Raw genomic sequence first — 144,179 nt, forward strand, 5'->3', positions numbered from 1 at the left:
GCCGTCAGTACGCTTGCATCTTTCCAATGCCAGTGCTGAGAATTCACGTCAAGAAATAGAAGTTGGCCTCTCTAACCGAGTAGATACGAGTACAGAGGTATCACAACCACAACAAATTAGCCCTTCCAGAAATATCACTGTGAGTGTCCATGAAATAAGCACTTTGCAAAAATCGGTTATCAACCAAAGAAGATGGCTAAATAAAGGTGTTCAGAAAGCTGAACTGTTGACCTCAAGCACATTAAGAGCACGGTACAAGAGATCAACTAATAAACCTGGAACCTCAACAGGAAGAAGCAGAAAGAAGCGGAAAGGCAACAAAAATACTACTCATGTTTACAAATGCTGTAGATGAGTGGTTATGCTTCATTTGTGTGGAAAGTGTGTTGGAGGATATGGTGCAATGCACGGTCTGCTGAAAATGGGTGAATGAAACCTGCGCTGATGTTTTAAAACATGAAATTGATGATTTCCTGTTGGAAAGGTCACAGTTCATAGTAAATTGATGGATAGTCGCCGAATGAACAGAAGTGATAGCTGGTGTTTCCCGAGGAAGTGTAATAGGCCTGAGCTATTCATAAGCTATATTAGGTCTGATCAAAAAATTTCAAAATTTTGTCTACAAAATTTTTCTGTGCTTACATTTTACTTATTGCGCATGGTCTTCTTCGAAATACTCTCCTCCACAGTTGATACATCGCTCCCAACGCCGTTTCCACTTCTAGAAGCAGTCTTGGTAGCCTCTTGCTGGATCGCGCGAAGCGCCGTCTGCGAATTCTCTTTTATCTCGTCTATCGTCGCAAATCTTCGTCTTTTCAACGAGGTTTTCAACTTTGGAAATAAAAAAAGTCCACAGAGGCGAGGTCTGGAACGGATCGAGAATGAGGCAGCACAGTGACTTCGTTTTTTGTGCCATAGTCACGCACCAACAGGAATGAATGTACGGGTGCGTTAGCGTGATGCGAGAGCCATGAATTGTCTCGCCGCATTTCAGGTCGTTTTCGTCTCACATTTTCTCGCAGGCGTCGCAACACGTCCCGATAGTAGAATCAATTAAGAGTTTGTCCCTGTAGCACGAATTCATGATGAACTAATCCTTGCCGGCTGTGTGGCCGAGCGGTTCTAGGCGCTTCAGTCTGGACCGCGCGACCGCTACGGTCGCAGGTTCGAATTCTGCCTCGGGCATGGATGTGTGTGATGTCCTTAGGTTAGTTAGGTTTAAATAGTTCTAAGTTCTAGGGGACTGATGACGTCATATGTTGAGTCCCATAGTGCTCAGAGCCATTTGAACCATTTTTTGAACTAATCCTTCAATGTCAAAGGAAACTATCAGCATGGCATTGACATTTGACCTGACCTGACGAGCTTTTTTGGTCTTGGAGAACCTTTCCCGATCCATTGTGAAGACTGAACCTTGGTCTCAACATCATAACCGTTGACCCACGGCTCATCAGCAGTTACTATTTTCTTAAGAAACATCTCGTTTTCATTTGCCTATCCATAAGCTCTTAACACATTGCGAGGCGAAGGTCTTTCTGGTCTCGACTCATGAGCTGTGGGACCAACTTGGCGGCAACACGACTCATTCTAAGATGCTGTGTCAGGATTTCATGACACGATCCAACTGAAACGATACATTCTTCTGCAATCTCTCTGGCAGTTAGTCTTCGATTGCCATGCACTGTTCCGTTGACGCTCCTGATATGAGCGTCGTCGGTAGACGTCGAAGAGCGCCCTGAATGAGAGTCATCTTTAACTTCCCCCGGCCACTTTCAAACCGCGTGAACCATTCGCAACACTGAGTACGGCTTAAGCACTCATCACCGCAGGCTTCCTGCATCACTTGGTGAGTCTATGTAAAGTTTTTCTTGACTTTCACGCAAAATTTAATGCAGACGCGTTGCTCCTCTAACTCTGCCATCTCGAAATTCGCAAACTGTGCGATACAAAGTTCTACTTAATACAGCGCTGAACAATAACTAACTGACATACAACAATGAAACTTCTGGCAGTTACACATTAAACACAGGCTTTTGCAGGGATGCCAGCCGCAGTACGCTCCAACACACCACTGCCGCGAAATTACGAATGTTACAGAACTTTTTGAATAGACCTCGTATAAACGATTTAGGAGAAAATCTGAGAAGGCCTCTTAGACTGTTTACAGATGATGCTTTTATTTACCTTCTAGTAGTCATCAGAAGATCAAAACCAAGTGTAAAATGATCTAGACAAGATATTTGTATGGTCCAAAAGGTGACAATAACCCTAAATACTCATCCACATGAGTAGTAAACGAAATCCGTTAAATTTAATTTACACGATAAATCACACAAATTTTCGACGAAGGCCTTGTTGGCCGAAAGCTCATTTTCTTGTGCCTGTCTGCGACTCAGCATCTCCGCTATATGGTAAGTAGCAACGATCCTCTTCATAAAATTGTTACATTCCGTCCTGGATTTTCCACTGTTTGATTTTGTCTGATGACTTTTCTTACATGCCGTAACGCAGCACTGTTTTCCTTTGCTACTATTTTCTTATGGATTACTATATTCAGTGTCCGTCCTTTTTTCTCTTCTTTCCTGTGTTTCTGATGTCACTTTACAAACGGTACTGCAAGCTCTACTTACGAGCCGCACTGTATCAACGGTCTCGGCAGCACACAACAGCCTACAAGAGCGGGCTAATCGTGGTGGTACATTACTCCCGCCAGTATCATTAATCCTATACCTTCAAATTGATCTCTCTTCCTACGCCACATTCGCTTATTTTCGTGTGTTATTTCTTGTACCTTTCCTGTGCCACGCGTACTTGTATCTCATCCTACCAACTCCTCCCCAACACTCACTCCTTCTCCTCTCTATTCCAGTTCGCACCTACTAACTTCACCTAATCTATTTACACTTATCCATCCACAGACCTGCAACCCACATTACAATGTTTTTATTTATTTTTTCTTTGATCTCATTGTGTCTTCACGCCAATTTCATTTGGTTTTCGCCTTTCGCTACCGGCCTACTCCCTCCGATTTCATCTTGTTTCCGTCACTTCTTTCGTTTCATGCCTTTCGTGATTTCCGCGAAGGTCTTGTTGGCCGAAAGCTCTTTTTCTGACAGACTTTTTGTTGTCCTTCTCCGCGACTTAGTATCTCCGCTATACGGCGCGTAGCATTTTATCGCGAAGAAGATTGAACGTTGACTGAATGCGGCATTTTTCCCACTGGTCTGTTGTTTATTTAAACTTTTCTTCCATTTCACAAACAGTTCCCTCTTTTTATGCCATTGTCCAGTGATTATATATATACGGTGCCAAAGGTATAAAAATTGCAGCGTCGTAACATTTTGTATTCCGTTCGTTATGGTTTACAAAAATTTAACTTTTCTTGATATTTTGACAGTTAGTTCGTGCATGTAAGCCGGGAAATGTACAGTCTCTATGGTTGGGTAAAGCTGCCTTCAGTTTTATCGGGTCACTATGATACCGCAGGAAAAGTTCTAATACTGTGGTGTTAGTCCATATCATTTCTATACAAAAAGGAAAATAACCAATGGGTTTCATGCTCATGAACGTAGCAAGTGATCGGTACAGAAACACTGAAGCGTAAGAGAACCACTAACATTCTCTGTATAGATAAGCAGTTTATGAGATTGGGCCAGCAGCGCACAAAATGTAAAGCCGCTGTAATTTTTTATACATGTAGCAACTTTTCTAGATAAACATTGGACAATTACTTACAAATCCGAAACCGATTGTGAAACGAAAGAAAAGTTTCCGTAAACAATAGCCAAAGTGGAAAAAATGACGCAGTCGTTTGATAAGCATATGAGTATGGCCGTGGTACGCTCAGTGAAGAAAACTGAGTATATTACAGAGAGCACATTTCGTCAGATGGTAAACGACCACATACGCGGTCCAGTGATATTCATGTGACCAGCGACTATGTTCGACATCAACGTGCGATGAAAACTCACGGACGGCAGGCTTGAATTTCCAAGAGGCCGCTGCACTGCCCAGGCGGTCGTGGCGGTGCTGCCAGTCGCGGCCACTCAAGTAGTCACTGTCCTGCCAGTGGTAGATAGTCACGAGGAAGCCACTGTGCTGCCACAATCAGCTCCGCCAGCTGCGACTCCACAAGAGGGTGTGTCAGCTGCTGCCTAACCAGTCATGGCAAAGGAAGATGCCATACACTCATCTGAGACAAGCCTGGCGCTCCCAGTGGATATTCTCCTGACCAGCGCGTCGCACTAAGACAACCACATGGAAGTTTCGCAGTCCTCGCGCATGAGGCCTGCAGTGATGGACGAGAACGACTCCTCGTCTCTGTCCACCTCTGCCACACGGCAGTCGAAGAGGAGGGCATAGAAAGTTGCTTTTGCTCATCCTCCACAGTAGGATATGGACGGCTTTGTAGTCCTGAAGTGGAAACACACTGCCTGGGTCCAAGACCTCGAGCAAGTGCGACCACAACCGTTCCAGGCGGGCAACTGCTTTGAGGCGATGTCCAAAGTGGCTCTAGGCGGCAACGACAGAACGCCACCAGCGAGGAAACCTCCTCCCCCCCCCCCCCCCTACAGATCGTCATCCAGTGGCAGGAAGTCTACAAAGGTTTCCAGTTGATGATCCAGAGGATAGCGTACATCACATCGATCCACATTGCCAGTGACGACATTTATAAGGTCTATGCGGCGACCACCAATGCCTACACCGAGCTCACGACATAGGTACGCACCGAGGGGTACCACTGCTTCCTGCATAACGTGGAGCCTCTCCGTCTGCTGAAGATGATCTTTTGCCACCTCCCACTCGAGACAGACCTGGACCATCTCAAAGACGAACTGGTGGCCAAGGGCTATGGCTGGACCACCAAAATCGTGGAGTCAGACAGGTGCCTCCAGCACCACTCCTCCTCTCGACCGCCCCCCGACCACCACAGTCTGGCAGACGGTTCTGTGTGCTTCTCGCAGGCCGGTGCCTGCTGCCCGGGTGCAGCTTGCCGTCCCAGCCTCACAGGCACCTACGGCCACTGCTGCCACAGCCCTTAGGGTCGACACAGTCGCTCCCGAACCAACTCCCGGTGCTGGTCACCGCTGTCACGTTGACCCTCCAGGCCGTCGTTCTTTCCAGACAGTAATACCGTGGATAACGACCATATTCGTGGCCTTTCTGTCTGCATCTACAATGCCAACAGTCTGTGGCCACAAGAGGTGAGTTTCACCAGTTTCTCCATGACAAGGCATTTGACATCTGCCTCATCTGCGAGACTCGCCCCAAGTCGGGAATCTCCATGTGAGTGGCCAACTTTGGCTCGTACCGTACAGACAAGCCGATTGCAGGCGGTAGGGCAACCGTCTAAATTAGGATGTCGCTATGCCACTACCAGGTCCACCTGCTGCAGCTGGACCTCCCAGAGGCGACAGGCATTGTGGTCTTCAGATTGGTCAGTAAGATCACATTCATTGCAGCTTGCCAGCCATTCAGAGGACTGCTCCAGGAGGCGGACTCCGACAACACACTGCTGCTGACCCTGGAGAGGCGCGGGGGGGGGGGGGGGGGGGGGGGGGGGTCAGCTTTCCATTGCAGGCGACTTCAATGTGAACAGCATGCAGTGGAAATCTCACCTCATCTGCACCAGCTGGCATCACCTCCTCTGTGTGGTGCAGAGGCATGGCGCCATCATTCTGGGGCCCTTCGACCTCACTGTCTATCAATTTATGGGTCAGCCATATACAGGGTGGTCCATCGATAGTGACCAGGCCAAATATCTCACGAAATAAGCATCAAACAAAAAAACTACAAAACACGAAACTCGGCTAGCTTGAAGGGGGAAACCAGATGGCACTATGGTTGGCCCGCTAGATGGCGCTGCCATAGGTGAAACGGATATCAACTGCGTTTTTTTAAAATATGAACCGCCATTTTTATTACATGTTCGTGTAGTACGTAAAGAAATATGAATGTTTTAGTTGGACCACTTTTTTCGCTTTGTGATAGATGGCGCTGTAATAGTCACAAACATATGGCTCACAATTTTAGACGAACAGTTGGTAACAGGTAGGTTTTTTAAATTAAAATACAAAATGTAGGCACGTTTGAACATTTTATTTCGGTTGTTCCAATGTGATACATGTACCGTTGTGAACTTATCATTTCTGAGAACGCATGCTGTTACAGAGTGATTACCTGTAAATACCACGTTAATGCAATAGATGCTCAAAATGATGTCTGTCAATCTCAATGCATTTCGCAATACGTGTAACGACATTCCTCTCAACAGCGAGTAGTTCGCCTTCCGTAATGTTCGCACATGCATTGACAAGGCGCTGACGCATATTGTCAGGCGTTGTCGGTGGATCACGATATCAAATATCCTTCAACTTTCCCCGCAGAAAGAAATCCGGGGACGTCAGATCCGGGGAACGTGCGGGCCATGGTATGGTGCTTCGACGACCAATCCACATGTCATGAAATATGCTATTCAATACTTCTTCAACCGCAAGCGAGGTATGTGCCGGAATCCATCATGTTGGAAGTACATTGGCATTCTGTCATGCAGTGAAACATCTTGTAGTAACATCGGTCGAACATTGCGTAGGAAATCAGCACCATTTAGATTGCCATCGATAAAATGGGGGCCAATTATCCTTCCTCCCATAATGCCACACCATACGTTAACCCGCCAAGCTCGCTGATGTTCCACTCGTCGCAGCCATCGTGGATTTTCCGTTGCCCAATAGTGCATATTATGCCGGTTTACGTTACCGCTGTTGGTGAACGACGCTTCGTCGATAAGTAGAACGCGTGCAAAAAATCTGTCATCGTCCCGTAATTTCTCTTGTGCCTAGCGGCAGAACTGTACACGACGTTCAAAGTCGTCGCCATGCAATTCCTGGTGCATAGAAATATGGTACGGATGCAATCGATGTTGATGTAGCATTCTCAACACCGACGTTTTTGAGATTCCCGATTCTCGCGCAATTTGTCAGCTACTGATGTGCGGATTAGCCGCGACAGCAGCTAAAACACCCACTTGGGCATCATCATTTGTTGCAGGTCGTGGTTGGCGTTTCACATGTGGCTGAACATTTCCTGTTCCCTTAAATAACGTAACTATCCGGCGAACGGTCCGGACACTTGGATGATGTCGTCCAGGATACCGAGCAGCATACATAGCATACGCCCGTTGGGCATTTTGATCACAATAGCCATACATAAACACGATATCGACCTTTTCCGCAATTGGTAAAGATCCATTTTAACACGGGTATTGTATCACAAGCAAATACCGTCCGCACTGGCGGAATGTTACGTGATACCACGTACTTATACGTTTGTGACTATTACAGCTAGCGGGCCAACAATAGCGCCATCTGGTTTCTCCTTTCAAGATAGACAAGTTTCGTTCTTTGCAGTTTTTTCGTTTGACGCTTATTTCGTGAGATATTTGGCCCGGTCACGATCAATGGACCACCCTGTATACTCAATGTTGCCATCCTGAAGGGCGCTCACTTCTCACAGTTTCTTCGAAGAGAAAGGTCAGTAAGTCCGTGACTAGAAATTGCGACTCACAGTGTAACCCTCAAAGCATGACGTCGTTCGCGAAGGACTTGCGGATTTTAAGTAGCAGAAAAGTGCACATTTTCCTTTTTTCACTAACCACACCGTCCAAATAAAAATGTGCCCAATCTGAAAATCAAGGGTTGTAGTCTCTGCAACTTGTGTTCTACACAGTGACGTAGTTGCTATAGGGCTAAGCAGGGCAGTGCCCCGGGCCACCCAAGTTCAAGAGGCCCCTCTACCTCCATGAAAGACTTTCAAAAAAGTTAAATATCTTAATTGAGTGAAGAATTTTCGAATTTTAACTTTTTGGACACTGACCAACTAACTTCGATCGGCACGAACTGAAATCACTAAAATTTCTCCCACCTCCAGAACGCAAACATAATAGCGTGTGTTGCTTGTACGCTAAGACGTGGACCCTGCCGCGGCTCGGGTGTTGACGGGTAAAGTCAGAGTTGCTATGGCTGCCAGTCTTTACAAACTAACGGTGACTGGCGCTGAATTACTGGCTGTTTGACAATACAGTGCGTGACCACATTTGAATATGAAGTCTTCACAATCTATTATTGGGAACATTGTTGCTGCCGCGTGTCATTTCCAACGTCGAAAACGATAGGTATCGCGCGCGGAATTGTAGGCCCTGCAAATCACTGACGTTTTCTCCCCGCGTCTGCCAAGGCCTTGCTCCGCACGATCCCAGAATTCTCCGCAGCAGCGAGGGCCCACGTCGTAGCGGGCAAGCATTAATATGGCATTAAGTATGATAACTCAACTGTTTGTGTAGGGAATTCTCCTAAGCGAATGATTCTTTATCATAGGTCCCGAAGAAGTGTTGTAACCAATTGCACTCTGAATTTCATAAAAGAAAAAGAGAAAATGTGGATCTTGGTCTTAGATTGTTTTGTGGATTGTGTTAGTAATTGGGTTGTCATCAGAGTAGCAAATAACAACCCCAGTTGTGAGCCGTATGGCTCTATCTATCGGATTCAGATATCGAGGGAGTTAAAAGATTATCGGATGAGTAAATGACGGTAAGTACTGCCTTCAGTGGCTTCACTTTTTCTGGAGTGACATATGCTCTACACCTGACTGTTAAAGGACGTATTTCCGAAATTTTACCGTATTTTCATTCATTGTCCTAAAATCAATTAGCATTTGCTATTTTGTTGTTTCTCTGTCGATCGTTGTTTCTACAAAATTAATCATCTGCAGGTGTTCATATAATTATGAGTTAGCTGCCACAGCTGGCCAGTCAGCACACATGTGCCGATAATGTTTGTGCTGTTGTGAGATTTTTTTCGGTCTTATCGGCGACACTGCAGAGCAACTTGTCTTATTATCATCTTACTTGACTGTACTCGAGAGGACGTGCGTTAAGCCCCACGCAAACGAAAGGCCAATGAGGTAACAGCAAAAGCGGAAGTATACATAGCGCAATGTTCACATCAGGTTTATTCTTAACAATGTAAAAAGTCCGTGCAGTATAGCGAGTATTCGACTCGAGTACATACAGGTAACCAAGCATTAGGACTATTTGCATGGTTTTGCAAAGTTTTTGTTGAAGTGAACTAAAATCATGGATAAAAATAAGAACTCCAGTGGTGCGTTTAAGCGAAAACAAAGTCAAGAAAAGGGAAAGAGTGCCGGCCTGTGCGGCCGTGCGGTTCTAGGCGCTACAGTCTGGAACCGCGGGCCGCTACGGTCGCAGGTTCGAATCCTGCCTCGGGCATGGATGTGTGTGATGTCCTTAGGTTAGTTAGGTTTAAGTAGTTCTAAGTTCTAGTGGACTGATGACCTCAGATGTTAAGTCCCATAGTGCTCAGAGCCATTTGAACCATTTGAACCAAGGGAAAGAGTAAACAAAAATTGACAAAATTTTTACTCAGCCTTCTACAAATACTTCCGGCCCAAAAAGTTGTGTTGATTGTAGCTCAGATAATGTGGTATCTGTTGGGGAGCCTATTGAAGAAAAACCGACAATAACTGCAGTTAAAAATACCGCCGACCATGACGACGCCACCGATCATGTCGACTCCATTTGCATGGCATAGGAAACAGGGAAAAAACCGTCGATCTATACTCTTCTAAAACGTAAATAAAAGTTCTTATGACTTGGGAAACTTAACGAACAGGACATTGAGTGGTAAAGAAAAACGTCTAATTCTTGATATGGGACTGTTACAGCCTCCAAGACCATTTCCTAAAGATCTAGCCCCAGAAAAAGGTGTTTTTCAACATCAGAGTATGTTTCAGTTTCTAAGTACAGACACGTTAATCGTCTCTGACTGTGTTATTCCAGAATTCTAGATGCTGCTTATTTTCAATCTTGCTAGTTGTTTGCTTCGCAAAGGAATAATGTGTGCAGTGTGGGTAATCGGGACTGGGAGCACTTATCGGAAAGAATTAAATAACACAGTTTCTCGAGTTGCCACACGGAAGCATGTGGTGTGTACAAACTTTCGAGAAAGAATGATAGTATCGACAAGGAACTTGAAAATGAAATTCATAAAGAATTGTCATTTTGGAAAATGATTCTTACAAGGTTGTTCGATATCGATATTATACTTTAGCAAGAATCTCATTGGCTTTCAGAGAACATCGAGAGAACTTAAGTCAGGTGGAAGGCTATCACGGCAATTTTCTGTCCATTGTAGAGATTCTCGCCCAGTATGATGACATTTTGCAGCAAGTTTTGGATATTCCCAAAGGTAATCATTTTCACTTCTAAGAATTTTTTTTAGCATTTTGTGTTTTATTTATTTTTTCAGTTGCTTACATTCAGAAAGATTTTTAAAATCAAGCCTACTTGTTTTTAGGATATAAAAGGTATCTGAGTCCAAAAATTCACAATGAAATGATTGGGTCCTTAGGGAACAAACTTGGAAATAAGCTACTAGAACAAATTAGAGCATCTCTTTTTCCGTCATCATAATGGGCACTACACAGGATATATCTAAGGTAGATCAGCTAAGCATTGGTCTCAGATATACGGTAATAACCAGATCGGAAAATGGGCAACCAATCGATGCAGAAGTAAGAGAATTACTTCTAGGCTTTTATGCGGTCATCAGACATGGTGCAGCAGAGTTAGTGAAGCAAGTTACTAGTTATTTTTTATTGACAAACATATTGATTTTAAAAAATGTGTGGGTCAAGGTTGTGATGGGGCCAGTATGATGAGTGGTGTTTATAATGGTGTACATAAAAACAGATAAAGAATATTCAGTCAGATGCGGAGAATGTACGTTGCGCCAGACATAATTTGAATTTATTGATAAATGAGGGCGTTAGCAGGTGTGTGGAAGTACAGATTTTTTTCACAGCAATGCAAGACTTATATAATTTTTTCGGAAATAGAATGAAGTGTTGGGATCTACTGTCGAAATTCACTGACGAATCAGAAACCACCATAAAAAATTAAATCCGACAAGATGGTCTAGTAGAGTTAATACAATATCTCCAATAAAACTTAGTTTTTTTATACAGTCGAGGCAGTATCAGAAATAGTGCTGAAGAGTTCCAGTAAAGATAACTGTAGCAAAGCAAAAAATATCAAAACAAAAATGCTAAATTTCGATTTCATATTCATTTGCGAATTCATGCAGCAAATATTGAATGACATCAATTATGAAGCCAAAATTTTACAAAAACGCGATATCGACTTGGATGGGGCGAGTAGAGTTTTAGTGGATATTAAAACAAAATTGATATTTTATAGAATTGACTTTGAATGACATTATTTCACATTGATTTAATCTGTGAAAAGGTAGAATAAAAAGTTTCAGGTGATTCAGATTTCCTCATACACAGATTTTATATTAAAACAGACAGCAAAGAAGAAAACAAAACTGCACATTGTTGTGTATACAGTTTTTGTTTGAAATTATGTATTCAGAGAAACAATACATATGCGGGAAACAATTTGTCTAGTGGTGTAAATCCCCTGGCATCGAAACTAAATCCAGCTATGAGGTAGAAAAAGAAACCACACATCTTCACAGCACAGCATTTTCTTTCTCACAGTCAGTTTTAAGAGAAAACATTGTTTTTTAAAAAATATGTAGCCTATGAAAGTCTGAATGTTTATTAGAATATTACTTAAAAATCTGAAGTAAATCATTAAGAACTTTTTGTGATTTTTGCTATTGACAATTTCCCTTCGTGTATTTGCATGGATTTCCTCTGTTGGTGCTCTGTTTTAACTGTTTCACTGCAGTCGGGTAGCCAGAAAACTGACGAAGTGAGCCTTGTGAAGAACAAGAACAATATTATGAGAGAAGTTGAGAGATTTCTAATGTATGAGCTTCATGGTTATCGCACATAAATAAGACATATCTTTGTTTCCATGTGAAGTTTCTCTACATTCTGTGTACAGCATTCCTCTTTGAAAGTGATCTGTCTGTGTCATTTCACAAAATGCGCAGGAGATGGAGTTATGTTGTTATTATTATTATTCCTTATATTTCCAACGGCCTTTCATCCAGTGTGTGGCCTTTCACTTCCTTCTATTTTTCTCTCAGCAACTTTGTCTCAGTTCACATGTTTTAAAGACTCTAGGGCTTCATATTCTGTGTCAAGAAGCTACGACTTGGTTCTAGAGAATTTACTCTTCGCTTCTGTAGTTGTTAAATAATATTTTAGGAACAGCTACACCTTTAAAATAAAGGCCACATTTAACAGTCTGTGCACTTACTGACTCTCCAGCCTTGTAACTGTTTGATCTCATAAGTGTTAATCTAGGTGTGTTTGCCAGTCCTCTCCATTTCATTTCACATTGTCAGCTGAATCAAATTCCAAACTTTTATGTCAATTTATTGTGCTAGCACTTACTAGAAACCAAAACTTGTATATTCAGTCATTTTTTTGCGATTTCAGGTACTTGACAACAGGTTAACTTCAAACACTTAGGATTTTCTTTCAGAATTTCTGACAGTACAACTGTTCATATTGTGCATGAACCATGTCACGTGTGACCAGTCTTCAAAAACCCACAAAGGTATTCAGGACCTGGTTAGACAAGTTCTAGAGTTTACATTTGGCATAAAGTGAAGAAAATGCTAGGTATAATTGAAGAAAACAGTGATTGTGCTGATTACATTATAAAGTGTATGTGTTTCCTTTATAACATAATAATTAATAAACAGAATGTATTGTACACAACAAAAAATACTGCTGATAGGGTACTTTGGAAAAATACCTAATTTATGTGAGAAATTGAGTGTTGTGAGGGCATATGTTACAGAAGACGTTTTCAAAAATTATTTTAGTCCTGATAAATGATGCAATTATACAGCACTGGCGACCTGTTAGGATGTCTACATGAATATTACGTACAGTGTCTCTTATGTAAAAGCGAAAATTTAAAAGTTTCTGAGAGTGACATAACACCATAATAAACATAAAGCTTTGTGGCATGTTACAGCAAACTTTCTGTACTGTTGAGATGTTAAAAACGCTGCAGATCATTTTTAACATCATCATTTTACTGAAATCGGTCTACAAGTTAATACCATGTAGCAAAATTAACTTTCAAAACAGTTGTATAATTGTGCCAGTTTGATGGGTACGCCAATAATACATACTGGTCATGCTCATTTCAGATTATATCTCCAACCATTCTGTGGACTGTCAGTCACAGCAGTGAATTTCTGGATCATTCTGGTCCTATAATGACTTGCATTCGTAAGTTATGCTAATGAAAGTTTCCATTGTCATCTCACATAACTGAGTGGTCTCAGGACCATCTTTAAAAATCTCAAAAAAATCACATCTGGTTGTATGTAATCATATGACAAATTTTTATCTAGTGTGAGCACTTAGTGAGAGAGTATGGAAACTGAGAACTGTGAAGTTCTCGATTCCAATGAATTTTTGTTCTGCTCAAGAACCAACCTCAGTTCTCAATTCGCAGTCTTCACTTCTAGATTCTTGGTTCTTTTTGCTAGCTTTTCATTTCTCGGTTGTGTATTTGTTTCCAGTGATCGAAATGAGGCAAAATTTCTCAAATTTGTATTTGTTTCCATTTTTTCCTGCTCTTATTACAGGAATTCAGGTGTAATTGATTTGTTCACTTGTTAAGCAAATTGGAACGTTTCATTGCCTGCCACAAGAAAGAAAATTAAAGAATTTCATAAATTCAAAGCAGAGCTAATACAGATTATAATAACACCTATAACATTTAAAAATATCTGAAAATAAAAAAGCAAAATGATAAAGTAAAATTATTTACATATATTGATGTAAGATGATTCTATTTACATGTAAGTTTGTGAGCATTCTAAATTTAATAAATTTTATTGTAAATAGCCCTGGCTGTGAATTTACTACATCGATACAATGTATATTTTTGACAGATAGATAAAGAGTTTGACTTGAATTGGACTGAATTTTAGTACTATACCATGAAATACTCCACCAACTTCGAAAAATGATGATGAAAATGGAAGATGGTAGAATATTTTGAAAGCTAGTTCTGATGAAAATAATGAAGTTGTTTAAGCGTTGTTGGTATGGGAAGCGACAACAATGTGTGCGAGCGCCTCAAAAACACGAGTGCATGCCCCCAGAAAACGTCATGGTGATTAGGTTGTGGTCTGCCCAGGTATGATAACCCACCAGTCTTGAGATAACGTCAGGAACCAGTGAAGGAGAGGTTACGATTTCGAGTCTGGTGTGTGCCGTTGCTGAGTACTTCCTTTGCATGGATCAGAATGATAGTATCACCCAACGGCAATTTCAATTCGATGTGTTGTTTGTATGCAAAAACATGTTTTGATGGAGATAATGCATAATTTGTCATATGTAATTTCGCAACAATGAGGAGATTCATATGTACTGATGTATATTTTGCATATCTCTGGAAGGCTTGGAGCAGTATTAGCCAGACAGTCTACTAATCTGAACAAATATAGTATGAGAATGAGTTTTCCCTGGAACTCTTAGGAGGACAGTAGGAAAGGATGTGTCGAAAACAATCGATGTTAGTGTGAAAGCCACAATTTTTGGGGCCCCTAGGCCGAGTGATAACATTTATCTCGAAGTTTAATAGAGTAGAACATTCTCTAAACACTTACAAACGGACATAACGCTTTAAAATATTGTATGAGGAACTGACATGCAAAACGTTTTCACCCCATTATTTTCTGAAAAATCATTCATCTTTCAGTCGGCCTACACATACAAACATAATTGAATATAATCTTTATTAACTAGAACCAAGTTCTGTACGAATACCTCACGTATTATCTTCAATTTTTTAATGAGAGTGATTACAGGAAATCGGCTGTAATTTATTGACAGTGCAATTCACAGTTTTGATGACAGCGGAATCATGGTACAAACACAGACTTTTCAATGAGAAATATGCGTTGCATTTGGAATTTGTTTGAACTGTAAAACATATTGTATACAGTACAGACTGTTTGTAGTGATGCGGACACAGATGGATTGTGATTTATCTTTCTCTCACACAATTTCTAATGAAGTACGATTTCAATCTTGTTTATAGCAATAGGGATATAGCATCTGGAACGTACACATTCTCATTTTAACTACGTAAAGTGGATGCCCACAGTTTAAATGTTAGACCGTGATTTTGCCCATCCACATGATTGTGCTGAAATCGATTATACGATGTAGTGGGATTTCGGACGACTACGCAAGTGCGCATCCGAGGTGCGCGTAGCCAACGCACGTCCTAGATTGCGATATCGATAGAGCGCATCTACAGCAAAGTAATTGCACAAATATGTACAACGAAAGCTATAGTTTCAGCTTTTAGATTGATGGAAGAGAACTTTAAACCAACCTGAAAATGTACATCAAAATTACCTAACTCTGAAGGTACTCAAAAAACAAAATCTGGCTGAAAGTAGGACTTCGATAGGATCCTCATACACAGTACGAGACTAAATCTCTCTTTCCAGTACTAATAACAACAAAAGCCCGCGGTTATATTTATCAGCCTGAATGAGAAGCCAGCTGGGCGACAACATGTCATTCGAGATAGGAGTGCGTGTCGATGACATATGAGAATGATTTCTGCTGTGCACAATCAGGAAATATGCTGGAACGGATCAGGCAAAGTTGTTTTCATAATCCTGGTGTATTATGTAGCGTTCACTGAATATTTAACGCTTATGAAATAGGTATGACGCATTATATCTAAGAAACAGTAATTTAAGCGTAAAAAATGCAATAATGCTGCACATCATCGATGGAGCTGAAAAGGATAACGGAATGCTACTGCAACACCTAATATTGATAGTGTAGAATCCTTGGCTGAATGATATGTTTGTCGTAAAATTGAGAAATGCTTGTCTTGTTTCTTTTTAGTAGATAAAACAAACCGTAGTCTTTATCTCTGAGTGACAAAGCATTCAAGCGGACGCGCCTCGGTCAGCTGTTAGGCAGACCGGTTCTTTTCGACATTACTAATTTCATTAAACGTGGCATTCTTGTTAACTGTCAGAAATGAGCAAATCGACATTGCCTAGTCATATATTACACAGTGGATTTTTTCACCCGGTGTTACGAAGCTGGCAAGCACCAAATGTGGAACTGACGCCGAATAATTTAATGTTTCCATTGTTTATTGGGTAAGTTATTTAAAGTGAATCAGTTTCTAGTTTACCATTAACATTTCCGTATGACTCCCTTCGACTAACGAATTATCATTAACAGACATCGGCAGTATTACGAATCGTGAACGTGTTAATATTCAGTGGTTTTATTTTTTGTGGAGAATATCTACCGTTGTTCAACATTACAGCAGCGTCGTCGGCCAGTACTCGCAAGATGTGGATAGAAGCGTTTTTTTGGCCTTCATGGTTTAAATTAGAAGTGTGTACAAGAAAAAAATTTATGTATACCTGCCATACGAGACGTATGTGGCGGTTCTGCGCGTAGTAGTAATTGGTACTTTAATTCTGTTTATCTTACATTATACCAGTAGTCGCGAGAGCTTTCACTTTTCCGCGATTAGGCCTACGGTACCGTAGTCTGCGTTCCTTTACACTGGCAACACTTTGAATCTGAACATAGAGCGCAGATGATCGTTTGTGTGACACCTTTCCTCTTTCCTGTCTTTCGCTGTTGATTTTGCAAGCGACCAGTATTCTCCAAGCTTGTTTTTACACGCACTTAAAGTTCAAATTTAAACTTCAGTTTCCCTCAACCCATAGAGGTTTTCCTAAACTTCGTACACACTAAGTTATAACGTGTTAGAGTTATTTTGCATGTCTTAGGCATTGAGTTGGCTGTGTCATTCCGATAGTTGGTTATTTAGAATGGTACTGCTGTGTGAACAGTTACTAGTGCACATTTGAAGCTGATTTAAACAGAACAGCATTTACATTTTAGATCTTTTTTTCTATGCAGCCATCCAATAACTAAATAAATACTAGTAAATGTTAATAAACATAAGAAAATAATGTAAAGTATCCAAACTGTAAGAATTAAAATTATGTAATAGCCTATTGTTTACCTGTAGTTCAGTAGTATAAATATGTAGGCCATTTGCCACTCTTCCCTGGCAGTTCTGACTAGAGGAAAATACTCCACCTTGCATCTATTTTGTGGAGCTAGTTTTAAATTTGTACACTGCATAGGTGCTTTCACATGATCTGCTTAAGTAGGCTAGATCAAAAGTAATGGTAGCTATTTTGGGCGTTCACCAGCTTGGTATACATCTTATTAAATGTATGTCCAGGTCTTCTTTACATTTGTCAGGTTTCCATTAACAGATTGTGTTTACACATTGTCTGATAGTGTTGAGCCCTATCATACAATCCATCAATGCCTGAGTAACATGTAACTTGATCTATGTTTAGTGTTACCCAACTGGAGAAAAGTAGATGTGCTCAAAATATTGCAGATTTCTGTTTGTAAAAAGGTGTGTAGCATATGTGAATGAACTTGTACGTATAATTCTAATTAACTTTCTTTTATACTTAGGGTCAGTGATGCTGTTTTTTATCTCACAAGAAAGCTGAGGTGACCTCCTGTTTTCTAAAAGCTTTGAGATATTAGTTTTTTCCTCGCCCACCCAGTAAGCTATGTTATACTAAATGACCTTGCTTAATTTGCTACTTTTTCTCCTTCACAGATAAACTGGCAATATTATTTTAAGATGCTCACAGTGCACATGAGACGTATCTATCCATATATCTCAGTTCAGTTGTATGTCTTATAGATTGTTTTGCACTGAAAATTTTTAATTTCTCAAAATTGTATTCCAACTTCATATTTATAAACCATGTTTGTATTTTTCTATGTTACTGATTATCTATTCAGCAGTTTTATGGCAGACATTAAATGTTGAATCAGCTGCCTAGAGGTGGTGTTGGACCGAATCTGGTGACACAGTGTGTATACTACACAAAAACAGTTGTCCCTAATATTGGAATAAGCGAATGCCTCATTTTCTTTTTCTGATCAGAGAGGAATTTCTTGCCAGAATTAAATATAACCATTTTTTACTTTGGGTTCACTAAATGCAAGGAAACCCAACTCTGACTTTATTTTTAGAAACTGTATTTTGTTGAGAAAAAAGTTGGGTTGAGTGTGATATTGGACTGTCCTCCCACCCTTGAAATCTTGATTGTGATGACAGTGATCTGTAGCATAGCCTGAGGCAAAAGTTAGGTTGAAAGCTGATAATTTAGTTAAGAGTTGGCAGAGCCAATGAATGTGAATGCCAAATAAAGATTGCAGTAACAGTTTGACTTCTAGCTTAGCCTAAAGTGTACAATAATGTCATTTTTAAATTCAATTTACCATATTTAACACACCTTTCTTCATAAAAAGTTAAAACTGCAACGTAAATTCAGAGAAGCATATATTAGATAATGGACAAGTCTGACTAGTGTATTGATGCATATATTGTACATTATCATAAATAAACTATGAACAATGCATGGAGGTGGGTCCAGTACATAAATTTTACGAGCAACTTGTCATTCAAGACATCAAAGGGCTACAAAAAGTTGTGGTAATGTGATAGTTGCTTCAAATATTGCAGCAGTGTTCCAGAGAATGTCAGTTTCCTGCTGTGTGGAACAGATGCCCAGTGTGGATTTGTTGACTTACGTACACCTCATCTGTAAACAGTTGTGTTTTTCACTGGGTGTGTTGTGTGATATTGCAACCAATTTTAGTTATCAGGAAACTTAATAACCTGGTGTATACAAGCTGTTATTACCTGTAACTCTTATTTTTCAGAGAAGAGCAAGGTGTTGTGCCATTGCCCAGCATGCCTGGAGTATTTAGGTATGGCTGTTCAAATTTAAAAGATGCCCTTCAACCTCTTGTGGATAAAGGGTTGAAGTCAGTTTTATTATTTGGAGTTTTATCGCACCTACCTAAGGTAATAATTTAGAAGTGATCTAAAGATAACTTGTCCACTGAAAACTAAAAAACTGAGAATATTCCTCATTAATGATTAGCCATATCACCAGTTAAATAATGTAATACTCCTCGTTTACTCTCCTACTTTTGATTCAGCTGTTTGATAATTTCTGGTTGCCATCAATATCTATTGTCTGTTATAAACCATTGTATTTTATTTTCCTTGACCAATTTGTCATTAGGTTAATACTGATGTCACATCACTTCTGCCAAACTTTTCTCTGACATAGTACTACCTTTCTTATTCTCATATTTCACTCTGATGTCCCTGCCTCTTTCTCCCACTCAATATTGCCACATATATTCTCTACCTCATACTGTTAACTTTCTGGACCTTTATCACACACTTTGTGTAATTGCAAGTTTTTAAATATTTTTTTGTATTAGTTCATCATAATATTTTTTTAAATTTCCATTGTCTTTTAATTATAAAGCAAAATGGCTTAAGTGGTTAAGGCACTTAATTCTGTCTGTAGTAGTATGTTTCATCCATAAATTGAATTAAGATTCATATTTAGTGAGAGTGCCTCCAGTCAGAGATTGCATTATTTCTCTTCATTTACTCGTATTTGATAATATAATGTACCCAAATGGTCTGTTGGTTATTTAGTTTAGAAGCGAGGCACTGCCAAGAGATTCTTTTGAGCCTCACTAGATTAAAACCTCAATATTACATTAATCCTTATTGAGCTACATTTATAATGTTTTCCATTTATGTAAGGTGTGTTGGATGATTTTTATTGCTTTTCTATTTGTTAAATTATACATTGTTGATTTTTCACATTGTACCACATGTAGATACCCAACTTTGAAACTCCATTAATCTGTGGGAATAAAGGACATGTTGGTGGAGGTACCTTTTTTTTCATATATTTTCCATATCACTGGCTTAAAGGGCATTTCTGTCATTGCTCACAGATCTTTGAAGGGCACTCAGTTTGAAGAAACATCATATCAGTAAATTCAACTGCACCAGACCCCTCTCTGTTCCTAGGAGGGTGCTGAGAGGGCCGGGTCAAGAGTGTCAAACTATTTAAAGCCACGAGTTATCAGAGGTTATCTTCCTTGAAGAGTTAAAGCAATGCTCCAGCACACTGGGTCCACTGCCTAAATCTAGCATCAGGTGTGAAGACAGTAAGAATACAGATCTTGTTTCATCACCAGTCTTGTTGCTGTCCGTGTGTGCTGTGTCAGAACCACATATGACAAATGAACCATCGCAAATTATGCGGACAAATGTTTTGAGCGACTAGGATGGTAAATGCAAACATTGTCCATTAGGGATGATGTTAATCACCCATTTTGCTTGAGAGTTACTTATAATGACAAGAAAAAAAAATATCAGTATTTTAAATACAGATTAGCTAACATTCTATTTTCATGCTTTTTCTTTATTTTATTTCATTGGTTCTATGTTCCACTGTTGCTAGGAGGTAGGTACACCAAAATGTATAGAGAATTTATTACAAAGAAAAAAATCAGGACAACAATACACTGAGCCAAGATATTTCAAAATGAAATCCTATTTACTGAGTACACGGTATAGAAGTTCTCTTCTTTACAAAACCCAAACAATCTATAAGCAGTAACCATACTGGTATTTGCCTGGAATGGCTTGAGAAAACCCAAATCAGTACGACTGTACTGGGTAAACAAGTCTTACATCAACAGTTTGTCAAAGTCACATGTTTATTTCAGTGGCACAATTATGATAATGCAGTCAAGTGAACCTAGAATACTTTTATATGATTAGTACTGTCATCTCAAGAAATTAATTATCAAATATAATTAACTGTTTTTAGGGGAACAGAACTTTTCCTGAAGAAAATCCTTTAACCTCAGCTTAAAAAACTGTGGTTTGGTTTAACAACCTGAAACTCCCTTGGAAACAAGTTCAAAGTTTATGCTGCAAATGCTGAACATATGTTTTGGATATTGTTTATGGATCATAATTATTATTTCCCAACTCCAGTGTCCCTGACGTAGTGTAAAAGTGCTTGACATTTCCTCCTATCATTGTAGATCTTCTGTTCCTGGACATCTTCCCACTGAAATCCTCTCCCTTTCGCATCTGATTTCAGTGTATCTATCCAACATTTCATGGACCTTCTGCATGGTCTTTTGGCTTTGGCATGAATTTCAAACCATCATGGTGTGCTTGCATAATAAAGATTGTTCCACTGTGTTACATAGACTAAATGGATGGTACAGTTAACTTTAAACAAGTTAATATAGTTTGCTACAGATCTCATAAGTTAGTAATGTACTGTGATGCCCAAATAAAGATCTCAGTCTAGCTTCTTGATTAAAAATATTATTTGTATCTGAACTGAGTTCTCCTGAAATATCATCCTGTATGACATCAAGAAATTCATGATGGTGCTGGTAGGCAATATTATAATCAGAGATGTAACCGTAAGCAGCTTCTGAAGGGACATGAGTATGTGCCTTCCACAAGGGAATACTATCAACCCTATGTACCAGAAATCTGTTATACTTCTGCTTCCCAAGTTGCGTAACTGTTGTAAGGGAGGCAAATATCAGCACGAAAAAAATTGTATATCATAAACTAAGTATACTGGAGCAACCAAAGCATCTTCAGAGTTATCTGCTGAAAATGAAGGAAAGTCTCTAATATGTATTGTGAAAAGTTGTATTAGCATAGAACCTCAAGGAGCAACTTGTATTATTGTACCCCAAAGAAGCTGGCTAAATTCCTGTTAAGTGATAGTGTAAAACAGCTTTCTGTTTCCTTACACTCAAATAGGAACACCCCAGGGGGCTCACTGCTCTTTGGTGAATCCATGCTTGGCTATCATGGGGCCTCACACTTTGCAGTACCTCTTCCCTTTCCATGCTGCATGTCTTTCCTCCTCCTATTCTTTTTCCCCTCCTTAGATATTTTCGGGGGAGCATGTTGCAGTTCCAATGGCTCAACATCTTAATGGTCCCTCATCTGTTTTTCTTTCTTTCTTCATTCTCCATCACCTCCCATTCCTCTGCTTCGGTGTTTGAGGTTTCTCTTTTTCTTCTTCCTCCCTGTGAGCTACTGAAGGCTGGCCCAAATGTTTGACACGTAACAGATGATTTGGTAATGTGTAATTCCCAGGCTCGGGTCGACAGGTTTCGCACATACCCCCGGTGCAAGCCAGGCCCAGGAAGGGGTGATTGCCTGAGCTGTTACCTTCCCAATTGCCAATTGGTCCCTCTTTCAGGAGTGTGGGAGGCATGTCATGAGGTGTGAACAATGACCTAAGGTGGGTGATCCTCCGTTTATTATTCAGAAAGGTGCTGATGCAATTGCAGGCCCTGTGAAATCCTGCTCTCATTCACGTAATGGGATTTTGCTTCTGGAGGCCAATTGTGATTTTCAGGCTCAAAAACTGCTTACAGCTTCTCTCCTCCACAGCTATCCTGTTTGTGTCAAGGTCCATCAAAAGCTGAATTCTTCACATGGCTACTTACGTTCAGCTGCTTAATGGTCTGACTGAGGGAGATATTCAAACTTACCTCTGATCAGGATGTCACTGTCGGTCATTGGGTAATGGAGAAGGTTGATGCGACCTTAGTGCCTGCATGCACTCTTTGTCACGTTTGATCAAGTAGTGCTTCCATTGAAGATCAAAGCAGTCTATGGAGTTATCACGGTCTGACCTCACATTCCAAACACAATATGTTGCTATCAGTGTCAGCATTACAACCACCCTCACATATCCTGTAAAAGCACAGCCATATGTGTTACTTGTGATAGGGGTGGTCACGAGGGTGATTGCCCTTGTTACTCCTGCTGTATCAATTGTAATGATGACTATACTGCCTCAGCCATGAATGTCCCTCGTATCTCGATGAGAGGACCATCCAGGAGACCCAGGTAAAGGAAAAAGTATCTTACCCTGTCGCTGGCAAGTTGTTGGCTAGTTGAAAGTCCTACATTTTACCATCCAGCACTTTTAATACCATTCTTGCAGTGCATTGCTCCATAAAGGACATGACCATGCAGACTTGCATCCAATTTAGCGCTGCAGTTGTAAAATTGCCCAGTATCACGGTAGCATCCCTGTCTCCTTCTTCTACAGCTGTACAAGAAGCCACCAGATCTTCACCCTTGGTGATGAAATCACGTGCTACACAACTGGCAGGATGAAAGGACAAAGACTTTCTACATTCCGCCAGCCAACAACCATCTGAGTCTTTGTCCGCCAACCATAAAGGCTCTAAGAAATTGAATAAAGGCAAATAGCCTTCTCCTTCCGTAACTCGGAGATGCGATTCAATGGTGTCGCTGTGTGGTAGCCTCACCCATGTGACCTCCATTTTGCAGGTGTGCACTGCCTACTGTTTTTCTACCCTGGAATCCACAGGCTGAACCAGGGATAATGCCGATGCCTCTGTAGATTTCTTGGAACAGGATCCTCCAGTCTCTGGCCCCTGTAGCAATGAGCCTTTGAAAGCTGGCACTTCGCAGCCACCAAGGTGACAACCCTTCCTATGACTCCTTTCCAATGGAACATTCATAGCTTTAGACCCAACAAGGAGAAATTTGGCTGCTCTTGCCATCACGGTGTGTGGTTGTTTGCTATCTCCAAGAAACAAAATTGCGAGCTCGCAACCACTTTAACCTCTCACATTTCCTTCCTGTCTGCCCCCCCCCCCCCCCCCCCCCCCGCCAAATTCCTCCCACACTGCCTCTACCCCCACCTGGTGCCTCCCCCCATCTTCCAAGGATGGCATTCCATCTCATGGGGGAGTCATACTGCTCATTCGGGATGACGTTCATAGCCAGACCCTCTCGCTGAACACCCCGCTGCAAGGAATTTTCCTTCATCATTTCACCTTTTCTCTTTGTAACTTATACATCCCTCCATAATCTGCTGTCACTAGGGTAGACTTTCTCCAGCTTGCTGGTAAACTCCCGAGCCCCTCTTTGCTGCTCAGTGACTTTAATGTGCACCAGGCTCTTCAAGAACCTGTCTGAGAGGTGCCATCTTAGCTGACCTTCTCAATCAACTCAACCTCTGTCTTTACACTGAAGCACCCACTAAGACTCTACACACAGCTATTCCTATTTGGATCTCTCATTCTCCCATGTCCACCTTGCCCTTTGTCTCGAGTGGTTCATTCTCTCTGACATGTACCGAAGCTACCATTTCCCATGTGCTATCCATTTGCTGACTCCAACCCCACCTACGTGTAAATCCAATTGGCAGCTTTCTAAGGCCAACCAGAGGCTTTACTCCTCACTGGTGACCTTTGACATACAACATTTCCCCAGTTGGTATGACCAGAGAGAATACCTTACTAACATTATCCTTACTGCTGCAGAACATAATCTTCACCACAGTGTGTCTTCTGGTGGACTGAGGTATTCTGCAACATTATTTATGCACTGAGATGTGCCATCTGAGTTTTTAACCATCATCCTACAATTGCAAACTGTTGTTGCATTCTTCGGGATAGCAAAAAAGCTAGCTGGATTTAATTTACTAGTTCTTTTAAGATTTCACTCAATCTTCCATCATGTGACCCAACCCCTATTGGCCCTCTGGGACCGAGACCCATTCCCCGATTACTGGCCTGACCTTAGCAGGTGATGTCATTGTGGACCTTATTGCTACCTCCAACACATTAGACCACTGTTTCGTGGAGATTTTGAGCTCCATTCTTTATCAACCCACGTTCCCTCCTTGGCACTGTATGGTGTCAGATCGAGTAATACCCTTCTCCTCTCAGAATTGTGAATGCTACAATTCTGTCTTTACTGTGAGGGACCTAGACTGTGCTCTCACTTCATCCCAATCTTCCACTCCAGGACCGGACTTGTTCACATTCAGATGTTCCAGCTCCTGTGGACAAGCACTTTCTCCTTCATACATACAATTGCATTTGGTCAGATGGCACATTACCCAGATGCTGGCATGAAGCCAGTGTCATACCCATACCTAAGACCAGTAAGGGCAAACACCTTCCTTCTAGCTACTAATACATTTCTCTCACCAGCTGTGTGTGCAAGGTGATGGGATGTATAATTCATGGCGAGCTGGTATGGTGACTCGAGTCTCGCAATCTAGTAACCACTGCACAGTGTGGATTTAGAGCATGCCATTCTGCAGTTGACTGTCTCATCACTTTGACGACCCATGTCATGAACAGTTTTTTGTGGAAATACTAGGCTGTCCGTATATTTTTACTTGGAGAAAGTCTGTGGCACCTGTTGGAGGTCTGGTATCCTCTATACCAGGGCTTCACAACATACGTGCTCGCAGAGCAAGCTGTGAGCAGCAAGGCGTGAGCACGGAGCAGAACGAGCAATGCTACCCCCACTACCGGACCAGAGCTGAGAGTGGGGAGAGTCACGTGGGGCACACAACAGCTGCCGACAGTCAATGTAAATTTGTGGCCATTTGCAGGGATATCACTCACGAATTATTACCGCGACAATTGAAACAAATAAAGGAGAAAGTACACATAATTTTATTAGCTTAGTGTATGCCTCTACATTCGTATTAATTTGTGAACTATTACACAATAAAAGGTGTCACTGAAGTGTGAGATTCTCGGTTATCTTGTACTTTTTGCCCTTTACAATTGCGTCTATGTTCGGAGTAATTGTTCTTGTGCATCGTAGGCGCAGAGTGCAGTTTAAATTTTGATCAGACAATGCGTTTCTCAGGCGCGTCTTGTTACATTTCATTGCAGAGAACAGTTGTTCACAAACATACGTGGAACCGAACATTGATATTATTGTAGCCGCCAGTTTGTGCAAACGAGGAAATCTATCCTGAGGAAAGTGTCTGTAGAATTCCAAAATGTTTTTCTTGTTCTGAAATTTGTCTCTGTATTCTGTCACACTGCAGGTCAATAATTTCTAGTTGCAGCTCAGGACGAATCTCTTCAATATTCGCTGAATATGGAGGGTAGAACAGATCAAAATCACTGTCTAATGCTGTCAGATCTTGAAAGCGTTGATCAAATTCTTCCTTAAGGGCAACTAAACTATGGGAATAACGTTCAGTCTTTGTGAACATCTTGCATGGATGATCATTTAGGAAAATGAGCTAGATTTCCTGTTTCCAGCTGACTCACCCAAAGTGTCAGTTTCATTTTAAAAGCTCGTATTCGATCTATGAAATGAGTAATTAGCAGATCTTTACCTTGTAGTGGAATGTTCAAAGCATTCAGATGGCTAGTTAAATCTCCTAAGAATGCGAGATCACATTTCCATGAAGGCTCTTTCAATTCAGGAACACACATGTTATTTATTTCCATGAACATATTTATCTCATCTAATAGGCAAAAAAATCGATTTAATAATTCGCCACGACTAAGCCAGCAGACCTCGCTGTAATAAGGCAGGCTGCCACACTGGCTTTCTACATCCTCAAGAAAGCTTTTAAAATTGCCTGTGTTGTAGCCCATGCTTCCTTATATAATTGGTTGTACGAACAACACCACTCATTACATTTTTTAGAGTGATACTCTTTGCCCATAAGTTTTCCTGGTGGATCACACAGTAAACGCCCCATATTTCATTTGGCACGGTCAGTTTTTGCATTTTCTCCTTCAACAGCGCAACGAAACCTGATTATTTCCCTGTCATCACTGGTGCACCGTCTGTAGACACTGAAACTAAAGAATTCCATGACAATCCTATATTTTCAACACTTTCTTCAATACTACTTAAAATATCACCTCCGGTTGTAGTGTTCTTCATGGCTACTACACCAAGGAGCTCCTACCTCACCTGAAGATCTCTATTAACACCTCTAATAAATATGGCAAGCTGCGCTGTTCCAGTGATATCAACACTTTCGTCCAGAGCTAAAGAATAAGCCATAAAATCTTTACAGATATTTGCAAGCTTGCTCTGGACATCATCTGCCATGTTCTGTATGCAACGCATAATGGTCATTTTAGATAATGGCACAATCCGAAACTGTTCAATTTGAGATGGACACAAATGTTCCGCTGCAACTACCAAACATTCTTTTATTAAATCGCCATCAGTGAAGGGGTGCAGGGATTTTGCTAAAAGCAAAGCAATATTGTAACTCACTCTGAGAGTTGCCTCAGTTTATTTTTCTTCGTCGTCCAGGTCTTCTTCGGATAGCTTTCTTTTAAGTTTAATAACTTCCTGTGCACGATCTGGTCCATCATATTTTCCACTTCCGTAGTCTTTCGCGTGGTACGACATATAATGTCGCTGCAAATTAAATTTCCTAAAAGAATTCAGCATTTTGTGACATACTAAACATTTTGCAACACCATCTTTTTCTGTAAACAGATACAGTTCCTCCCAACTGTGAAAGCGTGGTTGGGGTTACACAACGGTGACTTGACATGATTCTTAACCAGCAAAGTGACTGTTAGATCTGATCGTAGTACTTTAAATGTTACACAGTCGTCGCGATTTCAATAGGCAAGCTGCGGCCCTATTCAAACGTGCGCACGCATTTCCCCTCCCTCCCTACTCTGCGACCTTGCACCTGCTCACGAGCACGTGCCTGAGCAGACACGAGTACTTGCGCTCAAAACCGGCCAGTTGTTAAGCCCTGCTCTATACTCTATACAAGTGGTGCTTCTGTGGCTGCCTGACCCAATTCCTTCAGAAATTTTTAAAAGACTTAGTTTTCAAGGTATGTGTGGGTTCGGCCTTGTCGGACACCTAATCCAGGAGAACAGGGTGCCTCAAGGCTCCAACCTGAGTGTCGCCCTCTTTGCTATAGCCATTAACCCTATTATGGCCTGTGTTCAACCAGGCATCTTCAGCACGCTTTTCGTTTGAGATTTTGCGATCTGTTGCAGTTCTCCATGGGCATGGGTCCTGGAGCAGCATCTTCAGTGAGATCTTGATCATCTTTACTCCTGTATCATCGACGATGACTTTCACTTTTCCACTGACAAAACTGTTTATACGAATTTCTGGTGGTACAGTGGGCTTCCTGCACTGTCTTTACACCTTTGTCCTGTTGCTCATCCATTCACTGAAACTATGAAATTCCTGGCACTCATGCTTCATAGAAAACTTCCTTGGTCTTCGCAAATGTGTTAACCTGGTCGCACACTGTACCTGGCACTTAGTGTCAGATGTGTCCTCAGTGGTGCTTCCTGGGTAGTGGATCGGACCACCTTCTTCCTTTTGTACCAGTCCATTATCTGATCAAAACTAGACTATGGGTGTTTCATTTATTCACCTATATGTCTGTCCATCTTGCGCCATCTTAATACAACTTACCTTCGTGGAATACATTTGGCCACTAGCCCGGTTTTCATCTCTATGCATAAACTGCCAAATGAGCATTGTCATACTGGCATGATGTTATCCTCAGCTTATGTGTGTGCCATTTGTCTGCTGTGCCTGGTCACCCGTCCTATGCCTTCTTTCTCAATGACTCGCTTGACTGCCAGTATGGGGCGTGCCCTTCTTCTCTGTTACCCCCACTGCGGGTACGGGGTTAGAAGAGGCCCGAGGTATTCCTGCCTGTCTTAAGTGGTGACTAAAAGGAGTCTCACACAGCCCCAAGCGTTCAGGTCCCATTCTGTGGTTTGACCTGCCACTTTCAAAATTCTACAGAAGTGTGGGCCATATGGGAAGGACGCCTTACATGGTGCACAAGTGCCCTTAGATTCGATCTCCTGAATCTCTTGTCATGGCTTTGCATCTCCACCTGCAATTCAGTTATTTGCGTGAGGACACTTTCCAGCTTATGTCATCTTCTTCCGTTGTCTCCTGTCCTCCATGACAATATTGGATTTCTCTGTGCCCGATATCCAGCACAGTAGCCAGTCCCCTGTGGTGGGGCCGTCATGTACCCATTTGGTGGTAGCCCCCTGATAACATAGGGATCTCACTGATGATGCCTGAGCTGTTAACTCCCCACGTATGCCAAGGAGTAGATGTCTGTCTTCCTGGGGCATCAGGACTCCCGGCAATGGCCATCATGTCAGGTGGCCTTTGCTGTGGCTGGATGGCACCCATGGGGAGAGCCCCTGATTGGAGTGGGTGGCATCAGGGTGGATGACCCACAATGAAGCGGACTAAGTTATCTGTTGCTGTGACCATACGGTGCCAGCAGTCTCTAAAAATGGCAAGATAGAGTACAATGCTGACAGATATGACCCTAAATCGTGTACCCCCCCTCGCTACACCATGGGAGTAACTTAGGGCTACAGAAAGAAGAGAGCCATATTTGCCTCAATATTTAGTCTGTAGAGGAATGGACAGGGACTCCTTTCTACCTACTCAATTTTTTGTTGAACATCATGTGGAAGTGACAGCACTATCCAAGATGAGAAGGGTGCAGTCTTGATTCAGACAAACATCCCCAGCGCAATCCCGGGTGTTACTCACTTGTGACCGGCTGGGTGATATTCCTGTTTCCGTCACTCCCCATAAAAGCCTCAACATGGTCCAGGGGATTATTTTCCATCGTGACCACCTCTTGCAGTCTGACAACAAGCTCCCCGCCAATCTAGAACGGCGGGGAGTTCATGTCATCCGGCACGTTTACAGGAGACCCAAAGACAACAGAGTTGCTACCGGTGCCTTCCATCTTGGCCATTGAGGGTGATTCATTGCCTGAAAAGGCCAAGGTGGTGGTTTATCACTGTAGTGTTAAATCATACGTCCCTCCCCCTATGTGGTGCTTTAAGTGCTGGAAATTCAGGCACATGTCTTCCCGCTGCACTTCCAGTGCCACATGTCGAGACTGCAGACGTCCACTGCATCCAGATACTCCATGTGTGCCTCCTCCCACTTGTATCAACTGTGGAGAGCTCGCCAGACTGCACAGTACTCCAAAAGAAGCGGAAAATCATGGAATACAAGACCCTGGACCAGTTGACTTACCAAGGGGTTAAACATAAATTTGAAGAATTACACCCCGTTCGGTTGACGTCAACATATGCTGCAGCTACATTACCATCGCCGTCACAAGTACCAGTCGTACCACACCCTGTGCCTCAAACAGTGAGCCCTCCGGGTCTCCAGAATACATCCGCCCCCTTGGTGGTAGGGGGAAAATCCCCTTCCGTTGCTCCCAAAGTACCTACTTTGGGAGCAAGGCCCCTCCAAACGCAGGGGCACTGGTTCCCTCCCCCCACCAGCTGGAGAAGCAACAGCCTCCTTTGGTTCCTCTTGTGCGGAAGGGGTCCCAAGGTCTCCACTAATGCCACAGTGGCCACTCACCAGTGGCTAAAGGGGCCAAAAGCTGCTGGACAAAGAGCTGCACGGTCTTCCTCCATGCCTGAAGGTACTTTGGGGAAGTCCTCCCAGCGAGCCCCTAAAGAGAAGTGAGAGCTCAAGCAAACAAAGAAGTCTGCTAAGGAAAAGGACCCTCTGGTGGCCCCAACACCACCACTCCCTACCAATTCTGCACCTGCGGATGAGGTGGAGATCTTAGCGTCCCCTGAGGACCTGGATCTCACTGATGCCTCATCTACAATAGGAATGGATACAAATACTCAGTAGGTGGCAGCAGGTGAACCTTGGGGGGGGGGGGGGGGGGGGGGGGAACCTACCTCCTTGCGTACTTCATGCTTTGCCAGCCTCACGATAACCTCATCCCCCAGTGGAATTACTGCAGTTTTTTCCCACCACCTGGCTGAGCTACAGCAATGTTAAGCTTTACACCTGCTTTCTGCATTGCCCTCCAGGAAACCTGGTTCCTGGCAATGCGGACCCCTGTCCTCCACAGCTATAGGGGATATTACAAGAACCGTAGTGACTATGAGTGTCAGGTGGAGTTTGTGTCTGTCCTGAACTCAGTATGCAGTGAACCTTTGCCTCCTTCAAACCCGTCTTGAAGCTGTGGCTGTCAGAATAAGGACGACACAGGAAATAACTGTCTGCAATGCATATCTTCCTCGAGACTGTGCAGTACCCCTGAACGTATTGGCTCCACTTATTCATCAACTCTCTAAACCCTCCCCATGTGCCACTTAACACCCATAATGCCTTGTGGGGGGCACCGTGCTTACTGGCTGAGGCAGAGATGTCGAAACTTTCCTGTATCAACTCGACTTCTGCCTGTTAAATACTGTGGTCCCCACACATTTACTCGGCCATTGATTTATCCCTCTGCAGCCGATGACTTCTCCCAACTGTCCACTGGAGAGCCCACGATGACTGGTGTGGTAGTGACCATTTTCCCATCTTTCTGTCACTCCTCCAGCATCATTTCCCTGGACATCTACCAAGATGGGCTTTAAACAAGCTTTAACCTCTGCTGTCACTGTTGAATCCCCCCATATGGTACCATTGATGTGGTAGTTGAGCAAGTCAGTAGAACAATCATTTCTGTGGCGGAAAACATGATCACTTGTTCTTTAGGGTGCCCCGGCGAAAGTCAGTACGTTGGTGGTCGCCGGAAATCGCTGAGGCCATTAAAGAGTGTCCCTAGAGCACCTAATAGCTTTTAAATGGCTCCATACCCGCCTTCGTCAACATATAAAAAGACGGAAACAGGAATGTTGGGAGATGTACGTATCCACCATTGGGTGCCATACGTCACCTTCTAAAATCGGGATGAAGATCAGACGTGTTTGTGGGTACCTGACCCTGACAGGTTTCACTGGCATTAACATCAATGGCGTGTTATCTACTGATGCAAACACACTTGCCAAGCACTTTGCTGAGCACTATGCTCGAGCCTCCATTTCGGAGAATTATCCCCCAGCATTTTGCAGCCTCAAACGGTGGATGGAAAGGAAAGCCCTCTCGTTCATTGAACATCACAGTGAACCCTATAATGCTCCATTTACAGAGTGGGAGCTCCTCAGTGTTCTTGCACATTGCCCCAACACCACTCTTGGGTGAGATTGGATCCACAGTCAGATGATTAAACACCTCTCGTCCAACTAATGTGACATTTCCTCGTCATCTTCAACCGGATCTGGTGAGATGGCGTCCTTCCATTGCAATGGCAAGAGAGCACCATCATTCCAGTGCTCAAACTGGCAAATACCCACTTGATGTGGATAGCTATTGGCCCATCAGCCTCACCAATGTTCTTTGTAAGCTGTTAGAATGTATGGTAAGTCGGCGGTTGGGTCGGGTCCTGGAGTCACGTGGCCTATTGGCTCCATGCCAGGGCGGTTTCTGCCAGGGTCGCTCTACCACTGATAACCTAGTTTCCCTCAAGTCTGCCATCCCAACAGCTTTTCCCAGGTGCTAACACCTAGTTGCCGTCTTTTTTGATTAACGAAATGCTTACGACATGATCTTTAGACAACATATCCTTGCCACATTATATAAGTGTGGTCTCCGGGGCTCGCTCCCAGTTTTTATCTGAAATTTCCTATCGCTCCATACTTTTCATGTCCAAGTTGGTGCCTCCCAAAGTTCCTCGCATATCCAGGAAAATGGGCTCGCAAAGGACTCTGTATTTAGTGTATCACTATTTTTAGTGGCCATTATTGGTCTAGCAGCAGCTGTCGGGCCGTCTCTCACATCTTCTCTGTATGCAGATGGCTTCTGCATTTCGTACTGCTCCTCCAGTACTGGTGCTGCTGAGCGGTGCCTACAGGGAGCCATTCACAAGGCGCTGTCATGGGCTCTAGCCCACAGCTTCCAGTTTTCAGCCGCGAAGTAGTGTGTCATGCACTTCTGTCGGTGTCGTAACATTCATCCAGAACCAGAACTTTACCTTAATGACAATCCATTCACTGTAGTGGAGATATACTGATTCTTAGGACTGGATTTCAATGCCCAATTGATGTGGCTTTCTCATTTTCATCAGCTAAAGCGGAAGTGCTGGCAGCACCTCAGTGCCCTCCGCTGCCTGAGCAACACCAACAGGGATGCAGCTTGCTCTACGCTGCTGCTGCTGCTGCTGTACAGACCCTTATTCAATCCCGCCTTGACTATGGGAGTCTGGTTTATAGTTCGGCGGCACCCTCGGCATTGCGTTTACTTGACCCAGTGCACCACTGTGGCATTCGACTGGCAACGGGAGCTTTCAGGATGAGTCCGGTGATGTGTTGGCAGAAGAGCCAACACTGTGTTGCTAGAGGAGGCTGAAATGCACGCGTTTAATTACACGCTGACTGGCGTGAGGTCTGGAACAGTTAAGGGATTTAATAGTAACAAATAAAGTACGTAGTTGATATAATACTTAACTTTAATCCACAATTGTAGAACATCTCTCGTTACGGTACATGCTTCACAATATTAATTATCAAATGCTATGGCGCCTTGCTAGGTCGTAGCAAATGACATAGCTGAAGGCTATGCTAACTATCGTCTCGGCAAATGAGTGCATAGTTGTCAGTGATCCATCTCTGGCTAAGTCGGCTGTACAACTGGGGCGAGTGCTAGTCAGTCTCTCTAGACCTGCCGTGTGGTGGCGCTCAGTCTGCAATCACTGACAGTGGCGACACGCGGTTCCGACGTATACTAACGGACCGCGGCCGATTTAAAGGCTACCACCTAGCAAGTGTGGTGTCTGGTGGTGACACCACATCCGGTGTTCAGTGTTCTGGTGGAGGCCAGAGTATCTCCGTTGAAGGTTAGGCATGCACAACTGCTTGCCAGTTACGTTGCACACATCCGTAGTTCTCCTGAGCATCTGAATTACTGTCTCCTTTTCCCACCCATGGCGGTTCATCTCCCCGATCTCTTCTGTCTGAAGTGGAGTCCTTGCCTTTACCACTTATACGCAAGGCTCATTCATGTACACCTAGGCCGAAGCTTCGTCTGAACCTTTCACATGATTCTAAGGACTCAGTTAACCCTGCAGCTCACCGCCATCACTTCCTCTCGATTCTTGACATGTACCGGGACCGGGACTCTGTACTGACTCCTTCAGCATCCTACAAGCTATCAACCAGTGCCACCCCTGCCATCCTTTGGTAGCAACCATCAAGGAGTCTATCTATGCCCTGGAACAGTCCAGTCGTTCTGTGGTGTTTGTGTGGACCCCAGGCCACGTCAGAATCCTAGGAAATGAACTTGCCGACTGGCTACATGGAAACCACTTCTGGAGATTGGCATTCCCATAACTGACCTGCGATCATTGTTATGCCGCCAGGTTTTTCAGCTTTGGGAGACGGAATGGCATAATCTCGGTATGTACAACAAACTACGTGCCATTAAGGAGACTACAGGGACTCTGTGGTTCTCTGTCGACTCCGCATTGGCCATACGTGGCTAACAAATGGCTACCTCCCCATTGTGTGGACCCACCTCAGTGTCACTGTGCCTCACATATGACTGTCGTCCATATCTTGTTGGGCTGCCCACTTTTAGCCCCTCTGCGGTATATTTTTAACCTTCCCAGCACACTGCCTTCAGTGTTGGGTGCAAATGCCTCAACAGCAGATTTAGTTTTACATTTTATTCATGTGGGGGGGGGGGGGGTGTTATACCATCTAAGGGTGGGCATTTAGCTTTCTCTCCAAGGCCACCACCCTCCCTCCATTTTAACTATGTCGCACTTTCTTTGCATTTGTTTGCATTGGTGCTAGTCTTTTCCCTACATGTGCTCGTCTCGCCTTGCCTTTTTGGGGTGGACGTTTCAATGTGTTGTAGAGTGGCTGGGTCATCCTCTTTTATTATTGTGATCAGCCAGCCCAGATCATCTGCTCTATGGCTTTAATACCCTCTTCTACTTCTCCTTGTGATGTATGTTTTGCCCGTTTTTTGTTCATTCCACTGATTTTCATTTTAGGTGTGGTTCCCCATCCCTTTTTCCCCCTTTTACTTTCTCAAATGTACTTTGGTGTTTTTGTACCTTGAGCCTTGCTTGCGTCAGGAAAAAGGGACTGATGACACTCTAGTTTGGTCCCTTTATACCCGAAAACAACCAACTGACCATTGTGTCAGGTTTGCCTTTGTAATTGGTGTCTGCTTTCGGAACACTGCTCAAGATTTAAAGCAGAGCTCTTCATCCTCTTTCAGGCCACCTAATACATCCAGTGACACAGGCTTTTTGATTGTCATATGCCCAGATTCTCACAGTGCCCTTCAGAGCCTCTGTGTATTGTAAACAGTTCATCCCTTAGTGCAACAGGTCCAAGAAAGCTTCCACTTGCTCACTGTTGAGGGAGCCACTGTGATGTTCATGTGGGTTCTTGGTCATGTCGATCTGAAGGGGAATGAGGCTGCTGACACTGCTGCCAAGGCTGCCATCCTCCTGCCTCAGCCTGCTAGCTCTTCCATTCCTTCGTATGATCCTCTTTTTGCCGTCTGTTGGCAGGTGGTGTCACTTTGACCCTAAAAAACCTCAAATAGGAGGGAGAGCTCTGGAATAACTCCAAATAAATTCCATGCTGCTCTAATTTAATTCTACATCTACATCTACATTTATACTCCGCAAGCCACCCAACGGTGTGTGGCGGAGGGCACTTTACGTGCCACTGTCATTACCTCCGTTTCCTGTTCCAGTCGCGTATGGTTCGCGGGAAGAACGACTGTCTGAAAGCCTCCGTGCGCACTCTAATCTCTCTAATTTTACATTCGTGATCTCCTCGGGAGGTATAAGTAGGGGTAAGCAATATATTCGATACCTCATCCAGAAACGCACCCTCTCGAAACATGGCGAGCAAGCTACACCGCGATGCAGAGCGCCTCTCTTGCAGAGTCTGCCACTTGAGTTTGTTAAACATCTCTGTAACGCTATCACGGTTACCAAATAACCCTGTGACGAAACGCACCACTGTTCTTTGGGTCTTCTCTATCTCCTCCGTCAACCCGATCTGGTACGGATCCCACACTGATGAGCAATACTAAAGTATAGGTCGAACTAGTGTTTTGTTGATGGACTACATTTTCTAAGGACTCTCCCAATGAATCTCAACCTGGTACCCGCCTTACCAACAATTAATTTTATATGATCATTCCACTTCAAATCGTTCCGCACACATACACCCAGATATTTTACAGAAGTAACTGCTACCAGTGTTTGTTCCGCTATCATATAATCATACAATAAAGGATCCTTCTTTCTATGTATTCGCAATACATTACATTTGTCTATGTTAAGGGTCAGTTGCCACTCCCTGCACCAAGTGCCTATCCGCTGCAGATTTTCCTGCATTTCGCTACAATTTTCTAATGCTGCAACTTCTCTGTATACTACAGCATCATCCGCGAAAAGCCGCATGGAACTTCCGACACTATCTACTAGGTCATTTATATATATTGTGAAAAGCAATGGTCCCATAACACTCCTCTGTGGCACGCCAGAAGTTACTTTAACGTCTGTAGACGTCTCTCCATTGAGAACAACATGCTGTGTTCTGTTTGCTAAAAACTCTTCAATCCAGCCACACAGCTGGTCTGATATTCCGTAGGCTCTTACTTTATCAGGCGACAGTGCGGAACTGTATCGAACGCCTTCTGAGCTAGCAATATACCATAGTCTCCTCAGTAAAAAGCCTTTTTCACAGAGTCTTCTCGTCACCAATAGTTTTTATGAATACTTTCAAATGGCTCTGAGCACTATGGGACTTAACATCTATGGTCATCAGTCCCCTAGAACTTAGAACTACTTAAACCTAACTAACCTAAGGACATCACACAACACCCAGTCATCACGAGACAGAGAAAATTTCTGACTCCGCCAGGAATCGAACCCGGGCGTGGGAAGCAAGAATACCGCACGACCACGAGCTGCGGACATGAATACCTTCCACAATCTCTTGAAACAAATAATGTATTGCCCAGTCAAATGAAAAGCCATTCATGAAAACACTTGGAATTTTTGATAATTTGTGCTCTAAGAAAGGGGTAGCTATTGTACTGACAATTGCCTTTTTGCAACAAATTGAAAACACATGTAACAATGGTATTGATCTATACACTAATATCATCTGAACTTCTATGGGAATCAGTAATTAGTGCACTGGTAACTTGCCGTTGAGTGTCCATAAGCTCTAAGCACGCAGTAATTTACGAGTAGGAAGTTGATGGTTGAGGGACACTGCCTTAAAGCATGCGATAAGTTGGAAATTTGAGTCGGTCAGGAACCATGTTCAAATGACCAAAGAGGTTAAGGCAACTGCTCATGAGAAGTGATAAATCCGGGTTAGAGTCCTGGTCCAGCACAAGTTTTTAACTTTCACAATTGCATTTCCACAATGCCCTGCACACCTGGAAGTCACAAATTCCCAGTGGCCGATGACCTAGCAGTTTGGTCCCTTCCGCGCCCCCCATTCCCCCCCCCCCGCCCCCCCATCCGGTCCCTCTCGCCGCCCCCCCCCCCCCCCCAGCCCACTCTTTTTAAACAAACCAACCAACCACAAATGCCCACCCATCCTTTCACTTTCTATCTTCATTCTCTATTTAATATAAATTTTAATTTTTATCTATGTTTATCACTGGTACTGCAAACGGCTGAAAGCAAGGGGAAACTACAGCTGTAATTTTTCCCAAGGGCATGCAGCTTTACTGTATGGTTAAATGATGATGGCGTCCTCTTGGGTAAAATATTCCAGAGGTAAAATAGTCCCCCATTCAGATCTCCGGGCGGGGACTACTCAAGAGGACGTTGTTATCAGGAGAAAGAAAACTGGCGTTCTACGGATCGGAGCATGGAATGTCAGATCCCTTAATCGAGCAGGTAGGTTGGAAAATTTAAAAAGGGAAATAGATAGGTTAAAGTTATAGTGGGAATTAGTGAAGTTCGGTGGCAGGAGGAACAAGACTTTTGGTCAGGTGAATACAGGGTTATAAATACAAAATCAAATAGGGGTAATGCAGGAGTAGGTTTAATAATGAATAAAAAATAGGAGTTCGGGTAAGCTACTACAAACAGCATAGTGAACGCATTATTGTGGCCAAGATAGACACGAAGCCCACGCGTACCTCAGTAGTACGAGTTTATATGCCAACTAGCTCCGCAGATGACAAAGAGATTGATGAAGTGTATGATGAATAAAAGAAATTATTCAGATAGCGAAGGGAGACGAAAATTTAATAGTTATGGGTGACTGGAATTCGGTATTCGGAAAAGGAAGAGAAGGAAACGTAGTAGGTGAATACGGAAGGGGGGCAAGAAATGAAAGAGGAAGCAGTCTGTTAGAATTTTGCACAGAGCATAACTTAATCATAGCTAACACTTGGTTCAAGAATCATAAAAGAAGGTTGTATACATGGAAGAATCCCGGAGATACTAAAAGGTATCAGATAGATTATATAATGGTAAGACAGAGGTTTAGGAACCAGGTTTTAAACTGTAAGACATTTCCAGGGGCAGATGTGGACTCTGACCACAATCTATTGGTTATGAACTGCAGATTAAAATTGAAGAAACTGCAAAAAGGTGGGAATTTAAGGAGATGGGACCTGGATAAACTAAACCAGAGGTTGTGCAGAGTTTCAGGGAGAGCATAAGGGAACAATTGACAGCAGTGGGGGAAAGAAGTACAGTAGAAGAAGAATGGGTAGCTCTGAGGGATGAAGTAGTGAAGGCAGCAGAGGATCAAGTAGGTAAAAAGACAAGGGCTAGTAGAAATCATTGGGTAACAGAAGAAATATTGAATTTAATTGATGAAAGGGGGAAGCATAAAAACACAGTAAATGAAGCAGGCAAAAAGGAATACAAACGTCTCAAAAATGAGATTGACAGGAAGTGCAAAATGGCTAAGCAGGGATGGCTAGAGAACAAATGTAAGGATGTAGAGGCTTATCTCACTAGAGGTAAAATAGATACTGCCTACAGGAAAATTAGAGAGACCTTTGGAGAAAAGAGAACCACTTGTATGAATATCAAGAGCGCAGATGGAAACCCAGTCCTAACCAAAGAAGGGAAAGCAGAAAGGTGGAAGGAGTATATAGAGAGTCTATACAAGGGCGATGTACTTGAGGACGATATTATAGAAATGGAAGAGAATGTAGATGAAGATGGAATGGGAGATGTGATACTGCGTGAAGAGTTTGACAGAGCACTGAAAGACCTGAGTCAAAACAAGGCCCCGGGAGTAGACAACATTCCATTGGAACGACTGACGGCCTTGGGAGAGCCAGTCCTGACAAAACTCTACCATCTGGTGAGCAAGATGCATGAGACAGGCGAAATACCCTCAGACTTCAAGAAGAATATAATAATTCCAATCCCAAAGAAAGCAGGTGTTGACAGATGTGAAAATTACCGAACTATCAGTTTAATAAGTCACAGCTGCAAAATACTAACGCGAATTCTTTACAGATGAATGGAAAAACTGGTAGAAGCCGACCTTGGGGTAGATCAGTTTGGATTCTGTAGAAATATTGGAACACATGAGGCAATACTGATCTTATGACTTATCTTAGAAGAAAGATTAAGGAAAGGCAAACCTACGTTTCTAGCATTTGTAGACTTAGAGAAAGCTTTTGACAATGTTGACTGGAATACTCTCTTTCAAATTCTAAAGGTGGCAGGGGTAAAATACAGGGAGCGAAAGGCTATTTACAATTTGTACAGAAACCAGATGGCAGTTATAAGAGTAGAGGGACATGAAAGGGAAGCAGTGGTTGGGAAGGGAGTGAGACAGGGTTGTAGCCTCTCCCTGATGTTATTCAATCTGTATATTGAGCAAGCAGTAAAGGAAACAAAAGAAAAATTCGGAGTCGATATTAAAGTCCATGGAGAAGAAATAAAAACGTTGAGGTTCGCTGATGACATTGTAATTCTGTCAGAGACAGCAAAGGACTTGGAAGAGCAGTTGAATGGAATGGACAGTGTCTTGAAAGGAGGATATAAGATGAACATCAACAAAAGCAAAATGAGGCTAATGGAATGTAGTCTAATTAAGTCGGGTGATGTTGAGGGAATTAAATTAGAAAATGAGACACTTAAAGTGGTAAAGGAGTTTTGCTATTTGGGGAGCAAAATAACTGATGATGGTCGAAGTAGAGAGGATATAAAATGTAGACTGGCAATGGCAAGGATAGTGTTTCTGAAGAAGAGAAATTTGTTAACATCGAGTATAGATTTAAGTGTCAGGAAGTCGTTTCTGGAAGTATTTGTATGGAGTGTAGCCATGTGTGGAAGTGAAACATGGACAATAAATAGTTTGGACAGGAAGAGAATAGAAGCTTTCGAAATGTGGTGCTACAGAAGAATGCTGTAGATTAGATGGGTAGATCATATAACTAATGAGGAGGTATTGAATAGAATTGGGGAGAAGAGGAGTTTGTGGTACAACTTGACGAGAAGAAGGGACCGGTTGGTAGGACATGTTCTGAGGCATCAAGGGATCACAACTTTAGCATTGGAGGGCAGCGTGGAGGGTAAAAATCGTAGAGGGAGACCAAGAGATGAATACACTAAGCAGATTCAGAAGGATGTAGGTTGCAGTAGGTACTGGGAGATGAAGAAGTTTGCACAGGATAGGGTAGCATGGAGAGCTGCATCAAACCAGTCTCAGGACTGAAGACTACAACAACAACAACAACAACAACATGTTTATTAATACCATTTTGTCAGCCCCTCTTGCATAGAGGCTTCACAATTCAATATTAAATACTGTATTGGGAAAAAAGCAGGAGAAAGATATACTACAAAACACTCAGTGGTATAATTCAATTAGCAAAAAGCAAGAAAAGATCATAGGAGTTACAGTATATCTCAGTAATCTGAAATTTCCCATTCCAACAAAGTGATAACTGATTTTTTGTCTCTCTTCTCTGACTCTGCCATCACAGTATCCTGCATTGTTATAATTTTATGCTGTAACTAGCGAACCTGACAATGCTTCACACAATTACTAAATCTATATAGGAATTTGATATATGTCCTAATCTTTTCCTCTCACACTCGCTATCTGTCTCTTCCTCTGCCCCACCCCTCTCACCACCCTCCTACTCTCCCCCACCCCTACCCCTCTCACCGCCTCCTCCTCCTCCTCCTCCCCCCCCCCCCGCCCCTGCACACCCCTCTTGTCACCTTCTCCACCATCCCATCCCATCCCACCCCTCTTCTGTCTGTTGCATATTACAAGGATATACAGGAAAGGGGAACCAAAGCCCTCCCTGATTGATATCTCCCCCATAGTTCACTGGAAAGTGTATAGTATAAAAAGTTGTTCATCCATGGATCATTTGACAGTGCTGCAGAATTTGTAGAAAAGAAAGCATGCCACCCACATATCCACTGCCCAACACAATTAAAGGGTCACTTTTTCAAAACCCCATAATTGTTTCCCATTGCAAAGCACAAATTTGAAATTTGGCTCAAAGGTGCATACAACTTTCATCCATAATGGTGCAAAAACATGTCACCCTGTGACATCAGCCTCAGACTTGACGATGCTTCTCAGCAAGGTGTTGACGTGTGCAAAAAAGGCCAGAGCTCAGAAGTTCATGTGGGTTGTAAGACGAGTTAATGATATCACATTTGCACCAAATTTCACCACAATTCTGTCCAACACCATTGTAGACATATCAGACAATGGAAAGGTTGTCACACCCCCTCTTACCTACATTTCACTCTTCCTCTTGATGCCCCTATGATGGAGATCAAAATCATGTGGTTTCCATAAGGGTGGCCAAGGAAAACATTTCCACACACCACCACTCAGAATCTACATAATAAGGCCTTGCGATGGAATAAATGGTATCAAGGAAACCACACTTCCCTTTGGGCAGTGACCCACACATTTCGTAGCGGAAAACAACAGTTCACAGTATGGCGAACAACAACATGGTGTTCTTGACAACCTTTGACACTGCTGGCAACCCCTGGACAGTTCAACCTGTCTCAAAGGATATTGCAGTTCTGCAACCCTATTGGATGTAATTTACCCCTTTGGAGTGTAGCCCGATAATCATTTTTAGTCCACAGTGTTACTGGGCACAATTGTGGCATACAGGGTTGAACCACAAGCGACCTTTCAAAACCATTTGATGAAATGTGATCTGAAGCAGCAAAGAGTGTTTATGCTTTTCAGCCCTCCTGTCGCACGACTGCCAAGGAAACAGTGAATGACTGCCTCTGGACACGCTCATTTTTAAAGTGCCAACAAGAGTGCACAGACGGTACAGAGGTGTTGCTGAACTGGAAGTCTTAGAGGGACCCTATCCCCTTTTATTCACACATCAATGCCAGGTCTCTCCCCTGCTCCCAGCGATCACATCACAAGAGGCCGCAAAACATTAGTGCTGAAAAAGCACTTTTTGCTGCTTCAGATTACATTCAGCTATCAGAAAAAGATTTTGAAAGGTCCCTAGTGGTTCCACCCTGTATGCTATGGCATTACAGCCACGTCACGCCACGGCACATTCCAAAGGGGGCAGATTATGTTCAGTGGGTTTGCAGCCTCACACTGTCCTTAGAGAAGGTTGAATTGCCAAGGATAGTCAGCAGTGTCTAAGGTTGTCAAAAACATTGTCCTGTTGCTCATTCACTGTGAACTGTTATTTTGAACTACAAAATGTGAAGGAATCAGCACCCCAAGGACAGGGGTGGTTTCGTTGATGCACTTTATGCCACCCACTGAGGCCTTTTCTGTGACTTCTGAGCAGTGGTGTGTCTGAAATGTTTTCTGTGGCCACCCATAATGAAACCATGTATTTAATCACTAGCCATGGTGGTTCTGACTTCTGTCACAGAGGCATGAAAGGAAGAGCTGAAATGTGGGTAAGGAGGAGTGTGGCGACCTTCCCATCACGTGACATGTTCAGTGTCATTGGGTACAATTGTGGTGAAATTTGGTGCCAATGTGACATCATTAGCCTATCTTACACCTCACATCAACTTCTGAGCTTTCTTCTTCTTCTTCTTCTTCTTCTCCTCCTCCTCCTCCTCCTCCTCTGTGAGTCCTTGCTGTTTAAAGCATTGCCAAGCCCGAGGGCAGCATCAAAGGGCACCAAGCCTTTGCGCCATTACAGAGGAAGATTGTAGGCCCTTTGAGCAAATTTCAAACATCTGCCTTGTAATGAAAGACAGTTATTGGATTTCGAAAATGTGTTGCACAGTGTACATGGTGGCCAAATGAGTAGCCCATTTCATACGAAGGCTCTCATAAGCATCTCATCTGCTCGTTCCTGATGGGGGAGGGGGAAGGGGTGAGGGAGGATTTTAATGCATATAATGTTCTTTGGGCTTTCAACAACAGCTGCTCCAGGAGTGGTGCTTTTGGGGGTTTCTTGTACCAGAAAACACCTGTCTTCTGAACAGATGTTGAGCAGTGCATTTCATCCCAGCCACAGTCATTTGTCACCATGGACCTTTCCTTCTGTTTTATCTGCCACCACAGCTATTGCAGAGTGGGAAGTGGACACTGATCTGTACTCAAATGTCCACTTCCCTAACTGATTACATGGAAGAGACCCCTAAAGGAAGATTCTGAAGTAGGTGCTCATTAGAACGATATGTATACCACATGCTCCATTAGTTAGGTTTGAACATAGAGACGACAATCGGGCTGTGTAAGTCATACTGAAAGTTTAATGCAGCACGATGCTGTGGCACCGGAGACCTTGAAGCACTCAAACAAACAGCCTGTTTCTTGGTGACACTACCCCTGCGGGTTCGGGGGTTAGAATAGGTCCAAGGTGTTCCTGCCTGTTGTAAGAGGCAACTAAAATGAGTCTCAAACGTTTCAGCCTTAATGTGATGGTCCCCTAAAGGGTTTGACCTCCATTTTTCAAAATTTTCTGATAGTGCGTACCATCTGGGGTAGGACGCCCTACGTGATGCATCATAAATCCATCATGCCCTAAGATCTGGCACACTCACTATCGTCATGCAATCGGACTTGCACCGAACTTCTGCCCGCTTTAGCCACAGTGTGTTCCAGGTAGCATGCTTTCCCTCCATTGTGTGCTTCCATCTTTGCGCTCACTATACGAATCGATATTCGACACCCAAAATCCAGCACAGTAGACAGCCCATTGTGGTGGGGTCATCATGTACACCCTCGGTGGTAGCCCCCTGACAACACAGGGATCGCACTGCTGATGCCTGAGCTGCTAACTCCCCACGTATGCCGAGGGGTAGATGGCCATCTACCTGGGGCATCAGGACTCCCAGCAAAGGCCATCCTGCCAGGTGGTCTTCGGTGTGGCTGGGTGGTGCCTGTGGGGAGAGCCCCTGGTCGGAGTGGGTGGCATCATGGCGGATGACCCGCAGTGAAGTGTGGTACGTCATCTATTGCTGGTGGCCAGCCGCCAGCAGTCTTAAGTGTTCAATGGCTCTATTTAATGCAAATACATATGACCCCAAATTGTTCTCCTCCCTAGCCACACCATTGGAGGAACAACAGGCTAAGAATGGCAGAGAGACTTATTCGCCACGGTATCTAGTATGTATGAGAGCTGATGGGGGATCCTTTGTGTCCATGAAGCCTCAGTTCTTTGTAGAGCATTTAGAGGACCAGTTTGGGGAGGTGGAGGGATTGTCCAAAAATGTGGGCAGGGTCAGTCTTGATAAAAACAGCATCCTCTGCCCAGTCACGGGCACTACTCACTTGTAAGAAACTGGGGGATGTTTCTGTTACTATCACACCCCATAAAAGCTTAAATATGATCCTGGGCATTATCTTCCACAGGGATCTTCTTTTACAGTCCGATGACGAGCTGCACGCCAACTTAGAGCAACGAGGTGCATCCAACGGAGTCCGAGGAATAATCAGATTGCCACCAGTGCCTTCATCTTGGCCTTCGCAGGTGACACGTTTCCCGAGTAGGTGAAGGTGATGGTCTACCACTGTGATGTCAAGCCATACATCCCTCCCACGGTGCTTTAACTGTTGGAAGTTCGGCCTTATGTTTTCCTGCTGTGCTTCCAGCCTCATATGTTGAGATTGTGAGCTTCCATCCCATCCCAATACTCCATGTGCCCCATCTCCTATCTGTGTTAACTACGGAGAGCACCATCCCCCTTGCTTGCCAGACTGTAGGATTCTACAGAAGGAAAGGAAAATAATGGAATAGAAGTCCCTGGACCGACTGACCTATACTGAGGCTAAAAGAAAATTTGAAAGGCTCCGTCCCATGTGCATGGCAACATCTTATGCCGCCACTGTCACTAGTATTACAGCCCCATCCGTTGAACCAACTGCAGTCAGCTCTCAGAGCAATAAAACCACTCCTGCCCCCTTGATGGTGGGAGGGCACTTCCCTCTCTGGGAGCAGCACATTCCCCCCCCCCCCCCTTCCCCAACCATCAGGGACATCAGTCCCCACTTCTAAGCCAGAGAAACGTAAGTCTTCTTTGGCTTCTCTCGCTAGAAAAGGGGACCCTTGAGTCACTCCCTTCCCAGGTTCCTATCAGTGGCAAAGCAGATACCCACCAGTGGCTGAAGAAACCATAGGTCGCTGGTCGTAGGGCTTCGCGGGCCTGTCAGTTCCAGAGACTGAATCAAAGAAGCCCTCCCAGCTAGAGCAACCCAAGGAACAGCGCGAGAAATCGAAACTGACAACCCCTAAGACCAAGGAAATTGTGGTGGCACCCGCACCACCGCTACCTACAAGCTCTGCGTTTGATGACTAGGTGGAGCTTCTAGTGTCACCTGAGGACCTAGCTCTTGCCGATGCCTCCGAAGCAATGTTCCTAGCCATTAGCTCTCTGCCGGTGGCAGCAGCTGACCCTGTATATTCTGAATCAGTGCCTCTTCATACAGCTTTAGAGGCTGTTGCTGTGAGGATAAGGATGACCTTGGATATTACAGTCTGCAATGTCTACCTTCCTCCGGATGGAGAAGTACCTCTTAACGGAGTGGCTGATCTGATCTCCCAACTCCCCCACCATTCCTACTTTTGGGGGACTTCAATGTCCATAAGCCCTTGTGGGGTGGCTCAGTGATTACTGGCCGGGGTAGAGATGTCGAGAACCTTCTCTCTCAGCTCGACCTCTGCCTCCTAAATACAGGAGACCCCACACACTTCAGTGTGGTTCATGGCACTTATTTCGGCCATTGAACTATTGCTTTGCAGCCCAGGACTTTCACCATCTGTCTGCTGGAGGGCTCACGACGACTTGTGTGGTAGTGACCACTTTCCAATCTTCCTGTCACTACCCCAGTATCACACTTCTGGACGTCTGCCACGATGGGCCCTTAACAGGGCCGGTTGGCTGGCTTTCACATCTGCTGTCACTGTTGACACTCCTGCACATGGCGCTATTAATGTGGTGGTCAAGCGAGTCACTGCGTCGATCGTATCAGCTGCAGAACAGGCAGTTCCTCTTTCTTCTGGGTGCCCTCGGTGTCAAACTGTGCCTTGGTCATTGCCGTAAATTGATGAGGCCATCAAAGAGCGAAGGTGGGCCCTCCAATGACATAAGGGGCATTCGTCATTGGAGACTCTCATTCTTTTTAAGCGGCTCAGAGCCCATGCCTGCCACCTGATACAAAGACAGAAGCAAGAGTGTTGGGAAAGATATGTTTCCTCCATTGGTTCTTGTACCCCTGTCTCCCAGGTGTGGACTCGGATTCACCGCCTTTATGGTTACCTGACCCTGCTCGGATTTCAGTAAATGGGGTAGTGTGCACCTACTCCATTGAAATCACTGAGCATTTTGCTCGGAGTCCTGCATCTGCAAGGCCAACGGCCTTGTCACAGTGCTAACACCGGTTCTCGGGCTGGGCTAGCACTTGGATGGGTGACTATCCAGTCTGCCAAGTGCTGTTGGCAAGCGGGATGCACTCAGCCCTTGTGAGGCAAACTGAGGAGCTACTTGATTGAGAAGTAGTGGCTCTGGTCTCGGAAACTGACGTACGGCCGGGAGAGCGGTGTACTGACCACATGCTCCTCCATATCCAGTGATGCCTATGAGCTGAGGATGACACAGAGGCCAGTCAGTACTGTTGGGCCTTCATGGCCTGTTCAGGAGTTTTTTTTTCCCCACCTGCATCTGAACACTATCAACAGGATTTTTGTTCCTTGAAAGAGTGAGCAGAACAACAGCATTTGTCTTTTGTGTCATGCCGCCTTGAGCCATACAACGCTCCTGTTACTGAGTGGGAATTCCTCAGTGCCCATGCCCATTGCCCTGATACAGCTCCAGGCCCTGACCAAATTCACTCTCAATTTCTCAAACATCTGTCTGTGGCCTCACTGAGTCAGATTCTCTCTCTCTCTCTCTCTCTCTCTCTCTCTCTCTCTCTCTCTCTCTCTCTCTCTCGAATCGCATCTGGGCTGTGGGATTGTTCCCATCCCAGTGGCAAGATAGTATCATTGTCCCAGTGTTGAAACCTGGGAAGAACCCTGCTGCATTGGACAGCTTCCGCCACATTCGCCTCATTAACATTCTCTGCAAATTACTCGAATGAATGGTGAGCCAGAGGTTGTGTTGGCTCCTTGAGTCTCGGGGCATTCTGGCTCCATGCCAGGGTGGTTTTGTGCTGAGCCTCCATGTGCCTGGAGTCTACTGTCTGAACAGCTTTTTCCAGGTGGCAACATCTCGTAGCCATCTTTTTTGACTTACGGAGGGCCTATGACACGATCTGGCACCACCACATCCTTGACACGCTGCATGTGTGGGGCCTCCATAGCTCACTCCCGATTTTTCTGTGGAACTTTCTCACCCTCCGTACCTTCCGTGTTCAAGTTGGAGGCTCCTTTAGCTCCTCTCATATCCAAGAGAATGGTATCTCGCAGGGCTCTGTATTGAGCATTCCACTATTTTTAGTCGCTATAAATGGCCTAGCAGTAGCTGTAGGGCCATCAGTATTGCCCTCCTTATATGCTGACGATTTCTGCCTTTACTTCAGTTCCTCAGCCATTGGTGTTGCTGAACGCCGACTACAGGGAGCCATTCGGACTGCGCAGCCATGGGCTCTTGCCCATGGGTTTCACTTCTCTGCCGACAAGACCTGCGTTTTGCACTTCTATTGGGGGACGGACAGTACATCCTGACCCTGCACTTTTTCTTGATGGCCATCCACTATGTGTAGTCAAAACGTATTGCTTTTTAGGACTGGTTTTCGACGTCCAGCTAACATCTCCCCTACATTCGTCAGCTTAAGTGAAAGTGCTGGCGGCATCTTAATGCCCTCCGCTGCCTGAGCAACACCACTTGGGGGGGCCGATGGCTCTATGCTGCTGTGGCTCTACAAAGCCCTAGTTCAGTCATGACTTGACTATGGGAGTGTAGCGTATGGTTCGTCAGTGCCTGCAGCATTGAAGTTGCTTGATCCTGTGCACCACTGTGGGGTTAGTCTAGTGACGGGCACTTTTCGAACGAGTCCAGTGGCCAGTCTACTAGTGGAGGCTGGAGTCCCTCCATTGCACATCAGGTGCCGCCAACTGCTCGCCAACTATGCAGTGCACGTCCATAGTTTGCCTCAGCATCCGAATTACCACCTTTTATTCGCAAACATGGTGGCTCATGTCCTGGAACGGCGACCTCAGTCAGGGATAACGATCGCTGTATGTGTCCGCTCCCTATTGTCTGAAGTCGAGTCCTGTCCTTTACAGTGTCTTGTGTGGGTCCATAAACATTCACCTCCGTGGTGTATGCCTCGACCGAAAATACGGCTGGACCTATTGTGTTTCCATAAGGACTCCGTTCCTCCTGGGGCATTCTGAAGTCACTTCCTATCGATTCTTGACACGTCCCAGAGTTCTGAAGTCATCTATACTGATGCCTCACTGGTTGATAGTCGCGTAGGCTTTGCCTATGCACACTCGGCACATATCAAACAGCTCTCTTTGCTGGATGGCTGCATTGTCTTCACTGCCTAGCTGGTGGCCATCTCTCGTGCCCTTGAAGATATTTGTTCCTGCCTCAGTGTGTCCTACCTGGTCTGCAGTGATTTGTTGAGTGGTTTACAGGCCATTGATCAGTACTACCCACGCCTTCCTCTGGTAGCAACTATCCAAGAGTTGGTTTATGCCCTTGAACAGTCTGGTCATTCAGTGGTCTTTGTATGGACCCCGGGGCATGTTGGAATTCTGGGAAATGAGCTCATTGACAGGCTGGCCAAACAGGCCACTCATAAGCCACTTCTGGAGATTGCTATACCCAAACCTGACCTCAGCTACTGTGCTGGATTTTGGGTGTCAAATATCCATTCGTATAGTGAGCGCAAAGATGGAAGCACACAATGGAGGGAAAGCATGCTACCTGGAACACACTGTAGCTGAAGCGGCCGGAAGCTCGGTGCAAGTTTTCAGGATTTGGGATACAGAATGGCGCAACGTAATTACACTCAATAAACTCTGCTCTCAAGGAGAGCACACATGAGTGGAAGTCTTCTCTGTGGGCTTCTCGCAGGAACTCTGTGGTCCTCTGCCACCTTCGCATTGGTCACACTTGGCTGACGCATGGCTATCTTCTCTGGCATGAGGCCCCACCATGTTGTCACTGCGGTTCCCGTTTCACAGTAGTCCAGATTTTGTTGGACTGTCCACATCTACATGTTCTGAGATGGAATTTTAATCTTTCTGACATACTTCCTTCAATTTTAGGAGACAATGCCTCCACGGCTAACTTGGTTTTATGTTTTCTACGTGATGCTGGTTTTTATTCTTCGGTTGAAGCTTTAGTTCCTGTCCTTTGTCTCCCTGTGCTTTCTAACCTAGTACTTTCAGGTAAGAGATTTTAATGTGTTGGAGAGTGGCTGGCTCATCCTGTTTTATCCTCATGATTGGCCAGCCCAAGACATCGGCTCTACTGTTTTAAGCTCCTCTGCCTGTTTCTTGTGTGTCTGTGCTTCTCTTGTCTTCTGTTGCCCCCAGTGTGTTCAGCTTTGTGTGATTTTTTTCGTCCATCTTGAATTCCTGTGGTGTGTCCTGTTGGTTTTCCGTTTTATCCCATGGACTTGGTTCAATGGAACAAGAGACCAATGACCATGCAGTTTGGTCCCTTTAAAAATCAAACCAACCAACCAATCTTGGGTGAAACTATGAATACCGCATTGCCATCACAGCCTGGAAAACCGCAGGAGACATCCTGGATGCTTCCAGAGTCATGGTGGCAAAATCACTGTAAATAATGAATGAGAGAAAAAACAAAACAAAAAAATCACATTTCACCCACTTCCCCTCAGGGGGCTCAAGACACTTTTGTGAATATGTGCATGGTGAGCACAATCCACAGAGATGACAGTATGCCCACAGAGGTTTTGTGTGTTGAGTGAAGAATATCATTGATACAGCTATGTATGTAGTACCACTGAATGAAGGGAAACAATACTCATGGTGTGTTTTTGTTGATATTGTTTAATTTGGTTTGGTTTGATGTGAACGTTATCTGGCAAGAGCTTCTGTAATTGCTGAGAAGTAATGTGGTAATGTATGAACACTGTGAACATGTTTCTGTCTCAAATAATGTAAATAGGAGGTACTAAGTCTATGTTAATGTGCCAACTAGTGCACTTTTAGATAGCAGAGGGGGAAAAGTACTCAGCTTTGACATTTTAATTATTATAAGTCATGTGACCGTGATTTTTATTAAATATATCTATCTGATTCTGTTTTTAGTTGCACAAAATGAAACAATGTCTTTAAATGAATAAAAGTCCAAGAAAAGTGATTTGAAGACAGGTCTTCTGAGGCTTACACACCTGAGAATGTCTGAATGTATTTTCAGACATGAGCTTGTACCTAATGACAGGCAAATCATACAATGGCTTTCCAAATCTTTGTAGGCTGGCACAGAAGATTTTAGCCATTCCTGCTGCTAGTTTATTTTGAGTGGTGACTTCAGGAACTTGCATAAAATGTAAATGGTCATAAGAACGTATTAGACCTCTCGGCGACACTCACTCCTGATCAAATACCAAACTTCATGATGAATACAGGAATTAGTGACCACAGGGTTATTGTAGTAAGATTAAATATTGTAACATCCAAATCTACCAAAAATAAGTGCAAAGTACATGTCTTTAAAAATTAGATAAACATTTTTTCACGCCAACCTAAGATCGACAATTGTTCCAGGTCTTATCCTTCAGGATAGTCATTGTACTGATGCTTCGGTTCTTGCAGTACAGTTCGTGACAACATTGGCATCCTCTTCTTATGTGACTACCTATTTTTTTGCAGGAACATAACGTTGAAGACATCCCCCAATGTTTCACTCAACACAAAACCAAATTATATAATGAACCTTTCACTGACTAGGAACTGCTTAAGGGCTTATGGGTCTTGCCCCATCTCACAATATGGCTCCAGGCCCTGATTCAGTTCATAACCATATGTTCCAAAACCTAAAAATCTAAATGTTACTCAAAGGCTACATCTACTCAGGGTCTTCAGTTTTATTTGGCTCAAAGGTGTCTGCATCGATCGCAGCGACAGTTTGCTGAAGCGGACGAATACCATCCCAAGAGAGTTGAAACCCCAAGTACGTGATAAATGCCTGAAAAAAATTTGATTTCTGATGATTACACTTAAGACTAGCAGTCTGTAAGACATGAAAAAGTGTGCGGAGATTTTGAAGATGTTCGTCAGTGGTGGAGCCAGTGACAACAGTGTCATCCTGGTAATTTATAAACCCAGGGACAGTGAGCAATAATTGTTCCAAGAATCGCTGAAAGAGAGCAGGGGTGCTGGCAACCCCGAATGGCAATCATTGGTATTGATAGAGGCCGAAAGGCGTGTTAAGGACCAGAAACTGCCGGGAAGCAGCATCGAGAGGAAGTTGATGATAAGCTTCTGACAGGTCAAGTTTAGAAAAATACTGGATTCCGGCAAGTTTAGTGAACAATTCTTCAGGTCGAGGCATAGGGTAAGTGTCGATAAGGCATTGAGCATTTACAGTGGCATTGAAATCGCCACAGAGATGAATATCACCATTTGGCTTAGCAACGACAACGACAGGAGAGGACCACTCACTGGAAGTGACAGGAAGCAAGATCCCTAAAGCAGTGAGATGATCCAGCTCCCATTCGACCTGATCACGAAGGGCCACAGGAATGGGCTGAGCCTGAAAAAACTTAGGCCGAGCAGTGGGTTTGAGCGTGATATGAGCTTCAAAGTCGTTTGCACGGCCTAACCCAGGAGAAAAAAGGGACGAAAATGTCGTCGACAAGGAATCCAGTTGAGCATAAGGAATAGCATCAGAGACATTATTGACAGCCATCTATGGAGAACCCAAAAACGCAAAAGGCATCGAAACCAAAAAGATTCTCTGCATTACTATGGTCGACCACAAATACGGGAACAGTGCGAACGACAGATTTGTAAGATACCTCAGCATCAAATTGTCCCAAGAGAGAAATCTTCTGTTTATTGTAAGTCCGTAATTGCCTAGTGACAGGTGACAGGATTGGAGAACCCAACTGAAGATACGTCTGAGAATTGATGATAGTGGCAGCAGAACCAGTATCCACCTGCATGTGAACATCTCGACCAAGTATTTGGACAGTGAGGAACAACTTCCCTGAAAGGGAAGAAATACAATTGACAGACAACACAGAATCAGAATCAGCGTCATGTTCATGAACATCATGTATGCGGTCGGATTTGCAAACCGATGACACATGACCCCTTTTTTTGCATTTGTGACACACGGCCCAACGTTGTGGACAATCTTCTTGTGAATGTTTCGTAAAAGACCGTGGACATGAAGGAAGTTGCCATGGGTTTTGCTGCAGTTTCTTAGAGGTTTGTTTACAGTTAGGCCGAGGCTGTGCTTGGGAGCATACTGTGGCCATTTCGGCCGGTGGGGACACGCCACACGCTTCGTCAACATCGCACAGAGGTTGTATTTCCCTGGCATCGCCCTATGCTTCTATTTGTGCTCCAGCGGCACGAGAAATTTCAAAAGACTGAGCGATGGATAGGACTTCATATAGAGTCGGTTTTGCCAACTGAAGGGCATGTTGCCTAACTTCTTTGTCGGGTGCCGATCGGATAATAGCATCCCGTACCATGGAATCGGCATAGGATTCTTTGTGAACTTCAGTAACAAATTGACACCTTCTACTGAGGCCATGAAGTTCAGCAGCCCAAGCGTGATAGCATTGATTCGGTTGTTTTTGACAACAATAAAAGGCAACACGAGAGGCTACCACATGCGTTTGCTTTTGAAAATAGATGGACAGAAGTGAGCACATTTCAGCAAAGGACAAAGATGCAGGATCTTTCAAAGGAGCCAATTTCGACAACAACCAATACATTTGGGGTGAAATCCATGAAAGGAACAGAAACTTACATGTTTGTTCGTCTGCGACATGAAATGCCAAGAAGTGCTGTCGAAGAAGTTTTTCGTAATCAGACCAGTCTTCCGCCATCTCGTCATAAGGAGGAAAAGTAGGTAGAGACAACGACGAGAGACGCCCCACATTTGATGCCACGACGAAATCACGAATCACATTTGTGAGAAGCGTTTGCTGTTCTATGAGAACTTGCAATAGTTGCTCTAAAGTAGCCATGGAAACATGTGGGTCAACGATGGAAAAGAAAAATCCCATCCTTGTCGCCAATTGTTATAACTTCAAGTTGAACAAATATATTTCAAGGAAGACGCAATACATGAAAGTCACAGATCAAGTAAACAGAGTATGACGTGTGTACACTTTAACAGTCAAATCATAACTGAGTCCGAGGCTAGCGGCCGCTGGCTAGCTGGCCACTTAGGTGGTGGTGGTGGTGCTGCTGCTGCTTGGCTGGCAGACAGCGCCGCATGTAGAGGACGCGCGTAACTGTGCAGCGACACTTTGAAAGATCGGTGAGTCACAACACCTGAGGCACTCCAAATGATACCCTTGTCTCTGATGAGCATATGCTGATGAGAACACACTGGCTTCTGTTACTTAAGATGTCTTCGAGCCACTCAGTTATCTGGGAACCTATTCCATATGCTGTTACCTTCGTTAAGTCTGAAGTGGGATATCATGTCGAATGCTTTTTGGAATCTAGGAAAATGGAACCTGCCTGTTACTCTTCATCCATAGTTCGCAGAGTATCATGATTGTCAGTTTTTATAACAACAAAATATGTGTAAATTTTCTTTTTTTATAATGTTACTCCACTTTTAATATTAGATTCAGAATGGTGGAGTGAATGCTGTGAAATGCGCCCAAGTTGAGACTGTATAGAGTTTGGCTGCATGGACATAAGTGTGTGGTGTGGTGCATCGTTACTCCATAGGTCGATCCAAAGGGGCTTCTACTCATTCTCTCCCAAATGTTAACATTGTCACACATTATGAAAAAATTGCTCCTATATTTCCATGGTATACCATTACAGTAATGTTATTTGTAAGAAGGGACTTCTTTGCTCAGTTCACAAAAAATCCATGTATTTATATTCATCAGGGCATTGATAACAATGCTGTTGATTGTCCTGAATCAAACATTATTACCACCTCCTCTCCATCTCCCCCAACCTACTTGGACAGGGAAAGAAGCTGTATATGTCCTTTTGAAAGGAGCTGTTCTGGAATTCACCTTAACTGATTTTAGGAAACTATGAAAAATATAAGCCTGGATAACAAAATAGGAATTAGAGCCTGGGTCCTCCAAAATGAGTAAAGTGCCTTAATCCCGTTGCCATCTTGCTTGATGTGTTTTATCCAGTGGCTTCATTTATTTGCTAACTTATTGTGGATTTTTGTACTGAATATTCCTTATTAGTTTTGTGTGGCCTTTGTAATGTAATTAGATCTATCATGCTCACCCAGGCACAGTTCAAATATAAGCACCTTTTTGGTTAACATTTTCAGGATGAAAAAGCAAGTCATGCAGACTCAGTAAAGAATCCAGTGATGATGGCTTTACCAAGACTGAGGAACTGGTTTCCAAATTTGGTCATAGCTTGTGATGTAAGTACCTTGAAGTTATTTGTTGAGTTCCTCATTGAAAGTGCAATGCATCACACAACAGTTGTGTGTGATGCAACAGTTGAAATACAACAACTTCTATGTTTCAGTGGTGTTCTCTTTTAATAGGTCTGTCTTTGTTCCTATACTAGTCATGGACATTGTGGGCTCATGAAGGATGGTGTCCTCGATAATGAAGCAAGTATTGCAAGAATTGCAGAAGTTGCAGTATCATACGCGAATGCTGGTAAGTGAACTGTTTAACCAGACAATCTGTAAGTATGATATTTAGATGTTCCTTCCAGAAAGTATGTGAAAAGCTTTTCACAGTTTAAGTAATTTGTTGGTTGTTGTGCTACTTTGGAGTCTGCTAAGTTTTTCCCCCTGCTTTTCCACCCACATAATGGCGTAGGCCTAATTAAGAAATTTATATACAGCAGACCCATCTTGTGTGCACGAAACCAAGAGGTAGTATTTAATTTGAGTAGCTTTATCAGCTTTCATGTACATTTTGATAAGTGATATTGTCATTTTATATGAAGATGTACAGTTACATTCAATGGAGCAAAGGTACTATACAGTAGCATGTGTATAGGGCCAGTTCAAGAATATTTTTTCACACAAAATGGTTGCGAAAACACACTTGACCTCTTAGCCACAAACAATCCAGAGCTAATAGAGAGCATCATGACTGATACAGGGATTAGTGATCACAAGGTCGTTGTAGCTAGGCTCAATACTGTTTCTTCCAAATCCACCAGAAACAAACGCAAAAAAATTTTATTTAAAAAAGCGGATAAACCGTCACTAGAAGCCTTCCTAAGAGACAATCTCCATTCCTTCCGAACTGACTACGCAAATGTAGACGAGATGTGGCTCAAATTCAAAGATATAGTAGCAACAGCAATTGAGAGATTCATACCTCATTAATTGGTAAGAGATGGAACTGATACCCCATGGTACACAAAACAGGTCTGAACGCTGTTGCAGAGGCAACAGAAAAAGCATGCGAAGTTCAGAATGCGAAATCCCGAAGATTGGCTAAAATTTACAGACGCGCGAAATTTGGCACGGACTTCAATGCGAGATGCCTTTAATAGGTTCCACAACGAAACATTGTCTCGAAATTTGGTAGAAAATCCAAAGAAATTCTGGTCGTAGGTAAAGTACACAAGCGGCAAGACGCAGTCAATACCTTCGCTGCGCAGTGCCGATGGTACTGTTGCCAACGACTGTGCCGCTAATGCGGAGTTATTGAACGCAGTTTTTCGAAATTCCTTCACCAGGGAAGACGAATGGAATATTCCAGAATTTGAAACACGAACAGCTGCTAGCATGAGTTTCTTAGAAGTAGATACCTTAGGGGTTGCGAAGCAACTCAAATCGCTTGATACGGGCAAGTCTAAGTCTTCAGGTCCAGATTGTATACAGATTAGGTTCCTTTCAGATTACACTGATAAAATAGTGTTATAACCTTTAATCACTAATAAATTGCGTGGATACACCAAAGTAGAAACAATAGCGGGTTACATGCTACTAACTCCGTATCTGTCATTCGACTGCCGTGCCGTGACATGCGGCCGGCGCCGTTCATAGCCAGGTGGCGCTCCTGTGCTCGGCCGAGCTGCGGAGCGCCTCTATCACCGTGTTCGCGCACTGATGTGGCGGCACTTTTAAATCTCGTGGCACTGTCACAACAAATAGCTCCCTACTTAGCAATCATATACAACCGCTCGCTCACCGATAGATCTTTACCTACAGATTGGAAAATTGCGCAGGTCACACCAGTGTTTAAGAAGGGTAGTAGGAGTAATCCATCGAACTACAGACCTATATCATTGATGTCGGTTTGCAGTAGGGTTTTGGAGCATATACTGTATTCAAACATTATGAATCACCTCGAAGGGAACAATCTATTGATACGTAATCAGCATGGTTTCAGAAAACATCGTCCTTGTGCAACGCAGCTAGCTCTTTATTCGCATGAAGTAATGGCCGCTATCGACAGGGGATCTCAAGTTTATTCCGTATTTCTAGATTTCCGGAAAGCTTTTGACACCGTTCCTCACAAGCGACTTCTAATAAAGCTGCGGGCCTATGGGGTTTCGTCTCAGTTGTGCGACTGGATTCGTGATTTCCTGTCAGGAAGGTCGCAGTTCGTAGTAATAGACGGCAAATCATCAAGAAAAACTGAAGTGATATCAGGTGTTCCCCAGGGAAACGTCCTGGGACCTCTGCTGTTCCTGATCTATATAAATGACCTGGGTGACAATCTGAGCAGTTCTTAACGTTGTTCGCAGATGATGCTGTAATTTACCATCTAGTAAGGTCATCTGAAGACCAGTATCAGTTGCAAAGCGATTTAGAAAAGATTGCTGTATGGTGTGGCAGGTGGCAGTTGACGCTAAATAACGAAAAGTGTGAGGTGATCCACATGAGTTCCAAAAGAAATCCGTTGGAATTCGATTACTCGATAAATAGTACAATTCTCAAGGCTGTCAATTCAACTAAGTACCTGGGTGTAAAAATTACAAACAACTTCAGTTGGAAAGACCACACAGATAATATTGTGGGGAAGGTGAGCCAAAGGTTGCGTTTCATTGGCAGGACACTTAGAAGATGCAACAAGTCCACTAAAGAGACAGCTTACACTACACTTGTTCGTCCTCTGTTAGAATATTGCTGCGCGGTGTGGGATCCTTACAGGTGGGATTGACGGAGGACATCAAAAGGGTGGAAAAAAGGCCAGCTCGTTTTGTATTATCACGTAATAGGGGAGAGAGTGTGGCAGATATGACATGCGAGTTGGGATGGAAGTCATTAAAGCAAAGACATTTTTCGTCGCGGTCAGATCTATTTATGAAATTTCAGTCACCAACTTTCTCTTCCGAATGTGAAAATATTTTGTTGAGCCCAACCTACATAGGTATGAATGATCATCAAAATAAAATAAGAGAAATCAGAGCTCGAACAGAAAGGTTTAGGTGTTCGTTTTTCCCGCGCGCTGTTCGGGAGTGGAATGGTAGGGAGATAGTATGATTGTGGTTCAATGAACCCTCTGCCAAGCACTTAAATGTGAATTGCAGAGTAATGATGTAGATGTAGATGTAGATGTAGACAAGCAACATAGTTATGCATCCTGCTGCCTCATATTTTTCCATATGAATGATATATTATTTGTCCTTGGCACCCTTCCCTCTCTTCCTTAAACATTAGTTGCTGTTACTTGGGATTTTGGTAATATCTTTAAAAATAAATCTAAATCCATCAAGTGTTAAAGTGGGTGGTTTTTGCTGCTAAGTATGGAATGCCCCCGTACAAATGATGTGCTAGGGGCACCTTTGGCACCCCTCTTAGCTTGGTGTCCCATGCGGCTGCTTGTGCTGCTTGGACCTTAAACCAGATGTGGATGTGTGTTATTAACCCAATTACCTGAAGAAAATAAACTTAGTTGGCTGCTAACATTACTTTCAAGTATTTGAATTTGTTGCTTCATTTGCTCAATTAACATTATTTTGATGCATTAAACATTATTATTATTATTATTATTATTATTATTATTATTATTATTATTTTATGTTTTTAATTAATTGATTAATTAATTTATTTTTAATGAGATATACGTGGGCATATTGGCAAGTCTGATACATTTCTATGAAAGAAGGAAAATTTAGTTGATCTGTGCCAATATTTTTAGCATGATTTTAGTAATAATTATGTTAAAGTTTAAGACAGATACTATATGCAGCTGTTGATTGCTATCTGAACTGGTAGGGTGATGGGGACTGAAGTGCACTCATTGAGTTGCGTGCTGATGTTGATCGTGGTCAATCAGGTGATAGTATACAGTAGCTAGTCAGAATCACCGAATCTGATGATTACTTTTGGCAGAAGATACCAATTAATTACTTTTCCTTTTAATACGGAGATCTGGAAAAAGACCATGTGTGCTGACAAACTGATCTATAATGTAGTCTGTCATAGGTTAAGTTGCAATATTACAATTTGGATGTGTGTTGCTGAAGAGAATGAATCTCAGCGGAAAAATGTTATTGCCACAATAAATTGACATTTAACATAGCCCCAGATACATGTTCGTCATTGCAATAAGCTACTTGTATATCTTATTCCACCAAAAAATTTTGTCAGTGTTGGTAAATTCTAATCTTATAGAACAGAATACAAGCTACCTTTATTTATGAACAAACATTCTGATTGGGTACTGGGTCATTTCATGCTAAGTGGTTCAGAGGTTCACACATGACCCTCGTGAGTTTTGATTAAATTTTTTATGAACAATCACATATGTTCCCATTGAACATTGGTAAAGTTTCATAATCATTAATTCAATACTTCCAGAGATGTAGTCATTTGTTTGGCCCCATAGTGCTGCTGTCAACAGTGCACATGAGTTTTCAGCAATTTGAGACATAATACCTCTGGCAATTTTTTCTTAAAAGTGGCCGGGCATAGTGGAAGTGCACTCAAAATAGGCCCATATTCTGCTAGTACTCAAATCTGACATCTTTTATTATGTTCTACAGTTATTTAGTGCTTTCTGGGACGGGCAATATTAAAAGCATTGAGGAGGAAGTGAGATAAAGCCCAAATAACTCAAAATTTCAAAAGAGGGGTTTATTTTTTCACAACTTGTCATGACATAGTTCAGTATGTCTTTATTCTATAACTACAAAATCGAACTGGTTATAAACTTCACAATTTAACTGTGTATTGTGGAAGTAGTGGAGATTATGGTAGTAATTGTTGCATAACAACTGCAGTACACAGTGTGTAAATAAACTGCAGGTGATGTTCACAGCAGTCTTCCCGACTTCTTTTTGGAATGGATTCAAGTTGTAGAGAATTATTAGTATGTGTTTTCTATTGTGTAATGCTGCTGAAGGGCTAGTTTAATTCTGGTCTAAAGTATAGCGTACATTGTGTTAGCATAGTTAAGTTAATGTGGAGTATCAGTGTACACATGGAAAATTGTACACTGATGAGCCAAAACATTATGACCATTTGCTTAATAACATGTTTGTCCATCTTTGGAATAATATACATCTCTGATTCTGCATGTCAGAGATCTGACAGATTTTTGGTAGGTTTGTGGAGGAATGTGGCATTAGATGTCTATGCACAGGTCATGCAATTCACGTAAATAATGAGCCGCTGCTATGTGTACGTGGTGATGGTGCCTGATAGTGACCCATATGGGTTTCCCAGGATTTACATCAGGCGAATTTGGTCACAGAGACATCAACGTGAGTTCACTATAGTGCTTCTCAGACCGCTGTAGCATGGTTCTGGCTCAGCCTCAGTGGCGGCACTTGTGGCGACGACCACCAACCTAGTGTAGCAAAAATGTGATTTATGCAAAGAGCGGACACATCTCCGTCAATCAACAGTCGAATCTCGATGGTCCTGTGCCCACTGTAATCTTTGGGTCAACATGTGAACATGTTGGGGTCATCTGCTGCAGAGCTCCATGTTGAAAAATGTACAATTAACAGTGTGCTCAGAAACACTTTTTTGTGCACTAGCATTGTGCTGTTTTGGCAGAGATGCCACAGATCACCATCTATCCTACTTTAAGAACAAACAAGCCTCCAAACCACACGGTTTGTGAAGGCTCATGGACATCAAACCATTTGCACCTAGTGGTAGTAATCCTTCTACCTCTTTCTGCAGATGCTCACAAGAGTAGGAATGAAAATTCTACCAGCTTTGCTGTTTTAGAGATACTGGTTCATAGGCTATACTCTTTGAGAAAGTCACTTATCTCAATGGGTTACCCCGTTTGCAGCACATATCTTTACTAGGGTGATCCCCTATCTGTGTCTGCTCCACTTACATTCTTTTATTAGCGTTTCACGAGCCCACAATGCCACCAGGTGGCATCAGACATCACAATGGACAGTGGTCAGTGTTTTGGCTGATCATAGTATAAATGTGTTGATTTGGTCCATATTGGTTTAACCACTGCTGGTTCATTTGAAAGTGAGAAAACCCATAACCCCATCACTGCAGGGGCCACACCCAATAGCTGTGCAACAGCAGCCACAGGTGAGTTTCTTTACCACAGGTTCCCAGACCTGACAAGGTTGTTTTTTTTTTTTACATAGAACCCAAAACTGATGATGCATTTCTATAAGTGTCAGAAGCTAGAAAGGTCTCTCTAAGTGTATGCTTGCATCAGGGTGCTTGATTTATTTTTATTTTTATTTATTTATTTTTATTTATTTATTTTTACGGGGTTCATTAATTTACTGTAGAATACAGCCAGGGCAGATGATGGCCCTGATGGGATTGTTTGGGAAGACATTTTGATTAGACAGAATCCAAAAAATTACACTTTTCAAATATGATTACCTCAGATTATTAGAGCCACAAGAAAGAGAAAATATTCTTTTAATTGGTTTCCTTATTCCATTTCATTTTTTATAAAACGAAATCTGGAGAGCTGAATGCTGTAGAGATGTCAAAAAAAAAAAAGAAAAAAAAAGGCCTCCTTACATGCAGTTTTTCTGACTCGAGTTCATTTCATAGTCACCAGGACTTTTGATAGTATCTTCCACTGAGGTTAGTAAACAATTGCAGAACATAGTAAGAGATATCAGATTTGAGTACCTGCAGAATATGGGCCCATTTTCAGTGAACCACCATCTTTACAGACTTTTTTTAGGTTCTTGTTTGCCCACATTACAAAACCAAATAGTCATTTAGGTGGTGTAGAACATGGTCTTTCTAATGAAAAGGCTTTAAAAAAGTTTACAGAAGACTTTTTTTTCTAAAAGTGGGCCAAAAAAGCCATTTTTGGTGTTTTGAAAAATTGACAATTTTTCCCTCAATTTGTAAACTATTGGAAAGCAGTAGGAGAATGAAATTTTAAACATTGTATTGGTAAGTTATTATGTGGAAAGTTTCAGGTGTACCCCGCAATTACTTCAAAATATATGAAAAGCTAAACTTCTCATTTTTTCAAGGAGCTATTTTTTCAGCAGACTTTGCTTCAAATTATCCACATGCAAATTGCTAGGTAAATCTTTTTTTTATTATTTCATTTAAGAGAACGCAAAAAGTTGTACAAGATGGCCTAGTTTATTTCCTCTCAAGAAAATATTGCTGGGGATATTATTTGTGTCAAAGTTCTGAAAACTCGTGTGCACTGTTGATAGCTGTACTATGGGGGCCAAACAAATGACTATATCTCTGCAAGTATTACATTGATGAAAGTAAACTGTACCAATTTTCATTGGGAACATGTGTGAATGTTCATACAAAATTTCAGGAAAATCCACGATGGTCATTCAGGAACTTTTTCTAAACTTTGTCTTGACATGGAATGGCCTTGCCGACAACTGATTTTTGATTCATTGTGTTCAGTTCCCATTGTCATCATGCAATTTATTACCAATGTTGGCACACAGCACAACAGCTGCAGACACTGTAACTGCACTGTTACTGTGACATAGCATTGCATCCATTGAAGTCATCAAATAGGAAACCATTGGAAAAAGTAATTGATGACTGCAAAATAAATGTGCCTGTAAATATTCCTGGAAAATGTAAGTAGTGAGCAGGCCTATAAATCTACTCTTGCATTCCCTTGTACAAAGAGCTACCCATGCACAGAGGGTAATAGTGCTGTCCTACAAACAAATATAAATAACATTAGATTGTAAAAGCTTTTATATGTGCAGGGTATAAGAAGAACTGTGTTATACTGTAAAATTCTTAAATTATTACAGCAGTTTCCATTGGAAAATAGACAGAGGTCTGAGGTCTGCTTATTGCTAGCAGGTTTGTTTCTCAGGTCTCTCTTGAACACGTCACATTACAGTGTCTGAAAAGAGGTCCAGTGACTGTGTGAAGTTTCTATGCAAGCATGCAGGAACGCATGCAACAGTTTCAAGTGGACCCAGTGCCTGTTTATAATTCTGTTTCTGATTCTACATTAATGAATGTAATTAAGACTTTACACTGATAATGTAGTAGTGACCATTGTAGTGTCGTTCGTGTTTCAGATAATTGTGGGAATCTGTTTCCATGTATCACTCCTAAGTTCTGGAGAATACGTCAGCAAATAAACATCTCCATAGCTGACTAGCAGCAAAGAATTTTACACATTGATTACCACATAGTGCAACAGCATTCATACACAGATTCTAGAATAGTGCCTGGATCAGTAGTATACAAGGTATGAACAGTCAGTTGGTATTAGGGTGGTATTCAAGGTTCTGGTACTGATATATAGACAGTAATTTATGCAGCACATATTGCATTTACTAATCTTAATAGATCTTATTCATAATTTAGAAGTTCCAAATTCTTTAAAGGAAATGGTTCTCCTTTTCTTAAGAGTGAGGGTTTAAGTGGTTGTTACTTGCAATGACCAGAGGAGAAAATGGTTAAAATTATTTTATTTACTGACTATCACCTTCATGAGGGCTTGACATTTTTATTTCCTTTCCCATTAACAAAAACTGTACCAAAAAGCTCTTTAAATACAATTCACTAACGTACATGTTTGCTGAACAATGAAAAATCAAGGATTAAATTACAATATGACTCTTAGGACAGATTGCCCCTCATATCATGAAGGAGAGGTTGAACAGCAATCGGGTATATTTATTAGTAAACTGTTAGATTTTAACTTTCATACAAAGCTAGATTTAATGGCAGGTGTGTAAAGGAAAAGAGCCGATGTCCATTATAGATTGTAATGTATGATGAAATGCTATTGTCTGACATTGGCACATTGGGAGGAAAACATTGTAAGTGGGAGTTGGTACCTCTTAGTTCAACCAGTTTGTCAGCTTTTTGGTCACATTCAAAGCACATAAAAATTTCAGTCCAGCTCTCTAAAGATTTTTTTTTTTTTAAATTCTCTATGGATAATTTGTGTTGATTTCTTGTTCTTTGCATTTGCACCAAATGATATATCAGTCCCTCAAAGCATAATACAAATGAGTATAAGCTATTTCTTTGTATCAGCAATTGCTGAATTCACTGGTAGCTGCTCAGAAACATTTCGTATGTTATGAAACACTGCTTACATTCTGACTTCATGGAACTATGTTTTGCTTTGTTGGCAGCAAGCAGTAGCCCATACTGTTGCTTGTAGCTAGTAAATTAACCCATTTAACCCAAAGTAGACTTCATCTTAAACTGTAATATTTTATTTGTTCATCTTGTGAAGGCTACTGCTGCCAGCAGCTTTTTTCCTCCAGATATCATGGCACTGTGAGAGATGGTACAGCGATGAAACACAGGATTCATAATTGGAGAACCATGGTTTCAATCTTGGTGTGACCACACAGATGTAGACTTTGTTTTCGATATATCACTACACTCGGTGAACAAAATGATAGTTCCTTATGAAAAGCCACAGCAGATTCCTTCTCCTACCTTTGTCAAAGAGAGCAAGTACTTGTCAAGTATCCTCAGTGTCAAGCAGATGTTTAGCTTGAGATGGTGATGGTAAGGACTGTGAGTTATATTTATTTTATTTGAAGTTTACATAAGGCTATCATTTTTACTTAACAGTATCACATGTGACAGATTCAAAAGACTGCAATTCCAATTTTTCTATTGATCTGCAGGTGCACATATAATTGCACCATCTGACATGATGGATGGCCGTGTTGGTGCTATTAAGGAGTATCTTATCAAAGCTGGATTTGGTAATCGGGTTGCTGTTCTATCGTATTCTGCCAAATTTGCATCAGGGTTTTATGGACCATTCCGTTCTGTTACAAAATCAGCTCCTGTGTTCAGTGACAGAAAATGCTACCAGTTGCCACCTGGCAGTCAAGGATTAGCAGCAAGGGCCTGTGTATGTAACACATTTGTTGCAGTTTTATATCAGTTTGATATATCCTGTGAAAACAACCTTACGCATAATGAAGAATAGTAAATTTACTATGTTTTTTATTGTATTCACTGTTCTATTTGTTACTGAATGTCTTTCACTATTTTTGTGCCTGAAGTCACGTGATGTAGAAGAAGGATGTGACATGTTAATGGTCAAACCAGGGCTACCATATTTGGACATCGTCAAGAAGACAAAAGAGAACCATCCGGAATACCCATTGTTTGTTTTCCAGGTGAGGAAAGTCAGTTTCACCTATTGTAGAAATTTGTTGGAAGTTTTCTAATGGGTTCTTTTTTTTACATTTTTATGCTTTAATTATGCAGGGAATTAATATTACTATTTATTCAACTTAATTTGTGTTGTCTCAAGGTCACTTAAATTACTAAAATTTTCTAGTGGTTTACAGTCAGGTTAACATGTATATTTATGTAGCTTTTTGTTTCTAAAATATTTCTCTTGGTAAAAGTCTTAACGCTAATCACACAGTTAAAATAGAGGACAATAGAGCAATCTGTTTTCCGCTGAGGTTGTAACATTATTATGATAAAAATAGGTTTCATTATTCGTAACAATGCCTTTCATGTGGCACTACATGTGACTTTCAAATCTTAGGATCATAACCAGCTTTATTAATTATTAGACACAATGTATCACCTACTCATTTAGTGGTGAGAAACTCATGAAGAACAAAGCTTTCGCACTTCAAAAAACTACAGCATAATGTGAACTGCTGCCGTGAACAGGCCCAATAAATTCAACTGTCTTTTGCTATGATAAACAGCATTCTTCTTTCACCTGTTCCCTTACTGCAGAAATACTGTTCATACTCCTGTAGCTGTTTACAAGTGATTCCTTATGATTATGTGATACTTCACACTATTAATGATCATGTGAAATCTGCCATCTGGTTAGTTTCAAAAGAAGTTAAATTAGTGGGTAAATTTTTGAATACCTCATTAACAATATTGATGTATGCTAAATGGGTCACAGACAATATGTTGCTGGAGAAATATATTGTTATTCTGTTATGATTGAGCCCAGTAGTTCCTTTCCTGCTTGGGGGTGGGTGGTACTGACAGATTCTGCTGGAAGGAACTTGTGCTATGCACTAGGTGCTAATTTTCATAATGCTTTTTAAAATGTTTGGTGGATCTTGTTTCACATCATTTATGTCATGAAAACAATTCCAATTTGAGACTTATTTTTTCTTCTAACAAACAGGGAAAACATGCAGGGAGCCATATATGGTGATTAGAACGGGTCTAAAACAGTTGTGATTTTAGTTTTGGCCAAAAACAGCTAGGGACAAATGCTGAGTGAGCAGAAGTATTGTTGTAAAGTAGCAGTCAATCCTTAATGCACCACAATGCAGGCCATTTGCTTCTGCAGTGTCCCATAAAACCATTTTAACATTTGAAAGGTGTAAAGTTGTGTAATTGTGGTATCTTGGGGGGGAGAAATCATGGTGGACTATTCCTTTTATGTAAGAAAAAGAATATAGTTTCCACATTGATTCTTACCAGTTTTGCATGGCAAAAAATGAATACTATTTATTCTCTATTTATTCCCCACAAACCTAATGACCGGAATATAATGCCAGAATTCATGCACAGTGCATTTGCAAGTATATCACATGAGCACGGAGCAGCTCATCGATCCCGCATCAGTTACCGTTGGACACAGTATGAAGTAGTCTTCCTCAGGTGTGATTGTTCCTCAATCTCTGGGTCACACGTATTAGATTAGGTCTCATTGCTTATAAAAATTTTTGATAAAATTGGGTGTTAGGATGTAGTTTTGTCATTTCTACAGCAGTAAAACTAGGCAAGTACTTGTACCTTACAGATACTTCCACAGAAATTTGTTTGCCAGTAATTAAAAACTGTGTATTGTGGAGATCTGTAGCAGAATAGTCTCCCACTTCTGCTCTTCTGATCCTCTGCTCGCAGGATGATAATTATCTTTACTTCTGGGTTCCCCTTTGTATGTTTCTTGATCTTAGTTTCCTTTCCTCTATTGAAATATGTTCTCTCAGATGCCTTCTTTATAGGTATCAGGAGAATATGCAATGCTGTATCATGCTGCAAACGCTGGTGCGTTGGATTTGAAACAAGCATTAGAAGAGGTATTACTTGCAATGAGAAGAGCAGGTATGTTGCTTTGGATATACAACATTTTAACGTTATAAATATGAATTGTGAGTAAAAAAAATCAAGAGACTACTGAGGCTAACTCTCAAAATAGTGGTGGTTGTAGTTGCTGTTGCTGTTGTTCAGGAATTATGTATGTTCAATAATAATTTACAATGACAAACTCTCTTTATTCACAGTTGATTTTATTTTGAAATATGCCATGGACATATTTTATTCTTAGTTTGTTCAAATGGTTGAGTTTCACCTAATAGGATGCTGTCTGACGTGCTACAAAACCACCCTGCCCCACCCCCATCCACTAAAATGAGCAGTTCCAAATAACCTTCCTCGTAATGTGTAATAATATTAGTGAAGCTCATACAAAATATTATTATTTTTAATAATGTTATTGTTATTATTTTTAAAAAAAATTAAGTAGTTGTGCGTAAGCTAATATTATACTTAGAATCTGTACCAGAAGGTAGCTAGTTTAAAAATATCAACTCTTTCATAAAGGTGAGGTCCCTTAGGAATTCACACACATTTGAACATTTTAAATTTCATAAATAATGGACTACTTGCATTAATTGAGAGTGAAGTCAATTGAAAATAGATTTGATTTAGATTATATTTTGTAGTGTAGAGTGAATTACCTGAGAACAGTTGTTTAGAGTTAGAAGAAGAAATGTGAGCATTCACAAGCAATGGCTGGCTGTCACCAGAAATAGTTCAGTGAGATTTTCAGAGGCAGTAAATGAGTCAGTGTTCATAAAAATTCTCATTTTGTAGGAACAGAATATCTACTGTATAAAACTGAGGAAGACCTTGAGGGAAAAAAAGCAAATCATCTATAGTTATGTTTTGGAAAACGATATTTACATTTTTTAAACTATGTTCAGTATGATAGTGATCAAACAATAGTTTTCCCCACAACAGTGAAATGCCTAAATGCCAGATTAGATTAGATTAGATTAATACTAGTTCCATGGACCATGAATACGATATTTCATAATGATGTGGAACGAGTCAAATTTTCCAATACATGACATAATTAAGTTAATTTAACAACATAATTAAGTTAATACAACAACTTTTTTATTTTTTGTTTTTTTTTCTTTTTTTCTTAATTTATATCTAATAATTCCTCTATGGAGTAGAAGAAGTTGTCATTCAGAAATTCTTTTAATTTCTTCTTAAATACTTGTTGGTTATCTGTCAGACTTTTGATACTATTTGGTAAGAGACAAAAGACTTTAGTGGCAGTATAATTCACCCATTTCTGTGCCAAAGTTAGATTTAATCTTGAATAGTGAAGATCATTCTTTCTCCTAGTATTGTAGTTATGCACACTGCTATTACTTTTGAATTGGGTTTGGTTGTTAATAACAAATTTCATAAGAGAGTATATATACTGAGAAGCTACTGTGAATATCCCTAGATCCTTAAATAAATGTCTGCAGGATGATCTTGGCTGGACTACAGCTATTATTCTGATTACACGCTTTTGTGCAATAAATACTTTATTCCGCAGTGATGAATTACCCCAAAATATGATGCCATATGCAAGCAATGAGTGAAAATAGGTGTAGTAAGCTAATTTACTAAGATGTTTATCACCAAAATTTGCAATGACCCTTATTGCATAAGTAGCTGAACTCAAACGTTTCAGCAGATCATCAATGTGTTTCTTCCAATTTAATCTCTCATCAATGGACACACCTAAAAATTTTGAATATTCTACCTTAGCTATATGCTTCTGATTAAGGTCTATATTTATTAGTGGTGTCATACCATTTACTGTACGGAAATGTATGTACTGTGTCTTATCAAAATTCAGTGAGAATCCGTTTACAAGGAACCACTTAGTAATTTTCTGAAAGACATTATTGACAATTTCATCAGTTAATTCTTGTTTGTCAGGTGTGATTACTATACTTGTATCATTAGCAAAGAGAACTAAATTTGCCTCTTCATGAATATAGAATGGCAAGTCATTAATATATATTAAGAACAACAAAGGACCCAAGACCGACCCTTGTGGAACCCCATTCTTGATAGTTCCCTAGTTTGAGGAATGTGCTGATCTTTGCATATTATGAGAACTGCTTATTTAAACTTTCTGCACTCTTCCAGTTATGTACGAATTAAACCATTTGTGCACTGTCCCACTCATGCCACAATACTTGAGCTTGTCTAGCAGAATTTCATGATTTACACAACCAAAAGCCTTTGCGAGAGCACAAAAAATCCCAATGGGTAGTGTCCGGTTATTCAGATCATTCAAAATTTGATTGGTGAAAGCATATATGGCATTTTCTGTTGAAAAACCTTTCTGGAAACCAAACTGGCATTTTGTTAGTACTTCATTTTTACAGATATGTGAAGCTACTCTTGAATACATTACTTTCTCAAAAATTTTGGATAAAGCGGTTAGAAGGGAGATTGGACGGTAATTGTTGACATCAGATCTACCCCCGTTTTTATGCAAAGGTATAACAATAGCATATTTCAGTCTATCAGGGAAAATGCGCTGTTCCAGGGAGCTATTACACAGGTGGCTGAGAATCTTACTTATCTGTTGAGAACAAGCTTTTAGTATTTTGCTGGAAATGCCATCAATTCCATGTAAGTTTTTGCTTTTAAGCTAGTTTATTATATTCCTAATTTCAGAGGGAGAAGTGGGTGAGATTTCAATTGTATCAAATTGCATAGGTATGGCCTCTTCCATCAACTGCCTAGCATCTTCTAATGAACACCTGGATCCTACTATATCCACAACATTTAGAAAATGATTATTAAAAATATTTTCAACTTCTGACTTTTTGTTTGTAAAGTTTTCATTCAATTTGATGGTAATACTGTCTTCCTGTGCTCTTGGTTGACCTGTTTCTCTTTTAATAATATTCCAAATTGTTTTAATTTTATTATCAGAGTTGCTGATTTCAGACATGATACACATACTTCTGGATTTTTTAACAACTTTTCTTAATATAGCACAGTAGTTTTTATAATGTTTGATAGTTTCTGGGTCACTACTCTTTCTTGCTGTCAGATACATTTCCCTTTTCCGGTTACAAGATATTTTTATACCCTTAGTAAGCCATGGTTTGTTACATGGTTTCTTAAGAGTATATTTAACTATTTTCTTGGGGAAGCAGTTTTCAAATGCATTTACAAAAGTGTCATGAAATAAATTATATTTTAAATTGGCATCAGGTTCACGGTACACCTCATCCCAGCTGTAGGCTTTCCCGGAAATTTGCAATTGTTAAATCGTTGAATGAACGTACTACTTTGGAGGACTGTTTAGTACTGCTGAATGGAGCTATGTCATATATTGTAACCAGCTGTGCACCATGATCAGAAAGAACATTCTCAACAGGCTGAGCATTTATCTGGTTAAACTTATCTTGGTCTATAAAGAAGTTATCTATCAGTGAGCTGCTATCCTTTACCACCCGAGTAGGAAAATCAATAACGGGTGTCAAATTGAAAGAACCGAGTAATACTTCAAGGTCATTTTTCCTATTACCCTCTTTCAGAGAATCTACATTGAAGTCCCCACAAATAATAATTTGCTTCCCCCTGTATGACAGATAGCACAACAAGGAGTCCAAATTTTTCAGAAATAGATGAAAATTTCCCACTGGGGACCTATATACAGTTACAATTATAAATGTGCCTTTATTTAATTTAAGCCCACAGGCACATGCTTCTATATTTTTCTCTACACAAAACTTTTTTATTTCTATACTTTTTGTACAATGATAACTTTTGACATATATGGCAACTCCTCCTTTCTCCATATTTTCTCTAATTACATGTGCAGAGAGCTTATATCCACTTACATTTACCTTATCCATATCAGTAACAATGTGATGCTTAGACAGGCATAGTATTTCTATTTCATCCTCAGCTTCTAAATCTTCTAAACAAACCAGAATCTCATCTATTTTATTCTTTAAACTCCCAATATTTTGATGAAATATACTTACATTATTTTTAATTATACTTTTATGAGAACCTTTCCTTATTCTAACATTTGCAGTACTCTCCTGTCTGAGTTTCTCATTGTGCTTAGGCCTAGTTCCTATACCAGTGGCCACATGGTGTTCTTTGAACTTTATAGAATTTTTATGTGGTATTGTAACCATGATACAACTGCACATTGAAGAAGAACCTTTTTTCAAAGGAGTTTATAATTGAAAACTAGTGCAAGGGATAGTTTTCTCCCATGCAGTGTTGAAAATACTACACAACATTTTAATCAAACAAAAGTGAAGTGTTACTGCAACTAGGAAATGCAGTAATTAGTAGTTTGTTATAATTTTGTCAAAATTAATGAAAATGAACAGCAATATTAGGAAAAAAGATAGCTTGCTACTCACCATAAAGATGACCTGTTGAGTTGCAGATGTGCTCAATGAAAATACTATTACCCATGTTACATGCTGGTCTGCAGCTCAGTGGGTCATCTTTATGGTGAGAAACAGTCTATCCTTTCCCTAATATTGTTGATATTCCAACCTGGAGTTCTTAATGTTTGTTTTTAAATGACAAGTGAAATTATTGCGACATCTTTGGTGTGTGTGTGTGTGTGTGTGTGTGTGTGTGTGTGTGTGTGTGTGTGTGTGTGTGTGTGTGTGTGTGTGTGTGTGGGCTGATGTTAGACTCTTACACTAATGGAATAATGTGTGATTCTACCATGTAGTATGTATTTGTAATGATAAAGATACTGAAACAGCTGCAGCCTTCCAAAGTAATCTTGTAATTTTCTTCCTTACCTAGAAGACTAAATTTACAGTGTTCTTAAGTAGAGTAAGCCCGACACTACTGATGAAATAAGATATTATGATCACTCATTAAATAGCATGCAGTACAATAGCGATTCTGCAGGGCATGAATTCAGCAAGTCCCTGGTAGGTTTCTGAAGTTATGTGGTACCAGATGTCTACACACAGGTCACACAATTCCCATAAATTACAAACTGGTGGTTTTTGGGCACAGAAATGGCACCTCATAGTGACCCAGATGTGTTTGATCAGATTCAGATCTGACAAATGTGGTGACAGACACAAATGTGATTTCTCTGTAGGGCTCCTCAGACCACCTTAGCATAATCCAGTCTTGCGACGTTTACAGTTATCCTGCTGGAAAATCCTATCGCCATTGGGGAAGACATCAAGCATGGAGGGTTACAGGCATTATGCAATAATGTTCGTGTAGTCCACAGCTATCACGGTGCCTTTGAGTACTACCACAAGTATCATGGAAGTCCAGGTGAATGTCGCCCATAGTGTAATACTGCCCCCAATGCCCTGCATCAGTGGTGCAGTGCAAGCATCGAGCAGGCATTCATCTGGATGGCCATGTGTCTGGACACGACCATTGACCTAGTGTAACAAGAAATGTGAGTCATCAAACCAGGTGATACATTGCCATTGATCCGTGGTCCAATCTGGATGATCTGGTGCCCACTGCAGTTGTAACTGACGATGTCTTTAGGCCAATATGGTGTGCTTGCACAAGCATTTTCCTGTGTCAACAGATCTGTCACAGATTGCTGCTTATCCTGCTTCACAGAGTGGCCAAGTGTCCTACCTCCTCATTCTGTAATGAGATGTGGATGTCAAACACCTTGTTGGCTACTTGTGGTTTCATCATCCTTCAACAACTTTCCGTAGATGCATGTAAACAGCTAACCAGTTTTGCAGTTTCCGAGGTGCTTGTTCTCAGGTGCCGGACAATAACAATTGGCCTTTTGTCAGAGTCACTTATTTTAGTGGATTTTCCCTTTTGTGCATCATTTTGTCACTAGAATGATTCACCATTTGCATCTGCTCCACTTATATATTTCCTTTACTGGATCATGTGTCCACAGTGCCACCTGTTAGCATTCAATCTCAAGGTGGGCAGTGGTCATAATGCTTTGGCTGATCAATGTATTTGTCATTTCCTTATATTATCACAATCACGATTACTAGATTTTCTCCCAGTGACAAAATTAAATTTTTAGCAGTATGTTGATATGGTGTTAAGTATTCATATTATAAAAAAATGTTCCATAAAAAAACTGAAATCTTATAGTGTTATTTATCCTACTATTAACTATTAACTTACAGTTTCTTTGGATGGACTATGGGATTCCCTTAGGATATGCCCATGTACCAGTACCAGTATGCCTCGTGGCATAAGGGACATTAGTTGCGGACTGGGATAGAACTTGCGTAGAACTGTGGTGTTTCACAGGTCTCTGTAGTAGGCCTATATATTGTTTCTGTTATTACTTCTGTTAAACTAATATTTTTTTAAATTGTTTTAGGTGCTGATTGTATAATCACATACTTCACACCATTAATATTGGACTGGCTGGCTCCCAAGTCCAAATACTAAAAAAGTATATAAAAATAGTCGGATTAGACAAGAATGTTTTTTGGTATGGTACTTGGTATTTTTGTCATTATGATAATCGGTTTTTATATTGTGTTGGATTATTAAAGAATTTTAAAAGTTGTTACCAGAGCATTTGATTAATTATGTTGAAAACTATTGTCACTAGATGATTTCCATTATTGTAATGATTATAAAGAATCTGCCTCAATTGCAAATAGAAACCGGATGTTGACCTAGGTTTCGACATGGATAACCACGCCTTCTTCGGAACGCACCAAAACTACAAACTGCCTAAAGAGGCATGGTCCAACATTAATAGAGAACACTCAAAAGGGCAAAAGACTCGCATAAAATTTAAAATAAATGGTACGCGTGTACCATGCCAAAACCTAGGTCAACATCCAGTTTCTATTTGCAATCGAGGCGAATTCTTTACAATCATTAAATTATGCATGATTGCTGACATGCTGCAATGTTACAAGTTCTCAATTTCCATCCCTGTCAACCATGGTATGAGGTATGTCCAGAAATTGAGTACTCGGTTGTTTAAAACTCAAAATGGCAATAAATTAAAGAGTAATTTATAATTTACAGATGTACTTCAAATATTACTTTTAGAGTTATGTCATTTTTGTTCTCAGTGCACTTTTTGAGCTGAGGGATGACCTTTCTGATGACGGGTTCTTTGACAGTTTGTTTGATGGCCCTGTGGATATTATTGTCAGTGAAAAACCTTTTTCCACCCATAAACATATTCAGAGAACTCAAAAGATGACTTTCTGGAGGTGCCAGATTACGGCTGTGATCAGAGTGGTTGATGTCCCAACCGGATGAATCAAAGAGTTACATTTGCGGTACTGGCTCTGCAGGGACTCGCATTGTCAGGCAGGAAGCATACGCCCTTCCTTAAAATTTCCCTTATGTCCTGTACTTACCTCTGTAGTTTCTTTAGGGCTTCACAGTACCTTTCAGCAGTAATTGTTTCCACAAGGAGCAAAAAATCAATAAGAAACATCACCATCTCACGAGTCATGATGAGGAACACTGGCTCTTGTGTTCATCATGAACATTCATTCTGTTTGCTGTAAACTACACACCCCACGTGCACTTCTGTATGCTTAATCACACTATTCCCATAAACATTTTTCATTTAGTAAAAAATTTGGAACAGTTGTAATCTTACCCTCACACTTATAACCATTAAAATTCTTTCTCTCTTCACTATTTTCAAAAGCTTAGAGAGACTTAAGATATACAAAAGAAAACCTTTTTATTTATCCTCATTTTCTATTGTTATTGTTGGCTCCAGTTTTTGCGTGTAGGGGTACATTCTGGCAACTGAAATTTTGATTTAACGTGACTAAATAACTGATGAAGATTTGCGTGTATATTTCTTGAATTTTGTTTTTTGTCAGTTTATTAAATATCACACTGTTTTTACAATTTCCACTTAATATTACAAATTACATTGTTAGTGTCGATCATATATGTGGTGCCACCGCCAGACACCACACTTGCTAGGTGGTAGCCTTTAAATCGGGCACGGTCCGTTAGTATATGTCGGACCCGCGTGTCACCACTGTCAGTGATTGCAGACCGAGCGCCACCACACGGCAGGTCTAGAGAGACGTCCTGGCACTCGCCCCAGTTGTACAGCCGACTTAGCCAGAGATGGATCACTGACAACTACGCTCTCATTTGCCGAGACGATAGTTAGCATAGCCTTCAGCTATGTCATTTGCTACGACCTAGCAAGGCGCCATAGCATTTGATATTGAGATTATAACATGTACTGTCAAGAGCAATGTACACAAATTGTGGATTAAAGTTAAGTATTATATCAACTACGTACTTTATTTGCTACTATTAATTCCCTTAACTGTTCCAGACCTCACGCCAGTCAGCGTGTAATTAAACGCGTGCATTTCGACCTCCTCTAGCAACACAGTGTTGGCTCTTCTGCCAACACTTCAATATAAATACTTCTGTTTCCATCAGAGGCATGCCCACTACTCCTCATATTCTGCAGTACTCACAATATTCCAAAGAGTTTACAAATTAAAAGAGCTTACAAAATTTTTTGACGAAAGAAGAATCATAACCAAGTTATATCATTATCGTATAAATTAATCCAGAAATAAATTTAATTATTAGTGTTAGATTGTGCAATTAATAATATGAATTTTAAGTATGCCCGATATTTTGTAATTTCAAATATTTCTAAAAGAAGAGTACATACATAGTACTGCCAAATTAATTTCTTTTTATACATTTTAGCCTGAAATATAATACATTGTATATAAAATTATATGAAATTCTTTTATTTAAACAATTGAGATAATGTTCACCTATACAAGAATAGATAGTATAAATGGAATAGGTTATTTCTATAAAAATAAAGGTAATGTTAGAAAAGGGTGTCCCATTACACAGTGCATTTCTCTTGGTAAGAAGAAATGGGTTTATGTGCCTCACCTCTTAGCTGGTGGAATTTGGAATACACACATTCAGTTCAACACGACATTACAACAAAAGTTTCCAGTTGACTGAGACAAATATACATGCATTCTATTACCAACACCTTGTCTTTGAGTCCAGTGCTGCCAACTTTATCAGAAAAGAAATCGCTTTGAGCATCAGAGGTTCAGTACTCTTAACTTTCTGGACCTACCTTCTCTCTCTCTGTCTCTCTCTCTCTCTCTCTCAGATGTATTGAAAGGCTTCACCATAATGGTAGCTAGCTGGCAGAAGGCTCTTAAAATTTTGTTTGATGGAATGGAACTTCCACTCTGCAGTAGATCTCCCTGTGAAGTTGAAGGTTACAATAAATCTGTGGTAACTCTTGCCTCTCATAAAAGGCGACTAGACATGAGGATTCTCTCACCCAAAACTGGCTCCCAAAGTTGGCATTATGATTTGGCTAAAATACCACAACACGTCTTTCAGTTTAAAGCATCAGTAGTTCCCTTCAGTGTGGAACCACAGTATTTTTCCAAATTTAATAGAAGTGTGGATTGTCTGGGGAGGGATGCCTCATATCACTGTGTTGCACATCCAGTGCCCGCCTGTGGGCAGCCGAGTGCTTGTGGCAGAGATGTACGTGGACTGGCAAACTGACTAAAAGAGCCACAGTCTGCAGGATGCAAATCAATGTGCACATCTTCTGTCCCTGAGCATAAGGCAGAAGTAGTGTCCTATGAGCCTGTGCCATACCAGAATAAAATGAAAAATCACAAGTTGAAATTTGCCTCAGTGGGCCATCACCTAATTCCAACCTTACCCCACCTGACAACCAGGAAACAAACAAATTTTGCACTTCCAATGTAGGTTGCATAAAAATGCCCATAAAATATTCCCAGAGTCTATATTCTCCCCAGTTTCATCCAAATGACCACATGCCAAAACAGTGCCAACACTACACTGGAACTTTAGTAGCTACTATTGTCACTTACCAGAATTAAACTGACTGACTGCAACCTGTCGTGTTGACTTTGTTGTATTACAGGAGACAGTTTCCAGATCACCATTCTCCCATTAGAAACTACAAGCTCTGTAGATATGTCTGCACACTGGTAGGCTCCTGTCTAACGTGAAATTTTCTTCTAGACACTGATCAGAACCAGTTGCAGTTTATGTACCAATATATTTATTCTCCATGGACAAATACAAGGATTTGTGTTGGATTGTGTACATATTTTGCACTTCCTCTCATAACTTTGTTCAAAAAATTGTAAACAAAAATATATATAGGTTACAAGTACATATAAATACTATTTGTGCAAACAAAAGTATTCTACTCCTCTGAAAGGAATTCATTAATACTATAAAAACATGTATTGATAAGAAACTCGTAACAATATGCAACATCAGTTTCTCACAAGACATTTACCAGAATTAGTTCAAACAGTGGACCAGTTGCTTCCACCTTTTTCAACTATCGGGAGACTTCAATGTACACAACCTGCTCTGGTGCTGCACAAACAAGTCCAGTAGATGATTAACAACAGAGCTCAACTTCTCTCTGAGTACAGGGGAATGGTCCAGTCTGAAATGTCAAAACCTATCCAGAAATTTTTCACACAGAGAGAATACAATGAAAAAATGCACTGTCAACATTTTAGTTGCTAAGGTGCACTGCAAATGTTTAAAGATATAGTATTAAAGCTGCTCACTTTTGCCATACAAAGAACTGCTTATAACAGTGGTTTGTACAGCCCTTCCTTCCTAGTGCGGATTGGCAAATAAGCAGATGCAGCCATGAAATAAGAACATAATGCAATGTAGTGTGAAGTCCACATTGCATACACACAAACTTGAAGCACTTAAACCATACCAAACATATCTCAAATCATTAGTGTTTTGAATAACTTGCAGTTCATATTGACAGTTAAACAGTTGCAAGTGTATTTCTTACACAAGTTATTAGCAGAGAAAACAAAATAAAGGCAGTGTATGATGTTACACTACAGATGGCTTCCATCAATTGGGACTTTCATTTGTTGACATTAAGTATCTTATAACAGTTCCTGTAGCACAGTTCTTATGATTTTTGAATAATGTATATTTTACTAACTATGAAACAGTTCCTTGTTTACTCCCTGTAATAACCACAAAAATGTCCATTGTCTACTGGGTGATGAAAACAAATGTTTTCCATAGACTAGGCACAACTAACGAAATATTAATTCATTGAGGAACATCACAGTAATTACTAGTTTCAATTATATGGAACTGAACTGGTGTAAGAAATGGTTGTGACAATTGTTCTGCATAGTTGCTACATACCAGGCATACTTGATCAAATTTGTGACATGTGGTGATGCAGATTGACATTGCAGAAATGACTGAAGTTGAACAATACTGAACCACTGATGAATCTGAAATAACAAAGAGGTATTGGAAATTATATTGTTTGACAATTTTTTTCAGTCATCAAAAACATCTTTCCAAATTGTAGAACACAGAACAAACACAACACAACACAGTAGAAATACAGTATTATCTCAGTAGATACATAAATTTTAACTTGATCCACAAAAGAGCGTGTGCTACTTGCAGCAGCTGCATTGTCTTGTTTCCAGTCTTTTATTTCAAATGTTCTAAAAATTCTGCTATTGAATAGACGCAATCATCTAATAAGAACATCCTTATGGTTTTATAAAAGAGTATGAATGATGATATGATGTGGAAGACTATTATAAATTAATATATCACTGTTTATTGTGGAAGTTTTGTAGGTTGATGTCCTTACTGACTGAAGATGTAGTTTTACCTTTTGTCTTTTGTCATGCTCATGGGTGTTAAAATTTTCATTTGTCTTTTAAATTCTTTCTAACATACTTACACATTTCAACTATGTACATACAGGGAAGAGGGAGGACAGACAACTTTTAAAAGAGGGGTTTGTGAGAATTTGTTTGTCGAGCATGTTGCATTGCTGTTAAAGTTCTTTTCTGGGTTAGGAAAATGAGTGAACTAGATGGTCTTACCCCAGAATATAATTCTGTACAGTAGGATGCTATGGAATTGAGCAATGTAGGTAATTCAGACAGTGATAAAACTTGCTTTAACAGAGAGTATCTGTAGACTATAACATATTTTATTTACTGTTCCATTTGTTTTGTGTCTATGTGCATGCTACTTGAAGTTATTTTGAAGCAATATGCCTAGAAACTTTGTTTCAATAGAAGATGAAATTTTGTTAAAGATTGTTTGAATCACCTTTTAAATAGAAATTTAGGATTTTTTTGTATGTCTTTCAGTAGTTTATTCCCTTCAAACCACCTGTTTAGCTGTGCTGTAGTTTTATTTACAATTGCTTGAAGCTGACTTGATGTGTTTCCTATAATCAGGATGCTTGTGTCATCTGCAAAAAAAGTATTTGTTTGTAACTCAATGTTTAGGTCTAAATTGCCCGCAGCTCGTGGTCGTGCGGTAGCGTTCTCGCTTCCCACGCCCGGGTTCCCGGGTTCGATTCCCGGCGGGGTCAGGGATTTTCTCTGCCTCGTGATGGCTGGGTGTTGTGTGATGTCCTTAGGTTAGTTAGGTTTAAGTAGTTCTAAGTTCTAGGGGACTGATGACCATAGATGTTAAGTCCCATAGTGCTCAGAGCCATTTGAACCATTTTTAGGTCTAAATTGTTTCTGTGTGGGAGAATGAGGATTGGCCCAAGAATGGGTACCAGAGGGACTCGTTTTTTTAGAATTTCTGCATTAGAGAAACATAGCCTAGTATTTTCCTTTAGTTCATGTTTTATTTGTATTTTCTGTTTCCTGTTTGTCAATGTCAGGTACAATGTGAACCGTTTTAGTGCAATTCCTGTAATGCCCATATACTTGGAGTTTGTCCAACAGTATGTTGTGCTCCAGTATGTTAAGGGCTTTATTTAAACCTAAAAAAATTCCAGGGGCACATTTTTGTCCAGTGTTTGCAAGGCATTGTGTATAACATCATAGGTGGCACTAGTTGTTCATTTATTTTTCCTAAATACATGCTGAGTATCAGTGAGAATTTTTTCTTTTAAAAATGTCATTAACCTATTAAACATTACTTTTTGTATGATTTTACTAAAGCCGATAGTAAGGCAACTGGTCCATAGTTTTCTATATTTGATTTGTCTCCTTTCTTATGAACAGGGACCACTTTAGCAATTTTTAAACAGTCTGGAAATGTGCCTGTCAGAAAAGATGACTTGATAATATCTGCAAGAGCCAGAGAAATGCTTGTAATACATTGCCTTATGATACAATCAGGAATACTGTCAATTCCTAATGACATTTTTCTTAAAAGTTGATGCAGCACAAATAATTTCGTCTGGAGTTGTTCGGCAAACATAGATTGAAGACAAACATGTCCGCACTTTGGTTTTCTGTTTCTTTCTAGCATCCTTTTTGTCACTGACTATTAAATTATTTGTGATATCTACATAGTAACACCTGAAAAGATTTGAAATGTGTTGGGGATCAGTTACACTCTTGTTCTCATGGTTCAGAGTGGTATTTTCCATTTTAGGGGACACTTTATTGACTTCCTTCTGTATATTACTTTTCATACTGTTTGCATTTTATTTTCTGACCCTGCTATGACCTTATCAGGTTTTTACCCCTCTGGCATGTAACTCTTTTGCAGATTTGAAGATATTTCTGAATCTAGTTGTTATTGTTTTTTCTGTATATGAGTAATTCTCTTTTCTTCATACTTGAGATTTTGATGCCTGTTGTTATCCATATCTTTGCTTTTGGAGTAGTGTCTCTTATTACGTATATTTTGAGGAAGGATGCAATCACTGAAGATTCTAGAGAATTTGTTGAACTTTTTATTGGTGTCATATTTGTAAATTTATTCCCACCTTTCTCCTGATAGTAGGGAATTGAAGGTTTCAATATTATATGTGTTGAAACTTCTTGCTGTCACAGGTCTTTTCTAGTTCTGGGTGGACAGCAGGTAGCTTGTGGTGGTGGTGGTGGTGGTGGTTGTTTGACCATGAGCTGTGGACAAGTATCTTTGGAGGGTAACAATTTGAGCTTCATGGTCACTAAGTCTTGTGCTTATACATTTTGCAGTACAGTTTGTATCCACAAATATCTGATCCAGGGTAGTTTTTGTGGCTCTTGGTCGGGTTGTCATAGCCTGTTTTAAGTTGAAAGTATCTGCGAGATTGAGGAATAGCTCTTCTCTTCTGCTGGTTCCAAGAAAACCTGTTGAAGTCCCTACACAGCACTACTGATTTCTTTTCTAGACGGCTTCTGTTTAGCACATATTTAAGCTTATTTAGGAATGACTCAGATTTCCATTTGGGGAGTGATAAATACAAGCTACAACTGATATGCCTCACTGACTTCGATGAGTGCCAGCTCAAAGTCCCATTTTGTGTTGAGATGCTGAAACTCATTAATAGATTTATATTTTAGACCTTGCTTGATGAAAATTACAGTACATCCATTTTTATAACTGTTTCTACAGAAATAATTTGCTAGTATGTGCCTTGGTATAGACAAAGGCAATTTGGTCAATATTTAGCCAGTGCTCTGTAATGCATAGAACATTGATGAAGTAGAGTTCCGTATTCAGTGAAATCTCTACATATAAAATGTTGTTTCGTATTGACTGAATATTTTGATGGCAAACAGAAAGACCTTTGTTGCTGCAATTTGATTACCAATACTGATTTTTTTTATGTTAATATTACAGATCCCTAAAGACGTTTTTATTACTTCACTAACCTCATTCTTGCTTGGTAAGGATTTGTCCATAAAAATATTTGTATGGGAGCCTGAAGTCGTCTTTTGAGTTGTTGGAGTCTGAATCTTGTTTTTCAGTGAGCTGTGGACCACTTCTGCATAAGAGGGAGATGTTTGAAGTTTTGGTGAACGGAGAAAATGGGAAGGTGGATCTGTTTTCTTCAATATTGTATGGCTAGTCCCCCATTTCTTGACAATATGTCTGCTTATATTTTCCACCACAAGCTGCCCCTTTAGCCCATTTAAGTGTAGTCCATGTTTAGTGTGAAATCTACATCCTATACCACTGAGATCAACAGCTTCTACATTTTCATATTGTGTGCACATTTTCAATAGCATTTTCTGAAAAATGCTTTTTTATCAGGAGGCTGAATTCCACTATTATTTCTGGGTGGAATCTGAATTACATTAACAGTCTTTTTGTCATCTTTCTAAAGACAAAGCTGTTATGCTGACCAGGTGAAGAGTCCAACAAAAACAACAGATTAATTTCTACAACTGGTAAGAAGGTGTTTTGGATGGAACACAGAAAATTATTCTCTCCCATTTTTCCAGATTTTGCGACATCAGTTAAGATTTTTGCAACTAAAGGCTATTTTTTAATTATTGGTCCTAATTTGCCTTGAGGTTCCTGAATACAGATACAGTTACCTGTTGACGACCTCTTGAGATACACTTTGTAATTTTGTGTCTTTCTTTTCATATATAATTTCCTGAATGTGTTTACCGAGCTTGAAGAAGCCTGTAAATCCATAATGTTCATCTCACGTGTAATTCAGAGTGCCCAATCTCATAGATCTCTGTGGGTAACAGTGCACAGGTTCTCACAAGTAGTTCTAAATCTTTCAAATAGTTGTTATTTCACACTTTTTCGAGTTTCATTTTGGTGCATTTTTCGTACTTCATATAAATCTATCTTCCAGTTAAACGATTCGTGTTCAGATTTTATGAAATGAAACTAGCTTTGCACACTACTTAACTTCAAGCATTTTCTTCCCCCTTCATTTAACAAAAAAACTGACAGCTTTTTCTTTGTCACTGAAAGCTATTATGCAATGTTTTCTCTAGGCTTGGAAGGTAAGTTATTTTTGTTCTAGATTTTTAATTAGCTCAACAATCATCGTTTGAACAAAATTCACAGAATCAGAGTTATTTCCTGTGTCTTCTAATATTTGTATTTCAATAATTTCTAACAAAATGTCAACAGCATTTGAATGAATGTCCAAGAAATTAACTAATGAATAACACGAGGTGATTTTGATGGCACACCACGTTCTTCATATTCTATTTTTCCAAGGTTAAAAAAATTAATTAGATTCCACATTACTGTGAAACTCTGGAATATGCACACACAGATACTATTAGGAAGCATATATGAAGAAATCACAAAGAAAATTAATTCAGTTTTATTTCCATCGGTAACATTTAGCAATACCTCAAAGCCAACTGCTAATTATTATGGATATTAAATGAGTTGCAAATTCGAGCGAATGGCAACTGTGAACACTTGTGTAAGAGAAACTACAATCAGTGTGCCCTCAACCAAGGATATGTGCCCGCCTTGTTGTGTATTCCCTATCTGCAACAGCTACAGCACGGGTATACATTTCTCCAGCCATCAGGTGAGCCACCAGTTTGGCAATTTTCAACTTTTTTAAAAATACTTTGTGTTTCTTAGCAGCTAAAATTTTGACATTGTGTCTCTTTTGGTGTATTCATCCTGTATAAAAATTTCCAGGGCAGATTTCGAAATGCCGGACTGGACCGTTTCCTTTTTAGTGTTGGAGAACCAATGCATTTAAGCAGCACAGCTCACAGTACATACTTTCACATAGACCTCACAATCTGTTGTCGAGCTCCCACTGTCCTCTTTTTCCTCCTGTTGCAGTGGATTGTCCTTGATGAACACTGTGACTGGGGCTGTTTTCTAATAGCCTCTCTCTTCTTAACAATGATCAGTAGAGTATGTTGGCTACCTTTTGTCTTCAGAGTTGTTTCAAAAGTTGACTGAGGAACTGGGATTTGATATTGTTTGGAAGATCTCCAAGATGATTATACTTGCAGCAGAAGACAGTTACGTTCTCTTAGGGTCATTATACTTGAAAAACTATGCATCAGTGGTCTAAAGAGATTGCAGAAGCTGTTGGAGAATTCTCAAGATTGGAATTACAAAAGGGTGGTGTCGTGGGGGAAATTTACAGAAATAAAATGGATTTGGTGTTGTATAGGTCAGTGGGTGAAATGTCAGATCCCTTAATCATGTAGCTATGTTACGGAACTTGAAAAGAGAAAAAGGTAGGTTGAGGTTAGGTGTAGAGGGAACTGTTAAAGTATGGTGGTAGAAAGGACAGAATGTCTGGTTTGTGAGTACAGTATTATCAACACAAAACCAAATACGGGAATAGATCTAAAAAAGAACAAGGAAATGAAATTGCAAGTAACCTACCATGTGTACAGTAGTGAATGGATTATCGTAGTCAACATAGACAAATCGACTACCTACCACAATAGTAAAAGTGTACATGATTACTAATTTTGCAGATGAGGAAGAAATTGGAAAAAGTATGAGATGAAATAAACTGTTCATTTAAGGGAGACGAAAATGTTGTGATGTGAGACTGGAATTCAATAGTAGAAAAGAAGGAAAAATAGCAGGAGAACATGGACTGGAGGAAAGGAATGAACACGTTAAAGGAATATGCAGAGGTCCTCTTTCTGCACCGGGGTTGAAGAACAGGATTCAGAAGTTAGAATTAACTGGCTATTTGGGAATTAATCCTGGGAGAGGCCAATAGCCAATTGTGCCACAGATTGTGTGACCTCCAATCAGTACCCAAGCTGTGTCATGACAGTAGAACATTCCATGGTCCACCATTCAAAAAATGCTGTGAACAATTTGGAAATGGTATCCGTACAAACTTCCAGGCTGTCGTGACACTGAGCAATGTTTGTAACCTGGAATGTAAACATGGTACACCATTAATAGATGCTACCCTCCTATGTGGAAATAAAAATGGGTTTCTCTCAGTAGTTTATTGCTTATTTCTCTTCCACATGTCCTTAAAAATGTTTTCACAAAGTTTCATTGGATTACAATCATTTTTTTTTACCATGGAGGTCCTCTTAACTAGCAAAAGTTTAATTATAAATACCCTGTAGGTTTTACATAAATCTTTAATCAACTATCTTTCATGGAACACGTCAGTGAACTAAGTACCACCCCAAGTTACTTTTTTACAGACTTGGCTCCAGATCTCATTGACAACAATATGAGAGACTGATTTCATTAGATGACTCGAGCACTTTAAATCTGAACTGAAGAACAAGTAGGTTCTTATCCATATAAACATGAGATCTACACTTGAACTTGCCAAGGTTTACTTGGTACTGAAAATAAAAAATTTGAAAGAAAAAACAAGAAATGGTGGGTTTTTTGAATGAATGAATGAATTTTTCTCTTTATAGAAACATCGAAGATTATCAGAGGCATTTAAAGTGCAAATACACTATTGGTATAAACAATACAACAAATTAACAATTGTTGAAGTATTGTATGGATTATTCTAATGCTCACAATTCCTAAATTTCATCAGTATATATTTTCAGTCACATCACTGTCTTTGCCTCAACTGAAAATCCATGTGCTTCATAAGCCCACAATTCCAAAATTTGGAATTTCTCTATTAGAAGTGGTGGTTCTCCAGTAAACTGAAGTATAACATTGAAGAGTTTAATCAGTTAGTACAGAAAACACTTCTATGTTATTTTAGTAGGTCATGTTAATTACTGTATTGTACTTGTAGCACATATCATACTATTGGTAGCTGTGATAGTTTCCCTTGACAGGCATCACAAACTATGGAATAAATTGTGGCAGCGTTATAATTTGAAGTTTTTTTAAAAGATGGGTCCACAATGAGCTCTGGGTGCCATGTTGTGTGTTATTAACACTGTGCTTTTTGTGGCTTAAAAACATAGATTGCACCCTATTGGTGGCACCACAGTATGTTGTCATATGCTGTATGACTGTATGCTACTTTGAGCACAGGGATCCTAACAGAGGCATTATTTCCTCAGAAAATATGCCTTTACTCGTTTTACATACCATTTCTCAATTTGATTATACCAAGACTGTTTGAAATTGATTGTTATCCACAGGAAATTAACAGAACTTCAGTGTGGTTCCGTTATCACATTATGATGCCAAGTAATGTGTAGACCCTGTCTTGTGCTTTGATGCAGGCAGGGTTTGCAGTACACCAAACTTTGTCATCAGTGCTTTGACCTCATAACTAATGGAATTAATGACTCTAGAAAATGATGACGATTCTGGCAATAACTTAAATTGATGTCACTTTTTTTCATAAATAGCATAGATTAACTGCTACATATATTTTTTATTGTGTAATGAAAACAAATACATATAGACAACATTTGTGGACAATCACAAGCTCATACAGTCTCACATCTCCAGATGGCAGTCAGCAACAATATAATGGAATGACTGTAACTGATAAATAATGCAGGTACAAAAAAATTTACAATTAGTGATATTCTTCTTGTGCGCAGGTCATGTTTTCCAGGCTGATGTGGCAATAGAAGACAGCAAAAGGAAAGCTGAAGTTTTAAATTTCACATTTAAGATCACACACACACACACACACACACAGGAGGAGAGGACAAACACACAAACAGTTGACGGTCACAAACTCTCTTGTATGAAGGGCACAGCAATAGGCACCCTGGGCATAGAGAAGCAGCTGAAGTAGTTGGAAACAAATGTCACCAGGACCAAACGAAACCCCAATTGAGTTATCAAGAGCATGCTCTATGGTATTGGTGATTTACTTAGCTTGCATTTATGATTCATCTCTCTCCCAGCACAGTCATACCAAGTGACTGGAAAAAAGTGTAGGTGACTCCTTTTTATAAGAAGGATAAAAGAATACACACACAAAATTACAGATCAGTATCGACAACATTGTTTTGCTACAGTATTCGTAAACATATTTTGAGTGCGAGTATAATAAATTTCCTTCAAACAGGACAGCTTTTGTCCACAAATAAACACGGATTTAGAATGCATCACTTGTGCAAAACTTAGCTTGCTCTTTTCTCACATAATAATCTGCGAACCATGGATGAAGAGTGACAGACAGATTGCGTATTCCCAGATATCTGGAAAGCATTTGACAAGGTGTCCCACTGAAGACTGTTAATGACAGTACAAGCATATGGAATAGGTTCCCAGATATGTGAGTGCTGAAAGACTTCTTAAGTAATAAAACCCATATGTTTGCTCAATGGCAACTGTTCACCAGAGACAAGGGCATCAACAAGAGTGCACCAGGGAAGTGTGATAAAACTGGTATTGTTATCTATACACAAAAATTATCTGACAGATGGTGAGTAGCAATTTACGGCTGTGGTGTTTGGAAAGATGTTGTCATTAAATGGGTAGGAGGATAAGAGGTGACTTGTAGTTTGTGTATGAATGGCATCTTGCTCCAAATGTTAACAAGTGTAAGTTAAAGCAAATGAGTGGGGAAAAAATTCCCATAATGTTCAAATACAGTGTTAGTAGTGCAATGCTTGATACAAATGTCTAGGCATAACATTGCAAAGTAATACAAAAGGGAATGAACATGTAAGGATGTTAGTAGTGAAGGTGAATGGTTTACTTCAGTTTATTGAGAAAATTTTAGGAAAGTGTAGCTCTTCTGTAATAGAGACGAACTATAAAACACTAGAGTGGCCTATTGCATTGAACTGGGGACCTAGAAATGACAGAGAGGCTTCGTCCACGCCGTAGCCCTCAGTGGTTCATAACCCCACAACAGGCTACAGCAGTCCACTCACCCCACTGCCGCCCCACACAGAATCCAGGGTTATTGTGCAGTTCAGCCCCCAGTGGACTCCCCCTCCAGGAACGCCTCACACCAGATGAGTATAATGCCAAATGTGAGCATGGTAGAGTAATTATGGTGTACGCATACGTGGAGACAGTGTTTGTGCAGCAATTGCCAAAATAGTGTAACTGAGGTGGAATAAGGGGAACCAGTGTGCACTTGCCGAGGCAGATGGAAAACCACCCACAGACTGGCTGGCACGCTGGACCTCGACACTAATCCATCGTGCGGATTCGTGCTGGGGACCGGCACGCCTTCCCACCAGTAAAGCAGTGTGTTAGACCGAACGGCTAACCGGGCAGACTAGAGTGACCTATTGTTGAGTACTGCTCCAGTGGAATCTCCACCAGCTTGCATTAAAGAAAGAATCAAAGTAATGCAGAGGTGAGCTGCTAGATTTTTTATTGGGTAGTTTGATCAAAATGCAAGTAGACTCTAAGACAGAAAGATAACACACCAGGAAGGAATTATCCAAATGGGATGGAAATCTGTAGATGTTATGTACATTTACAGACAAACAAGTGATTACAATTTCAAAAAATTGGATGATTTATTCAACAGAAAGAGCTTCACAAATTGGGCAAGTCAATAACATGTTACGCAAGCAGTTCTTTGGCTTGGCATTGATTGATAGAGATATTGGGTGCCCTCCTGACATATTGGCCAAATTCAGTCCAGTTGGTGCCTTAGATCATCAAAATCCTGAGATGGTTGGAGGATGTTGCCCATAATGCTCCATATATTATCAATTGGGGAGGGATCTGATGACCTTGCTGGCGAAGGTAGTCAGGTTGGTATCCCACAATGGTCCTGGGTGTCCCCAGACATGTCTTCAGCCTGGAGTCTCATGGACTGGAGTAAAATTGTCTTAATTGGTCAGTCCCACTTTGAATTGAGCACTGATGACCAGCGAAGATGTGTCTGCATATGCCCCAGGCAGCAGTGGGGTAGCAACCTGACTGACTGTCGCCTGCCATACAGCCTGACACCCAAGAGTAATAGTCTCGGGTGCCATTTCTTTTCAGAGCGAGACCCCTTTGGTTGTCATCTGCTGCACCCTTACAGCTCAGTGGTATGTCAACAATGTTCTATGCCTCATTTTGTTGCCCCTCATGACAAGCCATCCTGAGTTTACATTTCAGCAAAATAATGTGTACCCGCACATGGTGATTGTTTCTACTTCTTGTCTTTGTACTTGCCAAATTCTACTGTGGCCAGTAAGGTCATCATATCTCTCCCAAATCAAGAATGTTTGGAGCATTATGGGCAGACCCCTCCAACCATCTTGGTATTTTGATGATCTAACACACCAATTGGAAAGAATTTGGCACAATATCCCTCAGGAAAACATTAAACAACTCTATGAATCAATCCCAAGCCAAATAACTGTTTGCATAAGGACCAGAAGTGGACCAACATGTTGATGTTTTCAATTTGTGAAGCTCTTTCACTGGAATAAATCATCCAAATTTTCTGAAATTGTAATCTTTTGTTTTTATGCGTACTGATTTACATCCCATCAGGAAAATTTTTTGTGGCACATTGTTTTCTTTGTCTTAGAGTGTATTACAGAGGTACTTCAGGAACTCAAATAGGAAGCCATGAAAGGAAGGCAAAGTTCTTTCTTAGGAACATTATTGAGAAAATTAGAGAACCGGCATTTGAAGCTGACTGTAGAAAGAGTCTGCTGCCACCAATACACATTTCGCATAAGGACCATGAATATAAGAGAAATTAAACGACTAGTATTGGTATAAAGAATCCTATGCCAAACATCACATGGCAGCTTGCAGAGTAATTATGTAGACATGATGTTAATTTTGTTAGTGCCTTCTGTGCTCCAATTTGATTAGGGATGTAGGGGCTGAATGTTGCCTACAATCTTCCAAATTGTGAGAAATAGTTATGAGAATAAAGGAATAAGTTAACAAAACTGTTGTACACTCATTTCTTTCAAGGAGGCCTCTCTCTCTCTCTCTCTCTCTCTCTCTCTCTCTCTCTCTCTCTCTCTCTCTCTCTCTCTCGGCCCTGGACAACTGGAAAACCATGGCCTGGTCAGATGAGACTTGATTTCAGTTGGTAAGAGCTGATGGTGGGGTCTGAATGTAATGCAGCTGCCACAAAGCCATGAACCAAAGTTATCAACTAGCACTTTGCAAGATGGCGGTAGCTCCAAATAATGGTGTGGGCTGTGTTTACATGGAACGGACTGGGTCCTCTAGTCCAACTGAACCAGTCATTGACTGGAAATTGTTATGTTCAATCACTTGGAGACCATTTGTTCCCAAACAGCGGTGGAATGTTTATGGCTGTCAATGGGCCGCAATTGTTTGTGATTGGTTTGAAGAACATTCTGGACATTTTGAACAAATGATTTGGCCATTCAGATTACCTGACATATGAATACCATTGAACATTTATGAGACGTAATCTGGAAGTCAGTTCATGCACAAAATCCTCCACCCACAGCCCTTTTGCAAAATCATGGATGGCTGTAGAGGCAGCAGGCTCAATATTTCTGCAGAGGACATTGAATGACTTGTTGAGTCCATGCAATGTCGAGTTGCTGCACTATGCCAGGTCTGACACGACATTAGGAGGTATCCCACAACTCTTGTCACCTCAGTGTAGATACATGATGAAATGGTAGGAAAATGTAAATATACCAAAAAAAAAAGTTTTAATATCTTCTGCACTCCAGCATCAAGTTATACAGTATGATGATGATGATGATGATGGATGATGGATGATGATGATGATAATTTAATAATAATAATAATTATTATTATTATTATTCAAGTGATCACGTTTTTTTATAATAAACTTATTGATCTGCACAAGGTGTTACAATCACAAAAGTGTTCAAAGTGGCATCCACCAGATTATACACAGGCATGACATTGTTACACAAAGTTCTATAGTATCTGTTTGAACAATATTGTGGGCAGTGAGAATTCTTTTCATGTGCCTTGTTTAAGGTTTATCACACTAGAGGGAATAAAATGTCAGACTGGATGAACGAACTGGTCATAAAATGGTGTCCTCTTTTCCTATACATATTTTAGGAAATGTTCAATCCAACATTTAACGAACAGTGTGTGAATTGAGTTGAGGCTCCATAATGGAATGACATAGACACAGGAAGATCAAGTTGCACATTTCCACTAACATGAGCAGTTTGTTTCTCAGAAATACAGTGTACACAGGTGCTGTTGAATCACACAGGTGTGTTAACTGTCTTGGAAACATGGTGTGTGTTGTGGACTGGCAAGACAGCCAATCCACAATGACGGGTAGCCGAAAGGCACGCGTTTAAGCTCACGCAGGCTGACGTGAGGTCTGGAACAGTTAAAGGAGTTATACTAGCAAGAAAAGTACGTAGCTGCTGGAATACTTAACTTTAATACATAATTGGTGAACATCGGTCTGACGGTACGTGCATCACAAGATAAATAGCAAATGATAATGGCGCCTTGCTAGGTCGTAGCAAATGAAGTAGCTGAAGGCTATGCTAACTATCGTCTCGGCAAATGAGAGCGTAATTTGTCAGTGAACCATCACTAGCAAAGTCGGCTGTACAACTGGGGCGAGTGCTAGGACGTCTCTCTAGACCTGCCGTGTGGCGGCGCTCGATCTGCAATCACTGGCAGTGGCGACACGCGGGTCCGACGTATACTACCGGACCGCGGCCGATTTAAAGGCTACCACCTAGCAAGTGTGGTGTCTGGCAGTGACACCACAGTGTGCATTTATTAACTGTCTTGGAAACATGGTGTGCATTTGATGTCTCATATGTGGATACTTGGCGTGATGTAGCCTATCAGATTCTGTAGTTTACCTTTGCTTTTCTACACACACAACCATGTCTGCCAACTCAGTAACAGTACAATACCATTACACTAGGCTTAGGTGACCACACATGGACTGACTGTAGTCATAGATATTTACACGAGGGGTGTCGATATGCACATCATGCCATCTGCGGGGCATTAGTGGAGTTGCCTGTCTCCAACCCTCATGACAAATGATTGTCATTTTAAGAAATGTTGTGTCAAGTAAATGCAAAATTTTGTACTTTTGATAACTTTAGAGTGGGAATTTTCTGACAGGCTTACAGTCAATGCATTGACAAGTACAGTTCCAGTGCATTTTATTCACTACCTATTCCTTTTTCAGATGTGGGAAAAATTTGTTGCAGAAGAATTCTTTGGTGAGTTTGAAGAGAGATTGTACCATGGGCATTGCTTTCCGATCTTCAGTAATGTTATTTCTGTGTTAAACACAAAAGGTATAAACATGGGAAGTTACATGATCATACCTCTGTTAGATCAGTAACAATGGCTTGCCAGACTTGATTTTTTATCATGTATTTACATTTCTGAAGAAAGTGGCCCTTGTAAAATCTGCTCTAGTACTTACACCAAGTCACAGATTGATCTGAAGTTAATGCAGATCCATTAGGTACATTCTCTATAAATTTCAACAAAAGCGAAATGGAATGACCCTACAACAAAGTAGGGGAAGGACCAAGGGGGCTAATTTTGCAGATATCACCAGCATTTTAATGACGCATGCCAATAGAATGTCCAAAGTCTCAGTAGTAGATACTTCAATAAATATGATTATGAGCTTTAGACAAAATAAGGAAAAGAGGAAACTGTTACTATGAAATGCACCCCCCTACCCCCCCCCCCTCCTTGCAAGAATGTGATGCAATACAGGGTCTTGAAAAAAGACCACTATGCTTTGTGTGAGCTTCACCAAATTACATACATGTCAACAGTGAGTCGAGCTTTTTACATACTTCAGTTCTGTAATTGAATGTGGATTAATCCAGCAAATAAATTCAACCACTAGCAAAAAACTCTGTAGGACACACCAAAAAGGCTGCCAGTACTTTTGTAGCTAGAAGAAATTAGGTCATATTCCCATTCAGTTTAAAAAAGTTACCCAGTGTTCGTATTTGTGAGAACATCCTGTTTGTTAATGACTTCCTTGCAAACTGCACTTGGAAATGTGACACAATAAGCATGAATAAATGTTGTGACATTTGAGAGGTGGTGATGAGTGTTTTGAAAGCTTGCGGTGGCTATCTGAACAAACAAGGCATGCAGGTAAGCTGATGTCTGAGTGTCAGAAGCAGATTTTCCCGAGGCTGGAGAGTGTTTGCTTGACTGGGGGTGGACACAGCAGAACTGTCACTAAGATGTATGAAATGAAAGATGCATATTTTAATTTTAGTGAAAGTACACTGCCTGACAAAAAAGTGAAGCACATTGAGCACGAACAACATTAATGCATTCTGGTGGTCGTTTTTCCTGTCGGAGAGATTTGAAACTAATTTTTTATATACCCACAATGGTGTGTACATGTATGAAGTTACATTCACATTCAAACATGTCTTCTAGGTGCTTGACTTCCTTGTCAGACAGTGGATGTTACTGACCTGACAAACATGGTTCAGAAAAAACAAGTTCACCAGAAAACTTGAAGTGATGAGACAAACTCATTGCAACCTCAAGCACAATTCTAGGATAAATAATATCATTGAAATTATTTTAATTACAATAGATTATAAAATTAGTGACAAGTGAACCAGTGGAACAATATGATCATATGAAATGTAAACACCACAACAAGCCACTTTACAAATTGTGCGCAAGTACTAGGAATTAGACAAGTTCATTAAAAGTTTACTTGCAAATGTGGCAGTACTGTAAATTGTCCATAGTTACAGATAGTATGAAGGCCGCACGAGTTTCCCAGATCCTTAACTATTATTCCTAGTGGACTGGTACTCACAATTTACTATTTTATATTTATTTATAATTTTATGCAAGTTTTGTCAACTGTAAAACCAGATGAAAGTAAGCTGTGTGAACCTTTTTTCCACCACATGTTCAGTAGTGTCTTATCTTAACAAGAGGTCACTAAATAAACATAATTTTCTGTTTTTAAGTATCTTACATGTATGTATTATATTATATTTAGATGTAAATGGTGGTTATCATTCAGTGGTGTGTGCCATCACAGAGTATTTGAGGGGGAGTAGGGGGAGAACTAGATCTTTTGTGCATCTGTTGGTGTGTGTGTGTGTGTGTGTGTGTGTGTGTGTGTGTGTGTGTGTGTGTGTGTGTTGAGAGGTTGTATGGTTGAGTAGCCATGTAGATTTCATTGGACTTGGAATAACTGTTGGGAACATGAGTGAGACTTGAACTTTTCACTGGACTTAGAGTCTTTGCCTGTGTTTTCAGTGACTGATTTTACATGACTTTAAGAACTTTGTTTACAGTATTTGACTGTGTGAACTATAATCATTTACATATTTGTATTAATGTGTATTCAGGACAACTAAAATCATGACTGATAGTGAGGATCTGCACTTTCAGCCTTTGAGTGTTTTTTCAGTTTTGTGAATTAATGTGCAGTTAAATGAACTTTGTTTGCCCATGTTTCTGTATTCAGTGCTCTGCTCACACTACGTATAGTAATTACTGTTTAACTTCTTTTTCCCCCACCATTCACACCTGAATGACAAGCATTCAATAAATATGTATTTGATTTAAAATATAACACTCTGGTTTCATCAATATCATTAATCTTGTGGACTTTTCCAACCATTTTAGTCATATATAATATTATTCGGTGACTTGTGTATTTACTTAAAAGGATTTAGAATTAATTGTACATTACAAGTGTTGCCTTTAAAGTTACAGTGCATGTACCACCCCTCTGATAATGAGTCAAGCCAACAATTAAGGTCATGCATTGACCATACCAATAGCGGCCAATAAGGCCTCTAGTGTGCTTGTAATATGCTCACAGCTAACACCCATAAAACACCTGTAATATCCACACTATTTATTACAGAACAGCATTGCTTAAGTTTTTCCATCCGTTGTTGTTGTTGTTGTTGTTGTTGTTGTTGTTGTCTCCAGTCCTGAGACTGGTTTGATGCAGCTCTCCATGCTACTCTATCCTGTGCAAGCTTCTTCATCTCCCAGTACCTACTGCAGCCTACATCCTTCTGAATCTGCTTGGTGTATTCATCTCTTGGTCTCCCTCTACGAGTTTTACCCTCCACACTGCCCTCCAATGCTAAATTTGTGATCCCTCGATGCCTCAGAACATGTCCTACCAACCGGTCCTTTCTTCTTGTCAAGTTGTGCCACAAACTCCTCTTCTCCCCAATTCTATTCAATACCTCTTCACTAGTTATGTGATCTACCCATCTGATCTTCATCATTCTTCTGTAGCACCACATTTCGAAAGCTTCTATTCTCATCTTGTCCAAACTATTTATTGTCCATGTTTCACTTCCATACATGGCTACACTCCATACAAATACTTTCAGAAACGACTTCCTGACACTTAAATCTATACTCCATGTTAACAAATTTCTCTTCTTCAGAAACGCTTTCCTTGCCATTGCCAGTCTACATTTTATATCCCCTCTACTTCGACCATCATCAGTTATTTTGCTCCCCAAATAGCAAAACTCCTTTACTACTGTAATTGTCTCATTTCCTAATCTAATTCCCTCAGCATCACCCGACTTAATTCGACTACATTCCATTATCCTCATTTTGCTTTTGTTGATGTTCATCTTATATCCTCCTTTCAAGACACTGTCCATTCCATTCAACTGCTCTTCCAAGTCCTTTGCTGTCTCTGACAGAATTATGATGTCATCGGCGAACCTCAACGTTTTTATTTCTTCTCCATGGACTTTAATATCGACTCCAAATTTTTCTTTTGCTTCCTTTACTGCTTGCTCAATATACCGATTGAATAACATCATGGAGAGGCTACAACCCTGTCTCACTCCCTTCCCAACCACTGCTTCCCTTTCATGTCCCTCTACTCTTATAACTGCCATCTGGTTTCTGTACAAATTGTAAATAGCCTTTCGCTCCCTGTATTTTACCCCAGCCACCCTTAGAATTTGAAAGAGAGTATTCCAATCAACATTGTCAAAAGCTTTCTCTAAGTCTACAAATGCTAGAAATGTAGGTTTGCCTTTCCTTAATCTATTTTGTAAGATAAGTCGTAGGGTCAGTATTGCCTCACGTGTTCCAACATTTCTGCGGAATCCAAACTGATCTTCGCCGAGGTCAGATTCTACCAATTTTTCCATTCGTCTGTAAAGAATTCGCATTAGTATTTTGCATCTGACTCATTAAACTGATAGTTCAGTAATTTTCACATCTGTCAACACCTGCTTTCTTTGGGATTGGAATTATTATATTCTTCTTGAAGTCTGAGGGTATTTCGCCTGTCTCATACATCTTGCTCACCAGATGGTAGAGTTTTGTCAGGGCTGGCTCTCCCAAGGCCGTCAGTAGTTCCAATGGAATGTTGTCTACTCCAGGGACCTTGTTTCAACTCAGCTCTTTCAGTGCTCTGTCAAACTCATCACGCAGTATCGTATCTCCCATTTCATCTTCATCTACATCCTCTTCCATTTCCATAATATTGTCGCAAGTACACCGCCCTTGTATAGACCCTCTATATACTCCTTCCACCTTTCTGCTTTCCCTTCTTTGGTTAGAACTGGGTTTCCATCTGAGCTCTTGATATTCATACAACTGGCTCTCGTTTCTCCAAAGGTCTCTTTAATTTTCCTGTAGGCGGTATCTATCTTACCCCCAGTGAGATAACCCTCTACATCCTTACATTTGTCCTCTAGCCATCCCTGCTTAGCCATTTTGCACTTCCTGTCAATCTAATTTTTGAGATGTTTGTATTCCTTTTTGCCTGCTTCATTTACTGTGTTTTTATGCTTCCCCCTTTCATCAATTAAATTCAATATTTCTTCTGTTACCCAATGATTTCTACTAGCCCTCGTCTTTTTACCTACTTGATCCTCTGCTGCCTTCACTACTTCATCCCTCAGAGCTACCCATTCTTCTTCTACTGTTTTTCTTTCCCCCATTCCTGTCAATTGTTCCCTTATGCTCTCCATGAAACTCTGCACAACCTCTGGTTTAGTTTATCCAGGTCCCATCTCCTCAAATTCCCACCTTTCTGCAGTTTCTTCAGTTTCAATCTACAGTTCATAACCAATAGACTGTGGTCAGAGGCCACATCTGCCCCTGGAAATGTCTTACAATTTAAAACCTGGTTCCTAAATCTCTGTCTTACCTTTATATAATCTATCTGATACCTTCTAGTATCTCCAGGATTCTTCCATGTATACAACCTTCTTTTATGATTCTTGAACCAAGTGTTAACTATGATTAAGTTATGCTCTGAGCAAAATTCTACCAGACGGCTTCCTCTTTCATTTCTCTCCCCCAATCCATATTCACCCACTATGTTTCCTTCTCTCCCTTTTCCTACACTCGAATTCCAGTCACCCATGACTATTAAATTTTCGTCTCCCTTCACAATCTGAATAATTTCTTTTATTTCATCATACATTTCTTCAATTTCTTCATCATCTGCAGAGCTAGTTGGCATATAAACTTGTACTACTGTTGTAGGCATGGGCTTTGTGTCTATCTTGGCCACAATAATGCGTGCACTATGTTGTTTGTAGTAGCTTACCCGAACTCCTATTTTTTTTATTCATTATTAAACCTACTCCTGAATTACCCCTATTTGATTTTGTATTTATAACCCTGTATTCACCTGACAAAAATTCTTGTTCCTCCTGCCACTGAACTTCACTAATTCCCACTATATCTAACTTTAACCTATCCATTTCCCTTTTTAAATTTTCCAACCTACCTGCCCGATTAAGGGATCTGACATTCCATGCTCCGATCCGCAGAATGCCAGTTTTCTTTCTCCTGATAACGACGTCCTCCTGAGTAGTTATAAGTTAAATTATTTAACAGCCTAACTAATTATATGTCCAAATATAATTTCCTTAAGAATAAATTTAAGTCATTTCTGGCTTTGTTTACTGTGTCTATATTCGTCAGACTCGTAGTGTGCATGCACTGGTTCAAATTGGACCTGTGATGTCCTGCAGGCAGATAGTTTTTTTGCTAGGCATCCCAAAATGGAAATAAGCTGCAATCACCTTTCCCATGTTACTGATACTGGCCATATTTACTTGGTAGTGACACATCATGCATATGTTACTTTCACCCTTAAGTTCTGTGCACCAGTGTATAATGGTAAGGCAGAGATTTAGAAACCAAACTCTAAACTGTAAGATGTTTGCAGGAGAAGATATGAACTCCAGCCACAACTTATTGGTCATGGACCGTAGATTAAAACCTAATACATTGCAGAAAGGTAAGAAATTAGGGAACATTAGGCACTGATTCACTAAAACGGGGAAAAAAAATACAGAAAAAGATGAATGAGTAGCTTTGAGAGATGAAATGATGAAAGCAGTTGATGATCAAATTGGTAAAAAGACAAGAGCTAATAGAAAGCCTTGGATAACCCAGGAGATATTGAATTTAACTGATGAAAATGCAACAAATGAAGCAAGTGAAATGGAATGAAGATGTAAAAAATGAGATTGGCAGAAACTACAAAATGGCAACAAGGCACTCGGAGTAGATAATTTTTGCTCATAATTATTGATATCCTGCTGTGCAAGATACATTAACTAGGCAAAATACCCTCAGGCCACAGGAAGAGTGTAGTAATTCTCATTCCAAAGAAAGCAGGTGCTGACAGGTGTCAATATTACCTATCATCTTAATGAGCCATCATTGCAAAATACTGACACCAATCATTTACAGAAGAATGAGAAAACTGATAGAAGCCAATTTCAGGGATCAGTTTGTGTTCTGGAGAAATATAAGAACAAGCGAGTTAATACTGAACATACGACTTATATTAGAAGACAGATTAGAGAAAAGCAAACACGTTTATAGCATTTGCAAACTTTTGATAATGCTTATGGGAAAACAATATTTGAAATTCTGAAGGTAGCATAGGGAGTGATTGGTTATATATAGCTTGTATAACAACCAGATTGCAGTTATGAGAGTCGAAGGACACGAAAGGAAAGCAGTAGTTTAGAAGGGTTGTTGCCTATCCCTGATTTGTACATTCAACAATTAGTAAAGGAGACGTAGGGAAAAGTAATTGCAGTTGAGGGAGGAGACATAAAAAAAATTGAGGTTTTGCCAGAGATGCCAAAGAACAGTTGAATGGATTAGAGAGTGTCTTGAAAAGAGGTTATAAGATGAGCATCAAGAAAAGTAAAATAAGCAGTAACAGAATGTAGTTGAATTAAATCAGGCGATGCTGTGGAGGTGATATTAGGAAATGAGAACCCAAATAATAGTAGATGAGTTTTGCGATTTGGGCAGTAAAATAACATGATGGCCAAAGTAGAAGGGATATATAATTCAGACTGGCTATTGCAAGGGAAGCGTTTCTGAAAAAGAGGAATTTGTTAACACTGAATGTAAATTAAAGTTTATGAAATCTTTTCTGAAGGTATATTTCTGGAATATAGCCTTGTACACAAGTGAAATGTGGATGGTACACAGTTCAAACAAGAGAGGAGATACTGAACTGAATTGGGAGAAGAAAGAAATTTGTGGCACAGTCTGACTAAAACAAGGAATAGCTTGGAAAGGATACACTCTGAGGCATCAAGTAAGTAGCAAATAAATGGATGTTATCTGGAGATGATGAGGCTTGCAAAGAGTGGGCAAGTGTGGAGAGCTGCTTTGAACCAACCTTTGGACTGAAGACACCAACACACACAGGTACTGCATTTTTATGTCCCCAGTGATGTCAAGGGCCAGGTACAACACAATTGTGGCCAGAGTCAACCAACTTCTACTGGCGCGAGACGATCCAGACCTAGACAGCTCTCATTTAGGATTTGTAAACAAACTATATGTTAGAAAGTTGGCAACTTCTTCATAATTCTGCTTCACTTTATTCATTGGATACCATTAGGAACACAGTATCAAACAAAGAGTATCTGCATATTGATACTTTACTTGTGAGTGGTATCGTAAGAAAAGTATGAATACCTTCAGCTGTCAATACTTATCTTTATTAACAAGATTGAGTGTATATTAATAATATTGTAGGATGCATTGATGATTGCCACCAGAAAACAAAATGATACTGCGCAAACTTCATTTCAAACCTGGAAAGTGCAAATGTGGCAGGTATGGACTGCAGCAGTTATTTGGCCCTTGGGCAGACTTTGTGCTCGCAGAAAGAAAAGTAAAGGTGGAGGTGGAAGAAAGTGTGATTTAAGAAGGAAATTCATTTCCAGACAAAAAATATCACTACATCCTAAATCCCAATCATGATGGAAATGTGCAGCTATTATATAAAGCTTTAAACATTACAAACAAGGAAAGAAAGGGGTATGAATGAATTTAAAGCTGAAATTGTGGTTATATTTGAATCATAATGGATTTCTTGCCCATGTGAAAAGTTAATGTCAACAAAGTATCAATGTTGGATCCATGAACGTGTCAGCTGCAGCTCCACCTTTTGTTGCGTTGGTAATTCGTTTAAGTCCCTCCCTGTAATTCATCCACAATGAATTCAATTTCTTTACTAATTGAAGTTTATCTGCTTCTATACACACTTCCCTTTATTTTGACAACAGCTGAGTGTGCTGGTCGGTTTTCGTCTGATGGTTACTATACTCATTTGATCTTATACACCATAAGACCGGCAGACCCTATACACTTCTAATAATTCTAAAATAAACACCCTTTCCATTGATCTTGAAGCCATTTCTACAATTCTGTTTACACAGCACAAGAAGTCATGCAAAATAAATGGTTCAACATACAAACTGACAATGAGATGAGATGACAAAGACATGCAGTATTAATCAGAGACTACAGTCCAACCAGTTTGTACAATAAGAAACTAATTTCAGTAGATCTGTCAATATAATGGACAACCTTCAGTTTTGTCTATTGGTAACTATGAAGTCTTTTGCAATGAAGTCCTTGCATAAAAAGTTCTCAGTTTACTTGCCATGTCACATTATCAGTAGGCAATAAATAATATTGCGTAATATGATAGTCTATAGCATAATCAGTGAAAAAAGATCCCTGACAGCTGCAGTGGGCTTGGCATGCCTACTTCACGTGTCTACCTCAACCAATCATGTAATACAATTTTGTGTAATCTGTGTTGCTGCAGCTGTATAGACAACTGTCGTTTTGCCTGCGGCTGTTTGCACTTCACAGCTGAAAGCTGTTAACAGCACTGCCAGTTGTCAGTTTTCTTCTTTCACCATCTCTACCATAGGGGACACTTTACACAACACACAGCTGCAGAAGCACTGCAAGCATACCTGTTTAGAACTGCAGATTGCTTCTGTGGTTCATGGACTCTGCTTACACACAGTGCCGCACCAATGCCACGGTGAGATAGGCTGCCGCCAGTGGCGTAGACACAAAAGGGGTACAGAAACTGACTGAAAAGACAAAAAGGGAACACAATTTAAGAATTAACCGGACAATGCATATGAGTTCTCCTACACTCATGTTCCTATCCTCTGCGTGCAATAAAAAGCCTTTCCCTCGGTCCGAGACTAAATGCAGGGTTCTGCAATGAATACTATTCTCATAGCATCGTTTCATCCAGGTAGCATCATAATGGAGGACACGACTACTACCAAACAGATGGCACATGGGTTGTGTGAAGTGATGCGGCCATCAGCTACCAAGCCACACACAGGTGCCTGTTCGGGCCCCTCAAGCATGAGGCGGCGGCATCCCTTTCATAATTGACACCTCAGAAATTCCTCACAAAATACGTGATCATCTAGGCACCTATGCTGATGCGACTGGATGGGAACGAAGACCTATTTGCAGACTACCGCCACAAGCCGCCACTGCTCTAACGCTGATGTAGGTGAAAGTTGGGTCTATTTTTGGGTATACAGTTAGAGTTCTTCGAGTCTTATACTGACGTCACAGAACTCCAAGGCACACTCACGCCTGTCCCACATGTGAGATGCCTCTGGGCAGCAAGTGTGTTTACCATTGCTGATGCGATACCTGCAGATACTGACATCACAGAATAGCACAGGGTGCATTGTTCCTAGCGATCCTAGCAGGACATCCAAGCTGCGTCTATCCATGCACGCGTACCCAGTGTGGCTGATGCATTGCGTGAAATGTTTGTCTTGCTATCAACATATTTATCTGAAACGTTAAACATTCTCACCACCAAAAGCCTGTGCACGGTTGCAAAAACACTGTTAATCATAAAAGCGTTCTTGTTGTTTGGAAAGAGAGCACTCTCTAAGTATAGATGAGGAGAGGGGGAATCAGAACAATTATGCAAACAGAATTCGAAGCACTATCTTACAGAAGAGAAAAATATGGCCAAAATTTTCGGTATCTTACAGTTACAGATCTGGAGATGCCCTAATGCCACAGTGGTGGATGAATGACGGCATCCCAGCCAGAGACGGATGGTGTGCTTCAACTTGTCTTTGAACACTTGCTTTCTCAGAACTTTCCGTACATACCTTGTCTCCATCTTGTTCAAATCAGTTTGTAGATGCTCCTACATCCTGGCACAAAGGATGTCTTCTGAATGAATTTGGCATAATGATTGGTTCTTATCAAATTTAAACCCCCGAATTACTGATGCCGCCAGTGTGGAAGCACCGTCTACCTTTTCTTTTTCTTTCTGCAGACGTGGCTTTCAGTGGCAAAAAAACTATTGTACACAGATCGCCATATTGCACCAACAATTAAATCTTGCAAAGGGACCTACAGATCGTCAAATACAGAAAGACTCTCTCAGTTACACTGCTCTCCCACAGAGGACAGGAGCTTCAATATTAGAGCATGAAACTGACCTCAAAGCCAGCAACGTATCACCGCATACCATGTTGATGAAGTAAACATACGATTCATGTCCTACACCATACAAAAATCGCCCCTTTTACATCATTTGTACACATACCACAATGACAGACAGCACAGTAGATATACTCGCGGCACTAGATATTCCCTGCGAGATAGGTCATCCACTCCCAACTGGTGACCAGTCACTCTCAGAACTGTTCTACAAATTTCGTTCCCGATTGGCACAAACGCGTTACTGTTTCTGGCCCAGATCTGCTTGCTTGCTTTTATACAGCCATCTCGACTCTGGGATTACAAGAACACATGTATTTTCGCATGGTTTGCCGTAATATTACACCATTTTCTCGGTACTTCTCGATACCAAGCACACAGCAGTACCCTACCGATCGCTTGGGCAACATAATTCCGAAGATATAGACTGGTAATTATTTCTCTACAAAACCCAAACTTCAGCGAGGTGCAGCGTGCTCTAGACCACTGAGTAACTAGAAACTTATCCCGTCTGCTAAGACCTTTATGTGAGAACTCGAAACAAGTAAAGGAAAATGTTATTTCCACTCACAAATAGTGATGTCAGTGTTGTAACAGATTCCAAATCAACTAAAGTGTTTCCCATGTCTAGAGAACCGGCAAACGTGTCTTTCACCTCCTAGATGCAGGCACCACAAGCGATGTTCCCTCAACTAAATAAAGAAGTCAAATGCGAATAAGCAGTCAACCAAACAGTTTACATGGGAGGGAATAATGGCCCAGCGCAAACACATGTCCATATTGAATCTTCTCAAATTTCCAGCTGATTACAAAAGCTATCCAACACATACTCCGTATTAGTTCACTAATCGGCTGTCTAGAGGACAAGACGGTTAAGTCAGCTACATTCCTACACTCCACCAGTTCTCTCCAGTCAGACGGCTCCTACCATTAATGAGAAATGTGAATCATTCCTGCACAGGTCACCGGCACCGCACACCAAGCACACGTAGACGGAATCACCCTTGGAAAAAAAAAAAAAACCGGTCACATATGTTTTATCATGGTACTTACAGCTAAATGTTACAATTTCGGTCTCTGTTGAACGACATATGACAATGAGCGAAGTATCGTAAATACACCCTGCTGACGGCTGTGCCTCTGGAAAAAGAAATATCTGTATCATACTTATGACTTGACATACTCTTACCTTTGCTATCACAGTACTCTACGTCAAATCCATACCTTCTGTACGACTGGACGTAGTCATTTCCTTTGCACATCTCAGAACACAAACACATGCTTTATACGTTTGATACTCAAGGCGAACCTATCATGCACCGCCTGCCACTAAGTATAATAAATCACCAATAAATGATTGCAGACGATTCAAAATAATACGGAGAGAAAATCAGCGATGGGTGGACATGTCTCATAAGTTTTTCTTGCGAGTGCTACCACCATGTATTAGAAAGAGAAGCGTAATGGTCTTACAAATCGCTATATGTTAAAAAAAAAAACAAAAAAACATTACCATCACAAGCGGTCTTGGTTCTACAGGTGCACACAAGTATCCATGTTAAAAGCTATACTGGCTTTATAAATCGAGGTATGGCATTACCTGCGAATGAATTGGTTTTTCCAGACAAATACCACGAACTGAATAAAGATGGTGATCGCTGGAGTGTATATTATCGCACCAGCAGTTCAGTTACACGTCTCCAATGGTGCACCCTCATAATAAAATTATCGAATTTTGAAATTGATGCGGATAAGGAGCGTGGTATGAAACAGATATTTGCAACCCCCTCACGCCACCGCCGCTCGATATTTCTCCAGTATTTGTAACGCATTCTGTCTCGATGCCATATATTTCTGGCACTCTCATATCTCGAAACGAGCCACCTTTCTCGAACCTATCTGCTACAGTATAATTCCAACATGGTTTTAGGTAGCCCCTATGTGTCTTGCAACTACCCCTCAGACTCTGCACTACCGTCCCTACAGCTTTGTGCATGTGATTGTTCCAGTTGCGATTATTGCCTTTGTTCTGATGAATGTGTCTGTTCTAATTGAAATAATAATGATTCAAAAGATTCTTTCAAACTTCTTTACGCCATTTTCCGTCCTCCACTATTCCGAAACATTAAACTTAGCCGGACTCTGTGACCGAGCGGTTCTAGGAGCTTCAGTCCGGGACATCGCTGCTGCTATGGTCGGAGAAAGCTATATCTACTACATTCGGCAAAAGAGGGGAAAGTTGCTACAGGTCATTTGACCATTGTTTTCCTGATGTTCCGTCAGGATGCATCAGATGTGTGACATAGCCTGCGTTCGATTCGTATACAACCCCTTTTCCTGTGTGGATCTTAGAGCAGTGTCTACTTGCAATAGTTAACAGTAAACCATTCGGTCATCAGAGGACTTCCATCTCACGTGACGCATTCCTCTAAACGAACGAAGATTTATGCGATGTACTCCATTCCCCTGTCGCATCTGAAGTGTAAAATTGATGCTTCAGTTTCATAACTAAGTTAGCGATAGATGTTTGTTAGATACTGCAATCCCCTGTGTATACATCTGCTTGACAGATGTGCTGTTTACAAAGTTAGTGGCGCTATTACTTGTAATTTCACATGTCGGACGCCGCTGCTAAGCGTTTATCTGTTTCCTTGTAAGAGGTATTCTCCATTGCATTCTAACGATCATTTTATATAGGACTGATGTGGGCATAGTATAATTTCTGAACCGTGATCGGATGTGGACAGTTGACGCTATACATATCTGGAAAGCTATACTGTGCATGTATCTCACAGAACCACTGTTTTAAGGATGTAGTTTTCTCATTTTACGGTTTGATAACATAATTTATCGTAGAGAAACCTCAAGAAGGATGTCTGTCATGCGCTGGAAATATATTTCTTACACTGAAATATTAACAGTTTGGACAGTTTACAAGTTGATTTCGTGTCTGCACATCAGTGTACTGCATTATTTAGGTGGAGTTTGCATGTCTGTGTGCTGTCTACTGAAATTATTTGGCTAATTTAGGCGTTGTTTGCGTGTCTGCAGACGGTTGTTTAGGAGTTTACAGGTCTGTGGGCTGTGTGGCGTGACCCCAAGCATGTCAGAGCATGTGTTTTGTATCATTGTGATAAATATACTATCTAAAATGCACCCTTAAAATAAATTGTTCCAAAAATAAATAATAAAATAAAGTACAATCCTTCCTCTCTTTAGCAGCCCGGCGCAGGGTGAGTCATTTTCCCCTCCAAACAACCATCTTGGGTTACGTCACGGTATAGACAACAGCACCTTCTGGTGGCGGTACTGTGTACTAGATCAGTTGGACTCCGGACCTCATGGCGACCACACTGTTTCCCTCCATTTCCCCCGCCATCTTGAATTATGTCACAGATCGGACCACAGTGCCCTCTGGTGCCAGTACTGTGTACTCTGGACCCCATGGTGACTACTGGTACTGCCTCCAATTGTCTAAATAAATAGTTCATGCAAAATAATTATTGAGGTCCAGCACAGATAGTCTTCTTGCCACCATTTCCTAGGAAGCGGTGGTGGTCGGATGACTTAGGTTAGTGGAGGTAGCACAAGTGCCCTTTCTATCCCGCCATTTTCTTAGGTTAGTAGAGATAGCCCAATTCACCTATCTTGCCTCCAAAATTCAAACTTCCTGCCAATTCCTAGGAAGAGGTGGTGGTCGAGTGACAGGTTAGTGGAGGTAGCCCAAGTGACCTTTCTTTCCTGCCATTTTCTTAGGTTAGTAGAGATAGCCCAATTGACTTACCTTCCCTCCAAAATTCAAACTTCCCTCAATTCCTAGGAAGACGTAGCAGTCGAGTGACTTAGGTTAGTGGAGGTAGCACAAGTGACCTATCTTCCCGCCATTTTCGTAGGTTAGTAGAGGTTGCATTGTCCTGATGGAATTTGAACTTCCCACCAGTGGGGCATGGCAGGGGGACGTGTTCCAAAAGCCGTCATCTTTGATAACAGTACTTGAGTCATCAGCTGACGTCATGCGCTGTTGCCAAGTCTACAGGCCGCCATCTTGGATGACATCATCGCTGCCATCTTGGCTACATCTGGCCACAATGGAGAGTGGGGCTGCACATATGTAGCCTTACTACTTCCAATCTGTATAGTTGTCATGGCTAGACGTCTGAGATTGTTATCAGTCAGAAATTTGGCACCACGACTGGTTGTTTCAAGCACTATAGGATTCCTAAATTTGTTCTTGATGTGGCGTAGCAAGACAGCCACGCCACGGAAGTAGCCGAAAGGCACGCGTTTAGTTCACGCAGGCAAGAGATAGGTCTGTAACAGGATACGTAATGAATGCTATAAAGAAAAGTACGTAGCTTCTGGAATACTTAACTTTAATCCATCCTTGTTGTATACATCGCTCTTGACGATACAAGTGAGACTCTTTAGATACAATCTATGTAAGGCTAATGGCGCCTTGCTAGGTCGTAGCCATTGACTTAGCTGAAGGCTATTCTAACTATTGGCTCGGCTAATAAGCAATGCTTCGTCCATGTAGTCGCTAGCAAAGTCGTCCGTACAACTGGGGCGAGTGCTAGTCAGTCTCTCGAGACCTGCCTTGTGGTGGCGCTCAGTCTGCGATCACACAGTGGCGACATGCGGGTCTGACATGTACTAATGGACCGCGGCCGATTTAAAGCTACCACCTAGCAAGTGTGGTGTCTGGCGGTGACACCACAGTTCTCTCTGCTAAATTCAGAAGGAGTAAGGCCTACTGTATGATAGGATAGACATAACAGCAAATAACACTGCAAGACAGAGTCCACTACAGTGTATCGAGAAGCACTAAATATGACACACTTGAATCACGATCCAGTCCATAGCAGTAGTTGTCATGACTAGATGTCCAAGACAGCTGGAAACACTCCCACACCACGTGCTCTCCTGTCCCAAGGTCCACACGTGGCCCACCTGCTCCCATGTACACCGTCAGAGCCGCATAAAGAAGTCGGTGAAAATAGTAGACGGTATCCACATTTTTCATAATATATAATACCCAATGGGTACCGGGGCCTCCAGCAACATCTAAATTCACAATGCCACATTTACCAGTTTTCCACATAGTCTTTGGTAGTGTATCCCGAATAAACGCACCACAGAATCTTGGTACGTTGAATTTGTTTCTATCAAACTTAAGAAGATCGGTATTTGCGAGTGGTCGATATGGTAGGACTGCTAATAGACTTTTTTTTTATTTATGAATGGACCAAGCCCTTCTCTGTATTGTTTCAAGTATAGTCCTTTTCTGATGGCTACGGCTTCCATCATGCGGTTATATCTTCTTGCCTCTTCTAATTGCTCTTGGGAGTTTTGTGCATTCTTGACAGTTCGAGCAATAGCTGCAGCACCACCAGCTAGGGAGCCTACTACTGAGAGCGCGGAGAGGACCGGGATGAAAAATGAAATAAAACCGCCAGATGTCTTGGGTATTGGTAGAAATCTAGGTGCTTCTCTGCTTTTCACATCTTTCTGCTTCAGTACATTTTTAGCTGCATACATCGCTGTCAGGATACAGTTCTTCAAACAGTTCTGCTTCCCACCCTTGTCCTTGTTCTTGTTTAGTGTTCAACAAGCAGCATTCATAACTCGCTTGAAATTCATCACTTCTAAACCCAACTTAATTTTTCCTCACATGGTTTTATCAACTGCAAATGCCACGATGCGTTGACCTATATCACTATCCTTTCTTCTCCGTATCGTTGATAGATCTTCATTTGCAGTGTATGCAATGTCGTGTTCCATACACTCTTCATCAAGCAGATTAACCCCCTCATCACCTCATGCCAAGCGTTTCTGAAGGTTTGTCCCAGGTCCACAGTAGTTATACCCAGGGATGTGTAATTCCACTGGCAGTTTGTCTACAATACCACCACCTCCTCTAATGTGTCTCCTAGCATGAAAGTTATCTCTTTGCTCCACAGTGGTATTCTTACAATACCACCATTTTATAAGCTTCTGTGCCTTTTCAAAATAGTGTTATTGCCTGGCTACCACGTTCAGTAGCTGCCAGCAGGTGCCATCTAGCGGTGTTTCTTGGAACTACATCGTAAATTTCATGGCTGCTGTTCTCTTAGCAGTTGTTCTGAAGTGTGCGTTACTAGTGAGTGCTGTGCCTGCAGCTGTTGATGTCACGTGGAATAAATATCTATATATCTGTTGTTAATACTGCTAAATGTAAGTGGTTTGCATTATTTATTGTTAATATACACAAGAATAATATCCAACACTGATATTTAGAATTTATGAACGCATTTTGTTTTATGTTAGGAATCATGGGTGCTATCGCTACAATACCAGTATTGGTATAACCAGTTACAACTACCAACAGTATTTTCCAAAAATAAGATTTACGATGTATCATGTTTTTGATCATTTACAAAGTATCATACAAACAATATGTACAACTTAGTTAATATATGTATGTGTGTATTACATAACTGTAATTATTTTGTAGATCATTGTTAGATATGGCGAAGCTAAAGAGAACATCTTGGAAATTTTGTGAAATTGATGAAGCCTTTGTGGAGGAACTCTTCGCAAATATACCCAGCGACGAATCAGATGATGATCTGTTATCATCTGATGATGAAGAAACTGCTAACACGAATGAAGCAGTTTCATCACCTTTGAGTTTTGATGAGAACCCTGAAGCAATAAGTGGTGATACATCCATCTCTGTTGGTGATTTAGGTCTAGGTGATCCAGTTCCATGCATTCCAGTTATTGTAAATCACAATAACTCAGGGGGTAACACTACTGTTCATGTGCCTCTAGACATGACAGATGATTCGGAGTGTGACTTAGATGATTCGCCACTAATATACAGGATAGATAGTGATAAAATATGGGCGCAAGTAAACAGTACAAAACAGAAATTCCTTTTCGCAGAACGGTCTGGGCCCTCAGTCTGATGACATAGAATATCCTGCTGAAATTTTTCGTTTGCTGTTTCCTGACATCCTAGATAAAAGGATTGTGTACTAAACCAATCTGTATGCAACGCAGAAGAGTGGTGGCATAAATCGAGTTCCCACAAACTGTACTGAAATAACATCATATTTGACAATTAATATTCTTATGGAAATGTAAAGGTTACCTAGTTTCAGAGATTACTGGTCGACTAACATGAAACTCCGAGACTCGTAAATTAGCAGTTACATGTCTGTCAACAGATTTTCATGGCTCCTATCCCACATTCATTTTAATGATTCAAATACACAACCTCAGAAAGGCTCTCATAACTATGACAAACCGTATAAAGTGAGACCTGTTCTTGATGTCTTATCAAAAACATTCAGGGATTACTACAAGCCCTACTTAACAACAGTCCATTGACGAAGGAATGATTAAATTCAAGGGCAGATCGTCCTTGTAGCAATACATGCCAGCTAAGCCTATCAAGAGAGCTTATAAAGTCTGGTTGCGTGCAGACCAAAGAGAGTATGTGTGTCAGTTCGAAATTTAAGCTGGTAAATTAGGAGAGGCCACTGAGAAAGACATAGGACGAGCTGTAAAAACACTCTGCAAAGATAGGTTATGAGGTGTACTTCGACAATTACTTCACCTCAGTTCCATTGATGGAATATTTAAAACAAAAACTGTTGGGAAGAATACAAAGAGGAGATTCAGATTGCCTGAGTCACCCAAGAGGAATTCTCTGTCTCAAATGGAAGGATAGGAAAGGGATACATTTCTTGAGCAATTTTCATGCACCGGATGAAAAGTGTACTACAACCAGACGACAGAAGGATGTAACAGAGCTGTCAGTGAACTGCCCAGTGCTTGTCAAAGACCATATGGAGTATGTAGACAAAAGTGATATGCTGAAATCTTGCTATGGGTTTAAGAGGAAGAGTAAGAGATCGTATTTACGTATATTCTGGCACTTTGTGGATGTAGCAGTTCTCAACTCATATATAATATTTTCTGAAAGAAGTGACGGAAACTTGATGAGCCTGAAAGACTTTAGATTAAATGTGGTCGATGGACTTCTGCCACCGAACACACCAAAACAGAGGCAAAAGTTCAAGGCAACAATCAACAAATTTAAGCTCAAGATTCCGCAGGAAGTGCGATTTACAGAGAATAAGCACCTACCAGTCAGAGAAACATGGAAAAGATTTGCCAACTGCAGTTCATCATCAAATCAGCAGCTTTCATGGTGGTCTTGTGAAACATGTGGTGTTGCATTGTGTCTCCGAGACAAGAAAAACTGTTTTTTAGATTATCACAGGCAATAAACTATTTTTACATTTTTTTGGAAGCAGTGACATTGCACTTCAGATTATAATATGGTATGGCATATGTTGGTGTGTAAGTGTAGCATTTTAAGGCATTTATGCCATAGTGGTATTGTGAATACCACCTACACTTTTGTAATTATGTGAAATTAATGTCTGAAAATAAACTTTCATATAAGCATTAGTGGTCTTCTTTATTACTTTGTGTTGAAGAGTTGCTGATTTTGAGGAAAGTTCAATCTTATGTGCATCAAAGGGTTATGCTACTGCATTTGTTGTGAACTATGCACCTCCATTATATAGCAAATCGTCAGCAGCAATCCAGCTGTTTTTTGTAGCAGGAAAACCAAGCCATTTGACTAGTGCTTTATTTCCCCGACGTCTTATGATTCTCTCCACGAGAAAAAATCCAGTTCTGAGATTTTCTGCAACTCCTCGGTGTAGAAGCAGCCTGCAATTTCTTCACCTTTATAATCCTTCAATATATAAGTTCTAGGATTCGTTCTTTGCACCTTTGAAACTGTAAATATTTCTGTTGACCCGTTTGGTAGGTATGATTTCTCAAATGTCACCTAGTGTTTTGAGATATGCACCAAATCACCTACATTAAGTTTCTGTCTGCGTGGATCCAGCATTTTATTGCGATAGTACACCGTATCCATGAGTCCATTATCACGAACATCGATTGGTCTCGTTTTTATTGTGGTATGTTAGTTTCGATAATACTGAGCAATTATTTCTGGGAGGATATCTGTCCATTTGTATGAGCCGCGAAGCTTAAGACGCATCCATATTCGACCTTTTGTTGTTCTGCTCAGATGCTCCACAATACTTGCCTTCCAGGTGAATGAATGTTGAGTAGTGATGTATTCCATACCGCTGCATCACGGTCTTGAAATATCTTTTGTAAAACTCTCCGCCGTGATCGGTCTATAGGTTGCCTGGGCATCGATTCGTCCCGGTCTGTAGCAAATGCTCAAAAACATCTGCGACATTTCTACCCGTTTTTGTTTTTTAACAGGTAATGTGAAAGGAAATTTGGAGTATGTATCAATAACCATTAAAATATATTTGAATCCATTATTCTCATGTGATTATTCACTCACATTTACAAGATCAGCTTGCCATAAGTCATCCGAACCCTTAATCATAACATGCCTACGAGGATATGTTTTTCATGCTGCTTTGTGCAGTTCTCGAACTACTGTCTCCATACTCATTTGATGATACCTCTATCTCTAAGCCCAGAGATTACTGAAGCAACCTCATTCGAATGAGCTGTATTACCTGCAACAGCTGATGCCATGAGCAGCTGTAGTCGATCTATTAGTTCGTTGGGGTCGTCATAATATATATACTGCAGGATTCGATTGTTCACTGCTTCATGCTCAATGTCAATACCACCACCGCTGCTGCTGCTGCTGTTGTTGCTGCCGTTTTCGCCTTCAAGTATTGATTTTATAATGGTTTTATATTTCTTGTTGCTCAGGCTTTTCGCGATCTTATGTACATCAATCATGTGCATTATTTCACGATACATTTCCCTATCATTAACTGAATAATTTAAAGGGTTTTTGGTAGGTCTTAGGAAAATAAGATTCATTACGCCGGGTATTCTCTCAAACCACCTATCACCAATCTGTATTGTGTCATCAGTTACAGTTATAGGATGCATACCCAACATGTATAGTCTTCCCCTGCTAACGCCTAATGTTCTATCTATCTGACCAGGGGCATGATGGATAATTCAATTCCTCAATGGCGACACCGTCGTTATCGTGTGTTTTTGCTGAAAGCTGTCAGAGAGATTCAATAACCAGCTTAAAGGTCTCTCTTAGTGTTTGCTGTCGATCCATATACCCTAACCTCAGCAACCGTAATTTCTCACGAACTGCTTTCCACACATGAATCAATTTCTGCTTTGTTGACATCTCGGTGTATACTAATCAGACATCTCTGCAGCGTTAGGCTTTATATATCCACTCATTTTCTTCTTCCTCTTACTATGTACCTGCTCCCCCTTCTCAACAACAAGGAACTCTACATCCATTTTCCCTTCAATAGCCTCGACTTCTTCAATTAAGTTGGCTACTTTGTTACCAACTTCATTAACTAACAAATTCAACGCATTCACCATTCTCAATAGAGTCTGGTAATACGTCTCCAATTCCCTGTGTATACCTCTGACTTAATGCACAATAGCATAATTTTCGCATACATGTGCAGGCGAATGTTCTGTCTGTGTACACCCATTCTCTCAGGTTGAGAGCTAGACATACGCGCGAATTTGTCCATGGTGCAGCGTATACTGATGTACTAACCTCTCTTACTGTGCTATATATCCAAAAACTCTTGAAAGTTTCGCCTGTAATTACTATCATTCAGTTTTCTTTTGAAGTTTGGTCCACCAGCAGGGGGACAGGGTCCTGGGAGCCATCCGTGACACATGAATATACACAGACATGTAGACAACCGAGTAAACGCTCTCCAAATGTGGAGGTGACTGGATACAATTGAGTACACCTCCTGATCAGTGCATTTGAACTGAGCTATATTGGCTACACATACTATTACTGTCCCTTCAAGTGTATCTTTCTGTATATGCCACCTACTTGTCAGTACCTGGCATAGTTAGTATCATGGTAGAGTGGGTGAAACATCCTCCTCACAAGGACTTTGTTGTTGGTGACTCGTCCTGTGAAGATGCAGAAGAACACCTGAAGAAGGCCGGCCGAAGTGGCCGTGCGGTTAAAGGCGCTGCAGTCTGGAACCGCAAGACCGCTACGGTCGCAGGTTTGAATCCTGCCTCGGGCATGGATGTTTGTGATGTCCTTAGGTTAGTTAGGTTTAACTAGTTCTAAGTTCTAGGGGACTAATGACCTCAGCAGTTGAGTCCCATAGTGCTCAGAGCCATTTGAACCGTTTTTGAACCTGAAGAAGAAGAAGAACAGAATTCTCCTTCCTGATAATATACAAGCAATTATTGTACGTCCATCCAATTATGGGAAGTCTGATGTCCTCATGACGCTGCTAACACATGTAGATGGACTTGGATTTGAACATGTTTGTGTATTCTCAAAAACACTTTCAACCCAAGTGTCAGCTATTACAGGAGATATTGCATGGTGTAGATGGTGTTACATACACGACATTCTGTGAAAGTGCTGATATCTCTCCATCTGAAAAAGCAAAGCCAAACACTGTCTTCATATTTGATGATGTTGCTGTGGAAAACCAAGACCAAATTCGAAAATATTTCTGTTTTGGTCGTCATATGGTTGCTGATGTATTTTATCTACGCCAAACATATTCCAGAACCCTGAAACAGTTGGTTAGGGATAATGCAAACCTCATTATAGCCTTCAGACAAGACAATCTGAATTAAAAACACATTTACCAGGCACATGTCGGAACTGACATGTCGTTAAATGATTTTGTAAAGATACATGCTAATTGCTTGACTCATTCATAGTATGGGTTTCTCGTTATTGATAAAACAAGAAAACTGAGTGATGGTAGGTACAGGCAAAACTTTCAAAAGTTTTTGCATATATAGCATGTTAAGAGAGGATAATACATCAGTATACGCTGCACCATGGACAAATTCACGCGTATGTCTACCTTTCAATCAGAGAATGGGTGTACACAGATACAACTTTCGCCTGTACGTGGATGCGAAAATTCAGCCTATTGTGCATTAAGTTGGAAGTATGCGCAGGGAACTAGAGGCGTATTACCAGACTCTTCTGAGAATGGCGAATGCGTTAAATGAGTTAGTTAATGAAGTCGGTAAGAAAGTAGCTGAATTAACTGAAGAAGTTAACGACCCTGGTCAGATAGATAGAACAATAGGCGTTAGCAGGGGAAGACCATACACGTTGGGTATGCATCCTATAACTGTAACTGATGACACAATACAGATTGGTGATAGGTGGTTTGAGAGAACACCTGGCTTAATGTGTCTTATTTTCCTAATACCTATCAAAAAACCTATAAATTATTCGAAACCCTCCACTGCCAACAGTTGTTGTTGATATACCTCAATGGGGACAGCTGGAAACATGTGGCCCAACCAGGACATGAACCCGGGATCTCCTACTTACATGGCAAACACTCTATCCATCTGAGCTACTGAGGGCACAGAGGATAGCGGGACTGCAGTGACTTATCCCTTGCACGCCTCCCATGAGACCCACATTCCCAACTGTCCACAACCTACATTCGTAATGTTCCTAATAGACAGTTGTGGACAATAGGTTAAGGATCTGTCAATCAAAACTAAATAGTGGTGACATGGAAAAGAACTTAACGGAACAACAGGTTAAGGACCTGTGAATCAAAGGAGAACAATATGTTAAGTTCCTGTCAATCAAAGGAGAACAATAGGTTAAGTACCTGTCAATCAAAGGAGAACAATAGGTTTGCCCCTTGAGTGCATACCTGCCTCTGATGTAGGCAACCTGCACTAACAAATTGGACTGGCGCCACCCTTGTCCTACTACTCACGATATCGTGATGACAGCGACATCTATCGCTACCTTTGAGGAAGCTAAAGAGCCACTTGCAAAATATATATAAACAGCGACAAATGCTCCTATATCTCCATCTTCTTTTCAAAAATCTATCTATAATAGAGAGAGATATTCGACTTTCACATCTATTAAATGTGATAATGCGATCATTTATGAACTGGTAGATAGGACAGCTTGGCTGTGGAAGTGGAAGGGTAGCCCACAACATAGACAGACAACAGTATTCACAATTACAAGCACCCAAGCTTTAATGATCTTCTCGCAATAAAGGCTCTTAACAAATCTCAATTAAGCAACGACACAAACTTGGTTAGAAACATATGTTAACCTTCAACCAGTGAATAACCCCAATAAAGAATTACCAATCAATTAAACGTAGATAAAGGACTGCTTTACAAGAATGCTTAAATTATGTAAAATCATGAAAGATAAGTTACAAATTTTATGTTAAGCTTCGACAGGTGAATAACCCCAATAAAGAATTCTCATTTAAATAAAACATAGATAGGAAAATGCCTTACCAAAATGCTTGAATTGTGTAAAATCATGAAAAGCTGGGTTACAACTATTCTCACAAACTACTTAGGAATTTACAGCAAATAAACAAGTTTGATCTGTTTAACCAGAAGGTAACTGCCAAGACCAAGCAACCAAAGCCACTCAGAGCGGACGACCGCCCCAACGCTGGTCATCAACCGACATTGTCACGGCCCAGTGGCCACTGTGCTAAAACAGACTAACGTTTTGGTAAGCGACCGACAGCAACACAGGAGTAACAGTGACTGAAAGTCTGCGTACGCCTTACGAAACACGGCACACCCTGAAGTGGGAGCAGGCACAGCTGACTAGCGGCCATACAACTGCGAGCAAACAAATCTCACACCGCCCGTACTAATGCGGGAAATGATAGCGAGCGACAAGACGCCCTCGTAAAGCAGCAACCGTGCCTACCCCTCGACCACAGAATGTGCCCTGTCTCCTTGTCTATGGTAATACAATTTATAGTACACAAGAAAAGATTTAATAATGGCATTAGTTCAACACAAGATCAGTAACAGTTAGGACCAGTAAAGATTTACCAATGGATTTACCTTCAAACCAACTTCCGGACCACAGGCGGAAATTAGTAAACTTGGCATAAGTTTTCACCAGACCGATAAACAGTTGCAAAAATACAGTCACGATACGCAAGCCCTTCAAGACCTTGCTATCTTACTCACAGTTATCATTAATGGCGAAACATACACAAATGAATGACAGGAAATTCAGCATTGAAAGCAAAAAACAACACACCACAAAGAGTAAATTAATTAATTTGCAGACGAGCCAGTCACTGAAAGCTCAGTTCCAAAAGATTAGGACTAACCTCACTCGGCAGCAATACTTTTGTGTGTGTGATAACTAGGTTGTCCAAACAGGACTCCAAAACCCAAAACAACAGGTCACACGTTAGCTTTCTTGTTCTCGGATACTAGGCAGCACCGGGCCAAGACAATCGCGACAAAAAAAAATCTCTGAAATTACAGCTGCCTGCAGCAAAGCAAATGAGTCAGGGTGCATGAACGTAAAGCACAAGCCACTGTTCCAGCCAGAGCGTAACCTTTTCAATGCACATATGGACAGAACAACACACGTGGGCATAAAGGTAGCAGCAGATGCGTACCAAGCAAACTATACTGCGCCAAAATACGAACCACGTCACATCCACAAACCGGAGCACTGCTCCCGGAGCTGGTGTCTGCTGGCTGGACTGCCACAACTCTCTGTCCGCCGGAAAACGATGCTGACTGCCGCCTTGCTCAACGCCACCTTCTCGGCCGTGCAGAACAACTCTTCTCTTGTCGCCTCAGAGTGGGGTCGCAATCTCCGTTCTGCCCTGCTGTCCGCCCCAGACTCTCGTACTCGCACTCGCTCCCTCGTTAGGACCCGCTCCGACAGGAGGCGCTCGCGATCGCACATAGTGCCAACCTCAACCAGAGGAGTAATCGATAGCGTCTTGCGCCCGACAGCCGCGCCACGGCTCAATTTATTCAAGCAATGTTTTATTTTCATTAGTGCCCAAAGGTAAATAAATTAAATCTTACCTAAACTTTCTATTTTTCTTCAGTACAGTCATTCACAAACAATGTTTTATACAATAATTTCGCTGATAATCTGTTATCTGACTTTGAAGATATCCTGCTTGCCTTTGAAAATAAACATTCGGGGGGCAAAGATGTTGCTGCAATTTTCAGGTTCTAGTCGGCTATGTGACGGACTAAAATAGACATTCGTGCAGGGATAGGCAAAATAATGTGAACACCAGTACTTGGTTCAAAAAATGTGTGTGAAATCTTATGGAACTTAGCTGCTAAGGTCACCAGTACCTAAGCTGACACACTACTTAACCTAAATTATCCTAAGGACACACACACACACCCATGCCTGAGGGAGGACTAGAACCTCTGCTGGGACTAGCCGCACAGTCCATGACTAGTACTTGGTTGGGAATGGTGTATGGGGATGGATCCCCATTTGCCCATAATACAGCTGCGATTCTCTTTGGAATACTGGCACATAATGACTGTATAGTCTCCAATGGAATGTTATGCCACTCTCTGATCAAAACATCTTGTAACTCCTGTAGTGACGAGGTAAGCAGAATCTCTGCTCCGGAGTATGTGCTCCATTACCACCCACAAGCGTTCGAAAATATTCAAGTCCAGGGACTGTGCTGGCCAAGGAAGACGCTGCAGTTCAGTTGCATGCTCCTCATACCACGATTATACTGTCCTGGCTTTGTGAATGGGTGCATTATTGTCCTGAAATATGGCAACATTGTTGGGGAACAACATTTGAATCATGGGATGCACCTGAACGCGTAAAATGTTCACATAATCGTTGGCTGTAACATGGCCTTGGAGAGTAATTATGGGACACTGCCTACACCATCACACTTCCACCTCCATGCTTAACCGTTAGAATCAAGCAATCAGGATTGTACGCTTCTTTTGGCGTTCTCCAGACGTAAACCTGGCCTGATGTTGGAAATCATGAAAACGTTGACTCGTCGGACCATATAACGTATTTCCACTGATCATCCGTCTAGGATTTATGCACCTGACACCATGTTTTATGCTTCTTTGCGTTGATTGTCATCACTAATTGTTTCGGCATAGCAGCTCGTCCATGAATATTCGCTTTGTGGAGTTCTCGGCGGACAGTGTCAATAGACACGGGGTCCTGAAGATGTTTGTTGACCTCTGCAATCACTTTCAGAATGTTCAAATGTGTGTGAAATCTTATGGAACTTAACTGCTAAGGTCATCAGTCCCTATGCTTACACACTACTTAACCTAAATTATCCTAAGGACAAATACACACACCCATGCCCGATGGAGGACTCGAACCTCCGCCGGGACCAGCCGCACAGTCCATAACTGCAGCGCCTTAGACTGCTCGGCTAATCCCGTATGGTTGCAATCACTTTAGCTGCCCTAGTTTTTTGTTCTTTTGACACAATCCGTATTAGTGTACGATGATCTCTGTCATTTAGTTTTGATTTGCGCCCACTATTACGTTTAAAACGGTGATGTCTTTCCATATTTTGTGTAGGCTGGCAAGACTGTTGAAACAGTTGTTCTTAAAACATTCAGTCAGTTAGTGTCTTAGTTACTGATGCTCCAGCTAATTGGGCCCCCGCAATCTGCCCTCTCTGGAACTCTGTTAGGTCTTTCATTGCACGTCGACCTCAGCCTCTGAATGCAAATACTAAGTGTGCACTACTCGCAAACAACCTGCGCTGATACCTAGTCTGTACTGAACTAGTACAGTCCAGCGTGACACGTTCCTTACGTGCGTTGTTGACAGTCAAATACAACCATTACTATCACTGTTCACATTATTTTGTCTATCCTCTATATGTAGCAAATGAAATCATTGTTTCATGAATAGCTGTGATATAAAAACTAAATTTATCTTTGCACTGGACAATATGACTAATGTTTTTATGTTCTTTGGTAATGACTATGGTGATGAGTTTATATGGTGGATGTTGGATGAGTATTCAAGGTATAGTGAGTAAATACACACATCAAAAAAGTTTTGCATCACCTCGGTTCCGAGAGTTCCGGAATCTGTACAAAAAATTGGTATAGAGATCAACATAAATATCATTTCCGCCCTTTTTATTGCTCATGAAAACCACACATTGCATGTTTACCACCATACAGCGAGACGTGCAGAGCTGGTGGTCCAGATCGCTGTATACACCGGTACCTCTAATACCCAGTAACACGTCGTCTTGCATTGATCATGCCTGTATTCGTCTTGGCATACTATCCACAAGTTCATCAAGGCACTGTTGGTCCAAATTGTCCCACTCCTCAACAGCGATTCGGCGGAGTTCCCTCAGTTTGGTTGGTGCGTTACGTCGTCCATAAACAGCCCTTTTCAGTGTATCCCAGGCATTTTCGATAGGCTTCATGTCTGGAGAACATGCTGGCCACTATAGTCGGGCGACGTCGTTATACTGAAGTAAGTTATTCACAAGATGTGCACGATGGGGGCACGTATTGTCGTCCATGAAGACGAATGCCTCGCCAGTATGTAGCCGATATGGTTGCACTATCAGACACAGAATGGCATTCGCATGTCTTACAGTCGTTGTAGTGCCGTCCATGGCCACCAGCAGTGTACGTCATCCCCACATAATGCCACCCGAAAACAGCAGGGAAGCTCCACCTTGCTGCACGCGCTGGACAGTGTGACTAAGGCGTTCAGCCTGACCGGGTTGCTTCCAACACGTCTCCGACGATTTTCTGGTTGAAGGCATATGCGACACTCATCGGTGAAGAGGCGTGATGCCAGTCTTGAGCGATCCATTTGGCATGTTGCTGGGCTCATCTGTACTGCGCTGCTTGGTGTGGTTGCAAAGATGGAACTCGCCATGGACGTCGGGATTGCAGTTGGGCATCACGCAGCTTACTGTGCACAGTTTGAGTCATACCACGACGTCATGTGGCTGTGCGAAAAGCATTGTTCAACATGGTGGCATTGCCGTCAGGGTTCCTCTGAGCCATAATCCATAGGTAGCTGTCACCCATTGCAGTAGTACCCCTTGGGCGGCCCGAGCGAGGCATGTCATTGACAGTTCCTGTCCCTCTGTATCTTCTCCATGTCCGAACAACATTGCTTTGGTTCACACTGAGACTCCTGGACACTTCCCTTGTTGAGAGCCCTTCCTGGCACAAAGTGCAGGCGCTATCAAACCATGGCATTCACCGTCTAGGCATGATTGAACTACAGACAATACGAGCCATGTACCTCCTTCCTGGTGGAATTACTGGAACTGATCGGCTGTTGGACCCCCTCTGTCTAATAGGCGCTGCTCATGCATGGTTGTTTACATCTGGCGGGTTTAGTGACATCTGTGAACAGTCAAAAGGACTGTCTGTGATACAATATCTTCAGTCAACGTCTATCTTCAGGAGTTCCGGGAACTTCAATGATGCGAAACTTGTTTTGATGTGTGAACAATAAAGTAATGATTACTATCATAGTTGTACATATTACAAGTGGGTGCAGAATTCCCTTAAAGTGGTGACCTCGTCTGCAACAATACGGAACATTCTCCTCAACCGAGTGTGCAACACAATAGAACCCAACACAACAGACATGAAGACGGAGTGCCACAACCCATCATTTGCCAACAACATTATGCCGCAGACAACTGCTCAGGGTATCAGCACAGGCTTAAGCAACAGCAACAAGAACCACAATATGAACATCCCGGCTTTCTGGCCTACTAGGGTGCAACTTTGGTTAACACAAGTGGAGGCCATTTTCCGATTTCATGGACTCATATCTGATATGGAACAGTTTCCATTGATTATCTTAGAGTTGGAGCTAAATGTGATCGAACAGTTAGACGATATTTTACATCAACAATCTTATGCTGAGTGTAATGAAACTGTACTCCAGGCTTTTTTCCTGCCGTCAGAACCGAGATTACAGTGGATTATTGAGACTTAGTGTGTGCCAGTGACTCCCCATCCCAAGCACTTCGCTCGTTTCGTGCAATGGCGGGTAACAAACTGCTATCAGAACAGACTTTAAAAATTTTCTGACTTCGAAGATTGCCACAAAAAGTAAGGACCATTCTTCGTGCTTTTACAGGTCTCTCCCGTGACGAATTGGGATGTGAAGTGAATATAGTCACAATTGCATGCACGGATAGTACAAGCTGTGCCGCTGTGAATGAGGTTATGGAGGTGACTACAGTTACCACAGAGAGCCCCGATACATGCATTGCGGTGGCACGGACTCAGACTCCAAGGCAGAGCCATCTGTGATGATGAACGAACTAGCCAGACTAAGTTCTAGGCTACAAAGGCATACCGACAACAATGGGGTTCAAAGCGAAAACAACCAGCAAAGCGTTTAAAAAAATGGCTCTGAGCACTATGGGACTTAACTGCTGAGGTCATCAGTCCCATAGAACTTAGAACTACTTAAACCTAACTAACCTTAGGAAATTACACACATCCATGCCCGAGGCAGGATTCGAACCTGAGACCGTAGCGCTCGCACGATTCCAGACTGTAGCGCCTAGAACCGCTCGACCACCCTGGCCGGCCAGCAAAGCGGAAACTGGTATTGGTTAGACAGGTGTTTTGAAAATTGGAAGTTTGTGGTTAGTTCCTATGGGACCAAATTGCTGAGGTCGTAAGTCCCAAGGCTTGCACACTACTCAGTCTAAATTAAAGTAACTTACGCTAGGGAGAACACTCACAGCCACGCCCAAGGGAGGACTCGAACCTCCGACGGGGGGAGCCGCGCGAACCGTGGCAAGGCGCTACCCCGCGCGGCACAGGCGTTTTGCTGACGCAGTGAGGCAGAGTACAAGCCCCTGCGCGTACCAAAATTGAAGCGACGGGTGCTAGTAGGCGTGCACAATTTTCAGAATTCTTCACAGCGTCTACAGGACAGAAAGAATGCAACGGTTTCAGCTCTTACGGACTCCACTCGATTATTTATCAAAAACAGAAAGTCTGACGCACTTTTTGTAGTGGACACTAGTTCAGAAATCAGCTTTTATCCAAAAATGCCAAACGATTCTGGTAAAAGTGAAGATGTTCCTGTTCTCACAGCTGCCAGCAATTCTGCAATCTGAACATACGAGAAGAAAACACTAACTCTAGAAGTAGATGACAACTTCCGTCCTACATGGACATTTATCATAACTTAAATGACTGAGTCAATTTTAGGAGCTGATTTTCTCCGATATTTTTCGATTGTGCCAGATTTAGTGCAGCGATGCTTAGTGCCAATACCTCTCTCTCTCTCGAACTCACTACCACGTCTGGATACGTGCTGCGCGACTCCGCTGCATTCGGTCACGCGAAGATTTCCGGGCTACGCGCGTCTTCCGCGTTGGTTACACAACAGTCGAGATCCCTACAGTCTCAATGCAGAGTGCACACGTGTGCATTACGTGAGAAGACACCGGTCAACTATTCCCACGAATCAACCGAACATTCGCAGTTGAGGGACACCTGAGAGGTACTTGAAGCACAAATTTCTGAAATACAGCGACTGTGTCCTGCGGAAAGATCGACCTCTCGTGAATTACTAGACGAAAACGATAAACGGTGGAGGAAAATTTCTGTATCGCAAGAGTTGGAAGGTACACGTGAACAACGACGGCGCCTGCGCTGCCCATGGCAGCCAAGTTTCTTCCCCCTCTCCTTCCTCCAAGCCCGCCTGTGCGTCGTGCAACTTTGGCTGATGCGTGGGTTTCGTGCACTGACGGATCCAATGTTGACCGAGAGCAATGCCACTCAACGTTGTATTAGGACAACACTGGATCACCGGTAGCCTTCCGACCTCGGCGCTTGCCTCCCGATAAATTATCCGCAGCAAAACATGAATTCGATCACATGTTTGCTGATGGAGCCATATCAAGATGACGTAGTCCGTGGGCGGTTCCATTGCAAATGGTAAGGAAGAAAAACAGATCATGGAGAGTAGGCGGTGACAACAGAGGCCTCCACTACCTCAGACCGTGTTGTCGACTGCGCTAAGGCACTCTCACAAATACCTATGCCTCTACAAAAAAAGACAAACGTGACTACACCCTTTGGTGTTCTTGAGCACAATACTATGCCTTTTGGCCTGTGAAACGCTGTACAAAGTTGCAAACTTGGCAGCATTTTATGCATGAGGTCCCACATGGCCTTCCATTTGTGTTCTGGTACATGGACAACGTGTTAGTGTTTTAAAAAACCAAAGAGAAGCACATTAGGCTTCTGTATACTTTGTTCAAAAGACTAGATTGCTACAGTATTGTCATTAATAAGGACAAACGTGTTTTTGCAAGAGAAGACGTGAAGTTTATTGGCTACACCATACCACGTAATGGTATCTCACTACTTCCAAAAAAATGACAGATATTGTAAACATGCCCCCTCCTTCTAAATTTAAAGGCCTTACACGTTTCCTGGGAATGCTGAATTATTACGGAAGACACTTGCCACATTTTGCAGAGCTGCAGCAGCCGCTTAACAAACTGCTCACTGGTAAAAACACATCCGGTAGCAGGAAGGTTCCATGGACTCTTGAATCTACAGCTGCATATAGCAAGTTAACATTGCATTTGCGAATGCTTCGTTGTTAGTACATCCTGTTCAGAAAGCACCAGTCGCTTTATGGGTTGACGCAAGTCAGACAGCACTGGGTGCAGTGTTACAACATGTCGTAGCGAAATGGCAACCTCTGATTTTTTTTTTTTTCAAAAGCCTGTTGATGCAGCCATATATCTAGCTGTCAAACATTTCCGACCATTCCTAGAGGGACAAGTATTTACAGTTTTCATATGCCATAAACCACTAACATCCATATTCCATCATGTTACTGACCTCAACTCACCATGTCACATTCGCCAAGCACAGTCCATTGCCCAATTTTCCACAGACGTGCAACACATCGCAGGGCAGTATAACGTTGTGGCTGATTGCTTGTCGTGCAACTGTGCTGCATTTTCCATCATTAACTGGTCTGACATGGCAGCAGAACAAGATGCGGACAGCTTCCTTCAGCAATGCCAGGCAGATCCTGCATCGATGGGCCTACACCTTGAGCACCTGCCACTACACGACACGAGACAAGGGAGTTGGTGTGACATTTCAGGAAGCAAGTTACATCCATTTATCCTAGCAAAGTGGCACCGCTGTGTTCCACGTCTTTCACAACCTAACACACCTGGGGATAAGAGGTACTTCTAAGTTAGTACGAGACAGAGTTGTTTGGCTGGGTATACAAAGGGATTGCCGTTGATGGGCTCAAAGTTGGAAGCGATGTCAAAGCTGTAAAATCTCTCGCCCCAGTTTTGCTCTTATGGATGACTTCCCTTTCCCTTCAAGGAGATTCTCACACTGCCATTTGGATATTGTAGGTCCTGTTACCCCTTCAGACGGCTTTCGTTTTCTGGTTACCATGGCTGATAGATTTACTAGGTGGCCCGAGGCTGTCCCCGTGCCCGCATCTCGTGGTCGTGCGGTAGCGTGCTCGCTTCCCACGCCCGGGTTCCCGGGTTCGATTCCCGGCGGGGTCAGGGATTTTCTCTGCCTCGTGATGGCTGGGTGTTGTGTGCTGTCCTTAGGTTAGTTAGGTTTAAGTAGTTCTAAGTTCTAGGGGACTGATGACCATAGATGTTAAGTCCCATAGTGCTCAGAGCCATTTGAACCATTTGAGCTGTCCCCGTACTGAATATTTCATCAGTGTCTGTCGCCTGCGCATTGAGCTTTACTTGTTCCCCAGGTTTGGCATTCCTTAAATTATCACTATTGACGAGTAGGCAGTTTGAATATCAGCTGTTTGAGGAGCTCTTGAGATTATGTGGATGCAAACACATATGAACTACGAGCTACCATTCCGCCCGCAATGATGCACTGCACCCTGAAAGCTGCCTTGACCTGCTGTACTTCTAGGCCTGCGTACAGTAATTAAAAAACACTTACGGAGTTTCTCTGCTCGATTAGTCTATGGAGAGCAACTGAAAGTACCGGGTAAATTTTTCTCCGCCTCTCCCCGTTCCAGGTTTTCGGTTAGGGAATATGCCACATTCTTACTCACTCCACAAACGCACATGCAATCGTCAGATCTAGCAATCAATCGTGACACGAAGAGAGGCAAATTTTCATCCAGAAAAACTTGTTGAAATGTGAGTTTATATGCATAAGAGACGACACTGCTAGAACGCCTCTTTCCCCTCAACATATGAGGGGAAAGGGTCATTGACAGGTGTGGCAAAACATTTGTAGTTGAAAAAAATGGTAAACATTACATAGTGTCAGTTGACCGCCTTAAGCCAGCATAACCCGAAACATGTCTGGATGAATCATGCAATAAAAGAGTCCAGTTGTTATATTCTCCTCATGACTTGTCAGACAAGGATAGAGAGATTCATCTCCCTGAACAGACCGAAAAGCCAATTGCGATTATGCAGTCTGGCAGACAAATACTTTGTCGACACACCATGGTCCAGGGAGCCCTGGGTTTTCAAGTTCAGTCCACTTGAAGAATCGATAGACCATGTCGGTAAATATGCTACACATATGAACTGCTGAGTTACAGCTCTCCCAAATGGGGGAGGGGGGCTGATAAGGCTGACTAAAATGGACAATCGATACGTACCAAGCGCAATCATTGATTCATGGATAGCTGTGATATAAAAACTAAATTTTCTTTGTATTGGACAATGTGGCTAATGTTTTATGTTCTTTGGTTATAACTGGCGTTGCGATTTCTGTTGTGTATGTTGGATGATTATCGCATGTATAGTCAGTAAATACAACAAAGTGTTCACTTCTATCATAGTTGTGTGTATTACAAGTGGATACAGAATTCCCCTAAAGCTAATACAACTGGGAGGTAGGAGACGAGGTACTGGCAGAAGTAAAGCTGTGAGTACCGGACGTGAGTCGTGCTTCGGTAGCTCAGTTGGTAGAGCACTTGCCCGCGAAAGGCAAAGGTCCCGAGTTCGAGTCTCGGTCGGGCACACAGTTTTAATCTGCCAGGAAGTTTCATATCAGCGCACACTCCGCTGCAGAGTGAAAATCTCATTCTGGAAACTTCCATGTCCTTTCATTGCTCTAAAGAATTAGTCCACAATGAGAATTTGGGTGTTGCCAAATAAAAGCTCAGTCCATGTCATCCAGAGAAAGTTCGAAAGAGACGATTGCTCCATACTTTTTCTTTTGCTTGCTATTTGCTATTATCTTGAGATGACTCCAACAGTCATATACTGTTCCAAGAGAAGATCACAATCTGGTTTGCTGTTGCTGCTGCCATGGAAGCAGCAAGATTAGTTGGTGATGAACTCCTTACTTAAGATACTGCTCTAGTACAAACTCATAGATCCTGAATATGTATATTTTTGATTCTTGAGTGAAGCAAGCAGGATATTTCAAAATCAGTTGTTGGCATGTTGGTGTTCATATGTTCAATTGTTGACTGTCTTGGTACTTAGTCGCGCAGCTAAACTTTTGGGTACATAACAAAAATGTAATAAATCATTACTAGGATCATTCGACACATTACCTGCTACAAAGTACTAATATGAGTACATGTATCAGTTGAAAAGTATCTAATAAAAAAGTATCATATCGAGATAAAAATACTCGATACCAAACAGTATCGATACTTTTTCCATGTCCGTAGGGCCGGCCGTTCTGGCCGAGCGGTTCTAGGTGCTTCAGTCCGGAACCGCGCTGCTGCTACGGTCGCAGGTTCGAATCCTGCCTCGGGCATGGATGTGTGTGATGTCCTTAGATTAGTTAGGTTTAAGTAGTTCTAAGTCTAGGGGACTGATGACCTCAGATGTTAAGTCCCATAGTGCTCAGAGCCATTTTGTCTGTAGGTATCGGTTAGCACACTGGATTCGCATTCGGAAGGACGACGGTTCAATCCCGCGACCGGCCATCCTGATTTAGGTTTTCCGTGATTTCCCTAAATCGCTCCAGGCAAATGCCGGGATAGTTCCTTTCAAAGGGCACGGCCGACTTCCTTCCCCATCCTTCCCTAATCCTATGAGACCGATAACCTCGCTGTTTGGTCTCTTCCCCCAAACAACCAACCACCCATCTGTAGGTATCATAGTTCGATGATCATAAGACAAATCACATGTAATTTTTCCTCCTATCTACGTGATTATGTAGCTCTCAATTCATTCGAGCAATCAGTCATTCATAATATGAAACACAGTCATAGCTCATTCACTCAAAATGATTCAGAAATTTTACTTGTTAGAATGAAATCAGGCGATGATTCTTCTTCTCTGGAGGCTCGTGCTTTGCGGCAGTCTGCTAATCTGTACAAATAAAATGCCTCGTAATTTTTGGGAGCGTTGTATAATCAGTCGGGAAACCTCAGATCAAGCGGATATTTGGCTTTGATGAAGCTTAACCTTCCGAAGAAGTAATGGAGCTCTTGGATTGTTAAATGCAGGTTCGTATCCAGTCTTTCGGAAGTTCTCTTCTGATTAACAACTACGCAATATATCGATGAATATCATTAATTCTCAAATGTCAAATACACACCTTTTTATGAAGGAGCAATATATATATATATATATATATTTCCCTTTTAATAGTATAGTTCGTATCAGTTATCTTCTGTCATAAATCTCAATAATCAGATTACAGTTCTTCAAAACAAAGCTCAGGCTAATCGGCACGAAGACAATCTCGGAAGCTTTTTTCTTCTAACAACCACCAGAGAGAGTACTACGAAGAATAATTATGCGCTCATGGTATAGCTATTGTATGGAACTATTTTGCGCATGGATTCTGCGAGTATGAAGATAGAAAATTTGTAAGCGTCATTCAAGGGTAGAATTGTATCAGAATAATTCATCGAATATAAAGAGATATTGCAATTGCCCCTTGCAGCGAGCAAAGTTAATGGTAATACACTTTGCGAGCTAACAGGAAAAATTTGTTGGGTTGTTTATTCAAAAGAGGAACATTTTGAATTAATAGAATTTTACTATAGAGAGTATGGGTATCATGTTAAGACAGGAAGTTATGAGAATACCTAAGCTGTAGCTTTTACATGTACCGGGGTATACCCGCATCCCGAGTACATAACCAGGGAATATGTAGATTGGTGTAATTACGAAAAGGTCTACCCATTTGGGAACTGGCCTTCACAGGGAAACCCTGGAAAACCCGGAAGAATAGACCCCAGCTCAGGTATTAAAGAAGACAGGAAAGCCTAAATCCAGTAATTTTGAAATATATAGAAGCTCCATAGATTAGATCGAAGGAAAAGTGCCTCATAGCCAAAAAAAAATTTGACAATATTGCTCAAAAAAATTTTCAAAATTCTTCTTTCGACGATGTAGCCGGCGATCTCGTTGTGAAGTCGATGGAACAGGAACACTGGGTACGGACAGCGGGTAGGCGACGTACAGTGTTTGGTGGAGGTGGCTCGGAGGGCAGGCGATGGCTTATGGTACAGGACAGAAGCTGGTAATGTGCCGTAGAAACAACAAGATGATCTCAGGAACAGATGGTGAGGGATGTAAACATGGAACAGGTTTAAAGTGGAATAAGAAAAGGTTCTGACTGGATAAATCCCTGGAAGAGAGTGGATTAAGGCAACGAAGTCCATATTTCATCGTTGAACTCAAAATCGGAGTGGATTCTTATATTCTTCCATCTGTACTAGACTGATTGTCCAAAATATTGCCAAATAGACTGTGGGCATTTAAATTTTATTGTTGTTCATATCGAATGTATTCCTCTCAATTTTTTTTTTCTAATACGGACATGGAAAAAGTATCTATACTGTTTGGTATCGAGTATTTTCTAGTGCAGGTGGAAGTAGAGCATTGAATCTGTCCGAGGTTTGCTTTCAATTACGAAATTATTGATAAAATTTAAGTTTACACCTCATGAAAAATTTTAAGCATAGGCATATGACACTGACTCCACAACAGGAATAATTTCTAGAAAAAAATTCTCTGAAAAATTTTCATTATTCCTATAATTAATTGATTTATAGATCCACCTGCAAATAAATATCATTAATGATGACGTATGTTCATTTAACAAATCATCCACTCACAGAATCTTCTTCATTCTCTCATGAACATTTATGGAAATATATTTCAACAATGATGTCCATAATATGAAACACACAAACTGCTATTCTTAAAATATTAATTAATATTCTTAAATTAATTCTCCTGGTAGAGAAGGCATAACGAAAAATCTAAAAATTATACTAATTTTTTCTCGCGCAACCAGAGAGTTTCTTCAGTTGTTTGCAGCAGTGACATTATCGACTGTTGCTTCATTTCACAGTTCATTTGTTTTCTTGCGCGAACAGCGCACATCATACACACAGCGTATTTACCTACATATCCCGCACTGTTCAAGTTTCACACGCAATTCTCACATAAGTGCCGTGTCTTGAGGAAATGTATATGCACTTTCATTGTATATCACTATGGCTTCTGCTCATAGTTCACACTTACAAACCCTAGTAATTAACAAATTCTTCTACCTATCTTAAAATTTTGTGCTAAACTATCACAGGAGTAATCTCACTGTCTCTTAACCTATCACAGGAGTAACCTCACCGTCTCTTAACCTATCACAGGCGCAATCTCACTGTCTCTTACCCTCTAGACAACATAAACATCTTGATATTTATATACACATTCCACTCATAGTCAAATTCCACTCTAAATTCTTCTCCATATTTGGTATCACAGATCTACGATCCTTCAAAAAATTTCTTAATATCATTATGCGGGAATAATCCCTTTATTCTTTTCGATTCGGGATATGCCAACAAGTATGATCCAGGATTTGGTATATTTACAATACCATATGGTCCGGTATAAATAAAATTCCATTTCTTTATGTTCTTCATCAGTTTCGAAGAATGGCTGTGTCGCCTCAATAAAACCTTTTCTCCAAGATGAAACGTCTGAATCCGGTGAATCCGTTTATCATATGTCAATTTCCGTTGTATTGCTTTTTTAGTTAAATTGACAAGTGCGAGTCGAATCTTTTCCTCCCATTTTAAATTCTGATCTTCATACTTTTATTACGCTGCCTCCAGGTTTTGGAACGACTTAGAGCGGAGAACAATATGGACTAGTTGATGGCTCAATCAAGTTCCATTCTAACATTCTATTTATCTCCATTTGAACGGATTGTTTTAAACGCCAGGGGATCGGATAGTGCGTGTAACAGTAAGTCTGATGTGGCTTCACTTGTAGGTGACAAATGTACCCTTTAATAATTCCTGGTTTCTCATCAAAAATCTCTTCATATGCCTCTAACAAATAACGAAGCTGCTGCCTTTGTTCTCCGGTAAGCTGATTTGATTCACTAGCTTTTATCATTGTTTGGTTAAAGTCCTCCTGTTGTATCAAATCCTTTGAAAGTTCCTTCCAACGACCGTTTGTACTGTCAATTAATTGAACTATGGCACCACGACAATATTTCTCATGCACCGTTTCCTTTCTATTTAAAGCCAGTGCTATCTCTTTTCCATTTAATCTAAATTTGGCTATTCCTTCCAAAAAAGCAATCTGACAATCGTACCCCTGCATACTCCCAATACCAAGAATACAGTCCATTAATAACTTCTCCACTACAAGGAACGTGCATTTTATCGCTACATTTCCCATTTTCATCTCTAATTGTGTTTGTATTTTGACATTGGGAGAGCATGCTCCAACAGCTCCGATGATTTTGCAGCTCTGTACCGGCAAAATTGGTACCTTCTTCTTCCTAATAATTCTCCTAAAAAGAGCGCCTGAGATGACATTGGCGGAAGCGAAGGTGTCTAATATCACATTCGTTGGAACTTCCTCTATTTCAACAAATACTTCCGATACCGGAACACTCGATCTGTCATTATGACACGTTATTAAATACTTTGTTAACTCTTTAGTCAACAGCTCACCATCATTATATCTTAACAATTGTAATTTTACTGTTTCGCCCCTAACAGATCCCTGACCGCTCCTCCGGGGCACGATGCGGTCATGTTTAGTTTGACTGATTGTTGGTCCGATTGGTATTTGTCTCTTAGGCTACTTCAGTGATTATCGGTTGTTGAGGTGAATTCGGTCTGTATTGTCTTGCTTGATTCGTGTAATTATTGTTGTTGTTCTGCTGGTGTTGGTAGAACTGTCCTGTGTTGCCATACATTGGATTATATCGATTAAAATTCCTATTGTTCCTAAAATAACCCCTCGCTGCACCATTACTAAAGTTTCCATTATGGTAATAATTATTGTTTGCATTTTGTCCATTTCTAAGCCTCCTCGGCGAGTGTAATTGGTTATGATTATTGTTACTGCTACCATTACTGCCATTCCCATTCGAGTTGCAGCTCGGATTCGCTTCTATTACTCTTCTTTGATATGACATTTCTCTTGCCCTTTTATTGCCCTCCTCAATTACATCAATATGATCAAGCGTAGTCATAAATGAGTCTATATCCTTATCATTTATATATAACAGCTGATTCCTTATACTGGTGGGTAGTCTGGACTTGAGAATCCTAAGTATATCCGGCAAAGGAATCGGTACATCCTTATACAAAGATTTATTAATGTATTTCTCAAAATATCTCTTTAGAGATCCTCTAGAAAATGAGAAAGGCTCAGGATATAATACTTCCTGCCTAAGTCTTTCTTGTATTCCAGCAGACCAATATTTTGCTAGAAAAGCCTGCTCAAATTCTTTGTAACATTTACAAGAAGATGTTTGTTCGGATGCCCACAATGCTCCTGATCCTTGTATATATCCAGATACAAAACTAATCTTTTGCCATTCTGTCCAGGATCGTGGAAATAGACCTCTGAAACTTCGAATAAAGACTACAGGATGAACATTCTTTTTGTCAGGTTAAAGATTTGAAATTGTCTCTGTTTAATCATCTTCTCCTCAACAGTAATACGATTCCAAAAATCCTCCTGTTCGTACTTTTCCCTGTGGCTATCCGTTATATCGAATCTAACTTGTGACGTTCCAGTTCTGTCTACATCAGATCTTGACATGGACGGAATGTCACGCGCAGATTGAGAATTTTGTTTCCTACTTCCCGCTGTTTCTAAATCCTCCTGCGAGAGATTTAGTGATCTATCTATATTTTCTTTCCAACGCGAGAATTCTTCGCCAAGTTGTTCACGAACTTCCTTTAACCCTTTGTTGAAAAAATTCTCCTCGGAACTCTCCGAAATTGACTGTAAAGCTACTTTCACAGTTTCTTCTATCGTTTCCGAAGGAAAATTTTGCCGCTCTAATGTCATTTCTGAAAACTTTCCCGCAAGTACATTCATTCTATGTTCCACTGTCGTCTGTTTTTCCTTCACTTCGTCAAATTGCTTCTTTAGATTATCTTGGGATTCTATAATTTTACGGAACACTGTATGTCTTCTTGAGCTTGTATTACTTGAGGAAACAATTCTACTTGTTTTTGTATCGTGTCAATTTTGACGGATACATATTCGGTTAGTTCCGCTTTTAATTTACTATTGTTTTCTTCACATTGTTGGCGGACCTGCTCAATTTGAGCAATAAGATTCTGTTCGGTCCTTACTGCCTGTTCTTTTATTTCCTGTGTCTGGGTATTTAATCTCTGATCTAATTCGGTAAAGATTGCTCTTAATTGATTTTGTAATTCTGTTTGATTTTCGGCTAATTGATTTTGGAGTTCATTTTGTATAACGGATAAGTCTCGTTTTACCTCCGCTTGGCCTTCGGCTAATAGAGACAACTGTTGCATAATAACAACTAATGTGTCAACAACACTCTGATGAGCTGTTTTATGAATGTTTTCTGAACCAGCGGGATTAATTATATTGCTACCGCTAGCCACAACAGTCTCAGAATTGCTATCCGTGGCCTCTTCTTCTGTGCAAACAGCTGAAGGCTGTTGCACGTCTCGTTGCTGATTCAATGACATTTTAAATGCCGCTCTAGTCAATACCATTAAATAACTGTCAATATCAGGTTCTAATCACTAAATACAGTTTCAAATTTACTGTCGTAGACACACTTAACTTTCAAATTACTTCACAGATGGTATAAAGTTCAATGTCCAGATACGAAAATCACACAATATACAGTTCTACAATCTAACTACTATATGGTAAAAAGTTCTTTCTAAATTAATTTCAAACTATTTTAACTACAGGATAAAAAAATTGGATTTCTCTGGGCTTGTTCTGTAGTCTCGGTGTTGTCCAATAGTTGAAATCGTTTCTTGGTATCAGCAATCTTTTACTATGGGCACCGAATCTCTCTTCAGATTAGTTAACTCTCGTTCTCGGTGGTTTTCGTGAAACAAAAAAATACATATATTATATAAAATCCAAGAGAGTCCTGTCACACTGGCGCCACTGTAATTTTTCCTCCTATCTACGTGATTATGTAGCTCTCAATTCATTCGAGCAATCAGTCATTCATAATATGAAACACAGTCATAGCTCATTCACTCAAAATGATTCAGAAATTTTACTTGTTAGAATGAAATCAGGCGATGATTCTTCTTCTCTGGAGGCTCGTGCTTTGCGGCAGTCTGCTAATCTGTACAAATAAAATGCCTCGTAATTTTTGGGAGCGTTGTATAATCAGTCGGGAAACCTCAGATCAAGCGGATATTTGGCTTTGATGAAGTTTAACCTTCCGAAGAAGTAATGGAGCTCTTGGATTATTAAATGCAGGTTCGTATCCAGTCTTTCGGAAGTTCTCTTCTGATTAACAACTACGCAATATATCGATGAATATCATTAATTCTCAAATGCCAAATACACACCTTTTTATGAAGGAGCAATATATATATATATATATATATATATATATATATATTTCCCTTTTAATAGTATAGTTCGTATCAGTTATCTTCTGTCATAAATCTCAATAATCAGATTACAGTTCTTCAAAACAAAGCTCAGGCTAATCGGCACGAAGACAATCTCGGAAGCTTTTTTCTTCTAACAACCACCAGAGAGAGTACTACGAAGAATAATTATGCGCTCATGGTATAGCTATTGTATGGAACTATTTTGCGCATGGATTCTGCGAGTATGAAGACAGAAAATTTGTAAGCGTCATTCAAGGGTAGAATTGTATCAGAATAATTCATCGAATATAAAGAGATATTACAGACACTACAATATATGTGCCCTCGGCGTAGCATTCTTTGCTCACAGCGCCTTGAACGAGATCTTCTTAGTTCTGGATCTGCTGAAACAAGTAGGTATCCGACTTTATGCGACGAGCATTTAATGCCTGACCATTGCCAATATTTGCGATCTAAGACATAAAGTACCTGTATGCACCATAGCCTTTTAGCAGTGATTGTCGTGCTACGCCATGCTGAGCCAAACCAATAAGAACATGTGTAGTGCAAGTACTCTATGAGAAAATCGCACCTCGTTCCTCCTACACGATGACTCTCTCCATGGCTATCAATGTACTGGGCTTCGGTAGCTGGAGCTTGCTTTTTACGTTTTCCCTTAAAACACGGCCAGGATACGGTGTAACATAGAAATACAGTAGAACCCCTCTAATCCGACCTTGGATGGTCCGTCACTCCGGTTAGTCCGACCACGCTCAGTCTCGCGAGCCTGTGCCGACTTGTCACTGACTGGACGCCTGTCGGGCCATTGTTGCGATGCCTATAGCTGTGCATATTGTTATACTATACGTTATTGTGCAGTTTTATCCTTTGTTGGGGTTAAAAAACGTCGTTGTTTGCTTTCCTCCGTGTTCTTTAGAGTACTTATTACTGTACATTTATTGTGTGTACAGTTGTCTGTTTTTCAACATGTCTGAATTCAAACGTAAACACGTAACTCTTTCACTAAATGAAAAATTAGCAGTGCTACAAAGACTGGACTAACGAGAATCGCTCCAAACAATTGCAAAGGAACTGAATGTAGGTGTTACGACAATTAAGGATTGGAGGAAGAATCGGAAAGACATGGAATCCTATACAGTCACGATTGATGGTGAAAACACTCTGAAGAATCGCAAAACATTAAAAAAGCCTAAACTTGAACTGCTTGATAACGCATTGTGGATGTCAAGAAAGAAGGAAAGGAACTCCAATATCCGGGCCAATCTCAAAGAAAAAGCGATAGTTTTGCACAAAAAACTGGAAGCCGAAAGTAAATTTGGTGCCAGTGAAGGCTGGATTGATCGCTGGAAAACTTGTCATGGTGTCCGATTTGTTTCTATTTCCTGTGAAAAACTATCTGCCGATGCCGCAGCTGCTAAGGAGTTTTCTGTTAAGTTTCAAGAAATTGTAGAAGAAAATGAACAGTTACCTTGCCAAGTGTATAACATCGATGAGACAGGGCTGAACTTTAAAATGTTGCCAACGAAAACGCTCGCAGCTTCAAATGAATCCGTGGTAGGAACGAAACTTATGAAAGACAGAATAACAGTCATTCCTTGAAGCAACGCAGATGGTACCCACAAGCTCCGCTCGTTCGTCATTGGCAAATCTAAGAAGCCAAGGGCATTCAAAAATATAAACTTATCTTCCTTGACGGTTTATTACCGCAATCAAAAATCTCCTTGGATGGACTGCAACCTTTTTAAACCCTGGTTCTTCGACGAGTTTGTGCCATCGGTCGAAAAACACCTGAAGCAAAAAAATGTGCCTGTGCGTGCTCTACTGCTGTTGTATAACGCACCATCACATCCATCTGAGGAAGATTTGGTGAAAGGGGACATAAAAGCTCTCTTTCTGCCTCCTAATGTGACCTCACTCATTCAACCAATGGATCAGGGCGTTATCGAACGAAGACGAAACCCCCACCCGGATTTCACACAACGATTCAAAAAACGCTTTTCACATCGTCCTTCAATACATCGAGCAGAATCCAACTTCAACTCCGATGGACGTTTTGTGGAAAAAAAAAAATAAATGGAGGGACACTGCAGCTAAATCTAGAATAACATCTGCTAAACAAAAATGTATCACTGACTTTTTTCCAAGTAATTTGTTTTCGTTTTTACTGTAAAAACAATGCATACAGTGCAATCATTTCTTAGTTTATACATATAGTAGTTTATTTCTTTGTAAGAAATTTCTTTTTTATATACAGTGCTAGAAACATTTTTTAGTTTACAGTATATATCGTTTATACGTTATTAAGTACAGTACAGTACTGTAATTTGTTTGTCGTTTTTCATTTTAAAACCAATACATATTATAGTGTGTGTAGACTTTTTTAGTTAATATATTGTTTAACACTGTGTAAAAAACATCTTTTAATATTACTATAGATGTCTTTTAGTTCTTAAATCGCTTAATTTTTTGTACTAAGTGTCTTTTTATATTTTTTGCAATAAGTATTAGATTTTTCGTATAATCCGACCTTTTTTTCGTTCCGACCATGGTCCCGGTCCTGCAGGTGACGGATTAGAGGGGCTCTACTGTAGTCCTATTTCATGAATACGACCTCTGAAGCAAATCACACATGAAACCATACGATTCTGGGTATTTTTCATATTCTGAGTTTAAAGATTAGATACGATACGAATTATGATGCAATGTACCTTTGGACATGCATGTTTGTAGGAACAGGTAGTGCGGCGACTGCAGCCGTTATGAAATACATTCACAGTTGCGAATATGGACGACCATCAGCTATATAATGGAATGACAACATAAAAATTTTTACCGAGCCGGGACTCGAACCCGGATTTCCCGCTTGTGGCAACGGTCGCCTTACCCTTTTTTTATTTTTTGTTTGTTTTTTTTACCATTTTTTTGGTGGGTATCTAACAAAAATAAATAAAACAAAATCATATCCATCCCTATGGGGCATCGCCACTTGCGTCCCTGCCAAACAAAAATGAACTCTTAGCTCTTCGGGCGTTGCCTTCCTAACTATACGTAACCACCCCCCCCCCCCTTCCCCCATCTAAAATGTCAGGAAACTATACTATACGGGACTAACGTGTGTGCGCCAACCCACAAAATCACGATGAAAGGAAGGGGGGAAGGGTAATTCTAGTAGGGTGCGGACGACTTTTTTCTTTTTTTTCTCGTTATATACACTCCTGGAAATGGAAAAAAGAACACATTGACACCGGTGTGTCAGACCCACCATACTTGCTCCGGACACTGCGAGAGGGCTGTACAAGCAATGATCACACGCACGGCACAGCGGACACACCAGGAACCGCGGTGTTGGCCGTCGAATGGCGCTAGCTGCGCAGCATTTGTGCACCGCCGCCGTCAGTGTCAGCCAGTTTGCCGTGGCATACGGAGCTCCATCGCAGTCTTTAACACTGGTAGCATGCCGCGACAGCGTGGACGTGAACCGTATGTGCAGTTGACGGACTTTGAGCGAGGGCGTATAGTGGGCATGCGGGAGGCCGGGTGGACGTACCGCCGAATTGCTCAACACGTGGGGCGTGAGGTCTCCACAGTACATCGATGTTGTCGCCAGTGGTCGGCGGAAGGTGCACGTGCCCGTCGACCAGGGACCGGACCGCAGCGACGCACGGATGCACGCCAAGACCGTAGGATCCTACGCAGTGCCGTAGGGGACCGCACCGCCACTTCCCAGCAAATTAGGGACACTGTTGCTCCTGGGGTATCGGCGAGGACCATTCGCAACCGTCTCCATGAAGCTGGGCTACGGTCCCGCACACCGTTAGGCCGTCTTCCGCTCACGCCCCAACATCGTGCAGCCCGCCTCCAGTGGTGTCGCGACAGGCGTGAATGGAGGGACGAATGGAGACGTGTCGTCTTCAGCGATGAGAGTCGCTTCTCCCTTGGTGCCAATGATGGTCGTATGCGTGTTTGGCGCTGTGCAGGTGAGCGCCACAATCAGGACTGCATACGACCGAGGCACACAGGGCCAACACCCGGCATCATGGTGTTGGGAGCGATCTCCTACACTGGCCGTACACCACTGGTGATCGTCGAGGGGACACTGAATAGTGCACGGTACATCCAAACCATCATCGAACCCATCGTTCTACCATTCCTAGACCGGCAAGGGAACTTGCTGTTGCAACAGGACAATGCACGTCCGCATGTATCCCGTGCCACCCAACGTGCTCTAGAAGGTGTAAGTCAACTACCCTGGCCAGCAAGATCTCCGGATCTGTCCCCCATTGAGCATGTTTGGGACTGGATGAAGCGTCGCCTCACGCGGTCTGCACGTTCGGCACGAACGCTGGTCCAACTGAGGCGCCAGGTGGAAATGGCATGGCAAGCCGTTCCACAGGACTACATCCAGCATCTCTACGATCGTCTCCATGGGAGAATAGCAGCCTGCATTGCTACGAAAGGTGGATATACACTGTACTAGTGCCGACATTGTGCATGCTCTGTTGCCTGTGTCTATGTGCCTGTGGTTCTGTCAGTGTGATCATGTGATGTATCTGACCCCAGGAATGTGTCAATAAAGTTTCCCCTTCCTGGGACAATGAATTCACGGTGTTCTTATTTCAATTTCCAGGAGTGTAGATATCAATGTGCGAACAGTAATAGACACTCAAGCCTGGAAAACTAAAACAGAATGAAGACACCATCGAAGATAGTAGACATAAATAAGATGAAAATAAAGCTACCACTTCGTAGTCAGGCTTTCGAGCGACTGTGACTACTGATAAAGATAGTTCAATGTATGATCGTTTGCACTTCGTTCCGACCTCATCTACCACTGCCTGGAACATTCCAACTACACGGCAGGCTGTGAAAGGCACTCCATAGGTAGTTTGCGAAGCATCGTCGATATCTCGTATGCCCGGCAATAACGTGATGTCTTTCTTGCAAATAGAGCCAGAAGTCAAGTAAATTCTTGTGTCCGTCACAATAGAGGTAATGGACCGCATGTCCACGTAATCAGGTGACGGAGTTGGTCCGAGTCTTGGGGTAAAATGTCTCTTCCGGAAACAATAACGTGCGTGCAGATATATGCTGCGGCGTAACGCGCAAGAGATAAGCCAGCATCTGCCGCACTAGGTGCCAAACCGACTCCACCTCTCCACAGCTGAGGCGGTGCTCGTCAGAATCTACTGTATTACAACCCACACAATAGGGAGATTCTGCCATGTGGATATTGTAGAGACGTTCTTGCGTCACCAGCTTCCCATTGACGACTACGTACCATTGGGAAACAACATCGGAATCAAGCATGGCATCGTGTACAGTCTCCCACACCACGCGCCACCGTACATCAGGATATTTTAGTTCGACCACATTTAGGGGACGGCGTTGCAGCATGTCGTGATGTAGGCGTCGAGTTGTGGCCAGTCGTGGTGTCGTGAGCGCTACTCTGGAATAACTTTGTTCTAAATAGAAACGTCCTATATAAAAGAGGGTCACTGGGATGTCCTGTAGCGGCACCGGCGCTCTTAATGAAGCAGGTCGTATCGCCGTCAGAAGCAAACTCCTGAGGCTTGTAGGACAACGGCGCAGCAGACATAAATGTGAGCTAACATAGAGGGCAATGGCCCTGTCATGGACGTTAACTAGGCCGATACCACCTTTTTCCTTGGGAATGGTAAGAGATACGTATCTGATGTTCAGTAACATAGCGGTGCTGACGAAGTATCCCAGCGCTGCCATAATGCTACGGGCCAAGGCGTTCCGAATGGGTAGCGTTTGGGCGACATGCGGTATGCGGGACGCAAGGTATACATTGGCATAATGCGCCCGCTGAACGATGTTGAGGGACCGCAAGCGCTGATTTACAATTCCGGCCCGAATTTGGTTAAGAAGGCGCCGGTTATTGAGCATCGTCGCGCGTCGCATGTTGTTCATGAAATCTAAGCCCAAGCAGAGGACAGTGTCACTGAAGCGTAAGGGGGCAATGTGTTCCTGCGGTAGCCCAATCCCGATGCTCAAGGCGACGGACTTGTCAACGTTGATTTAGCTACCGTAGGTTGCAATCCAGTCCACGTATGACAATCATCAAATCATCCGCATATGCGGTGCAGCGATAGATGGAGCCGCCAAACTGTATCCCAGTGAGCCTGTCTCGGAGACCACACAACAAAGATTCTAAGGCCAATGGAAATAACAATGTAGATAATAGACATCCCTGTCGTACTGATCGGCGGATCGGCATGGGTGCCGTCATTCTTCCATTAACCAGAACTCGAGAAGAAGCACCATGCAGAAGGCGTGTCAACACTGTGATAAAGGGGTCGCGGTATTCCATACGCCCTAGAATGGCCTTGAGGAAAGTGTGGCCCACAGGGCCAAAAGCCTGGCTAAAGTCGATAGACGCCAGGGATGCCGGCAAACGTCTCACCCGTGCAAGGGAGATGAGATCTCAGTAACGACATAACGCAGTTCTGATGTTGTTGTGTCCCCCCCCCCCCCCCCCAGGAAGTTTGATCGCTGGACAGGACGTGCAATAGTGTGCCGCGCATACGTTCTGATAGCAGCCTCGAAGAGATCTTGAAGTCGCTGTTGAGTAACGTTAAGGGGCGATAATCGCGGACATAATTCGGTCCCTTCGGCTTATGTATGGGAACAATCAGTCCTTTCAAGAATGGTGCAGGCAACGGTATACCTGGAGACATCAATTCCTGACAAATTTCAACCCAACACGATACCAACAGCTGTTTAAAGGCTCGATGGAACTCTAATGGTAGTCCGTCGATTCCTGGTGATTTGTGGGGAACACCTTTACCAATGGCGTCGAGCACTTCCTCTTCTGTCACTTCTCCCAGTAAAGTCGGTACCTTGTCTGGTGGAACTGGACCATGGACATGTGCAGAAACGGTGTCTACCATCGCCATATCAGGGAGTAGTGCTGAATAAAGGTGAGCGTAATGCCCATAGAAGACTTCTGCTATGTCTGCTTGTTCTACCACGTGTCGACCGTCGTCCGTTAACATGTCGGTTACCTGCGCCCTACGGCGCCTCCTGCACTCTAAGAGCACGTGGTGCATAGATGGCCTTTCTGATTGTAGCGTGTCTGGAGCACACGACCGTATAACAGCGCCCTGCGCCCTGTAAATGATGGCGTGCTAAGGAGACGAGCTGCGCTTTCGCGCGATTGACAATGATCTGCCTGCCAGGTGAGGGCTCCAAAGCAAGACATTCCCGTAGGACGGTGTAATAAAAGTTTTCTGTGCTCCTCCTCCATGCCGCCGTTTCCCGGCCATAAGCCATGAAGGTGCGCCTAAGAACAGGCTACGCGCATACAATCCACCAACTGAGGGTCGATCGGTAACGACCACGACCCTGTAAGGACGCGTTCCACGACTCTTTGATAGCACCTTCGCATGCCGGCTCGTCCAGATGGGCGACGTTCAGTTTCCAGGGGAGCCTACTGCGCCACACACGTGCAGGTTGGAGGGCAATGGTGCAAATAAAGGCTGTGTGGTCGGTGAATGCAGTGGGCCAGAGCTCTGCTCCTCTCGTCGCCGTCGAAAGGGTGCTTGTGATATAAATCCTGTCTAACCGACTTGATGAATGACTTGTATAATGGGTGTAACCGGGAGCTGGGCCGTGGATGTGGCGCCACGTGTCGATCAGGTGGAGATCACGCACTAACATTTCCAATTCCGCACACGGGACGTGATGTGGCTGCTGATCAGGCGGAGATAATGTACAGTTAAAATCTCCTCCGATCACCATATCGTCTATGCGGCTCATACAGAGACGCGTAATATCTTCCGAAAAAAAGCGGGCCCGATCTCTCCGTCTCCCTGATCCTGAAGGGGCATATACATTGATGAGTCGTACACCGTTGACAGTTACGGCCTCGGTAGGTACAGTACGTCCGTAGCTGCCAAGCCTTCCCGTAGCAGGATAGCCACACCACAATCGGTAGAAGAGGCGTGGGAGATGTGGGCGATATATCCGTAGAAGTCAGGGAAACTAACGATAATTACTTCCTGCCCGCCGGCCGCGGTGGTCTAGCGGTTCTGGCGCTGCAGTCCGGAACCGCGGGACTGCTACGGTCGCAGGTTCGAATCCTGCCTCGGGCATGGGTGTGTGTGATGTCCTTAGGTTAGTTAGGTTTAAGTAGTTCTAAGTTCTAGGGGACTTATGACCTAAGATGTTGAGTCCCATAGTGCTCAGAGCCATTTGAACCATTTGACTTCCTGTAAGAGGGCCACGTCGATGTCCGCCGCATCGAGCATGCATTGTAGCATTTTCAGTTTGTGTGGTGCCCTTATCGCATTGATATTGATTGTGGCAAGGCGAAAGGTGTGCTGCCTAGCCTCTTCACCTAGGGTAGACGCCATGGCAATCGAAGATAACTGCAAGAGATGCCGGACACACCGAACCCGTTACAGATTATGAGTCTTTCACGCCAGGAGTGGCTTCCCCAATGCCACACCCTGCCCTGTCACCGGTGCCCTTTCCAGGAAGGTCCTCCACATCGTCCAACCACTGTGGGTGGCAACACGATGCTGTGTAGCTGATCGGCACCTAAATATCTTTCACCCACGGTGTCTTTGAAAGAGGTGGACGGAGCGCCATCCATCGACGCGACCTGCGGCATCTGTGGTGCAAGAAGTAACTGGGCACTCGGGGTATGGGCAAGAGAACCGTCTACACCACGTAGATCCTCAGCAGGCGCAGCGGCCATGCCGTCCGACGAGATGTCACCTTCTTGACCGGCCGTGTAAAGGAGACAATCGTCAGAAGGGGCCCGCCGACGTCGCTTGCGTCGTCGATGCGAACGTTGCTTTCCAACGTGGACATCCGTATCCGAATGTGGGAGGCAATCCAGCGTCGTATCACCTTCCACTAGGAAAGCCGCGGTCGGGGCAATGTTCGCGTCCACGTTCATCGCGTCCTGAGTGTTATGTTGCGTCTGGATACTGTGGGACTGTTGCTGCTGTTGTTGCTGTGGAGGAGGCGACATTTGGGTTGGCATCGGGAGTCGTTCCTCTTCCTCCCTTGGTCCTTCTAACGTCGATGGATGTGCCCGACCGCCCGTTTCATCCTCATCTATGATGCGCATCGTCGTCTGAGCGTTCGTGAGGGGCAGGATTGTCGTCCCCGTCGGCGAAACGGAGTCTCCCACTGGTGTCTGCGTAATACTACGTTGTAAGCAGCCCGATAGAACATGGCCTTCCTGCCCACATCCGGGAAAGGTACGCGGTTGACGTCGTACGTTATGATTGTACGACAGCCACCGATGTTCAAATAGGACGGCACATGTTTCTTGAGCTCAAGTTTAATTTGGCGCACGTCATTGTAGAACTTATACATCGAAAAAGTTTGCCACTTTTCTGCAACGTGGCTGATGACATTGCCATATGGTCGGAAGGCGTCCTTGACAACTTCCTCTGGGACCTCGAAGGGGAGCTCAAAAATCCTTACAGTCCTCAGGCCCATGCCTGCATGATCCACCGTCACTGCACCGATATGCCCATCAGAATGTTTAAATCTGAGCGAGTTCACGTATTTAGACACCACAGCCACGCAGACCTCTGCACTGATCATTTTAACATAAACCACACTCGCCGTTATAGAAAAACGTATTCCGACTACAGTGACCGGATCTAAACGTAGATCGTCGCCTATGAACTATTCAATTTCATAGGCTCGAGGATGAGTGTGATCTGGTTGGAAGGTAATTCTGATCGTATGGTGGCGCCATGTGTGTGCCATAGTCGCACTGAACTTGGAACAAATCTTCGACCATCGATACTAGTAGACTGGCCTTGCTGTGCAGAAGCTATAGGGCTGGTGTGGCTCCAACATATACCACGTGGCTGTTGGCAAAACGTGGCGGGATTTCAAATCAGCGGTCTGCCATCCTATGTTTGTATCATATTTTACCCACATTTCTCAATTGACTGCCAAACTCTTCCAACAAAAATTACTTTTTTATTTGCGAAAAATTATGTCAGAAGTACATTTGATCTGGATTTGTTCACAGTACCATTTATAAAATCTAACAAATACATGGAACACCTCTCTGGTGGACAGCGGGACGAAATTACTATAAACTATCAATTAAAGTAAAATGTCGTTAAAATGCTTTTAAACAGTAAGAGTGGGCTCGTGTCAAAACTTTAAACATTGGATTCGCCGCGTTTTGAGCTCTAGTCACTTATAAAAGAAAATGGGATATGGGAATTTTGTCAACTATAGGTGCTAAAATTGTCGACTTTAGGAGCAGGTCCATTTTAGAGTATCAATTTTAGGTGCACTTCAAAGGTTCAGTTCCTACTATTTTTACAAAAGTTTAAACTATCAGTTTAAAAAAAATGACATTTTAGATGAAAGGTGAGACTTTGAAGTTTCAGAAAATAGTTTTGGAGCCTACATTTATTGAATAGTATTAGAAGGTAGAAAAATATTCTCTTCATGTGTCGACTATAGGTGCTCTTACCTTATTATAATCTCACTTGTATATACAAAAAGGGGCGTATGTGCAGATGGCTTAAAGTTTTTCCGTTTCAGAGCCTGTATCCAAACCT

At 41.6% G+C, this 144,179-nt stretch overlaps 1 protein-coding gene across 2 annotated transcripts; it reads left to right on the forward strand.

The window, feature by feature from the left end:
- Nucleotides 1-15,683: 15,683 nt before the first annotated feature.
- LOC126471462 (delta-aminolevulinic acid dehydratase) lies at nt 15,684-73,119 on the forward strand. Of its 2 annotated transcripts, none has more exons than XM_050099655.1 (8): nt 15,684-15,704; nt 18,778-18,922; nt 54,498-54,596; nt 54,723-54,840; nt 64,199-64,431; nt 64,586-64,702; nt 66,521-66,620; nt 72,925-73,119. In XM_050099655.1, exons 2-8 carry the CDS (start codon nt 18,809-18,811, stop codon nt 72,993-72,995), a joined length of 852 nt encoding a protein of 283 aa, XP_049955612.1. In that variant the 5' UTR covers nt 15,684-15,704; nt 18,778-18,808; the 3' UTR covers nt 72,996-73,119. The 2 variants fall into 2 exon arrangements, with proteins under 2 accessions (XP_049955612.1, XP_049955611.1); XM_050099654.1 differs by lacking the exon at nt 15,684-15,704 and adding an exon at nt 15,846-16,154.
- Nucleotides 73,120-144,179: the final 71,060 nt, after the last annotated feature.

Source organism: Schistocerca serialis, chromosome 3 (genome assembly GCF_023864345.2).
Source record: "Schistocerca serialis cubense isolate TAMUIC-IGC-003099 chromosome 3, iqSchSeri2.2, whole genome shotgun sequence".
NCBI lineage: Eukaryota > Metazoa > Arthropoda > Insecta > Orthoptera > Acrididae > Schistocerca > Schistocerca serialis.

Bases quoted from the DNA above. Each gene is read 5' to 3' on its own strand.
- LOC126471462 (XM_050099654.1), top strand. From the start codon at position 16,030: ATGAGCAAATCGACATTGCCTAGTCATATATTACACAGTGGATTTTTT. The intron at 18,923-54,497 runs GTAATAATTTAG...TAACATTTTCAG, and splicing joins TTTTATCGCACCTACCTAAG to GATGAAAAAGCAAGTCATGC. The intron at 64,432-64,585 runs GTATGTAACACA...TTGTGCCTGAAG, and splicing joins GATTAGCAGCAAGGGCCTGT to TCACGTGATGTAGAAGAAGG.